The sequence below is a fragment of the Eriocheir sinensis genome, chromosome 68, assembly GCF_024679095.1.
Source record: "Eriocheir sinensis breed Jianghai 21 chromosome 68, ASM2467909v1, whole genome shotgun sequence".
NCBI classification, from domain to species: Eukaryota; Metazoa; Arthropoda; class Malacostraca; order Decapoda; family Varunidae; genus Eriocheir; species Eriocheir sinensis.
In genome coordinates this window covers 6487806-6600305 of record NC_066576.1, presented here as the reverse complement: position 1 = coordinate 6600305, position 112500 = coordinate 6487806, and the positions used below count along the sequence as shown (strand labels likewise).

Genomic DNA, 112500 nt, shown 5'->3' with positions numbered 1-112500 from the left:
CCACTGCCAACCCGCGTCCCAGTCTTTCCCACCACCACCACCACCATCACTTAAAACAGATAAAAAGATGTGACGGAAGAAGGGGATCGTCGTAGACCAATTCCCGGCTTGTATTTATTCTTTAGTCCGCGTCACCTTTCACGTTTTCCTTCTCGTTCGTGCTGTTTGGTCACCTTTATGTTATTTTTCAGAGTAATTAGTGAAAGTGTGCTCGGGAACTATTATTTTGTCTCTCTCTCTCTCTCTCTCTCTCTCTCTCTCTCTCTCTCTCTCTCTCTCTCTCTCTCTCTCTCTCTCTCTCTAAAATCACGCTTTTTTATGTTGTTTCCTTTTTTCCTTTCTAACACAAAACAGCGGGACATTAAAAGCAAACTGTCATTTATCTTTTTCTCATTTATAAGGGAGAGATAACGCGGGAAAGGGACTTCAGGTGGAGGGAGGGAGCGAGGGTTTGATTTCGGCCCACAGCGGAACCAAGGCATTGTAAGACATTTCGCCGCCCGAGAACACATGTTTGACAAAGCTTTCGTAGGAGTTGAGGGCATTTCCAGGAGTAGTTTTATGACCCTGGTGGTAGTTTGACCCTTCCTCTGTACCGTGAACCTGAAGAAACTCTCATTAGAACCCGACTGACCCCCTCTTTGACCTTTAGAAATAGCTGATATGAGAAGCAAAACTGTCTTATAATTTCAACCATATATGTTGGGCCCACATTCACCGCGTGATGGACGACGCGGGTTCGAATCCCCACGCTACCACCTCGGATTTTTCAGTCACCGCCGAGTGGCTTAAAACTACCCACATGCTGTCCTGAAGACCAGCCATCAACCCGGACTGTAGAGGAAACCGTCCAAGTGAATCAAGGAGGAGTTCCGGGGGGCAGCATGAGCCAAGAGAAGATGGCGCCACTATAAACACTTGCCTGCGCCATGACGGGCTGGGGCCAACTACCATCCAGACCCCCCAAGAGAGCCTACCGGCGCTATAGGCATACACGTAAAAAAAAAAAGAAAAAAAAGACAGGTGTTCGTCATTTTGGATTGGTCGATCAGTGAGTACCTGGGAAAACCTGGTGAAGGTAATCTGTGTTAACCGCGATGACACCCGGCCCTGTGCCCCGGGGTGAAGGGTTCTTGGGCTGTATTTTAACCCGGTAGCAGCGACGGGCCAAATTTGTGGCTTTACAGTGTAGCAGCGATGGGCCAAATTTGTGGCTTTACAAGTTTACAGTGTAGCAGCGATGGGCCAAATTTGTGCCATGATATAAACCCCCCAAAATAGATGATGCATAAACTGATCACAAATGCTTTGATATATATTATGAAATGGTTTGTGTGAGGGGTGATTTATTCTCATTTTTCTCGCTTAGAGGGACCATTTAGAAACATGATCCCTGCTGCTATCGGGTTAAGACACCATCGCTTCTCACATCGACTATTTCTGAAGGTCAAGGAGGGGATCAATCGGGTCTTCATGAGTGTTTTTAAGGTTCATGGCACAGAAGAAGGGTCAAACTACCACCAGGGTCATAAAACTACCCCTGGAAAGGCCTACAGCTCCTACGAAAGCCTTGTCAATTATGTGTTCCTTAGGTTCAGGGTACAGAAGAAGGGTCAAACTACCACCGGGGTCATAAAACTACCCCTGGAAAGGCCTACAGCTCCTACGAAAGCCTTGTCAAATATGTGTTCCTTAGGTTCAGGGTACAGAAGAAGGGTCAAACTACCACCGGGGTCATAAAACTACCCCTGGAAAGGCCTACAGCTCCTACGAAAGCCTTGTCAAATATGTGTTCCTTAGGTTCAGGGTACAGAAGAAGGGTCAAACTACCACCGGGGTCATAAAACTACCCCTGGAAAGGCCTACAGCTCCTACGAAAGCCTTGTCAAATATGTGAACTTGGGCGACGAAATGCTTTAAAATACGACCCTCCACAAGGTCAAGAGGCTGAAGTGATGGAGATGAGCACTGACGCAACACGTAGTTATGGTTCACACCCCAAATTCACCTTTACCCTGCTGACAAAGGGGCCCCAAAGCGGTTTGTTTACCTAGAACTGACCCTGTTCCTGGGAAAGGCGGGAAGGGGCGTGTGAAGGATTGGGGAGAAGCGAAGGGCGAGCTACGGGATGGGGACACGGGGCATTAGGTTGGTATTGTCAGATGCTCCCACCCCTCACACCAACTATCTCCAGAGGCCACAAAGGAGGTTAATCGACTTCTAATGAGTGTCCTTTTAAGTCCACGGTACAGAAGGTGGCTCAGACTACCACCAGGGTCATAAAAGTACCCCTGGAAATGCCCTAAACTCCCACGAAAGACTAGTAAATTACGTGTTCTTGGGAGCCAAAATGTTTAAAAATATGGCCCCCTTAGAATCGAGTCTTAATGAGTGTTCTTTTAGGTTCACGGTACAGAAGGCGGCTCAGACTACCACCAGGGTCATAAAAGTACCCCTGGAAATGCCCTAAACTCCCACGAAAGACTAGTAAATTACGTGTTCTTGGGCACAGAAATGTTTAAAAATATGGCCCCCTTAGAATCGAGTCTTAATGAGTGTTCTTTTAGGTTCACGGTACAGAAGAAGGCTCAGACTACCACCAGGGTCATAAAAGTACCCCTGGAAATGCCCTAAACTCTCACGAAAGACTAGTAAATTACGTGTTCTTGGGCACAGAAATGTTTAAAAATATTTATAGAATCGAGTCTTAATGAGTGTTCTTTTAGGTTCACGGTACAGAAGGCTCAGACTACCACCAGGGTCATAAAAGTACCCTGGAAATGCCCTAAACTCTCACGAAAGACTAGTAAATTACGTGTTCTTGGGCACAGAAATGTTTAAAAGTATGGCTTGGCTATAGAATCGAGTCTTAATGAGTGTTCTTTTAGGTTCACGGTACAGAAGAAGGCTCAGACTACCACCAGGGTCATAAAAGTACCCCTGGAAATGCCCTAAACTCTCACGAAAGACTAGTAAATTACGTGTTCTTGGGCACAGAAATGTTTAAAAATATGGCCCCCTTAGAATCGAGTCTTAATGAGTGTTCTTTTAGGTTCACGGTACAGAAGGCGGCTCAGACTACCACCAGGGTCATAAAAGTACCCCTGGAAATGCCCTAAACTCTCACGAAAGACTAGTAAATTACGTGTTCTTGGGCACAGAAATGTTTAAAAATATGGCCCCCTTAGAATCGAGTCTTAATGAGTGTTCTTTTAGGTTCACGGTACAGAAGAAGGCTCAGACTACCACCAGGGTCATAAAACTACCCCTGGAAATGCCCTAAACTCCCATGAAAGCCAAGTAAGTTACATGTTCTTGGGAGCCAAAATGTTTAAAAATATGGCCCCCTTAGAATCGAGTCTTAATGAGTGTCTTTTTAAGTCCACGGTACAGAAGGTGGCTCAGACTACCATCAGTGTCATAAAAGTACCCCTGGAAATGCCCTAAACTCCCACGAAAGACTAGTAAATTACGTGTTCGTGGGCACAGAAATGTTTAAAAATATGGCCGTATATAAGGACTTGAATGGGAGGGGGAGGAGCCTAACAGCGAAAGGATAGAGAAAACCCATTGAACAGAGCAGAAGAGTTTTGAGTCAGAGAGGGGAGGAGGAGGTCCATGGAAGAGGGGGAGGACTCCAGTAGACTAGGGGCTATGAGACATTTCCCCGCCCAAGAACACATATTTGACAAGGCTTTCGTAGGAGTTGTGGGCATGTCCAGGAGTAGTACTATGACCCTGGTGGTAGTTTGACCCTTCCTCTGTACCGTGAACCTAAGGAACACATATTTGACAAGGCTTTCGTAGGAGTTGTGGGCATGTCCAGGAGTAGTTTTATGACCCTGGTGGTAGTTTGACCCTTCATCTGTACCGTGAACCTAAGGAAACGCTCATTAGAACCCAACTGACCCCCTCTTTAACCTTTAGAAATTGTTAATGTGAGAAGCAAAAGTCTCATATCAACTATTTCTAAAGGTCAAAGAGGGGGTCAGTCGGGTTCTATTGAGTGTTTCTTTAGGTTCACGGTACAGAGGGGTCAACTACTACCAAGGGGGTCAAAACTACCCCCTGAAAATGCCCCCAAAAGCCTTGTCAAATGTCATGTATGTAGGTTCACGGTACAGAGGAAGGGTCAAACTACCACCAGGGACATAAAACTACCCCTGGAAATGCCCCAAACTCTTACGAAAGCCTTGTCAAATATGTGTTCCTTAGGTTCACGGTACAGAGGAAGGGTCAAACTACCACCAGGGCCATATAACTACTCCTGGAAATGCCCCAAACTCTTACGAAAGCCTTGTCAAATATGTGTTCCTTAGGTTCACGGTACAGAGGAAGGACCAAACTACCACCAGGGTCATAAAACTACTCCTGGAAATGCCCCAAACTATTACGAAAGCCTTGTCAAATATGTGTTCCTTAGGTTCACGGTACAGAGGAAGGACCAAACTACCACCAGGGTCAAAAAACTAATCCTGGAAATGCCCCAAACTCTTACAAAAGCCTTGTCAAATATGTGTTCCTTAGGTTCACGGTACAGAGGAAGGGTCAAACTACCACCAGGGCCATAAAACTACCCTGGAAATGCCCCAAACTCTTACGAAAGCCTTGTCAAATATGTGTTCCTTAGGTTCACGGTACAGAGGAAGGGTCAAACTACCACCAGGGCCATAAAACTACTCCTGGAAATGCCCCAAACTCTTACAAAAGCCTTGTCAAATATGTGTTCCTTAGGTTCACGGTACAGAAGAACCACCAGGGCCATAAAACTACTCCTGGAAATGCCCCAAACTCATACGAAATCCTTGTCAAATATGTGAACTTGGGCACTAGCTAGAAGTATCGGGAGGGGTTGTTTGGAGAGAGAGGGACGAGGCTGGGTCCCTATTTTCAAACATTCCGGGGCTCACACACCACATCTGTTAACTCTGGTAGAGGTTGTGTTGGTGGGTAGATGTACGAGCCTAGTGAGAGTTTGACAAAGCATACGGGGCTTGCGGGAACCTTATAGAAGAAGTAAGGGAGAGAGTGAGGGTCCTGAGGGAAGGGAGGGCGTGGTGGGAGGGAAGGACTACAAGAATGGGAGAAGGGAAGAGTTGGGGAGGGAGGGGAGGGCGGGAGAGGAAGCCTTTAACATACCTGACCTTGGAAAGAGAAAGGAAAGGACATAGGACCAGTCAGAGGTTACATACTTCAGGGGCCACTGACCACCGCCGCCCGGGCTGTGTGGTGGGACAGGTGTGTGAACGGGCAGGTGTATTGTGTTGGGGTTCCAGGTATAGTGAATTAGGAGACAGGTGTAGTGTGTTGGAGTGCCAGGTGTGTGTAGTGGTGCCGGTAGTAATTATACATATCATGCAAATAAAGAAAAAAATAGACAGATAAATAGAAGGATAGCTAGTTAGATACCAGCAAACTAGGATGGAATATTTAGACACAAACTTTTGATCGGTGTATAACTTAACAAACGGTCTCTTTCCCGACGATACAAGGCTCCTAATAGCTGTGTATATTGCTCTCAGGTAAGGGTTCAGAAAAAGGTACAACTAGATACTCAGGAACGCTAAAAAATAGAAGAAATAAAAAGTTCACCGATGGGACAAAGAAAAAAAAGTCTGGAATGAAAAGGAAAAAAAATGTAGAATGTTTTAGGAGTTTATCAGTCAGAGCATACGGAGAGAGAGAGAGAGAGAGAGAGAGAGAGAGAGAGAGAGAGAGAGAGAGAGAGAGAGAGAGAGAATTAACAAGTACATAATAAAAATAATATGTTCTACTTAAGGACAAATAAACCACGAACCAACATTGAACATAAACATTACAAGAGAAACAAAAAAAAACAAAAAAATACCCTGCCATATATTTAGACTAAACATCATTATAACCTCAAACTTGGCAGGTCTTGAAAAAAAAAAAAAACTAAGACTCTTTTTACACATGAATCACTCAAGTCGATAATATAAGACAATTTGGCTTCTCATTACCTATTTCTAAAGGTCAAAGAAGGGGTCAATCGGGTTCTAATGTGTTTCTTTAAGTTCACGGTACAGAGGAAGGGTCACACTACCACCAGGGCCATAAAACTACTCCTGGAAATGTCCCAAACTCCTATGAAAGCCTTGTCAAATGTGTGTTTCTTAGGTTCACGGCACAGAGGAAGGGTCACACTACCACCAGGGCCATAAAACTACTCCTGGAAATGTCCCAAACTCCTATGAAAGCCTTGTCAAATGTGTGTTTCTTAGGTTCACGGCACAGAGGAAGGGTCAAACTACCACCAGGGCCATAAAACTACTACTGGAAATGTCCCAAACTCCTATGAAAGCCTTGTCAAATGTGTGTTTCTTAGGTTCATGGCACAGAGGAAGGGTCAGACTACCACCAGGGCCTTAAAACTACTCCTGGAAATGTCCCAAACTCCTATGAAAGCCTTGTCAAATGTGTGTTTCTTAGGTTCATGGTACAGAGGAAGGGTCAAACTACCACCAGGGCCATAAAACTACTCCTGGAAATGTCCCAAACTCCTATGAAAGCCTTGTCAAATGTGTGTTTCTTAGGTTCACGGCACAGAGGAAGGGTCACACTACCACCAGGGCCATAAAACTACTCCTGGAAATGTCCCAAACTCCTATGAAAGCCTTGTCAAATGTGTGTTTCTTTAGGTTCACGGCACAGAAGAAGGGTCAAACTACCACCAGGGCCATAAAACTACTCCTGGAAATGTCCCAAACTCCTATGAAAGCCTTGTCAAATGTGTGTTTCTTAGGTTCACGGTACAGAGGAAGGGTCAAACTACCACCAGGGCCATAAAACTACTCCTGGAAATGTCCCAAACTCCTATGAAAGCCTTGTCAAAAGTGTGTTTCTTAGGTTTACGGCACAGAGGAAGGGTCAAACTACCACCAGGGCCATAAAACTACTCCTGGAAATGTCCCAAACTCCTATGAAAGCCTTGTCAAATGTGTGCTTCTTAGGTTCACGGCACAGAGGAAGGGTCACACTACCACCAGGGCCATAAAACTACTCCTGGAAATGTCCCAAACTCCTATGAAAGCCTTGTCAAATGTGTGTTTCTTAGGTTCACGGCACAGAGGAAGGGTCAAACTACCACCAGGGCCATAAAACTACTCCTGGAAATGTCCGAAACTCCTACGAAAGCCTTGTCAAATATGTGTTTCTTAGGTTCACGGCACAGAGGAAGGGTCAAACTACCACCAGGGCCATAAAACTACTCCTGGAAATGTCCCAAACTCCTATGAAAGCCTTGTCAAATGTGTGTTTCTTTAGGTTCACGGTACAGAGGAAGGGTCAAACTACCACCAGGGCCATAAAACTACTCCTGGAAATGTCCCAAACTCCTACGAAAGCCTTGTCAAATATGTGTTTTTGGACAACGAAATGTTTAGTAATACGGCTATCATGCTCTCCACAATGACAACCAATAGACGAAAAAAAAAGGAAGAAAAAATTAACCTAACGTAATTGAAGATTTATAAACGTGAATGCAAAACACTGAAAGGACACTGACGGAGAAAAAAGTTTTAATAATGATGATGATGATGATGATGGTGGTGGTGAGAGACAGCAGTGGTGGTGATGGTGGTGGTGGTGGTGGTGTTAGTGAAAGCGGTCGGTTGGTTTAGGAGTGGTGGTGGTGGTGGTGGTAGGGGGTGGGGGGGTTAATGGGGGGATGGGGTTATGTCGCCGTCTCTGTGGTTTGTGGATGAGTAAAATAAGCTCACTGCCACCCCCTCCCCCCTCCTCCCCCCCTCTTCCTCCCCCCTCCTCCTCCTTCTCCTCCCCTCTTCCTCCCCTCCTTCCTCCCTCCATCCTTACTATCTCCAACCCCACCACAACCTCGAGAGAGAGAGAGAGAGAGAGAGAGAGAGAGAAATGAAAACACTCAGACACAAAGAAAGAAAAAGAGAGAAAGAGAGAGAGATAAGAAAGAGGAGGGGAGGAGGAAGGGGAGGAGGGAGAGGAATCGCAATGTTACCTCCCCAGCCCCTCTTCCCTTCTCCTCCTCCTCCTCCTCCTCCTCCTCCTCCTCCTCCTCCTCCCTCTCTGCACTTCCCCATTACATATTCCATTCTCTCCCTTACTTTCTCTCCTCCCCAATAGTCTCTCTCTCTATCTGTCTCTCTCTCTCGTTAGTCGTAGTAGTAGTAGTAGTAATAGTAGTAGTAGTAGTAGTAGTAGTAGTGGTAGTAGTAGTAGAGAGAGAGAGAGAGAGAGAGAGAGTCGGTCAGCCAGTCAGTCACTCACTCACTCGGTCGCTCAATCATAGAACACCAACAATCAAGAACAAAAACAACAACAACATCAACAACAACAACAAATCAAACATGAACACTTTTTATATACATCGTTACATAAAACCACCACCACCACCACCACCACCTTGCTTATTTTATCTTTTTTTTCTCAAGCATGTAAACAAATCCCTCAGACCTTTTCCTGATTCCTTCCGCTTGTTAAGTTTTCGTGAGAGGGCGTTAGCTTTACCATTATTTTAAACTACTTTTGTGATAATTAGTGAACTTTGGTGCTGCGATACGTTAAAAGAGAAGAAGAGGAGGAAGAAAGATGAATGTTTTGATAAGTATAGAATAAGTCGCCTTAAGGTGTTTATTCAAAGAGGAGGGAAAAATAGATTCAACGACTTTGTAAAATACGAACTCACACTAACAATAACAAAGACGTAATAGAGATAAAAAGGACAAATTGACAGACTGGCTTATCAAACTTCCAACAGCAAAAATTGAGTAGCGGGCTTTTTTTAATGTCTGTAAAATAATAATAATAATAATAATAATAATAATAATAATAATAATAATAATAATAATAATAATGATGATGATAAAAAGAACAAAAGCTGTGTTGACTAAAAAGGAGGAAGAGGAAAAAGATTAGACCACAAGACTCATCAAAATACTAACAATAAAAAAGACGTAATTAAGAAAAAAATAGACTGACCGGCTTATCAAACTTCCAACAGCAATGATTTAATAAAAGAAGAGAATGGCCGATCAAAATAACGAACAAAAACTGTGTTGAGTAAAACGGAGGAAGAGGAAAACGATTAGACCACACGACTTATCATCAAAATTCTAACTAAGAACGACAATGATGAAGATTGATTTAACTATATATCAGTGTACCACCAACGACAACAATAATAAAATCTCATGAAAGAGGAAAGGAAAAAATAGATTCGGGCTATCATAACATTAACAACAAAGAATGAAAAGAAAAGAAAATAATAGATTGCTCGGCCCATCATAACATTAACTAACAACAAAGAATGAAAAGAAAAGAAAATAATAGATTAACAACAAAGAATGAAAAGAAAAGAAAATAATAGATTGCTCGGCCCATCATAACATTAACTAACAACAAAGAATGAAAAGAAAAGAAAATAATAGATTGCTCGGCCCATCATAACATTAACTAACAACAAAGAATGAAAAGAAAAGAAAATAATAGACATTAACTAACAACAAAGAATGAAAAGAAAAGAAAATAATAGATTCCACGGCCTATCATAACATTAACAACAAAGAATGAAAAGAAAAGAAAATAATAGATTCCACGGCCTATCATAATATTAACTCATAACAACAGCAATAAAGAACAAAATGAGCCGGAAAACAACCTCAACGCCTGATCATAATCCTAGCTAACGAAAACTCTACACTATGCAAAGACAAAAGATAAACAAACAATGCAATTAGTAGAGTAGGAGAGGTAGGTAGCCGGGTCCTCTTCCTCTCCTTACCTTAGTGTCACCGGTGGTAGAAGAGGGTAGTAGGTCAATCCTGTAAGGGGGCGTGTTCCTCTCTTTCTCTCGTCACTCCTCGGCCGTACCCTCCTTTGCCCGAGCCTGCTGCACAGCGTATGATTGCAAAGTCTGGAGCGCGCTGGCTTATATAGCTTGGCTGGGGGTTGGGACGAGTTGTCAGCGAGTCCTTTTTTCTTCTTTGCGTTGGTCTTTTGGGTTTTTTTCTTTCTTTCTTGGGGTTCTGGGAAGTCCATTTCGTTTTTGTTTTGTCTCCTTTCCTTTGTTCGCTTTTTTGCAGAAGTGAGTGTGCGTGGAAGATGGAGTTATAACACACGCACACACACACACACACACACACACACACACACACAACTCCGTGGCGCAACTGGTAGAGTGCCGAGCTGCCAGGCTTCACGGTCTGACAGGCCGGCGGTTCGAGCCCCGCTCAGGCCGGATTCTTCCCGTTGACTAGGAGTGGTTACTGTCCCCCCTATTTTCGCTCTAAAAACCTTAAAAATAGACGTAGTGCCCCGAAATTTAAATATGTTGTAGCTTAGACATAGAGCTTTCCAGAATGGTATAGCATGTCAAAATCAGATGACGATCAAACTGGGTGACTTGCGCTGGGTGGGTCCTCTTGACATGTGACCAAGTTGTAAAGGCTCGCGTCTGTTCGTTAATCTCTCTCTCCATATTTTACCATCTTCTTCAACCACATTTCTTCTTTCCTTCTTTTTGTTTGTCTATTCATATTCATATTTCTTCCATATTTCTCAGATTTTTCCCTTCATTTCTGCATTTTTTTCTTATATATGTTTTTTTTATGATCTTGCTTCTTCCATCGCAATCTTCCGCTTCATCTCCTCCTCCTCCTCTCCTCCTCCTCTTCATCTTTCTCCTCCTCCTCCTCTTCCTCTTCATCTTTCTCCTCCTCCTCCTCCTTCTCTTCATCTTTCTCCTCCTCCTCCTCCTCCTCTTCATCTTTCTCCTCCTCCTCCTCCTCCTCTTCATATTTCTCCGCCTCCTCCTCCTCCTCGTCATCTTTCTCCTCCTCCTCCTCCTCCTCGTCATCTTTCTCCTCCTCCTCCACTTCTCCTCTTCGTCTTCCTTCACATTCATCAAAACTTCATATTACGATTTCTTTCCTTATCATTTCAACTTTTTCTTTCCTGTTTTCTTTTCCCATAAGTACATAATTAATGATGGTCCTCTTGGGTTGGCACAAGACGCAACTCAAGTACAGGACATTGGCGTTTGTCATATCTCTTTATAAGGACAAAGTGCTTCTGGTGGGGCCACGGGGTCTGGAACTTCAAGAACAAAAGGTTATGGACACAAGTTAACTAATGGATGTAAACGATAATGTAAAAAAAATAGTTTCCCCATAAAAAAAAAGATTGATGTTTAGAGTGAACTGGATGAAGAGCGTTTTTTTACTACTACTACTACTACTACTACTACTACTACTACTACTACTTAGAGGAGAAGATGGAAGTGGAAAAGGAGGAGGAGGAGGAGGAGGAAAAAGAAGAAGAAGAAGAAGAGAAAGAAAAAGAACAGAAAGAAAGAGAAGGAGGAGGAAGAGAAAGAGAAAGAGAAAGAGGATGATGAGAGTAAAAGGGAACAGGAAAATAAACCACAAAAAGAAGAACTTATCAGAGTGCAAGAGAGAAGTGGAAGCAAAGAATGTAGCGTCCACGAAACAAAGGAAACAGGAGGAAGGAAAAGGAGGATGAGGACGAGGATACTGATGGATCGAGACCAGTTTTCGACCAACCGGTTTGTGACCACCACCACCACCACCACCATCATCACCATCATCACCATTACCAAAACCATTACCACCATTACCACCTTCACCACCACCACCATCATCATCACCATCATTACCAGTACCACCCCCATCACCACCACCATCACCACCAACAACAAACAGTAACAGCAACATCAACTATAATTATTGCATACCGTCAATAATTAAAATGCACTCATATACACACAATAGTCTACACTTCCTCTTCCTCCTCTTCCACCTCCTCGACCTCTTTCTCTAATACCTCCAAGATCACTTCAAGGTTATAAGCTCCCTTGGTATTTTCTCTACATTGTCCCTTCGCTCACTCGTTACGTTACAGGAAAACGCAGTAAACTCACGAGCGATATCTGTCCTCTGTTAACCAGAATCCAGGTACACCGGGGATTGTCACAGCGCGTATACCCAATTAACGACAGGTATGCTAAAATTGATACCGTGTTAGGTGGCGTTGAAACTCCCATCTTCGTGGATCTTTGAGCGTTCCACATACAACATTCGAAGATAGATAGATAGATAGATAGATTGATAGATAGATAGACGTAACACAGCGATAAAGGGGGAAGAGAGAGAGAGAGAGAGAGAGAGAGAGAGAGAGAGAGAGAGGTAAAGTTTGTCCGTTCCTTCTCTTATCTCTCTCCTTTCTTATTTCTTATTCGTTTTAAAGTTATGAAAAGGTAAAGAAAAGGAGAAAAACAGAAGGGGATTTTGTCTTTCTTTTCTTCCCTCTCTTTCTCCTTTTTCTTATTTCACGTCTTTAAAATTATAAAACGGTAAAAAAAATATAAATTAGTAGATAATTCGTGTTTCTTATGATGACTTACTTCCTCTTGTTATTTTTATTTAGTCTGGCTCGTTGCTTAACATACAACCTAACCTAACCTAACCTAACCTAATCTAACCTAACCTAATCTAATCTAACCAAAGCTAATCTACCCTAACCTAACCTAAGCTAACCTAACCTAACCTAACCTAATCTAACCTAACCTAACCTAATCTAACCAAACCTAATCTAACCTAATCTAACCTAACCTAACCTAACCTAACCTATCCTAATCTACCCTAACCTAACCTAATCTAACCAAAGCTAATCTAACCTAACCTAACCTAACCTAACCTAACCTAATCTAACCTAATCTAACCTAACCTAACCTAACCTAATCTAACCAAAGCTAATCTACCCTAACCTAACCTAAGCTAACCTAACCTAACCTAATCTAACCTAACCTAACCTAACCTATCCTAATCTACCCTAACCTAACCTAATCTAACCAAAGCTAATCTACCCTAACCTAACCTAAGCTAACCAAACCTAATCTAACCTAACCTAACCTAACCTAACCTAACCTCACCATTTGTCTTCTTACTGAATTATAATTGAGAAAGACGAATTAGTTTAGCAACGAGACAATCTATAATAAAGAACACTGTTTAACAAAATGAGTGAAAATATTGATAATAATAATAATAATAATAATAATAATAATAATAATAATAATAATAATAATAATAATTGGTGAAGGGATTTGTGATTTTCTTCCTCTCTGTCTGTCTCTATGTCTGTCTGTCTGTCTGTTTGTCTGCCTCTTTGTGTCCCAGTATCTGTCTGTGTCTGTATATCTGTCTGTCTATCTGACTTTATTTTTTTTTATTTTGTGTTTCATTCTCTCTCTCTCTCTCTCTCTCTCTCTCTCTCTCTCTCTCTCTCTCTCTCTCTCTCTCTCTCTCTCTCTCTCTCTCTCTCTCTCTCTCCCTCCTCGTCTGAACCGTGGGCTCTATATTGGTCCGAACTTCTATGTAAATCTATGTAAATCTAGGTACGGGGGAAAGAAACTGATAAACGGCGTGCAATCTCCGTGGACTTTTTCTTCCTTTTTTTTCTGCCCTCGTCTTCCTCCCCCTCACTATGGCGAAACAGTCCTTCAACAACAACAACAACAACATTAAAAACAACAATAGTAACAACAACAACAAGAATAAGAGCCGAGCAACGCTGCCAAGTTATCGTACTCAGCATATATTTGTATTTATCACTTTCCAGTCCCAAAAACTATCGTACACCCATTATCCACAGCAGTAACGATATTCATGTAAAGTTATCGTAAAAACCGTTGATTATTGATATGTTTTGGGGCGTTGAGTACGATAATTTGTTTGCACTGGGGCCGAGAGTGTATGTATGTATATATGTGAGAGAGAGAGAGAGAGAGAGAGAGAGAGAGAGAGAGAGAGAGAGAGAGAGAGAGAGAGAGAGAGAGAGAGAGAGTGGTCCAAGTTATATTTTCTCTTCTTTTGTATATAACACACACACACACACACACACACACACACACACACACACACACACACACTCAGGTACACGGGTTCAGATCCTTCTCGGAGTTCCTCAAGGTCAACGTTAAGTAATGTCTCTCCTTCACACTTTCACTCCTTCGCTCCCCCTCGCGGATCTCGTCAGGTGGTTGGTGAGGCGGTCGGGTCGGTTGGTCGGTTGGTCTACTGGCCGGTCTCTCTCCTCTCCACATCCTCTTCTTTTCCCACCCGCACATTTCTTTTCCTTTGTTTCCCGTTTTCTTTTCTCTGACGTCACTATCCAGGTTTCATACGGTCATACACTTAAGGGTCTATTACACTGGGCAAAGTTTCCGTGGATCTTCAGTCAAACCACGATTTCCGCTGGCGTGGTTTTCATATTTCCGTGGTTTTCTGACGTGTCCACGATCTTCCAAAGCTACGGTAGATTTCACCCAAGGACGACGGTATTACTCACCATCATCATCATCAGCAATAACAAGAAACAAATGAAAACACGCTAGCGGAAATCGTGGTTTGACTGAAGATCCACGGAAAATTTGCCCAGTGTAACACTCCCTTTATAAACATGGACGCTCTATCTCCTCAACCTGTTTTCTTTCTCTCTGTCTTTCTTCCTTTTCTTTCCTCCACTCTCACTTTTCTTTTTTTCCTAGTTTTCCTTTCACTGACTCGTACACACACACGCACGCACATACTCTTCACTTTCTTCATTTAATTTTGTCGCATCTCTCCTCCGTCTCCATTTCTCAAAATATGCCGGGTTTTTTTTTTTTTCCTTTTTCATCTTATCTTTTACGCTTCCGTGGTGCAGTGGTTAGCGTGCCTGGCTTCGATTCCACGGGGTTAGGTTCGAATCCCAGCCCGGACATTCGGCGTGCAGCTTTCCTCGCTAAGGCCTGAATTTTTTTGTGTTTTTAGAAGAGTTTGCTTCGTATAATTCTTAGTCTGTCTCCATACATCGGATTTTTACGCTGTTTATTGATTATTATATGGAGGGATGCGAAACTTCTACTGACGGGACGGGACGGGGAGGAGGGAAGGGAGAGGAAGAAGAGGGGGAAGGGAGAGGAAGAAGAGGGGGGAAGGGGATGCAGGTAAAGGTGTGGGGAAGGGGGGAGGGGAGGGGAAGGGGGACAGAGGAGAGGTGTGTGTGTGTGTGTGTGTGTGTGTGTGTGTGTGTGTGTGTGTGTGTGTGTGTGTGTGTGTGTGTGTGTGTGTGTGTGTGTCTGAGCTGTTCATCCTCCCTTTCGTGTTGGGTGTTGTTGTTGTTGTTATTGTTGTTGTTGTTGTTGTTTTATTTCCCCCAACCTGTTTTTTTTTTTTTTGTATCCATCTTTATATCTATCTATCTATCTCTATCTCGTTTTCACTGACAATATTTTCTTTACGTTTAATTAATTTTCGGTAAGTGACTATTTTTTGCCTCATCGTCATTATCATTATTATTATCATTATCATTATTATTATTATTATTATTATTATTATTATTATTATTATTATTATTATTATTATCATTATTATTATTATTATTATTATTATCCGTTTTATTCCCATTTTCCTTTTCTCTCCGTTTTCTTCCCATTTTCCTTTTCTCTCCGCTTTCTTCCCATTTTCCTTTCTCTCCGTTTTCATCCCATTTTCCTTTTCTCTCCGTTTTCTTCCCATTTTCCTTTTCTCCGTTTTCTTCCCATTTTCCTTTTCTGTCCGTTTTCTTCCCATTTTCCTTTTCTCTCCGTTTTCTTCCATTTTCCTTTTCTCTCGTTTTCATCCCATTTTCCTTTTCTCTCCGTTTTCTTCCCATTTTCCTTTTCTCTCCGTTTTCTTCCCATTTTCCTTTTCTCTCCGTTTTCTTCCCATTTTCCTTTTCTCTCCGTTTTCTTCCCATTTTCCTTTTCTCTCCGTTTTCTTCCCACTTTCCTTTTCTCTCCGTTTTCTTCCCATTTTCCTTTTCTCTCCGTTTTCTTCCCATTTTCCTTTTCTCTCCGTTTTCTTCCCATTTTCCTTTTCTCTCCGTTTTCTTCCCATTTTCCTTTTCTCTCCGTTTTCTTCCCATTTTCCTCTTCTCTCCGTTAATTGTCTTCCCATTTTCCTTTTCTCTCCGTTTTCTTCCCATTTTCCTTTTCTCTCCGTTTTCTTCCCACTGTTCTTTCTGTTTTCATCCCATTTTCCTTTTCTCTCCGTTTTCTTCCCATTTTCCTTTTCTCTCCGTTTTCTTCCCATTTTCCTTTTCTCTCCGTTTTCTTCCCATTTTCCTTTTCTCTCCGTTTTCTTCCCATTTTCCTTTTCTCTCCGTTTTCTTCCCATTTTCCTTTTCTCTCCGTTTTCTTCCCATTTTCCCTTTCTCTCCGTTTTCTTCCCATTTTCCTTTTCTCTCCGTTAATTGTCTTCCCATTTTCATTTTCTCTCCGTTCTCTTCCCATTTTCCTTTTCTCTCCGTTTTCTTCCCATTTTCCTTTTCTCTCCGTTTTCTTCCCATTTTCCTTTTCTCTCCGTTTTCTTCCCATTTTCCTTTTCTCTCCGTTTTCTTCCCATTTTCCTTTTCTCTCCGTTTTCTTCCCATTTTCCTTTTCTCTCCGTTTTCTTCCCATTTTCCTTTTTATTTCATTTGCTCTTTTTATTTTATTTTTTCACACATTATTTATTTATTCATATTTTCATTATCATTCATACATAGAAGGTTGTTTTTTCACGCATACTTACAATTATTTTACTTATTCTTTTGTTTAATTTATTCTTCTTATTTTGTATTGTTATTTTATTTATTTATTTGTTTTATTTTGTTCCTGTTTTACCCTGTTTATTTATTATGTATTGTTATTTTATTTATATCTATTTATTTTGCTCCTTTTTACCTGTGTTATTCCGTTCTGTTGCTTATCTATTAGTTTTGGCTCCTTTTTTTGTGTGTCCGTTCTGCATGTTTTTTCTTTTTTTAAAATTCTTCTTTTCTCTTTTTTTTCTTGTTTTTTTAGTTTTTGTTTTGTTTTGTTTTGTTTTGTTTTTTTCTGCTTCTTGGCCTTCGAATTTATTAACGAGATGGTTCAGGGAAATGTTAAGTCTGCACTCTCTCTCTCTCTCTCTCTCTCTCTCTCTCTCTCTCTCTCTCTCTCTCTCTCTCTCTCTCTCTCTCTCTCTCAAAAAGACAAAGAGGGCAACGCATGCCGCGCCAAAACACTCGCCGGCTCCTGCCATCCCAGACTCGACAAACGCAGCCTTTGAGCCGTCACGGTGTTTACGATTAATTTAATATTCCCGTCTGGAGTTGTTCTGCGTTGTCTGGAGTTCCCGCCCTCCCCCGCCTCGTCAGTGCTGGGGAGCGTCAGGGAGCCCAAGGTCTCCCTGGCGAGCGTCGCGGGGCTCAGGGGTTCAGGCAGGGCGTCTCGGCTCCCTCGGGGCGTCCATGGCGGTGCCGGAGATCCCGAGTGTCCTGGGGCGGGGGGAGGGAGGGCGTTTGCTGCTGTGTGTTGGTATGGGCGGGTCTTTTCTGGGGTGAAGGAGACTCATTCGTATCAGCACACGGCACCAAGGAAAGGCGATTTCAGAACAACTCCACGACAGGGATATTACAGGTGAAAAAAACACCGAAAATAAGGGAAATAGACTTAAAGAGCATCAGAAATAGGAAAATACAGGAGAGGAATTCCAGGAAATTGATAAGACAAGCACAGATGAGAAAAAGGATAAAATAAAACAAAAACACACGCAAAAATCCAGCATGAAGGCCTTTGGTGTAGTATATTGGTATGGGCGAGCCTTCTCTGGGGTGAAGGAGACTCCGCTATAGCAAGATACGGCACCAGGCAGAGGCGATGACAGGATAATACAGGAAAGGAAAGCCAGAAAAAAGAAACCAGATACAAAACACAACATTAGCAAAACGAACAACTAGGATTAAGGACTTTGGTGTGGTATGTTGGTACGGGCGAGGCTTCTCAGGGGTGAAGGAGACTCGTCTGTAGCAGGATACGGCACCAAGAAAAGCCGATATTCAGTAGAAACAACACCAGAAAAAGGAAAATGAAGAAACAGAAAACCAGCACAAGGAAAATACAGAAAAAAACACCAGGAAAAAAAATACGATTGAAACACATCTTAAAAAGGCTCTCAATGGGATGCTGACCCTGACTTAATTGTCGGGGTGGGATGCTGACCCTGACTTAATTGTCGGGGTGGGATGCTGACCCTGACTTAATTGTCGGGGTGGGATGCTGACCCTGACTTAATTGTCGGGGTGGGATGCTGACCCTGACTTAACTGTCGGGGTGGGATGCTGACCCTGACTTAATTGTCGGGGTGGGATGCTGACCCTGACTTAACTGTCGGGGTGGGATGCTGACCCCAGCTTGAATGTTGGGGTGGGATGCTGACCCCAGCTTGAATGTTGGGGTGGGATGCTGACCCTGACGAAAATGTCGGGGTGGGATACTGATCATTAAAGGAAGGAAAATGAGTTTTATCGACAAAGGAATCGACGTTTTGGAAACAAAGAAAGGAAAATATGGTTTTGTTTGGTTTAGTTTTATCGACAAAGGAATCAACGTTTTGGAAACAAAGAAAGGAAAATATGGTTTTGTTTGGTTTAGTTTTATCGACAAAGGAATCAACGTTTTGGAAACAAAGAAAGGAAAATATGGTTTTGTTTGGTTTAGTTTTATCGACAAAGGAATCAACGTTTTGGAAACAGAGAAAGGATAACGAGTTATTGCGACGTGTTTTTATCGACAAAGGAATCAACAACGTTTGAAGAAAAGAAGATAACGAGTTATTGCGACGTTTATTTTTAAAAACAAAGGAAAAAAGAAAAGGATAAGGAGGACGAGTTTACGACCGATTATTTTTCGACTCGTCAAAGGAATCAACGTTGGAAAAAAATAAAAGGATATTGCGTTTATGACGTGTTTTTTAAACACAAAAGAATCAACGAAACAAAGAAAGGATAAAGGATAATTTGGATTAATTTTTTATTTTTCAAAGAAAAGGACAAAGTGGCGACAGGCAGGGTGGTGTGTGGGTCCTGCCTAATCACACTAATCAAACAAAAATAATAAAAAAAAAAGACACGGCACATAAGGATCTTCAGAAAAAAAAGGAAAAAAAATGAGAAACAAAAACAACACACAGTTATCGAAGATTACAGCTTACTATAGATTTCCCCCCTAGGCGGGTCTTAATACCCTCTTTATTTTGACTTTAAACATTTCCTCTCTACTTTCTCTTTTGTCCTTTTCCTTCCTTGCCCATTCTGTTCGTCCTACCTTTCTTGATTACAAGTAGGTGTGGAAGCCGTTCATGGGGAGGACATACACGAGACATAGATTGTATCTATTAATGTAACTGTCCGTAGACACCTAATAGTAGCGGTAGTAAGCTTCTGTGTAACAACAAACTTACTTTTGCGAAATCTTTCAGCACACGAACGGACAAACACACACACACACACACACACTCTCTAGACCCCCTTCCCTCCCCTGCCCCTTCACTCCTCCCGCTATCGTCTGGGTTTGTATCTCTCTCTCTCTCTCTCTCTCTCTCTCTCTCTCTCTCTATATATATATATATATATATATATATATATATATATATATATATATATATATATATTTAAACACATGTTTAGTCTGTTTACTACCGCAATATTTTTTTCCCTAAGCTCAAGTTCCCCCGGCCGGTGGGGAGCTATTCGAAAGCCTCTGCCGAGATTACATTTGTATTCTACTGTATACAATTATTTACAAGTGTTTGCAACTATTTACAAGCGTTTACATTTACGCTTTTACGATGGGTGTAGTGTGGCCACCTGTGGGACGCAACCTTCATCTGCTGAGTGGACAGTTGTGTCACGTCCACATCAGCAGTGAGGTTGTTCCACCACACCACCGCTGCGATGGAGAGGGCACGTTGGTGGGTGCTGGAGCGGGCCCTTAGCACTTCCAGGAGGGAGGCGTTGCTTAGCACTGTTCTCGTGCTGCGCTCAGACCTCCTCCAGGTAGCCCTCAAGTCCGTCAGGTGGGGCACTAGGCCCACTTGTGCCTTGTGTAGCACCGTCAGGGCAGCGACTCTGCGGCGGTGCTCCAGGCTGTCCAGCTGGTTCGTGGCTGCTCCTGCCAGTTGCTCGTGTTGTTGTTGTTATTGTTGTTGTTGTCGTCGCTGTCTCTCCCACTGGCTCGGTCGGTGGTGCTGGGTGCCGTTGATGAGGCGTTCAACCCTCCTCTGCATCTTGTCCAGCAGGTTGAGGTGGCAGCGGGCGCTGGCCATCCAGGTGAGCGGTGCATACTCCATCACTGGACGGACTTGTGCCTTATAGAGGGTGTTCAGGCCTTCAGCTTCAAGGAGGTTCTTCATGCGGCGCAGGAGGGTCACCTTCTGGGAGGCTTTATGCGCCACCCTTTCAAGGTGACGGTCGAAACGCAGCTGGGAGTCCACCTCCACGCCCAGGATGTCGACGCTGGCCTGCAGAGGGATGGTGTCGTTCCCGAATCTCAGCCTGCCGTGGAGTTGCCTCGCATCCTCCCGAGAGCGTGATATTACCATGGCCTGGGTTTTGTCAGGGGCAAACCTGACTTGCCATCTCTTTCCCCAGGCCATTATGTCTCGATCACGTCCTGGGCTTCCTCCCTCTTGTATGTTCTGGAGAGGGTGCAGTCGTCGGCGTAGGCGCTTGCTGCCGGGATGGTTTGCAGGAGGTCGTTGAAGTAAATGTTCCACAGAATAGGTCCAAGGACGGACCCCTGTGGAACGGAGGCCTCCACCGGGAAGCTGGTCGAGGTATTTCCGTTGACTGCTACGCGAAGGCTCCGGCCTGACAGGTAGTTTGAGAGCAGGTGCAGCAGGTCCCCCGTGATGCCTAGTTGCTGTAGCTTCGCCGTCAGACCGCGGTGCCAAACGGAGTCGAACGCGCCAGCTATATCCAGGGCAATCATGAGAGAGGGGTGGCCGTCATCAAGGGCGTCATGCCAGGACTTTGAGAGGAGGAGGAGGAGGTCGGAGGTAGAGCGGCCCTTTAGAAAACCAAACTGCTTCGGTGACTGCAGGTGTTCTCCTCGAGGAAGGATGTCAGTTTCTCCCCGATGACCCCCTCAAATATCTTACTGATGAATGAGAGGAGTGATATTGGCCTGTAATTGCCTGGCTCAGACCTAGACACACTGGGGAGGCGGTGGCTGAGTGGATACCGTGACGGCGCCGCGTTCAGGACGACGCGGGTTCGCTCCCCGGTGCCACCAAGCCGGGATTTTTCAGCCGCCGCCGAGTGGCTTAAGACTACCCACATGCTGTCCAGAAGACCACCTATCAACCCGGACTCTAGATTCTAGGATTAAAGATGAGCTCCGGGGGGCAGCATGAGCCAGTGGAAGATGGCGCCACTATAAACACTTGCCTGCGCCAGAACGGGCTGGGCCATACCATCAGGTCCCTCCAAACAAGCCTACCGGCGCCACAGGTGAAGACGTTTAACACACACACACACACACACACACACACACACACACACGAGTTCAAGGAAATGACAGCGAGGCAATGAAATCAGGATCACCCGTACCTTCTCCATTCACTCCTTTCCCTGATCCTTCACTGCATGGTTACGTTGTAGACCGGAAAGCAACACTTGCATACACACACACACACACACACACACACACACACACGTCTCGGCGTCACTACGAAGAACCGCGACCCGGAATCAGGATGCAGCGCCGAGAAACACGTTGCTCATGACTTTCCCTTTCGATGTACCCAACGACTGACGTAAGAGAGAGGGAGGAAAAAAACCTTTGGAGAATCACCTTTCTATTAAAAGTCAGTGAATTCTACGTCAACCAGTTTGTGACGTCATAATAGTAATTTAGTTTTTTTTTCTGTGACCCTGTCTATCCATCTATCTATCTGTCTGTTTCCTTATCTATCTGTCTATCTGTCTTATCTCACATTTATTTTTTATCTGTGACTGTGTGTCTATCTATCTATCTGTCTGTTTCCTTATCTATCTGTCTATCTATCTTATCTCATTTATTTTTTATCTGTGACTGTCTGTCTATCTATCTATCTGTCTATCTATCTTATCTCATTTATTTTTTATCTGTGACTGTCTGTCTATCTATCTATCTGTCTATTTCCTTATCTATCTGTCTATCTATCTTATCTCAAATTTATTTTTCTATCTGTGACCCTGTCTGTCTATCTATCTATCTGTCTATTTCCTTATCTGTCTGTCTATCTATCTTATCTCAAATGTATTTTTTTATCCGTGACTGTCTTTCCGTCTATCTATCTGTCTGTTTCCTTATCTATCTGTCTATCTATCTTATCTCAAATGTATTTTTTTATCTGTGACCCTGTCTGTCTATCTATCTATCTGTCTGTTTCCTTATCTATCTGTCTATCTATCTTATCTCAAATTTATTTTTTATCTGTGACTGTCTGTCTATCTATCTATCTGTCTATTTCCTTATCTATCTGTCTATCTATCTTATCTCAAATTTATTTTTTTATCTGTGACTGTCTTTCCATCTATCTATCTATTTGTCTATTTCCTTATCTATCTGACTATCTATCTTATCTCACATTTATTTTTTATCTGTGACTGTCTTTCCATCTATCTATCTATTTTTCTATTTCCTTATCTATCTGACTATCTATCTTATCTCATTTATTTTTTATCTGTGACTGTCTGTCTATCTATCTATCTGTCTGTTTCCTTATCTATCTGTCTATCTATCTTATCTCAAATGTATTTTTTTATCCGTGACTGTCTTTCCATCTATATATCTGTCTGTTTCCTTATCTGTCTGTCTATCTATCTTATCTCAAATGTATTTTTTTATCCGTGACTGTCTTTCCATCTATATATCTGTCTGTTTCCTTATCTATCTGTCTATCTATCTTATCTCAAATGTATTTTTTTATCCGTGACTGTCTTTCCATCTATATATCTGTCTGTTTCCTTATCTATCTGTCTATCTGTCTTATCTCAAATTTATTTTTTATCTGTGACCCTGTCTGTCCATCTATATATCTGTCTGTTTCCTTATCTATCTGTCTATCTATCTTATCTCAAATTTATTTTTTATATGTGACCCTGTCTGTCCATCTATATATCTGTCTGTTTCCTTATCTATCTGTCTATCTATCTTATCTCAAATTTATTTTTTTATCCGTGACTGTCTTTCCATCTATATATCTGTCTATTTCCTTATCTATCTGTCTATCTATCTTATCTCAAATTTATTTTTCATCTGTGACCCTGTCTGTCCATCTATATATCTGTCTGTTTCCTTATCTATCTGTCTATCTCCCTTATCTCAAATGTATTTTTTTATCCGTGACTGTCTTTCCATCTATATATCTGTCTATTTCCTTATCTATCCGTCTATCTATCTTATCTCAAATTTATTTTTTATATGTGACCATGTCTGTCCATCTATATATCTGTCTGTTTCCTTATCTATCTGTCTATCTATCTTATCTCAAATTTATTTTTTATATGTGACCCTGTCTGTCCATCTATATATCTGTCTATTTCCTTATCTATCTGTCTATCTATCTTATCTCAAATGTATTTTTTTATCTGTGACCCTGTCTGTCCATCTATATATCTGTCTGTTTCCTTATCTATCTGTCTATCTATCTTATCTCAAATTTATTTTTTTATCTGTGACCCTGTCTGTCCATCTATATATCTGTCTGTTTCCTTATCTATCTGTCTATCTCCCTTATCTCAAATGTATTTTTTATCTGTGACTGTCTATCCATCTATATATCTGTCTATTTCCTTATCTATCTGTCTATCTCCCTTATCTCAAATGTATTTTTTATCTGTGACTGTCTGTCTATCTATCTATCTGTCTATTTCCTTATCTATCTGTCTATCTATCTTATCTCAAATTTATTTTTTTATCTGTGACCCTGTCTGTCCATCTATATATGTCTGTTTCCTTATCTATCTGTCTATCTATCTTATCTCACATTTATTTTTTATCTGTGACTGTCTGTCTATCTATCTATCTGTCTATTTCCTTATCTATCTGACTATCTATCTTATCTCACATTTATTTTTTATCTGTGACTGTGTGTCTATCTATCTATCTGTCTATTTCCTTATCTATCTGACTATCTATCTTATCTCATTTATTTTTTATCTGTGACTGTCTGTCTATCTATCTATCTGTCTATTTCCTTATCTATCTGTCTATCTATCTTATCTCACATTTATTTTTTATCTGTGACTGTCTTTCCATCTATCTATCTATTTTTCTATTTCCGTATCTATCTGATCATTATATCTATCCATCTATTTTTCTATTTCCTTATCTATCTGTCTATCTATCTTATCTCAAATTTATTTTTTTATGTGTGACCCTGTCTGTCCATCTATATATGTCTGTTTCCTTATCTATCTGTCTATCTATCTTATCTCACATTTATTTTTTATTTGTAACTGTGTGTCTATCTATCTATCTGTCTATTTCCTTATCTATCTGTCTATCTATCTTATCTCAAATTTATTTTTTATCTGTGACTGTCTGTCTATCTATCTATCTGTCTATTTCCTTATCTATCTGACTATCTATCTTATCTCACATTTATTTTTTATCTGTGACTGTCTTTCCATCTATCTATCTATTTTTCTATTTCCTTATCTATCTGACTATCTATCTTATCTCATTTATTTTTTATGTGACTGTCTTTCCATCTATCCATCTATTTTTCTATTTCCTTATCTATCTGTCTATCTATCTTATCTCAAATTCCAACCATCATTCCAAGAGACGATGACCGCTACCGCTTTCATTACCGTCATTTAATCTCGTTGCTGGTCGCCTCTTCTCTTTACCTCCCCATAAGTTTATAGATGTATTCATGTTGTTCTATTTATGTATAATTGTATGCATATATCTTTTTTATTTCTGTATCTTTGTATTTGTTTTTATGTTTATTCATTTGTATATGTTTTTGCAATTTACTATCACAAGTTTATATTTTTTATTCATTTACATATATTTTTGACAAACTTTATTATCATTATGACACAAAGTTCAAAATCGTTTCTTCGTGTTCCTCGTGACAAGCGACAAACAGGGACGTTCAGAACCGCCCTCCACCCCTCCACCCCTTCACTGACAGGGTTTTTGAATTTACTAAAACATTTTATAGTAACTTGAGTGCGTAAGTTATCCTCATGTGTCTGGGTTTGCTTAGACATCACCCTGATCATGTGTTGTGTGCGATTTCAGTGTCCCTCAGAGCGGATATACTGCGCAGATTTTTTGGAACGAGTCCAGCGAAGAATGACCAAAACGATAAGAACATAAGGTATACACTTTCGCTTCTCACAATATATATTTTTAAAGGTCAAAGGGGGGGACAGTCGGGTTCTATTGAGTGTTTCTATAGGTTCATGGTGTAGAGGAAGAGTCACACTACCACCAGGGTCATAGAAATACTCCTGGAAATACCCACAACACCTACGAAAGCCTTGTCAAATGAGTGTTCTTGGGCAATGAAATGTCTTATGATATGACCCAAGGAGTCTGCAAGCGGCCGGTTAGCGTATACAAGGCAGCTCCTGTAATCCTAACCCCACCTTATCTAACTATCCATGAATTTATACAAGGCCTTAGCAACATGTCGTGCAGAGAAAGACTAAAACAGCGCAGTTAACATTTTTAGCAAAGACGTAAACTGCAAGGGGATTTAATTGCTTGTTAATCACAGTTTCATTTGCGGTCTGCTGCTTCGACAATCTCTCAGAAAATTGGTGTTTTTCGCAAGTGCAAAAAGATATTTTCAGATGACAGTGTTGTATTAAATTTCCTTTATTCAGTTTTATCGCCACATTTTGAGTACTGCTCCTCTGTTTTCCTCTCTGCTGCAGACTCCCATATGAAGCTTTTGGACCGGTCGTTTAATCAGATCAAGTTTTGCTGCCTAATCTAGACATTAATCTTGAACATCACCGCATTGTTGGCTCTCTTGCTCTGTTGTATAAGATCTTTAACAATCATCTTTCAAGAGGAGGATATCAGGACATCTCTCCTCTCGTATTTGGCCTTGCTTTCGGCCACCTCTTTTGTTTCTTTTTTAGGAGCAGCGAGTAGCGGGCCTTTTTTAATTATTGTTTTTTTGTGTGTGCCCTTGAACTGCCTCCTTTGTTGTAAAAAAAAAATACTCATCCTTTACATTCTAAACTTCCTCCATCTTTTCTTCAGTCTTGGTTCACAAGGTTCAATTCTCAATGATTTGGCATTTTCAGCTGCACGTTTTAATACTTCCCAATTTTCTAGAAGTTTTGTTCCATGTGTAACTAAATTATGGAATCAGCTTCCAAATGATGTTGTTGAAGCTGAAAACCTGCAATTATTTAAGAACAGAGGTAATAGTTTTTTACTAAGGTGACTTTCTCTTTCCTAAGGCCAATGTTCCCCCTTCTGGGACCCTCACTGGGTATAGTATAGTGCACGAACTCTGCAGAGAGGCTGACATTCTTGGCCTATAATAATAATAATAATAATAATAATAATAATAATAATAATAATAATAATAATAATAATAATAATAATAATAATAATAATAATAATAATAATGGGTTAAGGGATTAATACGAATGATTTATATGGAGTACTTGTATTGAGAAGAAAATGTTGGGACACGAATCAATGGACACAAATTGAAATGCTTCAGGCTCAGGCAGGAGACAGGTAAAACAATATTCACGAGTGAGACAGAGAATGAATCACCTTATTATCTTCAGCCATTACCAGCCCACTGCAGTACAAAGCCCTTTCACAACGTTTTCCACCTCTCTGTCTGATGTTAAACTTTGTGCACGCCGCCATACTGCTCCGGCAAATGTTCAAGTTTTATCTCCTTGTGAATGATGAATGGAACAAGTTAACCCGGTAGCAGCGACGGGCCAAATTTGTGGCTTTACCGTGTACCAGCGACGGGCCAAATTTGTGGCTTTACCGTGTAGCAGCGATGGGCCAAATTTGTGGCTTTACCGTGTAGCAGCGATGGGCCAAATTTGTGGCTTTACCGTGTACCAGCGATGGGCCAAATTTGTGGCTTTACCGTGTACCAGCGATGGGCCAAATTTGTGGCTTTACCGTGTAGCAGCGATGGGCCAAATTTGTGGCTTTACCGTGTACCAGCGACGGGCTAAATTTCTGCCATGATATAAACCCCTCAAAATAGATGATGCATAAACTGATCACACATGCGTTGATATATATTATGAAATGGTTTGCGTGAGTGACGATTCTTTCTCATTATTTTACTTAGAGGGGCCTTTAACCTAACCTAACCTAACCTAACCGAACCGAACATGACCCCCGCAGCTACCGGGTTAAAGAAGTTACGCAGATATGTAGTTTGTACAAAATATACACGATTGAAGGTTGTAGGCGGAGGATGGCCAGATTTATGGGCGGGGAGGGAGGCTGTGGCGAGGAACCTGTTCTCAGAGGCAGCGAGGTATAGACCGTCTGGCCTTTGAGAGCTAGCTATTACACTGGGCAAATTTTCCGCTGGCGTTTTTTTCATTTGTTTCTTGTTATTGCTGATGATGATGATGGTGAGTAATACCGTCGTCCTTCAGTGAAATCTACCGTAGCTTTGGAAGATCGTGGACACGTCAGACAACCACGGAAATATAAGAACCACGCCAGCGGAAATCGTGGTTTGACTGAAGATCCACGAAAAATTTGCCCAGTGTAATAGTCCCTTAATTACTCTTGCCTCCTCACATCCCCGGGCACCCTGACGCACTGGAACACGTTAAAATTATCACTTTACTCGTTTTTTCCTTGCCTTGCTTGGGGTTTACTTTTCGTCACCTTCGTAAGCAAAGCGCATTATTTTCTGCTTTACAGGAAATAGGAAAAGAACTGTCATCTCATTTTTTTTTTAAACAAAGGAGACAGCTCAAGGGCACACAAAACAAGGAAATAATAATAATAAAAAAGCCCGCTACTCGCTGCTCCTATGAAAAGACTCAAAAGAGGTGGCCGAAAGAGAGGTCAATTTCGGGAGGAGAGGTGTCCTGATATTTGGCTTAAGATTTAGGCAGAAATGAAAAGGACAATTCTAGAACACTCAAACCCTGAATGACGAAGACAACTATACAAAAACGCGCCTCACGTGTTAAAAAAAATTGATGTAGACAAAAATCTGGAAATCGCGGGAAAATGATTTAGGCGATTATTTTATGAGGGTGACGATATAATGATGACGGTGAGGATGAGTATGATGATGATGATGATGATGGTGGTGATGATAAAAATATTGATGTTGATAATGATGGTTACAGGTGTAGAGACGATTAGTAAAGCTTGTTGATGACACTGATGATACTGTTGTTTGTGTTCTTGCCGATGCTACTGATACTGATTGTTGTTGTTGTTGTTGATGGTGGTGGTTGTTGTTGTTGTTGTTGTTGTTGTTGTTGTTTACGGCAAAGGAGACAGCTCAAGGGCACAAAAAAAGGAAACAACAATAAAAAAAAAGCCCGCTACTGTTGTTGTTGTTTTTTGTTGTTGTTCCTGATTTTTCCCCAGTAAAAGAGGCAACTCAAGGGCAAACAAAATGCGCTGTCTGCTTGCATCAAAATTAGGGAGTCGGGTGGGACAGTGGGTTCGGGTGGCGATCCAGAGCTTACAAGTTCGATCCAGCTGGCGGCGGCTTTTCGGGGAGAGGTACCAAGTGCTCTCTCGCAACTAGTAGGGCTATATGGTCTTGGCGCCTTGAAGTTGTGGGGGAAACTCCTTTGGATGCTATGTAGGCTGAACTCGAAAGACTAAGGCACTGTGTAAATAGCAAATGAGAGGGCAGACAAGGTTGCTATTCAGGCAGAAGCCATGAGCAGCGTGAGGGAGAATGTAAGGAAGCGAGAGAATCGGAGTGTCCTGCGTGGCGTGGAGGCCCTGGCCGCAAAATGTCTCCATGGTGGTGGGAATCTTGGCGGGTGTGAGTGTTCTGAGTGCTAATCGGTTCACGGATAGAGAAGGGCAATAACTGGTCACTCCGGTGTCACCTGTTGTTAGCGGTAGTAAGTGTTCTAAGCGCTAGCCCTGACGGATATTGTCTCTCTCTATCCGTGAACCGATTAGCGCTTAGAACACTTACTACAGCCAACAGGTGGGTGTCATGAGTGGTGTGGGGAAGAATGTGAGGAAGTGCAAGGATTGGGGTGTTCTGCGTGGCACGGAGGAAGACTGTAAGGGATTAGAGGATTGGGGTGCCCTGCGTGGCGTGGCTGCCCGGGTCGTGGAGTGACTGGTAAGGTGTTTTGACGATCGCCTAGAGGCCTCGGAGACCTGTTGGTGGCGACGATGCCTTGGTATAGCTTTTTTTTGTTGTTTGTTTGTTTGTTCTCGCTGCTCCTTATCCTTCCTATAAAAAAAAGAAAAAAAAAAATAGGTCTTGCTTTACTGCTGTGAACCGCCTGTAATGATTGAGGGAGAAAACTGTTGCATGACATAACTACTCTCATCATTGTTGTTGTTGCTGGTATAATGGTAATAATGATTGCTACTACTACTACTACTACTACTACTACTACTACTACTACTACTACTACTACTACTTCTACTACTACTACTACTACTACTACTACTACTACTACTACTACTACTACTACTACTACTACTACTACTACTACTACTACTACTACTACTACTACTACTACTACTACTACTACTACTACTACTACTACTACTACTACTACTACTACTACTACTACTACTACTACTACTACTACTACTACTACTACTTATATTATTATTATTATTATTATTATTATTATTATTATTATTATTATTATTATTATTATTATTATTATTATTACTATCACTACTATCATCAGCGTCATCATTATCATCATCATCATCATTATCATCATCATCAGCAGCAGCGGCAGCACTGTTAACAAACACCAACATTCCTCTTAACAGCATCAGCCGAGGTAGCCCAGGACAATGGTAGGGTTTCCCCGGTCCACTGGTGCTCACCTCTGCTGGGTGACCCCCGGGCCACAGCTGTCCCCTGCCAGCTGCCCTTTGAAGGTCAAGTGGCCCTGGCGACGGTGAAGGAGCCTCCAGGATGACCAGCATAGGAGTACTACCCAGCCGACGAGTGTGAGGCGCGGCGCGGCGGGACAGGACGCTGGAAGGAAAGTCTTGGAGCTATGGAACGGTAATGCTTCTCTCAGACTCAGATTCTCTCAGATTCTCTTCCCGCTCTTAAAGGTTTTCTTCTTCCCTCATACGCTCAGAACCGGTTTCACAGTCCAACACAGTGTCTTCGTAACAGCCCGAACCAAACTATAGAATCCCATACAATCCAAAACGGTGAGGTCTTCGATGCCACACTAAATACACGAGACTTTTCCTGTATAGTTTCATCAAATTTGTGAACTGAAATGTAAACACCAGACACTATACAAGGAAATTTCGAAGGCTCTGGTATTGGTTTGGGAGCTTACTAACCCATCATGGGGAACTGTGAAACTGGCCCTCAGACTCTCGCTTCCACTGTGTTGTTGGTAGTGGGTAATCTCTTTAGTTATCATTCCTCAACACTCTCTCTCTCTCTCTCTCTCTCTCTCTCTCTCTCTCTCTCTCTCTCTCTCTCTCTCTCTCTCTCTCTCTCTCTCTCTCTCTCTCTCTCTCTCTCTCTCTCTCTCTCTCTCTCTCTCGTTAACATTCCTGAACTTCCATAATTGCATAGACTCCATAATCTCTTTAATTATCATCCCTAAACTTGGAAGGGTCGGTAATGGGACTGGTGGATAGGGGAAGGATTGGTAATGGGACTGGTGGATAGAGGAAGGATTGGTAATGGGACTGGTGGATAGGGGAAGGATTGGTAATGGAACTGGTGGATAGGGGAAGGATTGGTAATGGGACTGGTGGATAGGGGAAGGATTGGTAATGGAACTGGTGGATAGGGGAAGGGTTGGTAATGGGACTGGTGGATAGGGGAAGGGTTGGTAAAGTATGGGTAACCTTAGCAACACGTATTGTACCCCAGACACAAGAAAAGGCTAGCGGATCAAGCGAAGGATTCATTTAAGTTATGCGAGTGTTGTTTTACTCGATCCAACTCACTGTACCTGAAGTAAATAAATTGATAAACTATTGAAAAGTATTATTAATTATTGGAAATCGCCTGCCATGAGTGTTCTGTTATATGTTTTGTTGGGGTTAAATGGAAGGGAAAAGAGAAAGGATAGAAAAGAAGAGAGTAAAGTGAAGGATTAATATAAAGAGAGAAAGCAAAAGAAAGTTAGAGAAATAAAGAGAAGCAAGGATTTAGGACAACAGCCACCGCCCTCACTATCCCCCCCACCATCACCATCACCATTCACCATCACTACCAGTCCCCACCACCACTATCACCACCACCACCAGCAACAACAACAAAGAGAAGTCAACACCCACAAGGCCACATATATTCTTCGTGGAAACACCTTTACCCCTTCGACTGGAGCGCCTACCTGTCTTTGCCTTTTCATGAGAAGGTTATGAACAAGACGTGGTGGTGGTGGTGGTGGTTGGGGGGGGAGGGGGGAGGGGGAAGGAAGCAGCGGGGACGGGTCTGTTAAATGCCCTTACCTCCTCCTCATCCTCATCCTTCTCCTCCTCCTCCTCCTCATCATCATCATCATCATTCTCATCCCCATTCGTCTACTCACACAAGGATACAAAATGATGATATTAGGAGACTATGAGAGGTCAGTTGGCTTGTATATTGAAAGCACCTCCTCCTCATCCTCCTCCTCCTTCTCCTCCTCCTTCTCCTCCTCGTCCCTTCCCACAATTCCCCAAAGCCTCCCTCCCCTTCTTCTGGAAATAGCTCTTGGGTCACCTTCCTTTCCCCAACCACCAAGGTCCCCAACACCTCTATCGGACCTCTTCTGTTTTTCTCCCTCACTCCTCCTTCACCAACCCTCTCCTAGTCCCTCCCCCCCACCCCCCACCCCCTCTGTTTAGCCCAGTGGTTCTCAACTTGGGGGAAGGAAGGGGGCCATGGCAAGAATTTAAGGGGGCCATGGGTAACTGTTAGAAATTATACATAAATTAATAATAATGCTAGTTAATGTTAATAATGTCTAAATAATGTTAGGAACTTGTAGTCTAGTGATGTAAGTTTATCACAAAAATCTGTTAAAATATAAGATAACTATATTGTCAACTTTGTAATAAAGCAAAAGTGTTCTCTTCATATATAGCTATTTTACCTTTTTTTGGCAGGGTGGGGTTTGGGAGAAAAATGAAGGGAATCCACTACAAGGATGTTGAAAATTCACGAAGGGCGGCATGGAGTGAAAGGTTTTGAGTCCTTTGGTTATTTTCTCTCTCACAGCCCTCCTGCTGTTTCTTCTTCTTCTTCTTCAAAGTCATACACGAGTGAGATAACAGTTCGCTCCTTAACCCCTTGACCGCGGATTTCCTACAAGAAGACATCACCAAGCTACAGGAATGGAACAAAAAGTGGCTGCTACAATTCAGTGAGGAAAAACGTAAAGTCCTGCACCTTGGGAGAGGATATCCAGCACACCAATACCACATGGGACACACTCCACTATCCACCACAGAAGCAGAGAAGGACCTGGGACTATGTGTTACCAGGCTACCAGTGAAAGCCGAATCCGTGCCAATCACAGCGGACGGGTTAACCAAATCGCTTCACACTTAAGAAATAACACTTTAAAAACGGTTAACACTTATTTAATTTTCTCTCCATCCCTTTATTTGCTATGTCCTTGCTTTATAGTGTTTCCTTCAGCTTCCCTAACGAGTGAAAGCAGAAAATGAGTCAGAGAGAAAGTAAAATGAAGAGTTATTGATGGAAATTGTTTGATTGATTGATTAATAAACAGACACATCCTGACACAAAAAATGAATGAAGTTAAATGATTGACTAATTGACTGACTGACTGGTAGATAGGTAGACACATCCTGACACCTCACATCCTTCTAGCCTCCATCTTTTTATTAGTATTAGTAGTAGTAGTAGTAGTAGTAGTAGTAGTAGTAGAGCAAGCCCATAGCATCGTTGGTTGGGTATTTCCGTATCATCACCGTATCACCAAGAGACTCTAGTGTGTATCTACATGAGCTTACAAGATCTTGAGAGTAAATCGCCTCACTCATCTACCCTCTCAAATGCTTCACCTTTTCCACAGCTGCCTCATTTTCAACAACAGTGATAACAGTCTAATAAAGATTCCACATTCTGCTACTTTCCTAGTATTTCCCCCAAACACTTTCTTTTTTTTACAGCGGAGGCGTCAGTTCAAGGGCATAAAAAAAGGTAGCAAATGTAAAAAAAAAAAAAAAGCCCGCTACTCACTGCTCCTAAAAAGAGTTAGAGGAGTGGCCGAAAGAGAGGTCAATTTCGGGAGGAGGTGTCCTGATACCCTCCTCCTGAAAGAGTTCAAGTCGTAGGCAGGAGGAAATACAGATGAAGAAAGATTGTTCCAGAGTTTACCAGCGTGAGGGATGAAAGAGTGAAGATGCTGGTTAACTCTTGCGTAAGGGATTTGTATTGTTTCAGCGTTTACCAGCGTGAGGGATGAAAGAGTGAAGATGCTGGTTAACTCTTGCGTAAGGGATTTGGAAAGTTTCAGCGTTTACCAGCGTGAGGGATGAAAGAGTGAAGATGCTGGTTAACTCTTGCGTAAGGGATTTGTATTGTTTCAGCGTTTACCAGCGTGAGGGATGAAAGAGTGAAGATGCTGGTTAACTCTTGCGTAAGGGATTTGTATTGTTTCAGCGTTTACCAGCGTGAGGGATGAAAGAGTGAAGATGCTGGTTAACTCTTGCGTAAGGGATTTGGATAGTTTCAGCCTTTACCAGCGTGAGGGATGAAAGAGTGAAGACGCTGGTTAACTCTTGCGTAAGGGATTTGGACAGTATAGGGATGAGGTTCCTGGCGAGCGTCACAGGAACACGAACAGAGGCGTTCCAGTTCCAAGGGAGAGAAGGGGGTGGGGGGGACAGGAGGAGCGATCTGGATGACCCTTGATACAGTGTGAGTTGTGCAGGGGGGGAGGGGGGAGGGGGGATGCGAAAAACAATGTATTTTATTAGTAACACTCTCTGCATGTGATGATGATGATGGCAATGAGAGTGATGATCATGGGGAGTGATGATGATGATGGTTATATAATAGCAATAATAATCGATATATATGATGCTAATAATAATAATAATAATAATAGTTTTCCTTCTCCATTTCATCATCATTATCATCACGCTTACCCCCCCCACCCTCGCCCCCCGCACCCCCCCCCCCTTCACCCCCCACCCCCAGCACCATCACCGACACCATGCTCAGCGCTGGCTCACTCCCGTTCACCAGGATCACCTCCTCGCTAACTTTCTCCGCCAACATCCGTGAGTGGCCGGCCGCCGCCCTGCCCTGCTGGCTGCGCGCTTTCTGTTGCTCGGCGGCATCCGGGAACGCTGCTCGGGTCGCGGAAAGGTCACTGTATATAGCAGGCTCGGGTTCAAAATTTTCTGTTTACCGTTTACCGTTGATGAGGTTTCAGATTGAGGCCCCGATCCCCTGCCAGCGCAGCGCTCCACAGGGCCGTCGCATGTTCCTCCCTTCTCCCTTGTTGTTTACCTGCAACAATAAACTATCAATCAATCAATCAACATTATAACAATATTAGCACCGAAAGTTGTCCTCCGCCTTCATGTTTGTAACGTCGTAGGGTTTAGTGAATAAGTGCAGTCTCCAGTGCTCTCTTGTACTGTACTCGAATCCAAGTTCAAGCTTTTGACTGATTTAGCTTTAAGATTCTTTCTGCATTTTTGCTTTTGACAAGTGCCAAACCGCATCCCTCTTTGCCTGAGTGACTTCACATGACTTAAGGGTCACCTCAACGCAGGGTCCAGGTCACGTGGCCCCCACAAGGCCAAAGCTTAGGCCACATCTTCGTTAATTAATTAATCCCTTAACCTGACGTGACATCACCCCAGGGCCCCCAGTTGATCAAAGTATCCAAGTATCTGCCTATGACCCAAATATATATTACTGTTTAGACTCGGCCGTGTAATCGTTATGTTTTGTTTACATAGCCTATTGCGGTGATGATCAGCTTCATCATTTCACCTCGGTTTGCATAAACCCAATGTGAATCACACCTGCAGGGTGATCACTAAATGGCGATTTGAAGAGACGAATAATGCATTTGGCAACGTCCCCCCGAAGTGTAAGTTGAGTGAGTTGTGGCTCAAAAGTCGTTTTCTAGTCAAGATTGAGTTAAGAGAAAGCGACAGCATTTAAGATTACAAGGGAATACTATTATAGTCTTCCCCATGTGAATGGGGTATATTTATAGTTGCCTGCCTCGGGTGTCACCCTCAGACATACAGAGCGGGTGCCCCCCACCTCCCTGCATTGTGCTGAATGGTGCCCAGCCCCCGGGGTGGCCGTGGGTGTGCCCAGTTAATCCAAAACCGACGACTTCACACACCGCGCCCTCCACCCCCAGATAATTAGTTTACACTAATTTTCTCTCCATATGCTGCAGAGACACGCCAGTCCTCGTCGACAGACCGACTTGGTCAGCTAGATTTCGATCGCCGATAGAGTCGGTCTGTCGGTTCCCTGCTTCCCTGCCTTTGGCAAAGGCCCGTGCTCCCTCGTGCAAGAGGGAGCAATCTTCCCCCCCCCCTCCCCCCCCTCCATATGCTAAAGTTTATTGAAAGCAGGTAACGCAAAGGAAGCAAAGTGCCTTTGCAATGATGGAGCCTGGGTAGTGTGTCAGCCACGTGGCCCATGACAATATAGTATATCAAGGCTCATGACGTTCAGGAGGCAGCGTCCCTCCCTGCTGGCAAGGGTCAGGCAATGAAGGGATATGTAGGTAATAGAAAGACTTCCCCCACTGCTGCCGATAATGTTTTACAGCGATAAGTATTGTTAAATCCATCCACCACAGCAGCAACACTCAAAGAGCGCTGCCGCCTCTCAATTAAGGTCGTCAGCAGCCCGCCGTGACGCGCCTATATCACAGGCTGCGTGGGTTACTGAGTGCCTATACTGGGACAGTGGCTGATCGTAAGGCTAACAATAACCTCCCGTCACCTTACGGCACATTCCAACGGCTGGTGACCAAATTATGGTAAAGTATAAGGGCGTAATGGTGGGTTGGCGATACCTCTTGGTGTAGACGCAAACTGTCTCTTATTTACTTTCCCAGAGCTCGCTGGCTGCTGGCTCCCTGCTGGCTGTTAGAGGAAGGTGTGCAGGTCTGACACAAGTGTGCTCAGTTTCAGTGGACGACCCGTATGGCTGTGAAACAGAAATACAAAAGAGAGCGTGTGCTTGTGTTTGAAAAGCGCGGCGAAAAAAGGGCGTCCAAATCTGAGGTTGTCGGGACTCTCTCTATCAAGGGACTATAATTCTCACTATCAGCTCCTCATTATACACAAGTCCCAAGAAGAAAAGGCATTATACAAGTCCCAAGAAGAAGAAGAAGAAGAAATTATACAAGTCCCAAGAAGAAGAAGAAGAAGAAGACATTATAGATACAAGTCCCAAGAAGAAGAAGAAGAAGAAGTAGGCATATTATACAAGTCCCAAGAAGAAGAAGAAGAAGAAGAAGAAGAAGAAGGCATTATACAAGTCCCAAGGAGAAGAAGATACAAGTCACAAGAAGAAGAAGAAGAGGTCACCGTCACCGGGCAAGATGGCAGCCGGGGTGTTGGGCAGCTTCGGCCAGAAATTCCTCGCTTCTCCCCTGTGTGGCGGCTCTCGTGGCCTCCTGAAGAAGGCTGCCACAGGGTGCTACGCCAGGTGAGCCACAGGGGAGGTGAGGGGGCGGGGGGAGGCCGGGGAGACGAGGGGCAACCACTGTTATTGTCCGTCAGCTGATTTTGTAACCTGGGGAGAAGATGACCGGTGGTACTTTTTTGTTCTTTTTGTTCTTTTTCCTTTATTTCTACCTGTTTTTCTTGTTCTACTTGTTCTTCTTTTTCCTTTTCTACTTGTTTTCTTGTTCTGCTTGTTATTCTTCTTCCTCTTTTACCTGTGTTCTTGTTCTTCTTCTACGTCTTTTTTTTTATCTATTTCTACCTGTTTTTCTTGTTCTACTTGTTCTTCTTTTTCCTTTTCTACTTGTTTTCTTGTTCTGCTTGTTTTTCTTCTTCCTCTTCTGCTTGTTTTTTCTTGTTCTTCTTGTTCTACTTCTTCTTTTTCCTCTACTTCCTGTTTTTCTTGTTCTTGTTCTTCTTCCTTTTCTACTTGTTCTTCTTGTTCCTCTCTCTTCCTCTTTTTCTTCTTCCTCTTCTTGTTCCTCTCTTCCTCTTTTTCTTCTTCCTCTTCTTGTTCTCTTCCTCTTTTTCTTCTTCATCTTCTTGTTCTGCTCTCTTCCTCTTTTTCTTCTTCGTCTTTTACTTGTTCTACTTCTTCCTTTTGTTCTTTTGTTCTTTTTCTACTAGTTCTTCTTCTTCCTTTTCTACTTGTTTTTCTCGTTCTACTTGTTCTTCTCTTTTCCTCTTTTTCTTCTTCATCTTTTACTTGTTCTACTTCTTCCTTTTGTTCTTTTTTTATTGTTCATGTGATTCTTTTTCCTTATCTTTTTCTTGTTCTTGTTCTTGTACTTCTTCTTTTTCTTCTGCCTACTTGTTCCTGTTTTTCATCCTATTCTCGGTCATTTACTTCTTGTTTTTCTTCCTCTTCTTCTGGTTGTTCTGCTTGTTCTTCTACTTGTTCTACCTGTCCCACTACTTCTTCCTTAGTTTTTTCCTCTTTGCTTTGTAGTGCTTGCAGGGTTGAGGGGAGGAGGAGGGGGGGGGGGGGAGTTCACAAGTCCCTCCCACCGTCGCCAGGTCATCATACTCAGAGCCCAGTATTTACCTGTTTCTGACGCCTAACTATTGCCAAGAAACATCAGAATCTAACTCTTTTAACGATAGCTATAAATGAGTTTCGTTATCGGAGCCCAGAAGACAGTTTAGGGGCAAGTCCATCCCACCGTCGCCAGGTCATCATACTCAGAGCCCAGTATTCACCTGTTTCTGACGCCTAACTATTGCCAAGAAACATCAGAATCTAACTCTTTTAACGATAACTATAAATTGGTTTCGTTATCGGAGCCCAGAAGACAGTTTAGGGGCAAGTCCATCCCACCGTCGCCAGGTCATCATACTCAGAGCACAGTTTTACCTGTTTCTGACGCCTAACTATTGCCAAGAAACATCAGAATCTAACTCTTTTAACGATAACTATAAATGAGTTTCGTTATCGGAGCCCAGAAGACAGTTTAGGGGCAGGAAGTCGGGAAATATGATCGGCTGAGTACGACAGTCCGGCAAAGTTGGTCCATCCCTGCCATTGTGGAGGTCGGCATGTTGGTAGTGAGGATGTCTTCTTGTTAGCCCTGAGGTTCACCCAGCAGTTAATATGGAAATAGTGGTAGCCATCTCACATCTGACATTGAGTTGTGTTGTATTTTTCTGGATGCAGTGCAGTACTTAATAGATGCTGGAAAACTAAAGGAACCTCGAAGTATTGGTGTATGAATTTTATAAGTGCAGTCTAGTATATCGTATTTTGGCAGTTTTCGTGGGGGGGGTCAGGTCAAGTTAGGATAGGTTAGTTATAGGTTAGGTTAGATCATATTCATTAGATTTGTTAAGTTTTATGATGATAAAGTAATAAATATGTAAGATGCGCTTTGTACTGCATTGTTGTTGTCGATACTGTACATTCATGATCAAGTTCCTGCATTATCCTTGGCAGAGGTTTGTGCTTTCCCAATGTTCTCATTTACAGTATATATATTTTATTTTGTCATTCACCTCTTCATTTGTCTCCTTTATGAAAAGTCAGTGGCACTCCCAGCTACATCTCTCACTCTTCTTACCATGACAGCCGTGGGGCAGCCTCCTGGTATCCAGATCCAGAATGGATCAAGCAGTTCGAGGGTCCTGTGCTGGTGCCACCAGAGGAGCAGGGCATGATGTCACCCCCCAAGTGGGCCACTGCTACCAGGGTAGTGCCTGTTGAGAAGAAGGTCCGCAATGTGACCCTCAATTTTGGTCCCCAGCACCCAGCGGCTCACGGCGTGCTGAGGCTGGTGCTGGAGCTGGATGGAGAGGTAAGTGTGGCAACCAACAGAGCTGAGGCAAAGGCTACATGTACTGCCTGACTCATGAACATCAACACAACAGAACACACACACACACACACACACACACGATAGCTAGACACGGCCTGGTAGCTCAGTGGTTAGAGCGTCTGCCTCACAACCAGAAGATCCAGGGTCCGATTCCCCGACCGGGTGAAGATGAGTTGGGTTTATCTTCTTTCATGTGTATCCCCTGTTCACCCAGCAGTGAGTAGGTACGCGACGCAAGGCGAGGAGTTGTGACCTCGTTGTCGCGGTGTGTTGTGTGTGATATATAAAGGAGGAAGTAAAGAAGGTCCATTAAACTATCAGTACAGGCCTGTGTCATTAACAAGCGTAGTAGCCAAGATGTGTGGGAAAATTATAAAAAATAGATGGGTGAAATATTTAGAAAGCAACAGTATATTAACGAATAGTCAGTTCGGATTCAGAGTAGGGCGATCTTGTGTAACTAATCTGATCAGCTTCTATTCAAGAGTAATAATTACTCCTGAATAGAAACTGTGAGAATGCAGGGGCTGAGAGGACATAGGAAGAAACTTAATAAAGGAACTTGTTTGAATGACTTAAAAAAAGTATAGTATTCCACATAGAAGTGTTAACACATGGAACAGCTTGCGGGAAGAGGTGGTGGAGGCGAACAGTGTCCAACAAATGAAGAAAAGGCTGGATGAATGATATGGAGACGGGACTATTAGAACTTAGCTCGGGCCTGGTAGACTAAGAATAGGTAAATACAGACACACAGGACAAGTACTCAAATGAGTTGGCGTTAGAAAGAAAAATGCTTATGGGATTTTTATTATAGTAAGTTATGATATCTCTGAAGATCATTTTCATAATTTTCATTGAGGACGGTGCATGATTGCTTTCATAAGACACAAGAAGACAAGAAGATTTGGGGGTCAAGCAAGATGATACAAAAACACAATATACATGCAATGGACAGAGATTGTCTATGTGAGATACACAAGGAGAAAGAAAGAGAGACGGAATATTTCCGTAAATAAATATTCTTTGTCCAACAGACAGTGATGCGTGCTGACCCCCACATTGGGCTGCTGCACCGAGGAACTGAGAAGCTAATTGAATACAAGACATACACCCAGGCGCTTCCTTACTTCGACCGCCTCGACTATGTGTCCATGATGTGCAACGAACAGGCGTACTCCCTGGCCGTGGAGAAGCTGCTTGGCCTGGAGGCTCCCATCAGGGCCAAGTACATCCGAAGTGAGTTGGTTTTTCCAGCTGTTGTGCGGTGGGAGGGAGCGAGGAGATGATAGGTGAAGGGGTATATTGGGGAGATGAACAATGACTTATCTGCAGGGGTTATCAATCAATCAGTGGGGGCATATGCTGGGGGGTGCGTCGCCTCGCCCACCCTACGATGCCAAGCCTGGGGTTCTTTTTTCTTTTGTCGGAGCAGTGTCTAGTGTGCTTTTTTGTGCGTTTTTTATTTTTTACCCTTGACTTTCCTTTTTCGCTGTAAAAAAAAATAAAGGGGAGGAAGGTGGTGGCTGCGTGGTTAGCGTCCCAGCGCTGTGCAGGAGTTCCATGAGTAAACAGACAATGATTGGTTGCTTGCCTTATTTCAGCCATGTTTGCCGAGATCACTCGCATCCTCAACCACTGCATGTTCCTGGGAGCTCATGCCATGGATGTGGGGGCCCTCACCCCCTTCCTGTGGCTCTTTGAGGAGCGTGAGAAGATGATGGAGTTCTATGAGCGAGCTTCCGGGGCCCGCCTTCATGCTGCCTATGTGCGGCCTGGTGGTGTAGCCATTGTAAGCACCTCATGGCCTGCTAATATTTTATCTTCACATCTAAGGCAGCGTTTCCTTCATTATCTTATATGATCTTTTCACTCACCATCTTGGAGTACCACACTTTGCCCATTCAGCTGCTCTACAAGCTACTCACCTTCACTCACCATCTTGTAGTATATCGTCATCCTCTAATCGCCTAAGTCACTTTTCATCAATTTCCAGGTTTTTGTCTATATCAACTTTTTATCACGTGACGCCCATTTGTGTAAAGTTGCCTTCGTCATTCAAGGTTCAAGTGTTCTAGAATTGCCCTTTTCATTTCTGCCTAAATCTTAAGCCAAATGAGATGATGACAAGTTCTTTTCTGATTTGCCAGACCTCTCATACACATTGTTATCACTTTCTGCAGCCCATCTTGACACACCACATGTTTCTCCTTGTAGCTATTTTTTACTGTGAATATATTATTGCTCTGCCACATTCCATGCTCATGTCTCTGATGCACATGACAAAGTTGGGAGGATAATGCCCCCATCCTCATATTTCTTCCCCTCATAAATCCGATACCCTACGTCCCTGTCCACCCAGCAGTGAATGGGTACCAGGTATTAATCGGGGGTTTTGTCTCCTATAATTCCTTCCCCTTCCGTCTCTCTCCGGCATATGACCACAGATGTTGCGCCGACTAAACGAAACTTTCCAACTTTCTCTCATAAACTACAATGTGAGCTTCATCCTTCATCATGTGGTATCTACAGTAGTGCAAGCAGCCTATGATGGTGTTGCATACCCTACAGAGACAAAAATAGCATCATGGAATTGTAAAGTGTAGGTATGTGTGTTTGCCAGTCCTCAAAGGAGTAGGAGTGATGAGTTTTCTTCCTCCCCAAGGACATCCCAATTGGCCTCATGGATGACATTTACGAGTTCATCAGCAAGTTTGGGGAGCGGCTGGATGAGGTGGAGGATGTGCTTACCAATAACCGTATCTGGAAACAGCGTACCATCGACATCGGTACTGTCACTGCCGAGGAGGCTCTTAACTATGGCTTCAGGTATAGTGGCGTGGTGTGGCCCGTGTGAGGGATGAGGCACGGACAATGACTTGGGTATCAGTCGTAGTGCAGCATATTCCAGTATCTTGAGATTTTTGAGATTTTTTTTTCCTTATTTTTCTCAAGTCTGCCCCTCCCGACATTTTTATGAGATATTTTTCCTTATTTTTCTCAAGTCTGCCCCTCCCGACATTTTTATGAGATTATTTTCCTTATTTTTCTCAAGTCTGCCCCTCCCGACATTTTTATGAGATTATTTTCCTTATTTTTCTCAAGTCTGCCCCTCCCTGGTACTGTAACAAGGCTAGAATTATAAAAATGGTTGTACTACAAAATATTATTACTTGTATTGGTTGTCTGGCTAATGAAAGATGATTTTTTTCTTGGTCCAGGATTTTTCATTTTAGATTTCGGTGCCTTTGATGTGCTCAGGAATTTACGATACATTTTTCTGCAGTGGGGTGATGCTGCGTGGCTCCGGCATCAAGTGGGACCTGCGCAAGACTCAGCCATATGATGCCTACGACTTGGTGGAGTTTGACGTTCCTGTAGGAAAGAATGGAGACACCTACGACAGGTGAGTGCAATGTTAAGCCACATGGCTGGCAACAGTCAACAGCTGGCTTGGCTTCCTTATAAGTAATACATATGATACCACAGGGAGATTAGGTCCTCATTTGTACTTTTTTACACTTAAAATGCTTCAGTTAGTCACTCTATGATAGTAAATTTTGGGTTCCGCGATGCGAAAATAAGGATGGGATGTCTCATTATACCAGATGACACCACACCGGTTCCCTTAAACCTTGATAGATCTTGCCTGAGTACTGAAATGCACTCAGCCTTTATTTCCCCCTCTCAGGTACTTGATCCGTGTAGAGGAAATGAGGCAGTCACTGCGCATCGTTGAACAGTGCCTCAACCAGATGCCGGCAGGGGAGGTCCGTGTGGATGACGCCAAGGTGGCCCCACCCAGGAGAAGTGAGATGAAGGTGAGTGTCTCAAGGAGAAGACAGAATATGCTGAAACAAGAAAGTGAAACAAAAATGTATGCAGGGATATGGATTGCAGGGATAAAGGGGCTATTACACTGGGCAAATATTCCGTGGATCTTCAGTCAAACCAGGATTTCTGCTGGCGTGGTTCTGTTATTTCCATGGTTTTTTGACTTGTCCGCGATCTTCCAAAGCTAGAGTTGATTTCACCGAAGGACGACGGTATTACTCACCATCATCAGCAGCAGCAATAACAAGAAACAAATGAAAACCACGCTGGCAGAAATCGTGGTTTGACTGAAGATCCACGGAAAATTTGCCCAGTGTAATAGCCCCTTAAGTCTACCCTTTCACTAGGAAAAGCCAGTCATGATGAATAGGTAAAAGGACATCACAGCATAAAGTAGAATTTTGTTTCTTGAGGCTTCTCTTGACCACATCTCCTCATCCTAATTTTTTGAGGAATGATTTTCATGGTGATGATTAAGCTTTCCCTGAACACTCAAATCTTCCAACAGACATCGATGGAGGCTCTGATCCATCACTTCAAGGTCTTCACCCAGGGTTACCAGGTTCCCCCTGGAGCTACCTACACTGCTGTTGAGGCACCCAAGGGAGAGTTTGGAGTCTACCTGGTCTCTGATGGCTCATCAAGGCCTTACAGGTAAACACTCATGGTAACACTTTCTTATTAATTGGGACAGGTGTTCAGTACCCTCACAAGTTTCATGCTATGAAGTTTCACTATGAATCTTGATTCATTGCTCCACAACACGCCACACCACTGCTTGATGGTCTAGTCTTTCATCCTGTCACAAAACGCAAGCTTCTTCTCTTGCTGGGCTACAGTAACCACAGGCTTGGGCTGCGCTGCATGGCTCAGGTACTGGAGGTCATCGTGGATGCGGCGCGATAATGTCCTCACAGACGCATCACTCAGCAATCCCAAGTTGTCTTCCCTGATTTTCCTGGCCGATACTTGTGGATTGTGTTTGACTTCACGGTGCACCACTCTCAGGGTGCGCAGGGAAGTGCTGCGGGTGTTTCCTGGTGGTTTCTTCTTGGCGGGTGTTTTGTTGACGGTGTGTTCACCCATACGCTTCATGTATCTTTGAACCTGGTGGACACTGACACCCGTCTGGTCAGAGATAGCCCGTGTGGAGTGTCCAGCCTTGTGGAGAGCTGAGATAGCTGCGATGTCATCCTGTGACAAGATCTGGTAGCGCACCATTGTCCAGGAAAACAGCTAAACTGCAGAGTAACTGCAAGCCAGTCTGGGGGGTGGCGCGGGAAGCAAGTAACAAAGCGGCCCCCAGTCAGAGTGATTGATAGGTAACTGTCACTTTTTCCCACCTTTGCAAGCTGTCCAACACCCAGGCTGAGATGCCAGATGTATAATAATTTAATTTAAAGCACCTGATGCCCGCCAAGGAAAGCGCACACGTTTTGATCTTTCAGTTGGATACCGTGGTCTCCGGCAACAATGTTTATGACGAGCACCGTACTAAAAACAAGGTTGTATAATTATAATCTGAATCATGTCACTTTGAACACAGTCTAGTACAGTCTTTCTCCACTAACACCATTTTACCACCTCCAGTGCCTCCCCCACAGCCACGACCACGGGAGCCGGGGGGCTGGCTAGCATCAAAAGTTGATGACAAAGTAAATCCCTCCATGACTGCTACAGGCAGCTTGATCTCATGATAGAATATGGTGCGAGAGAGGGATGATGTAACAACATGAGGTTCATTAGGCTTTACCCCAGCAACGCAGGATTTTTTTATATGTTGTTTGAAACATCTGTCATCTTAAGATGTCTTGTGCAGTCTCCCTCATAGCATCTTAAGATGTCTGGTGCAGTTTAAGGGTCAAATGACTTAGGAAGCACAGTTGTTACAGATGGCATCACCTTGGTATTACGCTAACAGTTGACAGAACCAAAATTTTTGCTGAATTTTTTCCTTGTAATTGTTTCGTGTACTTTTATTTGCAGGTGCAAGATCAAGGCTCCAGGCTTTGCTCACTTGGCTGCCACAGACATGGTGGGCAAGAATCACATGCTGGCAGACATCGTGGCCATTATTGGGACTCTAGACATTGTGTTTGGTGAGGTTGATCGTTAAAATCTTGTCTCTGCTGCCAATCAGCGATGTATGGAACATGAAGACCATTAGAGGAGGAGGTCAGATATGTACGGGAAGTAATGTTGGGTCATGGTCACCTGTAGATATGATTGTTCTGAAAATTAAGGGAATTCATAGAAGGTTTTCTTCTAATTACATTTCTTTTTCTATTTATTAAGATATGGTTTCTTTACCTTTGTAAATAATGTTGAAAAATTCTTTCATGGAAATATAGATATTAATTACACATGTGTTAGTTTCCTTTCACGCACTATATAATCCACTCCTGAATAACCACAGTAATTTTGTGCTGCCTCATCCTCTGGTAAGGCATGAAGCAGTTAAGAGGGGAATATAACTTCATTGAACAGTATTTTATTGGCACAGTAGTAATAGTAATGGTTGTGACTCAGTGTGTAGAAGTCACTAAGCATGTAAAAATTAGCATGTATTTGGGCTCAACAAGTGTAGTTTATTGCACAAAAGTCCTGCAAAACACACACACACATGCACACACAGCCAGGGATGATACTGCCATATTTGTTGCAGACAAACCACAGTAATAAAAAATTCCCAAATTTCATATTAAGTGAGGTTCACATCTATTTATATATTTTCATCACCTGGGCCCCCTCAAAGAAACTTCCCCGAAAGATGTTTGCCACTGCAGAAGCATTTTGACTTTTCCTGTTCTGGCACTCCCTCTCAACACATTCAATCTCTTCCTTGCCAACTCTCCACTTTTATCCACTTCATTGGGCTGTGTTTTAGCATGCCATCAATGTATTTTGGCCAGTGATAAAAGCTAAATCCAAATACTTTTTTCATCACTATGTTATGATAGGCTAATGACCATGCTGCCCTTTTTAATGTTGCCAATGATTAGTGATTTAGATGTGAAGAAACAAAACTGTTGCCAAAGAGCCAGCAATATTTTGACATGTTTAGTTATGGTGGCCACTAGCTCAAAATTTATATTTCCAAAACAGTTGCATCCCTGACATACAGCCGACGGCGGGCCCCGTACCATATCCGAGGACGCGCATACTGCATCCTGGCCTTCTTTAGCCAATATACGAGTTATTTTATCTATTTATGCTTACATCTCAACATTATCAATTAATTTGTTTCTTTATGTGCACCATTTAATTCTGCATGTTTTCATATATAATACATGATGATTATGTTGTGTTTATGGCTGAAAACTTGATACATTCAATAGTGACATTTGAGATTTGGCGCGCGGTGATCTCGGATATGGTGTGGGGCACCGTTTTGGCCCGGCCGTAGTGAAGGGGTTAATTTTTTCAAGAACAGTATGAGAAAACAATCCTTTCATTTAAGGGTTTACCATAAAGGTATCAAAAAAATAAAATGATATAACACATTTATTTCTGTACATTGTATAAACAGAGAATTTCACTATATACAAAACAGTAAATTAGGTAGACAATTTACAATCATCTTGACACCATTTTTCAGTTGTCACCTTTCCTTCTATTAACAGACAAACAGACAGGCTTTTCAGTATAAAAAATTTCAAACAAACAACTTCATATTACCTTCACTAATATCCAATTTTATAAGCTGACTAAAAGTTGCCTCTACATATTTCAAACCTCTCTTAAAAATATAGCAAAGACATTTTCACTTGTTTCATGAGATCGTCATGGCTGCCCAATGAGCACCACAATTTTAGATTAACAAATAGCAACAAAAGCTATAATCAAAACTAAATGCAACTGTCTATCTATCTGAATGTTAAACTTGTGCTCTTTCTGCATCCTTTTATCTACGCATTTTAAGTACTACAGATCTGATACACACATTTCGGCTCCAAACGTATTATGGTGTTAAAACAGGAAGACTTAAGTTACGAGTTTGCAATCTTATGACAAATCTCATCAGTGAATTCTGAGCACTTTGCTGTGCCACCAAGATCCCCTGTTCTATATTTACCCTCTTTGATGGTCTCAAAGCAGGCCTGCTCGATGATGGCGGCATGGTTGTACAGATCCATGAAGCGCAGCATCATTACTGCAGACAGTAGAAGGGCCGTGGGATTTGCCTTGTCCTGACCTGCAATGTCTGGGGCAGTACCGTGGACAGACTCGAACACAGCGCCACCCTCTCCAATGTTTCCTGAGGGGGTGAGCCCAAGGCCGCCTACCAGGCCAGCGCAAAGGTCAGAGAGGATGTCACCGTAGAGATTTGGCATCACCAACACATCATACTGGGAGGGGTCCTGCACCATGTTAAGGCACACTGTGTCCAGGTAACGCTCCTCAAACTTGATGTCTGGGTTCCTTTCTGCTGCCTCCCGACAGCAGCGGAGGAACAGCCCATCAGACATCCGCATGATGTTAGCTTTGTGTACAGCCGTCACTTTGGACCTGTGTGGGAAAGAGTAAAGTTGTTAGCTTATTTAATGCTAATTGTTGTTTTTTTCATCCTGTCCATTCACCGAGTCCTTTGTTACTGTACTCATGATAAAAATAGGAATGAGATAAGTAGAGCACCACCAACACATTTTTGGTAGTCAACAGTGTGGCAAGAAGGCTGGAGTACTGAGTGAAAGCAATGAAGGAAAACTCCCACAATAATTTTCTTTTTAGAGAAAATGAATCCCAAAGCTCTCACTTTTTTGTATTAAATATCTTTAAATTCAAATATTACACCCTACAGTGGCGTATCCAGCTCCAGGTGAAGGGGGGGCTGATATACAAGATGGGAGCCATATATAGTATCCACATTGGTAAAACAGAGAGAGAAAAGACCAAAGAGGTGTGTTGCTTGGTGCAGCATACGACCACAGTCACTCAACCTCCAGGACATGCTTCTCCCAACCTTATAGGGACACCACACACAGCAAACTTGTAGGACTAAGGCAAAGGGCACAGCAACCTGCCCTCAGGGACTGGACATTCAATAGAGAAGAATTATTCAGGAAGAAGCTTGGGGTAGTTGAGTGTACTTTGTTACTCCTACAGATAGGACTGCCCACTCCCTCTAAACCTGCACTCCCACTAGATGGCTACAGTATGTCTGCAAAGTGTTACCACACACTCCAATCACTTCATCCAGCCATTCCCTTCTAAATTACAGTAAAAACACTCCTCTCCTACCACAGCTTTGATCATGGACACACTTTCCTGTTTATCTCATTATCACTCATTCCTTCATCTCCTGTCATCCTTTACTGATGTCTTGCCTGCATACATCAACACTGCTGCAACATTATCTGATCATCTTTTCTTCCATTACATACTTCATCCATGGACTCTTTTTGCAACCCTTTACATACACACTTGCACAAGATCACATAATTATAACTCACCTTTCCTACTATCCAACTGTGCTTAATCATCTATTGTATAGAGTGGAATAACTCAAAGCTAACTTCATTTGCTAAGCTTGTCCCTGATCTTCCTCCCCTCTCATGGCTGGATGTGAGGTCTGGCTTGGTTCTCTCAGGCCAGAATCAAACTGTCAAGTCGACCAGCCAACCAAAGCTTATTTCACATGCTGTGGGGCAAGTTTAGGGGAGAATGTTAGGGCAAAAAAATAACCACAACAAGCAGCTCCTAATCAGAAGAGAGAAGGGGTTCTAACCATCACAAAAGCCAGTTCAGTTCCAAGGCACTATATTAGCCTCAGGAAAGACCATGTTGGGGTAAGAGGGAGAATATAGCGAGCATACTAATGAAAAGGACAGAGGCATGAAGGTACCTGGCAGAACAGACAATAGACAGTAGAGTGCACTGGTATGACGAGAAGAATCATGCATTAAGGTAACGGGCAGGGGTTGAAGTCGTGCAGTTTGGATGTCAAGGTAAGCAATAGGCATAAAAATAGTAAGTTAGCATTGGGAGCAGCACTGAGGTGGACTAAGTAACAAGATGGTTAAATATACCAATGAGACAAAGACCATTTAACTTGACTGTTTATGAAGTATTTTTTTTTTTTTAACAACAAAGAACTCAAGGGCACAAAAAAAGGAAACAATAATAAAAAAAAAAGCCCGCTACTCGCTGCTCCTACAAAAAAGAATCAAAAGAGAGGTCAATTTCGGGAGGAGAGGTGTCCTGATACCCTCCTCTTGAAAGAGTTCAAGTCATAGGCAGGAGGAAATACAGATGAAGGAAGATTGTTCCAGGTTGGAATTATTTTTCTGCACATACAAATATTTCAAAAATCTAACATGAGAAGGCAAATGAAAAAAAAAAAAAAATCTTTCCATCCACTTGCAACACCAAACATACAATCTGCAGAAATAAATAAACAACACCAAACAGACTATATGACATGCCGGCCACCAGTTACAGACTTACCTGCCATTGTTGCGAGCATATTTGAAGGCATACTCAGCCACCCTGCGTGAGGCCGGCTCGGTGATCAGCTTGATACTCTGCACCACGCCGTCGACAATTTCATGCTCTATCCCAGAGTACTCTCCCTCTGTGTTCTCTCGGATGGTTACCACGTCCACGTCCCGATAGAGGGTCTCGTAGCCCTCCACGCTGCGGCAAGGCCTCACGTTGGCATACAGGTTGAACTCCTTGCGAATGGCCAGGTTAAGAGAGCGGTGGCCCTTCCCCACAGGTGTCATGAGAGGTCCCTTTAACCCAATCCCGTTACGGTTGACAGACTCGATGGCTGCCGGAGGAATGCCAAACTTGCCGTCGGGTCCCTTCACAGGTGTGACATCCACCGCTTCCCAGGCAATGGGGACCTGGTGCACAAGGTTCCATCAGCACAGGTATCAAATGGTATATACATACTGACTATTATAGTAATGAAAGTATGTAGGAGAGGTATGGTATGGGTGTAACAGCAGAGGGAGTGGATTGTGGAGTGGTTGAATGGGTGAAAAGTGGTGCTCTGGAATGGTCAAGATGTGATGAGAATGACTTCAAAAGAGTGTATGAGGAAAGAATTGAGTGTGTCAGGGGAACACCACCAGTGAAAACATCAGAGCACATGAGTAATGGAAAGCGGAGAGAGTTGATAGGCGAGGGAATGAGTGTGCTGATAGTGGGTGCTGGAACAGGGAAAAGTTGAGACACTTCTGCCATGGCCACCCCCTCAAGGGAAGTTCATGTGAGGGAACAGGGTGCTCGAGATAGAGATATGCCCTTATGGAGTTGAAGTGAGCTAGAGGCTTCCATGGAACACAGCATGATACATTGTGGGAATCAAAAAGTCTGTCATTCTGTAATTGAACTCTATAAAATAAATGAAAATTCTTAACCTGTACTATTTATCTATTGAAGCTTTGGGTTTGCTGAGTTGTCAGTGTGTGAATGTGGTGTTCCGAAGATACCAGTTGATGATTTTCAGACATTGTCAAGTGGTCGATGCCCTGATGACCAGCTCTCAACCCTAATTTTAGCAAAGCTCTTTCACGAGGATCAAGAAGAGCACAAGTGGGCAGCATTCACCACTACAAATAGATACTTGACCTCATCACTAATGGGCTGGGAGTGAATGTCTAGCCCCTATCAAAAGAAGCCTCCAAGCATCAATGGACACACATACAAATAAAAGCAGTCTTAACCATATCTACAACTTCAAAATCTATCACTTGAGACCCATTAGAAGAATACTACATGAATGTAATATTTGTTATACACACACTCAAAAAGTATCATTACAGTGGAGTCCAACGAGTTTCCGCTGAACAACTCTGAAGTCTCAGAAGGTATGGTAAGCCTATCTGTGTGTGGGGTGGCAAACAGGACTCGGCAGAAACACGTGGGATAAGTATTGAATATAGCTAATATCTATGGGATCTACCTATAGATAGATATAGACAAATAGATGCACCTAGAGGAAAATAGACTTAGATAGATGAATAATTGATCTAACGCGTTGGGATAATGACAACGAGAATTATTAGACAATCTTATTCGCTGCATTCCATGATTGATTTGAGACAAGTGAATCTGTGACTTGAGTAGCACATCCTACACCAGTGAAACCAAGCCCAATGTTATCTTACCAGTTGGCTGATAAATCATGTTTATAATTCTATTATTCATAAGGATTACCGAAGTCTTACATAACCTCCTAGGCTCAGTGGAGGTGCACGTGGCAAGCAGTCAGTGGGATTCACTTTGATAGCTGATTCCTGAGTGACTGATTATTTACGGAGTACCAAATGATTCGGTCGGTAGCAAGGTCGACATGACAAATGTCTCCTGCCTACGACTTGAACTCTTTCAAGAGGAGGGTATCAGGACACCTCTCCTCCCAAAATTAACCTCTGATTTTGGACAAAAAAAAAAAAAAAAAAAAAACACACAGCTTGTTCATCTCATTCACCATGGAAACCATGTGTATTATTTATGATGAGCCTATAGTGAAGGTCTAATAACAATGCAGGAACTTAGCAGATTCTCCTAAGTGGACAAAATTAACTATTCACTTACACATGTGTGCGAAGTGTCAAAGTATTTCATTATCCAAACACAACAATGTTATAGAGCTACAACACAGCTCAAATTACTACTTGCTCAGCTAGGGTTTCACCTGTTTCATGCAGTGTTATTGTGGCAGCTCAATTCCTATTGCTGTCCTGAGTGTGCAACAATAGTTTTTTGAGTGTGTGTACATATGAGAACCAAATAAGCACGGTTCAACTGCAGGGAATATGGAACTGGGGCTAAATGGTTTCAATCAAACTAACTGAGAGTAGCTGATTATATATAAACCACTCTTCTGCAGGTACTTTTGAAGCATAACCCGCTACTGATCTACTGCCTTCATATACAATGATCATTCTTCTTTTCTTGCTATAATAATAATAATAATAATAATAATAATAATAATAATAATAATAATAACAATGATAATAACAATACTGCCTCACTGACAGAAATGAGACACAATGATCAAAGTTCACTCAGTAACTATCACTACACAAGACTCCATCAACAAAATGTCCCACAAACCTCACCTCAGCTGTGGCAAAGATCTTCTGCACTGCTGCGGAAATCTCGGGGCCAATGCCATCGCCAGGGATGAGGGTGACAGTCTTGACATCCGTGTTGAGTTGGCGAGCTCCTGCTGACCGCAAGATGCTCAGCTGAGGGAAGGGGGAACTTAGAAATGAACTTACAAAAGGACAACATTTTTTAAAAGTTTATTCAAACACACGTCCCAGACATTATAAAAGAAGTAACTGAAGCTGCGGCAGCACAAGCAACTTCTAGAAATCCTATCACCTGATTGCTCAGTTTCTTCTGCCTTGTAATAACACCATACTTTATTTCTAGAAGATTCATGCCATAGTAGTATTATATGGGCCTGCTGTAGTTCTATACTAAATACATTCACATCACCCCAAAAGTTTGTAATTATAGTTACCTTGCAATGCAATGGTATACAAATCAACCTTAGCTTGCCTAACCAAGGTTAAAATAAAACCTATTTCTTGGGGACATCATTCCTTTTATCTTATATCCCTCCCTGTAGCACACGTTTGGAATTCCTATGAAAACAAGTGTCTTTGAGTGGAATTTTTTTTCATAAGCTAAGGAAATATTTCCATAAGCTATTGGACAGGGATGCCTTGACCATGTCAAGCATATCCTGCTGCAGTCTGCTTTTATTTGGTGTGTGAGTCCTTGGTGCAGTAGTAGCATAGTGAAAGAAGTGGAAAATGGCTAATTATAGGGGCTAGTCATCCTACTGTCATGAATTACTCAGGAGTGCAGCAAACAGACACATAGGGAAAATAGTATATGTGATACGAAGCACATTCAAACATTACACTGGCCAACAACAAATTTATCGTCTAATCTTTTTTTTTAGCTGATTTGGGACAATTTTTATGTGCTCAATCCAAAAATCACATTGGTTTTGTTCAATCAGGTCAACTTTGGAGGGAGCCGACAAACCATGGCACTGACTGCTCCTTCTTATACCCACCATAGGCTCAAAGGGCAATGGTACAGAGACAAGCACCACAGCCACGCGCAGCTACACCGTGTTCCCCCACCTATACCTTGCACACAAAAATTTTCTTGACATGTTGCTGGGAAAAAAGATCTGAGCAGTGAAAGTTGAGGGAAAAGTGTATTAGTGGAAAATAGCAAACCACATAGGCAAGCAAACCACAATACTGAAAAGGAAAGTGAGCGAAAAAAAAAAAAAGAGGAATGAAAGGAAGAGGACCTACGAAGCGATACAAAGCGTCACAGGTCAAAAGAAGAAGAAGAAGAAGAAGAAAAAGAAAAAGAAGAAGAAAAAGAAGAAGAAGAAAAAGAAGAAGAAGAAGAAAAAGAAGGAAGAAGAAAAAGAAAAAGAAGAAGAAGAAGGAAGAAGAAGAAAAAGAAGAAGAAAAAGAAGAAATAGAAAAAGAAGAAGAAAAAGAAGAAATAGAAAAAGAAGAAAAAGAAGAAGCCTCCCTCCATGGCCCCTTCCCCGCTTGGCCCACTCCCAAATTTATCACGTAAAGAAAAATATAGGCCTATCACCTCCCCAAACACGCCTGCTGCCCACACCACACGCCCCCACCGTGACTGAGTAAAATAACCCCCACCAATAACCCAAGGCGCTGAAATAACGAGAAATAGGAAGGAAATTAAAGATCTGTAAGCCGGGCAGCCGGGTGGGAATAGCTAGTAAGGGCTCCCGCGGCTTGCTCTGAGGCTCTGCACGTGACCTCAGGGTGGCAATGGCGTGAATAAGTGATAATGATGAGTAATAATTGATCAGGTGGAGGAGGGAGGGAGAAAAGGGTTGAATACTCACCGCTGACCGACACAGACCCGCCATGATGTCTTCTGCTGCTTGGTGAGTGAGTGGCAGCCAACGGTACCAGATTGTCGTACTCAGCTGCTTATATTTGCTTATTTCAGACCAAAAACCGTCGCACCCATAAAACTAACGATACCCATTTCTAGTTATTGCTAAAAATGCTAATTATAGAGGGTTTTTTATGATCGTTATGCGTTAGAAATAGGAAAATCCAGTGTGGTGAGTACGATAACGTGGCATCCCTGGTGGCAGCCTTACCATATTATCGTACTCAGAAGACCATCGTATTTTCCTTTCTGACCCATAACAATTGCATAAAAACATCGACAAGTAACCATCTGAGCTCCAATTCTAAATGCATATCGTTATCAGTGTAGGCTCGACAGTTTTAGGCCTCAAGCAGACGAAAAAATTATGCCTAGTACGACAATTTAGTAACGCTGGTGAGTGGTGACAGGCTTACCAACCAACCTATTTTTCGATTTCTTGGACGATAAGTATATAAAAAAACATCGATACTGTATAGTTTCATTACTAACTTTAATTGAATGGCGTTGATAGTGTGGGTACGGGGCCGGGAACTGATAAAATGGGCACTCTGGAACTGGTGACAGGCCTACCAACCAAACTATATTTTCGGTTTCTAGGCCTATAAGTATATAAAACAACATCAATACTGTATAGTTTCATCACTAACTTTAAATGACTGGCGTTATTAGTGTGGGTACGGCCGGGAACTGATAGATTGGTCACACTAGCTGGTATACTATAATGACAAGACTATATATAGCCAACCACCTATTTTTTGGTTTCTAGGCCTATAAGCATATAGAAAAAAATAGATATCGTATATTTTCATCACTAACTTTAATTGACTGGCGTTGTAATTGTGAGTACGGCCGGGGACTGATAAATTGGTCACGCTGCATATATATGGTACTCGATCTTAATTAGCACCGTATTTTTCGGTTCCTGAGCCATAATTGTATATATTAACATCGATAATTTACGGCTTTAACACTAATGTCACTTGGCTATCGTCAGTGGTGTGGCTACGTACGATAGTGTATTGTACCTCAAACTGAAAGGCAATGCTCTGAGTACGATAATCTGCATCACTCGATATACAGAACGAAATTAATTAATAGAGCAAAGTGTTCATATATTGATAAAAGATGAAAAAAATTGTATGTAATAACTTATACCTTTAAGGGGAAAAGATTAGCCTACCATATCAATTAGATTAGATCAATTATAGGGTTCTCGATCTGGCCATAGGATTTTTAAATTTCTATACCAACTTAGTAATTTATATATCTAAGTTAATATACAAAATTGACCACGGAAATGTATATCAGTAGAGAAAAAAATACTATATATCACTTAGGTCAGAAGAAGAGGATATATGTTATAGAAGTTATAAACGTAAAAGAATTGAATTGAATTGAATTGAAATATATATTAAAATATATAAAGGGAAATGGCTGGTCTTGTAGACAAACCCGACTAGGTATATTATAAAGAAGAACCAAAAGACAGATCGAGACAGAGAGAGAGACGGAGACTGAGAGAGAGACAGAGAGAGAGACGGAGACTGAGAGAGAGACAGAGAGAGACAGAGACTGAGAGACAGAGAGAGAGACAGAGACAGAGACTGAGTGAGAGAGACAGAGACAGAGAGAGGCAGAGATCGAAACAGAGACAGAGAGAGAGACATAGACAGAGAGAGAGACAGAGACAGAGAGAGGCAGAGATCGAGAGACAGAGACAGAGAAAGACAGACTGAGAGAGAGACAGAGACAGAGAGAGGCAGAGAGAGACAGAGACTGCATGAGAGAGAGACATGCAGAGACTGAGAGAGAGAGAGAGAGAGAGAGACAGAGACTGAGAGACAAAGAGAGACAGAGACAGACATTAAGTATAGAACCTAAAGAAGCAAAAGAAGACGAGGGAGAAGAAGAAGAAGAAGAAGAAGAAGAAGAAGAAGAGGTATATAGAAATTAGAAGTACAAAGAAGGGAAGAAAAATAAGAAGGGATTATGAAGAAGGAATTAAGGAAGTATATATGTGTGAAGAAGAACCAAATATAGAACCTAAAGAAGCAAAAGAAGACGAGGGAAAAGAAGAAGAAGAAGAAGAAGAGGTATATAGAAATTAGAAGTACGTAGAAGGGAAGAAAAATAAGAAGGGATATGAAGAAGGAAGGAAGTATATGCAAAAAAAGAACCAAATAGAACCTAAAGAAACGATATATACAAAGCGAAACACCTCAAGAAGAAGAAGAAGAGGTATATAGAATTAAGTACGTAGAAGGAGAGAAGAAAAATAAGAAGGGATACGAAGAAGGAATGAAGCATATGCAAAAAAGAACCAGATAGAACCTAAAGAAACGATATATACAAAGCGAAACACCTCAAGAAGAAGAAGAAGAAGAAGAGGTATATAGAATTAAGTACGTAGAAGGAGAGAAGAAAAATAAGAAGGGATACGAAGAAGGAAGTATATGTAAAAAAGAACCAAATAGAACCTAAAGAAACGATATATACAAAGCGAAACACCCCAAAGAAAAAGAAGAAGAAGAAGAGGTATATAGAAATTACAAGTACGTAGAAGAAGAGAATTAAGGATATGAAGAAGGAAGGAAGTATATGCAAAAAAGAACCAAATAGAACCTAAAGAAACGATATATACAAAGCGAAACACCTCAAAAAAAGAAGAAGAAGAAGAGGTATATAGAATTTAGAAATACGTACAAGAAGAGAAGAAAAATAAGAAGGGATATGAAGAAGGAAGGAAGTATATGCAAAAAAGAACCAAATAGAACCTAAAGAAACGATATATACAAAGCGAAACACCTCAAAAAAAGAAGAAGAAGAGGTATATAGAATTAAGTACGTAGAAGGAGAGAAGAAAAATAAGAAGGGATATGAAGAAGGAAGAAAGTATATGCAAAAAAGAACCAAATAGAACCTACAGAAACGATATATACAAAGCGAAACACCTCAAGAAGAAGAAGAAGAATTAAAAGGTATATAGAACTAAGTACGTAGGAGAGAAGAAAAATAAAAAGGGATATGAAGGAAGGAAGTATATGTAAAAAAGAACCAAATAGAACCTAAAGAAACGATATATATACAAAGCGAAACACCTCAAAGAAAAAGAAGAAGAAGAGGAGGCAAGGCAAGGGAGAGAAGGCAACCCCGCAGCGGCCAGAGAGAGAGACACGTCCAGCTCCTCGCCCGGAACGTTTTGGCCTAAATTCTTAAAGTTTTCACCCCAGTCACCGTCCAGCCACCATGTCCGACGCCGAGCACAAGAAGGAGGCCAGCGCGCCCCTGCAGAAGGTGGAGGAGAAGCCCACTGATCCCGAGGAGGCCCGGAAGGAGGTGAGCCTGACCCAATATGGATGTAAACAAACTCGATTAAATTTCACTGAAGGGTCCAAATGGCTTTCCCAGGGTGGTCATGAGCTTGGGGTGATGGTGGAATAGCTTGGTTGGGTGCACAGGGCTTAATGGGCACGATAATGACTGGGAGCTGAATGGGTCGGGAAAGGACAAGGACGAATGTGATTAGGTCTGACCCCGAGCACTAGACGGAGGCGCCCCTGCAGGAGGTGAGAGCCTGACCCAACTCGATTAAATTTCACTGAAGGGTCCAAATGGCTTTCCCAGGGTGGTCATGAGCTCGGGGTGATGGTGGAATAGCTTGGTTGGGTGCACAGGGCTTAATGGGCACGATAATGAATGGGTCGGGAAAAGACAAGGACGAATGTGATTAGGTCTGACCCCGAGCACAAGACGGAGGCGCCCCTGCAGAAGGTGGCCGCCCGGAAGGAGGTGAGAGCCTGACCCAACTCGATTAAATTTCACTGAAGGGTCCAAATGGCTTTCCCAGGGTGGTCATGAGCTTGGGGGGATGGTGGAATAGCTTGGTTGGGTGCACAGGGCTTAATGGGTCGGGAAAGGACAAGGACGAATGTGATTAGGTCCGACCCCGAGCACTAGACGGAGGCGCCCCTGCAGAAGGTGGAGGAGGCCAGAAGGAGGTGAGCCTGACCCAATATGGATGTAAACAAACTCGATTAAATTTCACTGAAGGGTCCAAATGGCTTTCCCAGGGTGGTCATGAGCTCGGGGTGATGGTGGAATAGCTTGGTGGGGTTCACAAGCCTTAATGGGCACAATAATGAATGGGTCGGGATTTTTGATTAGGTCCGAAGGTGGAGGAGGCCAGAAGGAGGTGAGAGATGACAATATGGATGTAAACAAACTCGATTAAATTTCACTGAAGGGTCCAAATGGCTTTCCCAGGGTGGTCATGAGCTCGGGGTGATGGTGGAATAGCTTGGTGGGGTTCACAAGCCTTAATGGGCACAATAATGAGTCTTTTTTAATGACTGTGGGAGCTGAATGAGTCGGGAGATGACAATGATGAAAGTAATTTGGTCAGTCACTGCTTGGTCCAAATGGGTTTCTCAGGGCAGTCACGAGCTTGGGGTGATGGTGGAATAGCTTGGCGAGGTGTAAGAGTTATAATGCGCACGTGATATCTGAATGGGCAAGGAAAAGGCAATGACGAATGTAATGGTCAATCCAGAGCCTCATTGTAACTTAATTAAATTTCACTGTACTGTCCAAATGGCTTTCCCAGGGCATTCACAGGCTTGGGGTGATTGTTTTGTAGCCTGATAGGATGTGAAGTCTATCTAGCAGTTATAATGGGCACACAGTAGCTGAATGGGGCAGGAAAATGTAATGACAAAACTTATGGTCAACACAGACATCCCCGAGTTCCCTTATTACTACCCTTCTGTCCCTATATTCCTTCTAGGCTGTTATTCCTTCCCTCCACAGTAATGATGGTGATAGCCGATCGGGTTAGGAAAAGGCAATGACGAACTTTACGGTCAACCCAGACATCCCAGAGTACACTTATTACCAGTCCAGTCCAGTAGTAGTCGTGGGATTGTCTTTGTAATGGCTCACTTACGGGCCTTATCCCTGTTTCTTGATTATTGATTGGCGTTGTTGTGTTTTTTAGTCTTCGTGAATTTTCTTCTTTCTTCTACTCAAGATTTTTGTGATATAATTTTTTCTGTTTTCAATTTCTTCCAGTGTTAATGGTAGGAACACTAATATATTGGCTATTCGGTAGTCTCGGGTTTGGTTTTCTGTGTTTGCATAAAATTTTGGTTTTGTCTTATTTCTTCATATTTCTTCAGTCCAGCAGAAAATGTTCTAAAGTTTCTATTTCTGCACCACAGCACGGACACCCCTCACTTTTCCTTTGATATCTGTTTCTCCAATTTAAAGTTAGGGTACTAGTTCTTCTTAATATCAATTTTGTTCCCAGCGTGTTGTCTGCCCGTTTCTTCTTTTAAGTCCTTTTTATATAATTCATATATCCTTAATGTTGACTTTGTCTATTTCGTTTTTCCATTTTGTTGAGTCCCATTTCCTTACTTTTTCTATTATGTTATTCTTAGTCAGACTATCAAGCTGTGTTATAGTTATATTTAGTTCATTCATATATTTCTTTAAAGTTTTAGTCCACTTTGCGTTAGTGTTTTCTATTTCTTTAAGGAATATATTTCTGGCCAGGTTATTTCTATCTTCTTTCAGTAAATGCTTAGCAAATAGTAGTTTAATTTTCATGTCTCTGGCATAACAAGATGAGGCACCAATATGCCCTTGTCCCTATATTCCTCCCATGGTATTCCTTTCCTCTGCCCGCCATTGCCCCCCAGCTCACAGCCAGCGCGGGTATTTGAAAATGAATACACTTAAGAAGCAAAAAGAACAAGACAGAAATTTTTGGATGAAAAGAGAATAAAAAAGGAGAAAAGGAGGAAGACAGGAAAGAGACCCAGACATTGCAGAACTACATTAGGGAGTGCTGTTATAAAAGTATAACTCCCCACACTGAACTGATGCAGGATGATACTAGGATTACAGGAACAGGTTTGCCCCCCCCCCCCCCCCTCTCCCCATGAGGGTTGCCACACTGATCCAGGTGTTGCTATGGCTGTGGGGTGATGAGAGGGTGGAATGAGGAGCACATATCAGGGAGGTGGTGAAAGATATGGAAACATTGAAGAAAACATAAAATGCAAGCCAGAGATGGTATGGACAGCTGATGATAAGAGAGGAGAGCTATGTAGGCTGTAATGAGACTTGTAGGGTACAGCTTCACTCCTCCCTTTTGGCCTGTTAGACCCCCACATATGCTTGTTAGGAGGAGGAAAGACTTGTGGAGTCGGTTCAAGATTGCTCGGACCACATGTGGGAGGAATTCTGCCGAGACTAACCTAATTCTCCAAGTTTCTACAAGTTAATTATCAATATAGAAATTTTTCAATACCCTACCATTGTATCTTTTTAGTTTCCTGGTGCTACTTACACATGTATCCTTAGTTGTATAATCACACTCTGTACTGCCTGGGGGTTGGGATGGCATGCTCCTCCCTTCTCCTTTGTTGTTTTACTTGCAACAATAAACTATCAGTCAATCAATCAGTATGAATATGAGGCATGCCTTAATCGGAGCTTAACTCGTGAGGGTTCCGCGGTGCAGACGAGAGCGCTGAGTTGCCAAACACGGTTAGCCTGTTAATACTCCTATCTCCTTTGCCCTATCAACAATATCTAATCGTAGGTCCCTAGCTACTTGTACAATCAACATTCCCTGCACTTTTCACATAAATCTGATTGATTTTAGATTTTCTGCTATTAAAAAAGATTTAACATGAGAAATCATAGTTCATCGCCAGGTTCACAAAATTTCAAAGTCTTTTGTTTGTGATGGTATCAAGAGGAAAAGCTGTATGCTATGAAGTGTTTTTGTGTTGCAGCCTGCCCCCCCAGCGCCCCTGTCTGCAGCAACAGTCGAGGCAGCCGAGGAGGCCAAGCTGAGGTCCAAGTACCCAAGTGTTGGCCGGACCATGGCGGGACACTCTGCCTTCTTGCAGAAGAGACTCACCAAAGGGGTGAGTCCACATGACAACATTGCTGTAGGAAGCTATTAGGTCCTCCTGTTCTGAATGATCTTACTCTAATTAACATGGGATATTTTCCAGGATTAGTATGTGTACATAAATCCAGCTATAGTTTGGGGGAGTGAGTGGGATGGAAAGTTTATTGAATTTTTCAGTTAATTAGTACAGTGCTGTCTCCAGGCTTGCAAGTTTCAAGTTAGCGATTCACCGAGTTTGCGATAGGGACCCCAAAAATTTGATTTTTATTGAAAACTGGAATTGCGATATGACCCAAAAGGAAAAGGCTGCTAAAACCGGGTTTTTTCACACCTTGTGGTCCTTCATTCCCATTCTCGCTCTTACCCACCCACTGGGCCTTTCCATTGGGCGCGGAAAGCATGGTGAGTGGGATCTGGGCAGCCAGGCGCATGTGTGCGAGCAGCCCTGTCCGCGCGCTGGGCCCGAGCAGCTGACGGGCGGCTAATGATGGTGATGGTGATGATGAGCGTCAGCGGCGTGGCCCCCGCATCGGCGCCACCCAAATGACACCTTCATCGGGGCCCGTGGCTGTGCCCATTGTGGGCCCAGGCTCCTCAGTCTGCCAATTCCCACCTTCCATATGTTGTGTGGGACCTCTTTCTTTTCATCCATCTCTTCCTTTTCAAAAAGAAGAGATGGAAGAAAAGAAAGGGGTCCCACGCAACATGTGGAAAACAAGAACTGGCAAATTGTGAAGCCCAAACCCACACCAAACACAGCCACACACACACACACACACACAGGCCCCGACAAAAACACTGTTCAGGCGGCATCGATGCAGACGGTACGCAGACACTCATCATCACCATCACCATCATCAGCCGCCCGCCAGCTTCTCGGGCCCAGCGCACGGCCGGGGCCATCTGCACGCATGCGCTTGGCCACCTGCACAAGATGTCGACGGTTTTCAGTTTTCCCAATAAGAACAATGGTTCAAAGTTTGCGATTTCAGCGTTTGCGACCCACAACTTAGACCTATTTATCACAAACTTGGAGACAGTATTGTACTTATTGCATGAGTTCAGAGAAAATTAATATACATAGTACAAATTTTGCAATATGCAAATATTTGCATCCCACAAATAACTGTGCTTTGTCACTCCCTTGCTCCAGCAAAAATACTTTGACTCTGGAGACTACCAGATGGCCAAGCAGAAGCCAGCCAACAAGTCCAGGATGCCCCCCCTGCTTGCCCAGCCCACCGGCGAGGCCATCCCGACTCCTGAGTCTGTGCCCGTCAGGAAGACCTCCATCATTCACAGCAAGCTGACGTCTGCATCGTAAGCCACCTTCGCCTGCCCGCTCATCTTTTACCCGGCCATTTCTCCGGCCTTGGGCAGACTGTGATGACTCAATATTGCTATTACTACATAACCCTGTTGTGTGTCAGAGTGGAAAGGGAGAGCTGCCAAACCTCCTGTGATCTTACCCAAGTTGAACTGGACAGCCATGTGATGCATCATAAGTGTTGAGAATGATGGTGGTGGTCACCTGGGTGAGTATAGCCAAATGTTTGCTACTCCTCTCAAGCCTGTAAGGAGTTGAATCCATGGCCCGGTAATGTGCAAAAAAACAAAAAAAAAAAGTACCTCCTGGTCACAGAAGTGGAATTATTGCAGTGTCTGTGTTGTGTGATATCAAGATCTGTAGTCCTTTAAGGGTTTCTTACCTCTGGAAGTTAAGGGGATGGCCTAGTGGTGAGGATTTTTTCGTTTATGTGAGTGGCAAATATTTAGATGATGTACTAGCATTTTTTCATGTCTTGAATAGTTCATAATGGGTTACGAGTGGATTGGCTTGAAAACTTATATTGTTCTGGTAGAAAAGCTATTTAGTTCTAACTTTTCTATTAGTAATTCTGAGCTGGAGAAGTAATATATGCAGTGTTCATCCTTTGCTTTAATGGAAAATGTCTTTCTTCTTTGTGTGTATCTTTAATGAATCTTACCAGTTAAAACCATTCAAAATCTTCAAATTGGATTTTCCACCCTAGAAATTTCCAGAGACTGAGAATGAAAGGCAAGAGGTTGAAGCTTGAATGCATCATTCTTCACTTTAAAATTGATTGTGATGGAATATATATTACTTTCATGTAATGTGTAGTTTTGAAAGTTGCTTATTACATTCAGGTTTCATGACCTAGCATCTATTTCCATATATACCACAAGGCTTGTCTTTTGATATATATATATATATATATATATATATATATATATATATATATATATATATATATATATATATATATATATATATATATATATATATATATATATATATATATATATATATATATATAATGTTTACCTCTACCACAAGGCTTGTCTTTTGTCTTTCATATTAACCAAAAAAATCATCCTAGCCTTTCTAACGGTTGATTAGAGCACTTTGCTTAGCTCTGGTGAGATGAAGCTTAAGTGAACCCTTGCAGCCCTTCGGTGACCAGGCTAGACCACCCCTCACTCACACTGGTCACATTTTACTGCTGAGAGCCATAGTCATGCAGTTCTATATTTTTAACCAAGTATCATTGTAGTTGTGTGTATGGGTCTGTTGTATATGGGAAAGCATATACTATTATGGATGTAAATTTTCAGAAGGAATTTATAATCATTGTTTACATACCATATTAAAAGTTCATGACAACCTTTTGTTGCCTGTCAAATTTTCCCGTGTTTTGTGCTGTAAGAAATAAATTGATATTAGTTTTAAGGAGTAATTTTTGTGGGCCTGATACCTTCCCTTATTTCATAGGATTTAAAGCAAACATTGATAACACACTATCATGTCAGGCAGTGGTAGTGTGTTGCATAAAACAATCCATCCCTAAGTCGGAAACATAAAAGAATGTTTGGTGGCAACACTGTAAGGTACATAGCATTACATTTACAAGTTCAAGCTAAGTAGGAAAAATACACTCTTTTGTAATAGCAAATACTAATTTATTTCCACAATAATATGCTGAACACGTTCTAAAATACTTGCATTATAGATAAGATTAAGGGAGTAAGAAGAATGCTTGTACAAGTCTGTACAAATCTCAAATAGTCCACTGGACATAACTACCCAGGAAATATGCCATAGTTTGGCCAAGAAACTATGCATGTAACAGACCAATGAAACCAATTATTAAATGTAAGATTAAAGGTTACTGAATTTGAAGTAAACTTTACAGCAATAAGGAGAACTTATACTCCCAAAATACAAAAGACTTGAGGCTACTCTTCTGGTGGATCTGTGCATGCAGAGTCCCCTAGCCACCTAGGGATACCGTTTGTACACTGGAGACGAAGGTGGATCACATCCCTGGCAGAGATTCCCAAGTCACCGCAGCCCAGCCCTATAGCAACATCAGCACCTAGAATTCCTGGGATCATTTAGCTACCTCTTTCCATACAATCAAATCTCACCTGCTCAAGTCAGGGTAATGTATAAACAGGCATATCTAAAATTTTACATGCATGTACCTGCATTATTTGGATCAAATTCAAACCAGACCCACCCAAGTAGCCACTCAGTTGGAGATACCGGTGCAGGGATGTCACACTCCAGCACACAGTGGGATGCTGTGGCGGGGCTGCCACATTCCCTGGCAGTAGCTTTGACTTGGAAATCGTTTGAATATGAAATAAAAAATTCAAGTAATGCTATTTAAGACACTAAAGCAGCACTCATTGCAAATACTTAACCCCATTTTTTTTATCGGTATGGATTTTTTATGTAGCGTCTTAGGTAATTGTCACGTGTTGTTTTTGTTTATTACGCTGTCTTGATCAGTCACTGCAGGACTGGTGATAATAAAAGTTTATTCAATAAGACCTTTTGAGGAGCAGAAATGGAAAACTTTTTTCAGGGTAAAACTTGCTAAGAAAGAAGAATATGCTACTGAATAATGAGGTAGGTAACATGTGACCTATAGCAAAACACTTCACTTATGGTCTCTTTAGTCCACTTTCAACTTAAATAAAGACAATAGGATGCGGGAAAGGCACTCACTGCTACCTTCAATGCTACAAAGAACAGAATTGTAAAAAATATGCTGAAAATACAAACTTTAAGATGTGGGTAGCAAATGGGAAAGAATTTTGATGTTTCTGCTGATAATAAAGACATCAATAAGCCAACGTTCACAGTATTATAAAGAAACACATCAAAGCACAATATGAAAATTGCAATGTGCTCTAGTTCAGCATATGAAACTCAATTCAATGATTATAGAAATACAATTTGTTAAGCTACAATACACCTTGGCCACCACTGCTAATCTGGAATCAATCAAAATTTCTTGACCAATAGCAAGTTGTGCTTTAGTACACAATTGGCTGAAATTCATGTGATAACTTCATAGCTTTTATAACCAAGAGGTGGGGTAGATAATGAAGCAGTGAGTGCTCCCTACTTGGCATGGCATTATGCAGACCAAAGAAAACAGGTACCCTGCTTGAGCAATCTTGGATATACACCAACCAAACAGCAGGTAGGAAGCAGCGGAGAGTAGGCACTTGATTTACACTCTGCCAAGGGTATGGGAGGCAGGCTCGCTCTTGGACAACCAATAAGTACGGCATTGTGCAAAGTAGCACCATTAATCTGTTAAGGTGAGGACACATACACTGTACACTAACACCTCTTCATTAAATACCCAAGTCTTTAATCTTAGCTGCAGAAAGAACTCTCATCTTTCTGATGATCCAAAGAACACTACAAAGCAGCTAACTCTGCATTGGAAAAGTATTAAAAGTCATTCTCAAATGTGTGGAAGCAGATCAACAGCTACAGACACATTACTAGATTATCCAATCAGTTACTGTACAATTTATAAACTTTGTACTGTGCATGGGGATTCTCTTTAGCCAAAAAATAATAGATAAATAAATAAAAATACAGAAAGCAATTAAAACAGATGGGGTAATATTGATGTAAGTTGTATTAATTTATGATCATTAAAAATAAAGGAACACGAAACATGCTGCTGATACAGTTGTGGTAGACTTAGCTCACTTCATTCAGGAGAAAGCTTACCTTCAAACAATCCCCCCTAGGATCACAAATTCAGTTCAGTATTTAAAATGCAATACATGTTTTCTTGTACTAGTATTTGTTGTTCCTTATAATAACAAATATCTACCTACAACTACAGCTTCTACTTTCGCAAACATTTAGCATAGCCTATCGTTGTTGAGGGCGGCCACCAAATAAAAACATCATTATAACAAAATAATTCGTGAGCAAAAGGGGTCTGGTGTGGCATGCCTGTTAACAGCTTATCTCTTCTTGTTTTAATCCATCAACAGTGTCTTAGTTTAAGCATACACTCTACAGTAAATTGTTCCTCTCTTTTGCTCAATGGTGCTTGGTGTTGCTGAGGGGCCACAAGAGGTAAACTATGGGGTCTGGGATCAAGGTGAGGGCAGCATTGCATGGTATGGCCACTGGGGGTTAGGGACCCAACAAATGTGGAATGAGACAGCATGGCACTGTACAGGCAGGCGAGTCAACAGGACAACAACAACAAACAACAGGATGGTCATGTTAAAACACTAGAATTTGGCTCATTCCTGTTTTCTTTAGGAGCGTCCCACTACCTACACCTGAGAAGACAACTCTGGCACCCACACTCTCTACGCCTCACAGCAGATCACTGCCAGCACGCACCTTCTTGTTTTCTATATTTACAACAACCCAACAACAGCAGGCTGCAGCACTTAAAAAAGAACAAACAAAATACTAAAAATAGAAGTAGAAATCTGTGAGGTCTGATGCCTTTATGTAGCACTGGTGAAGTAAGTTCAGGACAGCAAAGGAAATAGTATGAGGTAGTGGAATACTTTAACATTACATTACACATCCCCTGAAGTGCTCACTGGAGGAGTGCTGGAGGGAGAGGCAAAAATAACAATAATGAAACTAATTAAAAATAAAACTTGGTTGCCAGAAAGTCCTTGAGAATACTCTGAGTATTTACTTGGAGGTGAGAACCTTCCCACAGTGACCACAATAGGAACTTGAATGTGGCTACATGCTGCCAATCTCAGCTGCCTGTCCAACCTTCACCGTCCGGCCCAACAGGTCTCCCTCGCATCCTTCCTTCCAATGACCCGTACATAAAGTTACCCTCCCGGCTGCCCTGTGCTCCCTAGCCAAGTGAGCCAGCCCACTCTGTTCCCAGCTGGTCTGTCTCTCTTAACTGTAGCTTTATCCATTACATATCATTTCAGATGCTCTTCCTGTGCTACAGTACTCTTGTATACACAGACATGACTATACAACAGGGTTTGGGCTGGCTATGCAACAGAACAAATGTCTCATCATCAGCCCTCTCAAAGCATGAAAACATTTATTCTATATGCAATTGGAAACAGCACAAAAGAAGTAGGGTTTCCCTATTTTGAGTGGATTATGGACTCCAAAAAGTTTAACAAACAAAATTAAAATTGATCAGCTAAAGTCATGCTGCCGAGCATATTCAGCTTCCTATTACACCAGGAAATATTTACCAACCTCTTTCATGCTGTAACCTAAACATCAAAAAATACCTGCCTTAATGCAAAAACAATGTTACACAAGTCAGTCTGCCTAAAAAGACATTAAACTTCTTCTAATCTAGTGTAACAAGCAAATATAAGATAAAAAATGCATAAAAATTGTGTAAACTGAAAAAAACAAACAAAAAAACCTCAGATCTAATTGTACACTACAAGTGAACTACAACTAAATATTTATATATTGTCACAAATGGTGGCTTCCCTGACTTCCCAGCTGAGGTGGCCCAGTTAGGGGCACTAGCTGGCCACCACCACCTCACACATGCTCTACCAAAATGTAGGCAAGAAAAAATAAATAAAAGTAAATAAATAATAATAATGATAGTAACATGTTAAGCCAAATAGATATTGCAGATGTTCATGTATCTGAATTGTTTCATGTAATTGTGTATAAATACTTAAGTGTCAATAAAAAATATTATATTGATACATGCATTTATTAATGTATGCAACTGTCTTTAAAAGTATGGCCATGTACATGTGTGTGTAGGCCTGAGCATTAGTGCACATGCATGTATGACTCCAGTGATGTATCCAATAAAACAGCTGAATACCCCGTGAGCATGGAGGGTTCTGGCAGGTGGCACTGGAAGCCGACCCCAAGTGTGACACCCTACACCACCGCCACTGTGAGCTGCCCCCAGGCTGCTGGAGGCAACACTTGGCAGATGGGAAGACAGAAGTACTTTAGGGAACATTTAACCTGCTTCAACTCAACAAAATACAACTCAAACATGAGCCCCTGACTTGGGATGAGTAAATCTGTAAATATATAATTAAGAAAGATGATTTGGGATGAATATTGTACATGGGATGAATAAACCTGTAATATATAAACATGATGTGGAGACCAGGGAGATGAATGTTGTACAAACTTAGATGCCTGAGATAAGCGAGTGCAGCTGAGCCACACACACCAGTGACTGCTGAACCTGCAGGTCTGTGAGGGGATGATGATAAATGCTTAGGGGTGAGATGCCTGGCAAAAATTAAAATATTGTACCTGATGCCACCTGACCTGACCAGTAACTACTATGAGGTAATGAAGTGATGGTGAAGGTGATGGTGGGATGGAATGTGGCCATATCTGCTGCAAGAAGTTTGGAGTTGGACAGTGTTGTGATGGGTGTTTGAGTGACCAATGACTTGCAAGCCCAGCCTGGACCACCACAACACACTACATTGTGCTCTAGTTTAAAGATAGTGACATTCCCTACTTCTGGTGACAAACTCCACCTCAAAACTCCCTTCGTGGAGCCAAAGCTCAGGCTCCATGTCCCTGAATTGTCATTGTCTTGCACGAAAGTATCTGAGACTGGAAGTATGAGGGAGTGGTGATATTTTGGCACACAAAACTCTGTGTATCAAAACTAAATGCTTGTAGCAATGAGCCCTTGAAGCAGACTGCTAGCCCTGTCTACAACACATAGGCTGAATCAAGACAGCTGGTTCTTGGAACCAACACTGTAAAGACAATGTTATTCAAATTTGGTTTTAGAATATCTTTCATTTAAATCAAATTGGTGATTCACTGGGAATTTTGTTTAGAAGATAACTAAGGTCCTTTAAATATTAGGGCTTATTTCTTTCATATCTGTGGATTCTCCACATATAACAATGTACAAAATACTGTCACTTGCCACTAATATCCATTAGATGAATACTTATTTAGCTTAACAAGTGCATGAGGGAAGGCCTAAGGTTTGCTCTAGGCTTCCCAGGTGGGCGGGAGGGCAGTGGGTTGAGGCCCGTGTGGATGAGCAGACTGTGGCGCTGTGCCGCCAACAGGCAGGAGCTAACTCACACTAGGGGTCAGACTTCCCATCATCAACCACTTCCTTCCCAATTAGTAAAGTTCAGCTAATTATGTGATGATGTAGACCTTGGATACACTGTATTACAAAATTTAATGAGCATACTCCAAAGAACTCTACATAAAAATTCTTTTCCCATAAATATATAAAAATATAACTAATTATTTTTAATAATGATTATTTATTTCCCTAATTAATTTTCAGTCATTGAGTGCTCTAATGGACTCAAATCTTTCATGTTTATGGCTTAGTGATTTAGTTTTGTAGTATTTTCTGTATGCGCACACAGCATGTGTGAATGCAACTTCGTATGTTTGAAGTTGAACAATGGTTTAACATTCCTGACAGTATTTCATTCACATAAAAATAACAATGATAATAATAATAATAATAATAATGCAAAGTAAAGGCTCCATGTCTAGCCTTCTGGGTGTTTAGATAACTTGCATTAAGCTGCACATTTTACCGAGCAGGTCTAACATTACAGTTCACCTCATAAGATTGTTCATGGGGAATAAGCTTCAATATCGATTACTTTATACTACTACATGGGATACAGATATATGAGACATTACATTCATGCCTGCAAGGAACAACAAGGATAAAGGGGGTGTCCTAACAAGTAATGAACATAAAATAAAATTAAATTAATTCAAGGAAGTACAAGAAAATAGCAAATTTCCCCCCATACACAGTCTTGTAACAGTGACAAGTGGTTCCCCAAGGCACAGGCGGTACCTGTGCCCAAAAGTCCCTGTACGTATCCAATCTATCACATGACGCCTCCAGTCCTCGTTTGACAGTCACACTGCCTCGTCCTCGCCTCAGAAGGCCTCACAGCAGATGAACTCAAGTCTCCCAAGGTCAAAGTTTTGCAAAGTTCAATTTTCTCTTTGCTTTTATCTATTTTCTCATTTTACAGTCTCTCTCTCTTTCTTTCTCTCTCATAGCCTCTTAATGGCTGAACTACAATGACAAGAATTAAATTGCAGAGACCAGAGTTTACTTTAGTTTCCTCTTTTAAGTTTTCTGGATCAATAAAATGACCTTTCTATGGCTTTCCAACAACTATAGTTCCCAAACAAGAGAGAACTTACTATACACAATCAAGAAGTAATAGAATTCTGCTTATAAGCATTCAGGATCTGTCATGGTGAGGTCTGGATGTCACAAGTCATAATGCTGTGTACAATAATGAGGTATTTACAATGCTGAGTGGGCAATGTGCCTCTTTGTTTCCACACTCATGCTGGCTTGATTCAGTGTTTAACAATTAACATTCATCTTGGAAATAGAAGAAAAAAAGCACCATTGGTTTCACAAATAAACCACATTTAAAATAATCACTAGTTTCATTTTGTTGGCGACAACTTGTGTAATGCTACAAACAAGGCGCAAATATATACAAGATGAGGGTATGTATGTACGTGTGTGGGGGCAAAGTGGTAACAGGGTGGTCACTGAAGTTTGTCCTGAGCTGACAGTAAAGGGGCAGCCCGATTGTGGCCCTCCACTGGCCTCACAATGGCTGGGCTCGTCTTGTGTCCTACTAGCCCAGCAGACAGTGTCGGAGCTCTGCTGGCACTGACGACACACAGATAATGAACATAGTGGGCTGAAATACTATGTTTCCTTTTTATGTAGAAATCATTCACACTATAGAGTCTTTCTAAGCAAAAATTAAAAACAAAAGCTTCACTGATTAGAACACTGCAATCCATCCAGTTTTCAACACAGATGGGAAATTTCAGTTTAGGACAGACGAACCCACAGCCACTCTTCCCCATACGCCATTAGACACTTGCCAGGGAGGCACAACCATAGTTTTCCTTTTGCCTGAGTTACTGAGCTTGAAGCTGCACTGAGCTGCAAAACTGAATGGCTGGATGCAATTGTCTGTTGATGGTTAAATAGACACCATGTTTCTCATTGACAGGAAATGCACTGACAGCTGTGAACACCACTTTCCATGCACGATCTCCAGCTCCATCGTACACACCAAACAATCGGATGGTGATGAAGATTCAGAATTCACTTTCCACAGCCGTCCTACAAGATGGAAGCAGCACCACAGCTCCTCAACTCACATCAGGAGACTTACAGTGAGGATTCAGAGGTAGGAATGCCCAAGACGGTCCCTGTGTGGGTGGCACGTGAAAACATTCCTCTTGAAATTTTATTTAGATACTTTACGAAAATAATTTTACCTCTTGGTGCTTCTTCCATTATGGCAACACGCACCATGAGATCCTCTTTCATTCTTCTATGTTAGCAGCTGCGCATGCTATAGTCTGCACTAAATGTACAGGGTTTCCTTCTTGCATGTTCGTAACATAAATAAACAGCCGATACCAATAAGTGTAAGTATTTCAAAGAACATCAATTTCTTTTTTGGACAGTAATAATAACAGCTAAATATTGTTAACCCTTTCAAGCCCAACACAAGGAAACATGATCCCAACAATAATGCTGGAGAGGGTAGTGTTATGGAGCATCTCAACCTATGGGGAGTCATGAGGCCATGGAGTGAATTCCCACAAGCTACCTTCACTTGGGTGGCTCTATCTAACAGTCCCAGAACTTCCCTGTTGACCCCTTTGGCACCACACTTTAAGCCTCCCCCCTCTCCCAACCACACAAGCCAGATCAATTATGGTTGGACTATAGGATCCCAAAATTTACTTCCCGCTAAGTATGATTTTTGCATCAGTCCATAAAAATGCATTTGAAGCACCGCCAGGGATATCAAACTATTGCACTAATTAATTACAGGAAGACGTATCTATCTAACTAACGGAGACTCTCACCCATCAGTGCCAATTTAGATGCCGAGAGTAAAAGTACTTTTTTTTTTCAAATGTGAAGAGAAATTCCCTGAACCCAACCCTCTTTGACCAGACAAAACTGGTGTCACCGGGTAACTGTGAATATGACCAAGTGTCTGGCTGTGGTGTGCAGCTGATTGGAGAAGGGAGGGGGGAGGGTTACTGAGGCCGACACACGAGGCCCCCAACACAGCTGGTGCCTGCGGGACATGGTGGCTGGGCTCTCCCCCGCACCAGGACCCTCATAGGCGGTTACAGCACAGGTACTTGTCCAGGTACGTGGCCACCACACCTTGGCCTGTGAGGGCAGGACAGGGATGTTAGGTGATTACGCAACAAACCTTACCACTGGCATCATCAGCATTAACCCTTTCCTTGCTAAGTGCTCGCAATGAGACTATCCCCTCAGGTGCACTCAGGTACCCCAGCGGGGGAAGGGGATCTCTTTTAACCACTGTATCTCAAAAACTATTCATCACAGCTAGAAAACAAAACCACCATTGGAAAGAGGAGGCCAAAATCTATAAGATTTGGTAATGTAAGCCTCTACACTACAAAATTATTGTAAATACATAATTGTATAAAGGGATAATAAAATGTTTCAAATGTTTCAAATGTCTCTCCTGCGAATGTACGGGCACGTTCAGGGGTGTTGCCTGTGAAGACGTACATTCAGTCAGTTGTAAGGCAACTACTGAGTTAGATCTCTTGATGATGGGGTGCTGGCAGGGCAGTATTGCCAACTGCAAAATTTACAACTATTTGGTCAAAATATGTCATGTGATAGGTGAAGCTATGCAAAAATGCCGTTATATTAGACAACAACATCCACCAGTTGCTTGTCCGTAGATTTTCCGCTCTAGGCTGATATGATTTTCCACCAAATTTCATGGAAACCCCACTGAATTGGCAATGCTGTGATGTGAGAAGTAGTGTTGGAACACTCTCATACGCTGGAAATTTGAGTGCGACTGGAGCTCGCAGCAAGCGCTTAGCACCACCAGCAAGTTACGCTAATGCTCGCTGCGAGCGTTTAGCAACGAAAGGGTTAAACTTCTCTGAAAGGAAGCACAGGGGCAGGAGGGGAAGAAAACTGTTAAGTTGGTGTGAATATTTTGAAAATTTGAAGAACAAACACTGAGCAGAGAACAGACATTGGTATGGTTGGTTTTGTGACTGAAGGAGACTGGTACTGTGTTTTAACTACAAGGCCACTTCTTTTTATCTAGAGAGCTTATGTATATATATGGGATGGTTCTTATGGTAAAATTTCATTATGTATGGTAGCCTAACGCTGCCCTTTTTCTGCAATCCACAGTGCCTATGACATGGCAACAAAAATGAAACTAATATATAAAGGTCCACCTTACAAATATGCCCATTGTCTCAGTCATTTGATTTCCATGTAAATCCTCCCATAATACTGATTTTGCATTATACATTTGTCCTCTCTCATGTTACAAAGATTACAAGTGCAGTGTTGTGCCAACAAGTGAGTGAACTAATAGTGTAGTGGCTTATTTTGCAGCCAGAGCCCTTGAGGGAGGGGGAAGTAGACTCGCTCAGCACGAATATATGGCGTTGTCGATACCTGTGAAGAAGGACAAAGATCTGGATCTTCAAGTCCCTTGTGCTCCCTGTCTTACTCTATGGTTGTTAGACATGGACACTAAATGGGGACTTTGAGAAGTGGATTGCTGCCTTTGGTAATAAATGTCTATGCAGAATCACGGGATATCACTGGAATGACTTTGTGTCAAACCAGCAACTACTCCGTGAGACTGATTCAACATATATTCCCTGCATAGTCCGTCAACGCCAACTCCAGCTATACGGGCATGTGGCACGTTATCCTGAAGCTGATCCTGCTCATCGGGTTGTCTCTGTAAGAGACAATCCTGAGTGGAGGAGGCCAAGGGGACGCCCACAGAGTTTGTGGCTTGAGCAAGTCGATAGATCCTGCCGGGAGGTACTCGGGTTGGGAAGGGGGCCTGCATGGAGACTCACCCGGAGGGACCCCCGGGCTTGGAGTTGTAGGGTGGGCGAGGCGACGCGCCCCCCGGCGTATGCCCCCACTGATTTACTGATTGATTGATATCTATGAATTACTGACTCCACCATTCTTTAATCCTTATATCTAAATCCAAGTCATGCATGACATCCCTGAAAAAGTAGTCCAACAAAAATGCAGCTTCTACAAAGGTAAAAGAAGCAGCCAAAAACAGAGGTGTCCTCTAGAAAGGTTTTAAGTCCTAGGAGAGAGGAAATACAGTTCCAGAGTTTTCAGTGAGTAGGTGAAAGAATGAAGATACCAGTCAACTCGCACAACAGAAACCTGGACAGCTAAGGGGAGAAGCCTGAAAATAAAGTCAATTCAAGTTTTAATCTGAAGAAAACTTCAATATATCTAACTAGTTACCAGTTATACACACTAGCCGTATCAATAAAATTGGTGTCTAGACTTACCTTATATACTCGACTCCTTCTGTGGATTTGAGGTAGGGGAAAACTGGGGGTTCCTTGAGAAGCTGGCCAGCCTCTCCACCACACATGAAGCTGAGAGACGGGCCTCTGCATCATGGTCCCAGCACTCCTCCATGGTGTCTATCAATCCCATCATGGCCTGCCAGGAGAGTATTACAATGACCAAATAACACACAATATAACAAAACACACACACACACACACATGTAGTGCGACGACGATGAACGAGCCTCCCATAACCCACTTAGCCAGAGGGGTACCTCTTTGGCCGAGTCGGTAAGGAGTGGCTCTCCCGTCATGCTGGTCGCGGGTTCAATCCTAGCCCAGGCAGCCGGCGAATACCCTCACCTTGTCTTGATTAATTTCTCGTGTGTTTTGATACACGCAGAGGACATGTAGGAAAATAGAAAAAAATAAAATAAAATCCCGGGGCATGACACACACACATTACATGGATGAAATGCCAAGAATATTGATTACATCTATGAAAAGTTTAAGACTTGAATATGCAGCAATGGTGTGGTCACCTGTAGAAAAATAAACATACATAAGTTGAGAAGTGAAGTGGCAACAAAAATTATTGTATCAATCTTAAAAGAACTGCAATACAATGAGACTATAGTATTTCCATGTGAAACTGGTCTTTTTTTATCATGTAACGGCAGTGTTTTATTTCCACAATTATGACTATTTACATCAGGATTCATTTAATGAGACCCTTCATTACCTCCGTACTGCCATTAAATTTCTGATAATGCTTTCTAATCTTTTACTATTTTCCTCCCTTTCAAAAGACTACAGACTAGATTTTGAAGTTTTTTTTAATTATAGGACCACTATTTGTATTTCCTTCCATGTCATTTCTATATTGACACATTCTTATTGAATAGCACATCCACAAAACTTATAACAAATACACAAAGACTCCTCAGGACTCAGCTGGGAGACTATCATCCATGCATATTAAATGTAAGGTGACCCACAAAGACTTCTCCTTTGTACAATACTTTCCCTCTGCCACATGAAGTTAGTCTCGGTCTTATCATTTACAAGAACTCACAGCATTCTTCCGCCAATGGTCGTGGATGACAGGTCGAGCCTTTTGGGTGACGACACACTCCTGCATGTCGTCCAATGTTGGATGCTGGCCAACTTCCTCCTCAAATGGCAAGTGGTACTCAGGTATGGGTCCATCTGGGCCTGCACCAACAAAGTTAAGTTCATTTACATGTAACATGACCTTAACATCATTTCGTCTCCTTGGTAAACAAACCGCCTAAGTCATTATTTTCTACTTTTCAGGAAATCAGAAAAAATGTCATTATCTCATTTGGCTTAAGATTTAGGTAGAAATGAAAAGGTCCTTCCTAGAACACTCAAACCCTGAATGACGAAGCAACTATACAAAAATGGGCGTCACATGAAGAAAAACTGATGTAGACAAAAACCTGGAAATCAACGAAAAATGACTTAGGCGATTATTTTACGAGGGTGATGATTTATGACTCGTCTCTATAGCTCAACCATAAACCTTCAGAAATAAAGAATAGGAACCATAAACAGAAATACAGAATAGGAACCATAAACAGAAATACAGAATAGGAACCACAAACAGAAATACAGAATAGGAACCATAAACAATCAGCGAGGGGAGGATATTATAAAAAATTAAGAAAATGGAATAAAGGGCAATGCCACTCACTTGAACATCTGGACAGCAGCTCCCACAGCACAAGGCCACAGGCATACATGTCAATGCGTAAGAAGGCATCACGCTGGAAATTGATGGCCCCTTCCAAGACTTCAGGGGCCATGTACCTCCTTGTGCCCACCTGAGGAAGCATTTTGTTGTTACTTTCATGAATCAAAACAATCTCTCTCTGATTAACCCGGTAGCTGCGGGGATCATGTTTCTTAATGGTCCCTCCAAGCGAGAAAAATGAGAAAAAATCACCCCTCACACAAACCATTTCATAATATATATCAAAGCATTTGTGATCAGATTATGTATCATCCATTTTTGGGGGTTTATATCATGGCACAAATTTGGCCCGTCGCTGCTACTGGGTTAAGAGTCTTCAGCACCCAATGCAATTATTTCCACATGTGAATGAAAGTGAATCCCAAAACAATCTGACCTGTCCATGAGTGTCACCAGTTGACTGTCCAGGGTGGAAGGTCAAAGCAAGGCCGAAGTCAGCAATGCAGGCAGTCAGGTCATTCTTCAGCAACACATTTTTGCTTTTGAAGTCTCGGTGGGCAATGGCAGGCTTGAGGGCCTCACACTTGGAAGCCGGTTGCTCCTCATGCATGTACATTAACCCCCGGGCCATTGACTCGCCAATCTTGCACAGTTCATCCCATGTCACGAGGTTGGCCTGTACAGAAAGTTAAAAATCATACGCCCTCAGAATACTCCTTACCTCATACATACGTTATAATATATGACTGATGCTTCATTCCTATGAGAACTTATGATATCAAGTATAAGGGCCACCTTCAGTCAGTTTGTTTGTTTTGATTGTTACCAATGGCGGCGATCGATGCTTTAATATTTCCACGTAAAACTGGCCGATGCGGGTAATGGCAGCTGCGGGGTTGGCCTAGTCCCACACCTTACCACACACTCTCAACACCTCTTGCTTCCTCTGCAGCCGCCACTACCCCATAGGCCAGTTTCACGTGGAAAACTATAGCGTCGATCGCCGCCATTGGTAACGATCAAAACAAACAGTGACTGTGAAAGAGGCCCTAAATCATGTATTCTAGCAACATAACTAAAAACCTACGTAACTTACAGACTACAGCATACCTGGTCTCTTACTTCACTACCCCCAGCCCCCCCTGCATGTACAAGTTCCTCACCACTTAGTGATTCTGAATATGTTGATGCGTATTTAAGACAGGTGCTCCCCAAAGGCATATGAGGATGTACCCTAAGTATAGGCGGCTGCACTATGAAAAAGCACCAATTTGTGTGAACCTTTGGGCCGTATCAAAGTCAAACCCGAGAAGTTTTGGGTCCCTACAAAGGTCAGTTTAGGGGCCGTACTGCAAGTCCAATCTGAGAAGTTTCGGGTCCCTACAGAGTTCGGGATGAATAACTCTGTAGAGACCCGAAACTTCTCGGATTGGACTTGTAATAATACGGCCCTTTATGTGAAGCTAAACACACAAGCAGCACATGAAAAAAGGCCAATTAATTTCCATTACTCTTAACCTGTCCTAATGACAAAAAAGTATGCGCACACCATGAACATTGCTCCTAACTTGTTCACTTAAGAAGAAACAAGAAAAATAAGGCCAAGATTACTTAAGAGATTCATATATCAAGATTACCTCCCTATGGTTATACAGGAAAAAAACTGTTGACTTGCCTTTAGAAAGTCACACAAGGAGCCTCTCTCATGGTAGGCTGTAATAAGCCAAAACTCAGCCTGAAGGCTATCGCCACGCTTCTCTGCCCCAATGTAGTGTAGGATATTCTCATGGGACAGCTGAGGGAGGGAGTACACCTCCGTCTCCACCAGCCACGACTGTTTATCCTGCAAAGTGATAAAGATATTTAATTCACTTTCCTTAGTCTTTTAATCTGCAATGAATGTGAACAATGTACCCTAGGCTGACTGTCACCCTTGGCTACCCAACTCACCTTCCCAAGCTTTTTCCAAATGCCTTTTTAATGACCATCCTCTAAGGGAGAGAACAGCCAGGTGTGTTGTGTGTTATCTGACTACATTAAAACGAAATGGTGCAAACTGGAGCTGACAACATTGCAAAAAGCGAGGTGACTCATGGTATTCAAACTCACAAAGGGACTGGAGAATGCAGACAGGGAAGACTTGCAGGTAAGGGATAGAGGAAGGACAAAGGGACATGAACATTATTTAGGAACGCAAGATGCAGAGCAAATGTTAAAAAGTTTGACTTCCCAGATAGAATCCATCATATACTTGGAATAGTCTGGACGCAAAAATAATAAAAGCTAAGAACATCCATGAATTCATATTAGTTAAACAAAAGCTGATATGGAGACAGGACAACAAAAACTCAGCTCAAATTCTGTATACAACTATGTAACCACACACCTGGACTGGGAAGATCTTGACAGCAATAACGTCATTGTGAAGGTTGGCCTTCCACACAGCACCAAACCGGCCTCTGGCTTTGATCTCCCTCAGCTGTATGGGTCGCAAGCCCATCGGTGGAGAGGGAGGAACAAGGGCTGTGGACTCCACTCGAGGTATTGCCATAAAGTTGGCCTGAAAATTTAAACACATACAAAAATATTAAGACTAACGTGACTAACACCTTATAACTTTACAATTATCATATTACTTGTAGATCCACCAATTTGCAATGGAGTATGGAAGCACTGATGATATTGGTTGAGGGAGGGCTTAGGAGTGGTATAAGCAGGAATGAAAAAGAAAAGAGGGAAGGAATGGTTTGAAATATTGCTTTTCCTTAGAGTATGTAGAGGAGTGGGGGGGACATTGTCAGTATGGATAGGTGTCACGTAGCATGTGTGGGTGTGGGTGTGTGCCCCAATGAATGATATGACAACAGTAAAATTGAGATAAACAGATTTCGGAAAGATGTAGGACAATTTGAATATTTTTAAGAAAGAATATTTCTATTACCGCATGGTAGGCATACAAAATAAGAAAAGCAGTGAGGATAAAAGGGCTTAAAATGCTACAGAGAAATGTCAGAAGAGGTGAGAGGACAGGAGAAAATGTATGGAATAAGATACTGGAGAAAAGATTAATTGGTTAAGTAAACAGAATAGATGAGGAATTTGCTAGAAAGATATCAATAAAACAGAAGACAAAAAGATCTTAGGGAAAGGATGTTTGGAGAGGCATTTTGAATTGATGAATGATTGTGGGAGGAAGAGTATGAGTGACCAGTATGGGAGTACAAATTAATTTATGGCAGCCATATGCACAGGGAATGATGGAGAGGGGTGAGATAAAAGAGGATAATGAAGCTACAACTGAAATAAGATTGTGGAGATGATGATGTGGATATGTATTTAGCCTGGAGTGGCAAAAGTAATGAAGAAGATTGGTGTACCAGCAAAATAAGTGGATCTTGGAGTGGATGAAAGAGTAAAGTGTGGTTCTCTGTGATAGTCTGATATGCTAAGAATGAGTGACGACTTTGTGAAGATTGTTTGCGGGCAGGATTGAGCGAGAGGGTGTCTGGGGGAAACAACCAGTGGAATTGATCGATGGAGTGGATGAATATTGAAGAGAGAGCTGGCAGGTGAGTGATTCAATATGCTCAGAGGGATAGCCCAAACAGAGAAAACTATGGCATGAGGAGACAAGGCATCATAGATATAGAAAGGTGGATCAATTTCTCTTGAATATAGATCAACTTAATATTTTGTCAGTAACTCTGTACCACCAAGCAAGCCATTATATGTTACTGCAACTTTACTCACCATTTTCTGTCTCCTATAGAGGTAGAAGAGAACTGTCACCGTAACCACCAACAGGATGAGGGTCCCAAGGGTCCAAGCCACTGTCTGTACAACCATGTCCTGTTCCTGGGGTGGCACTGCAACGCAACAAACACACAATAAACACTTTGTAGAGAATAGGCAGTCAGACACCTGTCACAACAGACTAAGCCACTCAAGGTGAGGTATATACAAGGTATATACAAGGTGCATACCTTCGGAAAGAAGCGACCGCGAAACTCGAGAGGGTACTGTATATTACTGGGATCTGACTCGCCCGGTACGGCACATGTCGTTGGCTATGTCTTCAATGACATCGTCTAGTAATTTATCGCATTGATTTAAGGATTAATAATTCACATTTCCACCAAAAAATCCAAATTAAACAAATTTTTGAAATGTCTTCCCACAAAATCTTGCCTCACCCACAAATCTAGAAATTTCTAATGAAGTGGCAACAGTGTTCTAGCAGTGCAGCCAAGTACTTTTTCCGAGAATTAATTACATGAGGGAGTAGGAGTCAGAGATATCTTAACCGACTCCAACGTCAACTCCGGCCAAAAGTAGGCGACTCCACACCCCTGCTCAAAACTTTATTCAAACTGAAAGAAATGTTATCTTGCAATACTAACATATAAGCAGAACTGCCAACTTTGAGTTTTCAAATTCAGAGATTACAGGTAAAGCTACTAACCCCACCCCAAGGGAGGCTTATTAGACTTAAGTCTAAAGTTGTCCCTATGTGTATGTATGTATATGTATAGATACACAATGACTTGAAAATTTTATCTTGTGTGACCAGCACATTATGGATGCCTTACAAAAAGTAATGTTAAGCTATTGCTTGCTTACTAGTTTCTACATGTAGCAGGAGAAAATGAAGATAACTGTTATTACAATAAGTCAAGTATAACTCCAATTAGCTTATTTAATGATATAAACCAGAAATCATGAAGTGCCTCACCCCTACTCATGCCATCCAGTCCAAACATTAAGCCTTGCAACCTCTGTAACACCAAATCACAAATGCTAAATGTGGCGCTCCCTGCTGAAGTGAAGTAGGCGACATGGGGGTCAATACTGAGATACCACTTGCCTCGCATCGACCAATTATTCAGGCGTTCTCAGGCAAATTTCCAGAAAAAAAAAAAAAAAAAAAAAAAAAAAAATTGGCGTTAGGGTCAAACTTTTCACATTAGGGTCAAACTTTTCAAAGAAATGCTTAGGAATAGTGCAGAAACACAGACTCCAGGCGGTAGTGATGTGAAGCCCTTGAGAGGGGTGATGACCCAACCAACTCAAGGAACCTCAAGGTTAAGCGACTCTCCCAGCCAATCAGCAGGCACAGCGGACCTCACCCTCTCTCACTCTCCTCAGCAAGGCAAGGTTTACTCCCTCCATTTTTTATTTTTTTATATTACGATGAACAGTGGTGAGCTGGAGTAAAAAAATAAATAAAAAAATAAAAAATAAATAAATAAAATAAAAATTAAAATAAACATCACTGCCTAACTTACGCTCTGGGGTTGATTCAAGGCAAAGGCATCCATGAAGCAACAATGATCAAAATTAATGCAGTCCCTGTTCTCTCATATTCTTCAGCATGTCGCTTGCCTCGCTTCCGCTCCAGTTTTGATTTGCAGCCTGGTTAAGCAATGATCACACAACTTCAATCACAGTTTTCTTGTTCCCCTGTGTGTCGCTTGCTTCACTTCAGTAGGGAGTGTCACAAATGCTGTGGCTCAAGAATTTGTTGACATTAAGGGTCAAAGAAACTATTACTAGATGAATTCCTGTGATTAATGTACATACAAATCACCCATTCACGCATGAAGTTTTGTATCATTGTTCATATGACGATTATATTGTGTAAATAATGAAATGCAAATCATCATCATCATCTGTTTAAAATCAGGCTTTCCCATAATTTCCTTTGAGGCTAAACGGTCGATGAAACGCTTCTAACTATTTCTGTCCACTGTCTCAGCCTCTCTAATGCCTAAGGGTGCCAAATTTTCTTCAGCACACTGCCTCCATGTCTTCTTTGGCCTGCCTGGCAACCCAACAGCTCTCCCCGAATGCCTCACCATTCCCTCTCTTCTTCACATACCCAAACCACCTCAATCTCAATATTCTCAGCACTGTACTCAGCTCTTTCTGTCCACACCTTACCACCCCATCTCTCCATGTGATCCCAGGCATTTACCTCAACATTCTCAAATTACACTCAACCAACACACCCTCCAACTTCTCTGTTAATGTCCATATCTCAGGGATCAGCCATACATTCAAGTTTGGAGAATCATAAGTGCTAATTGTCATGAATTAAATTGGTGAGGACTGTAAATGCCAAGAGACATTCAGTTGCACCTCACAGCCGATAGATTCCAGGTTTGATCCCCAGAAGGAGCGGAGATGAATGGATTGTTTCCTATACATCCTTGTCTCTGTTATCTAGCAGGCCTTAAGTACTGGGTGTAAGTTGGGTGCTGTGGCCAGCAGCCTGGGAGGTGACCCTCTCCTATCCATCTTCCATCACAGGAATAAACAATGGTGCCACAGCATGGAGGGCTGGCTTTAAGGGACAGGCTGTATTTGCACAAGGGTACTTACGGATGTTTATAAGGTTTTTATCCCTTTTTCCAGTGTAAGCCCTGTTACCCTGGGCCATTAACCCAGTAGCTGCGGGGATCATGTTTCTTAAAGGCCCCTCTAAGTGAGAAAAATGAGAAAAAATCATCACTCACGCAAACCATTTCATAATATATATCAATGCATTTGTGATCTGTTTATGCATCATCTATTTTGGGGGGTTTATATCATGGCAAAAATTTGGCCTGTCGCTGGTACACGGTAAAGCCACAAATTTGGCCCGTTGCTGCTATTGGGTTAAAACATAACACGTGCCATTCTCAAAATTTGCGCAAGATTCTTGAAACAAATAACACAACCTCATGTGCGAAGGGTAAAGCACCACTAACCTGGGGTGGTGCTGGGGACCTCAACCTTAGGCTGCCACGAGAAGTTCTGATTACAATTGTTGTTGTTGCAGCAACAAAACAGGTGAGGCTTCTGCTCTGTAAGACTGTTCACTGGCTCAGTGCTGATGCACTCATCTTTGCAAGTTTTATAATTCCATAAACATCCCTTGTAGATTACTTCTGGCTGTTGTAGAAAAAGAAACATCATTAAAATTATAATACAGCTGAAGGAAAAATGTAAATCATACAGTTGAAGGAAAAATGTAAATCATGCACTGCTTATAGCCTTTCCATGGTGCACCCCCTGAGCCCCTACTCACCGTGCCAGACATGTTACTCCACACCACAAAGCACTGGTTGGCCTTCTCTAGGTCCTCACACGGATGGCTTTCCTTCTTACACACAGGCGAGAGAGAGTTGTCCCCAGTACACTGTGTGCTGTTGTATAGCTCACAGTGCGTCACCTGGGGCCGGGGGGTTTCCGAAGGCTGTGCCATCCCTTCTATATAAGGTATATGGTTGTTAGTCTATCATCACAACAAACCCAAACAACCTATACTAATAGGGAAAAACCTATGAATATAAGTAACACTTTTTCAGGAATGATCCAAATGTTGCTTAATAAATTATTGCTTACTAGACAAAGTGTGTCAAAGTCACTAGCAAGCAATAGTAATTAACTGCCTGACACATTTTCTAATACCTTCCATTCACCTGCCTGATATTTGTCTACTCCAATATACTAATACTTTTCTTTCATCTCACCATCTCTTTCTTCTAGCTCTGTCAAATTCACTTTATAGTAATTACATTAATATTACTCATCATATATCAGTTGTGCATTATTTCTTAAAGACAACCAAAGAATTTTAATTGTTTCCCGATTTATTAGACCTTTCTTTAACCCGGTAGCTGCGGGGATCATGTTTCTTAACCTGTACAGCGTCAGATACGTACGACGTACATATTATTTTTTAGTACCATTGAGCGTCAGATACATAAGTCGTACGTATTTAATGTATTATTTTTTCCCGTCACTGGAGTGTGTCGAGGGTAATTTCTGTGGTGGTGCCCTAGTAGACTGATCCTTTGGGAATACTGACCACCCGATATATTTCATTAATTGCCATAACTGGCAAGCCTGGCAGCCATTATTCTGGGTACACTTTTTTTTTTATTGTGATGTGGATTGTGGATTGTGATGTGGAAACTGAAGTGGTTGGTGGTTGGAAAGTGGTTTGACAGTGTTGTGGGTGAGGTATGGTGGGTATACTGACGTCCAGAACTGGCAATTTTGGTAAGGAGGGGGCCACGTAAGGGGTGGGTGGTAATGAAATGGGTGTTGGATGGTGGCCAGGATGGTGGTAGGGGGGTCAGAGTGAAGTTGGATGAAAGCTATTTGAGGTGTTGACAGTCACACACAACAATTTTACACCAGCAATTTCTGTACAAAATGGGCCGTGGGCTAGGTGTGAGGTCCTGAAAGGGTGGGTGTGAGGAGATGGTTGTTGAGGGGTGCGGGAGTGAGAGAAGGGTGGGTTGTGACCGAGGGACACACTGTCAGACACTGGCCAGTCACTGCAAATGAGATACTCTCTAACAATATATATATGTCTGATTTCCAACTCGATAGATTCGGATAGAAATGGCCCCAAACAACAACTTCTAGGCAACGGTAAGCTAAAAGACGTTGCATTTCTTAATTTTTCTTGGTTTTAAGCTGTTTTATGAAAAAAATAACAATAGTTAGACTAAGGCCAAGACCATGCACTGCTTGGCAAATAGCCTCTCCATATAAACAAACCACATGGCTGATTTGATCAAAAGCAGGGTAGGGTTATGGCAGTGTATTACTTAACATTTTCTAATGTAAATTGTACCCTGGGTTCAAACCCAAGGCAAAGAGAAACTTAGGCATTCCTAAAATATAAATTTTAAGTTGTAGGTCAGACTATGCCGAAGAACATGGTGTTATAGCAGCTGTGCAATATTTTGGTCAGCCACCAACCTGATTCCAGTACACAGTATATTTACAAGCACTAAATCATATGTTTTCACATACAAAGCTACTTAAAGTCACTTAGAATAAATTTATGATAAAACAGTATAGAAATACTTTTTCCCTCGTGTCTAATACAGTCTGTCTTATGCGGAGGTGCATCCTATAAGGCAGCAAATACGACAAACAATGTGTAATACCTTGCCTTGTGTTTTAGAAACTCGTTTCATGCTGTATTCTGTACATTTTTCCCTTCAGAAACAGCTGCCCCTTATGCCAATAGAGCAACTCTCAATTCCTAGCTAATCCTCTTGTCCCCTCCAGACTTAGTCTCTTAATTATCTCCACATGCAGGTCAGCAAACACCACACACTAAGTTAGCCTTACAATCACTTTGATCACATGTGTACACTGTACACATCACTTCCATCTGCTAACTTTTTGTTAACTTTGTATTGCTTTGTTCAAGTTACTAAAAACTCACAACTGACAACTTGAAGAGTGCCTCTTCCTTTGAAAGTAATTAGACTGCCTTGACTTGACCTCAGGTCAAGTCAAGGTCATAAATTCATATCAACAAACATTAATTAATAAAACCACGTCAGTACTCTACATGCAGTTCACTCATTACGACCTTCAGTTATTTCTGTATAGAATCACTTGCTGACAGTATACAACTTATTGACTTCCCAATAACTTGATGAAGTGAATGTCGATGAAAATAAGAGATTGACGCGTGTTTGCCCGTACGGCGTGACAGGAAATCACAACCCGGCCCGCCCCGTGGGGGTTAAGCGAACCAACTTTTGAAGTTATATTTAAAAATTCTAAGCACACTCAAGGAAGCTTCAGCACATTATGCAATTACAGCATATGAGGAGCAAGTAGCTGGAAACTGATTTTTTTTTTCTTAAGCTGTGAATATTAAACCAAAAGAGGCCCCTCGGTCATGCACTGTGGTATTTGAACATGTGTACAGAATACCAACACTATTTTTTTATTTATTCTGTAGCTCTAATTGTTATTCCAAAAATATAGGAAAATGTGTGTGCCACCATAAAACACCATTATTATTGAAGATCTAGGTTTTCATAGATTCAGACTGCCATTCTCATAAACTTGATCTCTGGGGTTTACCACATATACCCTATTGCATGATTATTACATATAATCAAATGTGAAGTGCTAGTGACATGTATAAAGGCTGCAGAGTCAGGGGAGCAACAAGCCTACTCACCAGGTATTAGGGCCGAGATGGCAGGGAAGGCTGCCAGGGTTAGCAGGATCATCATGGTTGATGGAGGATACAAGACTCTTCTGCTGCCAGCCATCACACAGCTGGCCAACCTTGCCTTGGGTCTCCTCAGCTTCAGCCACCCCTCACTTGTCCTTGGGTGATCCCTCTCAGCCAGGATCCAGTCAGGTCTTGCATGTGTGGCACCTCAGCTCCTCCAAATGTCACATCTGTCCTCATGGACAGACCCGTGTCATGTCCATATCCTGCATCGATGGCAACCCTCTCGGGCTCTCATCAAGCTGTTTTTCCTTCACTTTAGCAACAGATTTTAAGAGGAACTTCACTGTGTAAAACAAAGCACATGGGTTCTAGATTTTTCACTGTATCCTTCTTCATGGAAAGGGTAATTTTGAGCACTGTCACACTTGTTGCAGCAGCTGCAGCACACCTGCAAAACATAATAACAATAATTGTGTGATAAAATTAATAACAAAATAACCAATCTGGTATTCAATCCACTTGTGCGGCAACATGTTACTTCTTCCCGTTTCTTAAAACTTGGCAGAAAAGCATTGCTGCAAGTCACAGTGTACGTATGAATGGAAATTACGAAACATTAAAATCTTCCTCCTCCATATGGGAGTTATATAATATGCCCAGACATGATAACCAAGTACAAATAATAATAATAATAATATTATCAACAATCATAACTGCAGCTGTCATAAAATAGACCATTTTTTTTATGAAGCCACTCTTTTAACTTAATATGATGTCAGCAACCTATAGTCAATCCTTTAGAGTTTATTACCATGACTGAACAAATATTACATACTTTTAAATAACATGCTAACTGTACTTAACATTTCTGGTCAGAATGGTGTGATTAAACTTTAATGTGACTTCTGCTCCTGAGTTTCTTTGGAGAGCTGCTCAATGTCTGGAGCGTACACTCTCATTTTTCTTACGATAATTTGAACGTTTTTAAGGAGGTGGCAGGAGCCGCATAGTTCTCTTATAAGAGCCACAGGTTGCTGACTGTTGCATACTCCTATAACATAGAACCCACAGTTGCCAGCAGCAACAGAACAGCTGGCCACAGCAGCAGGTAGACCTGCTTCAGAGCAAGGGATACTAACAATCTCTCGGTACAAACTGCCTTTAGATTCTGACCCTGGTAACGTGCAATGTTTGGAATTTAGCAAGCAGGAGCAACTCGGCTGTCTTGCTAGAAAAAGTGTGAGGTCAAAAACAGAAGTTTTACTTTATGTGGCTTATTTAGAATAATGTGATATGTTGATTCAAAATGAGTTTTAACAATCAAAAACGTGTCTGTGTCCGGAGATCATCAAAAAAGGACTGGCCATAAAAGAAGAAAATGTCCAAAATGCTGAAAGCTCAACTGTTTCCTGTGCAGTAATAGGGTCCCAGGGGCTGCATCCACACTTTGTCATGTGACTGTACTCTCCTCTGCTGGGGATGGGGAGAAACACCTGACTCACCACATGAAAATGGCAGCCCACATTTTTGGGAGGCCTGCAGCTTGTCCTGGAAAACAAGCTTGCAGGTGACCCTTCACTAGCAGCAGCCACAATCACAGCAGAATGAGACATTTGTGGGAGACAGGAAGATGGTGCAGAAGAGGACTGCCGTCACTGTCTTCATCACTAACACCACTTTCAAAGCTTTGAAAAAATAACTTTCAGCTCTCTCCCAATTGCACTCACACTGAGAACTCTTTTGGGAGCAAGAGGAAGCTTACGAAGAGTCAAGGTCGCTGGCTGTGGACACTCGGGCGTGGAATCAGATGAGGATGGTCCAAAAAACTCTCCTGTCATTGCTACAGTCACGGAAACACTGAAAATGGCACGGAAGAGTTGTGTGTCAGCCTAGGAGTCACGTTGACCCATAAATCTCCACGCAAACTTCAAAATTATGGCGGAAAAAGGCAGATCGGAAAAACCTGTCACTCGCCCTTTAGGGGTTAAAAAATAAGTCACAAATTTGCTATTTCTACACAGCTTATAAATCTGTCAGTATAAAGGCGCGTCAACACCAGGAATCTTTGTATGTCAACAATGTATCCCAGACGTTTCCCAAGTTTTTCGGGAAGCAGTTGAGAAGCAACTTGGATACATTCAGGAAAGAATTGAGAAACATTGAGAGAGAATATGTATGTAATTCACCATGGACTGATCAAATGTTGGACTCATAAGTGCCAGCAGGTACCCTCCCGACATGAGCAAGTGCACTTTAGCGTAAATCTGTGTGTGTGTGTGTGTGTGTGTGTGTGTGTGTGTGCGCATGTGCGTGTATGTGTGTGTGCGTGATTTTCAAGTCTTGATAGTAAAGTATAAACTATTTTTATATTCCAGTCAAATTTCATTTATATATTTATGGATGAGAGAGAGAGAGGGAGAAAGGGAGGGGGACACACCCTGACCGCTGGGAGTGACTTCCCTCAGGGGTGCGGGGATAAAGACATATCCCACACCTCACTCACGGGGAAAGGAAAAGGATTGGGATTATCATTCATTCACATACTTCTATATATAGCTCATTGTGTGTGTGTGTGTGTGTGTGTGTGACAATCTATATATATATATATATATATATATATATATATATATATATATATATATATATATATATATATATATATATATATATATATATATATATATATATATATATATATATATATATATATATATATATATATATATATATATATATATATATATATATATATATATATATATATATATATATATATATATATATATATATATATATATATATATATATATATATATATATATATATATATATATATATATATATATATATACATATACATATACATATACCCACACCCACACCCACACCCACACATACATAAACATATACACCCACACCCACATATACGAGCATGCAAAAGTTTCTCAGGACCGCCCACACCAGGAAAGCTTGTATAGAAACTCAGATTTGACATTTCGAAGGTGTTAATGAGGCTCGTAAAAGGATCTCCACCTGTCATATTATAGCCGCAGGCTGATGGAAGCTGGAATGGCTTTTCTGTGCCTGGTATCGATTCGTTATATTTTGGGAGCCACCGTTCGTAATAGTTCTTCAAAATTAGTGGTTGACCTTCCAAGAAAATTATTAATTAATTAAACCCTGCTCAATTAACTCTCGGCTCCGCCAAAAGTAAGTCATTCTGTAAAGCTCAACTTTCTATAAACGACCGCACCCATACGCGTTTTCTTGTCTTCTTCTTGCTCTCCAGTGAGTGCAATAATAAATAAAACACAGAGGCCATTGTAGCAATCTCCGCACACACCGACATCCTGAGAACAACTCTGAGGTGTGGACAGGAAACATTATTTCCCGAGGGTATTCAAATGTATGCCAGTGGTTTACCGAAACACTTGGGAAACGTCTGGGATTCATTGTTGTCATACAAAGATTCCTGGTGTGGATGCACCTTCAGAAGAACAATATTATAACAAGCATATTAAACTTGAGTTCTCCAGTTTAAACATAAGTTTCACACCTGCTGACAGCTGGACCAAATTTTGGACTATTAGCTATTACATTTATATTATCTGTTCCCTGGCACTAATTTCTGTGAGGACCCAAGTTCAACATCTTCAAATGATATTATTTGCAGGGTTGTACTGTAACACCCTGAATTCCATTTTTCCATACATCCACAGGGCATCTGCATGTCACGAAACACACGAGAAAGTAATCGAGACCCAGAAAGGGTTTCCAGTGGATTGAACCTGCGACCAGCCCATGGAGGTATATTGGGTGGAGTGGACATCAGTACCTGACCTGTGAAGCCACCGAACTGTCATTCTCTCGCCATCAAGATGGCAGACACCTGTTAAATGTCATGTTATGTTAGGTCAGGCTCATCAGGTCACAGTGCCTGAGTTTCCGTGGTGTGGAATGACCCTCGTAAACCCATTTTTAGTTCAATTATGAGACCATCAGCATTGCTAATCAAAGCTGTTGCTAAAACCTATTTACATATGAGGTACAGTAAACCCTCAGTACAATAGACTAATTGGGGGAAACTTAGTCTATTAATGTTGAAAGTCCATTAGAAGTGGCGGACATTTAAAAATACGTAAAATACTGATGAACCTAATAAACGTAAGTATATAGTTTTCATTGTGTCTGGTGCCTGCCCATTATCTATATAGCCACTCAGCACACTTGGCGACAAACTGTGAGGCACCGAGGCTGGCAGGTTGGCAGTGGGGGGAGCCGTATTGTTAGACAAGGAAAGGGTTGCAACAAGCGAGACGAGACGGGAGAGCCACTCCTTAACCAGTCGGCCAAAGAGGTACCCCCCTTGCAGAGTGAGTTATGGGAGGCTTGCCCATCAGGGAAGTCGCTGCGCTACAACAGAATGTCACAAACAGGCAAACATTATGGAGTCAGGGTGTTTAGTGGGTGCCCCTAAACAATGGAGCTCTGACCTGGCCCGTATGTTGTATGTAAGAAACAGGCCAACATAAACAGACTCCACACCGACCCCTCGAAATACGGAGGGCGTCACATGCAGGCGAACATTAAGGAGTCAGGCTGTCTACCGAGTGCCCGCTAACTAGACCACCAGAACATGACGCTACAATGTATATACGAGACTGGCCGACATGAAAAGGCCCCAAACCATTCCCTAGACATGGAGGGCGTCACAAACTGGCGAACATTAAGGAGTCTGGCTGGCTGGCGGGCACCCTCAACACCACAACACTGGGGCCCTGACCTGGCCCGTACGATGTATATAACAGACTGGTCAACATGTAAAGACCCTAAATCATTCACTGGAGACACACAGGACGCCACAAACAGGCAAACATTAAGGAGTCAGGCTGGCTGGCGGGTGCCCCTAACACCACAACACTGGAACCCTGACCTGGCCCGTACGATGTATATAACAGACTGGTCAACATGTAAAGGCCCTAAATCATTCACTGGACACACACAGGACGCCACAAACAGGCAAACATTAAGGAGTCAGGCTGGCTGGCGGGTGCCCCTAACACCACAACACTGGAACCCTGACCTGGCCCGTACGATGTATATAACAGACTGGTCAACATGTAAAGGCCCTAAATCATTCACTGGACACACACAGGACGCCACAAACAGGCAAACATTGAGGAGTCAGGCTGGCTGGCGGGTGCCCCTAACACCACAACACTGGAACCCTGACCTTGCCCATACAATGCATATACTAGACTGGTGGACATATAAAGACCCTAAATAGTTAACTGGACACACACAGGACGCCACAAACAGGCAAACATTAAGGAGTCAGGCTGGCTGGCGGGTGCCCTTAACACCACAACACGGGATCCCTGACCTTGCTCGTGGGGTGAATATACTAGACTGGTGGACATATAAAGACCCTAAATAGTTAACTGGACACACACAGGACGCCACAAACAGGCAAACATTAAGGAGTCAGGCTGGCTGGCGGGTACCCTTAACACCACAACACTGGAACCCTGACCTTGCCCGTAGGATGAATATACTAGACTAGTGGACATATAAAGACCCTAAATAGTTAACTGGACACACACAGGACGCCACAAACAGGCAAACATTGAGGAGTCAGGCTGGCTGGCGGGTGCCCCTAACATCACAACACTGGAACCTTGACCTTGCTCGTAGGGTGAATATACTAGACTGGTGGACATATAAAGACCCTAAATAGCTAACTGGACACACACAGGACGCCACAAACAGGCAAACATTGAGGAGTCAGGCTGGCTGGCGGGTGCCCTTAATACCACAACACGGGAATCCTGACCTTGCTCGTGGGGTGAATATACTAGACTGGTGGACATACAAAGACCCTAAATAGTTAACTGGACACACACAGGACGCCACAAACAGGCAAACATTGAGGAGTCAGGCTGGCTGGCGGGTGCCCCTAACACCACAACACGGGATCCCTGACCTTGCTCGTAGGGTGAATATAACAGACTGGTAGACATATAAAGACCCTAAATAGTTAACTGGACACACACAGGACGCCACAAACAGGCAAACATTGAGGAGTCAGGCTGGCTGGCGGGTGCCCTTAACACCACAACACGGGATCCCTGACCTTGCCCATACGATGCATATACTAGACTGGTGGACATATAAAGACCCTAAATAGTTAACTGGACACACACAGGACGCCACAAACAGGCAAACATTAAGGAGTCAGGCTGGCTGGCGGGTGCCCCTAACACCACAACACGGGATCCCTGACCTGGCCCGCTTTTCCCCGCGCCCCCGCCTTACCATCACCTGCTCGTGCCCCCCCACCGATCACAGTGCGCTGGGCCACTCGCCTCGGGGCCCGCAGGGTGCAGCGTCAAGCAATGCCTCGCCCAGCAGCAGTATTTCAGGCCCGATTTGTTAGCGAAATCCAATATGGCGAGTATTTTCAGGAGACATAATCCACTGGCGGGGAGTCCTCTAAAAACCTCCGCTGCGGGTTTTTAAGGGTGATTACATGGGTTTTACTGGTGTATATTTGGCGGTTTAAAATTTCCGTGGGGTATTTCGGGGTTTCTGTTGCGTTTTGGGCGCCTGGACGTTAAATGGAGGCGTGATTGTTTTTTTGGTGGCCGTCTCCAGAAGACTGATAAAGCGTATTGGAACACGGGAAAAAGGTCGTGTAGGCTTACTGCACTAATGACGATGTTAATCCCTTTTTACCGCCTCAGCCCCACTTACTTAATTACGGACACGGAATCTGGCGGGGATGGGCTTCGCTGGGGCATGTGGGGGCAGGTGTACATAGGCTTGGCGGCGGCGTGGACTCATTGGACTACAACATGTACACCATTGATGGATGTAGGCAGACTACCACAGTCCCACTCCATTTACTTTCACTCCTCCTTATCATCAGGTTAAGATCTTCTCTTTGGTTTGCAGAGGATGCCATTGAACCAATATGTCTCCAGTCATTCAAAACAAGCCGTCAGCATCATCGCAACATATGACAAGAAAATATTGAGATTCTGTCACGGGCAACAGTTGGCTATCTCGCCAACAGTGTGTCAAGCTCGCGGTTTTCACGCCCAATTGGGCTTATTTTTCAGTACTGACGCCAACCGAGAAATAAATCTATTTTTTCTATTTTGCGTTATCAAACCTTAAAGTACAAAATCAGGCACCTGAGTAAATAATTCTTAGTTTCGTTCCGAGAGCACTATCGACTAAACTGTTAAATAACGCCTCTGATATATGCAGGAGCACTATATATTTACGTACGTAATATATACGCCTCGTCCCTGTGGAACACCGGGGAGAGTTTTAGCACGGAGAGTCAAGAGGATGTCTGAACTATAGGTCGATCTTAATTAAAGAGACGCTTAACTAGATCACATATCATCAGCCACATGCATAGCTTTCTGGGATCTTCTGCGGCTCCGCGGGATTCCCGCGAAGTTTATTGACCTGTGATCATTGGCCCATACTCAGGAGCCGAGGGTGCCGTCAGGTACCTATGGGTTCAAGATCAAGGTAGGGATGCATGAATGCTCCATCGTTTTTCACCATATACATATACTAACATGAAAAGAGTGTAAGACACGGTCGTCGACCAGTCACTGCAGAACGACAAGACTAATGATGGAATGATTATATAATTACATGATCAACTGCAGGGTCATGTGACTACTCCGATTAGTGCTCAAGGAGAGGCCGGCCCGGGGTCGAGCCTCCATACAGTCTTTTCTAACAGCTTATTACAATGGGCAGTGGAATATACAGAAACATGTATCCCATTCTCTTGTCTCGGGAATAATTCGGATAATAATGATAATAATAATAATAATAATAATAATAATAATAATAATAATAATAATAATAATAATGGCAGAGGATGAGGAATTACCAATTTAGATTAGACGGTGAAAACTGTTTGATACATATCCATGTATTCATGTGTGTGTGTGTGTGTGTGTGTGTGTGTGTGTGTTATCGGGATGCATGGTGACTTCAATAGTTGCTAAAGAAATGGAATACTCCCGATAACACACACACACACACACTTCGGAATAAAAGGCGCGCGACAAGCACGAAGGTATTGTGGTAGTGAATGGCGGTGCTTGCTAGCATCCGCGGCCGCAGCGCCCACAGCAACTTGCTCAGCAGATTCCTCGCCAGCGTCATGTCATGCACCCCCATGACCTCACAGCGCGCGCGAGGACCATTGGGAGGCAGCGGCAGGATGTCAACAGTGCTTGCAGCTGGCAGGCGTGCACGCTCGGCTCCCCGGCGGCGGCCTTCGCTGCGGACTGATGCTGGCAGGTGACAGGGAGTGTTGATTTGCTTGGCACTGTGCGTGTGTGTGTGTGTGTGTAAAACACCTACTATTATTATTAACTATAAAAGAAAAACATTAATTGTGGGTCTTCTTACTATTATTATTATTTTTAACAAGCTGAGTGAAGGAGGAGGAAGGAAAAACGGGTGTGTTTGAGATGAGTTTTATTCCCGACTAGTTTCGCTTTCGCTTCTTCAGGGGAAATGAGGTGACTCAGGTGTCACCGTACGTGTCATTCCGCTATATATATAGGACACATCTTCCGCCGGCTGGCAGCAGCAGCAGTGAGATGAATATGATGATGAAGTAATATGCTGCTGAGATGCTCCTTGCTTGCAAAATTTGAAGAATTGGCTGAGCGGTGGCCCAGCTAGTTCAGCACAGAACAATGATCTACAGAATATATATATATATATATATATATATATATATATATATATATATATATATATATATATATATATATAATGAAATGAATGGGTAAGCATAACCCAGTAGCACGTCCTGGTTATATCAGGATACAATTAAGTAGCTACTATAATAGGTACTTCAGCCATCAATTGTTAGCCTATTAACTGACCCTAAATGTAAAAAAATGATTGCTTTTCTAAGTGTATTATATATTTTTTTCTAACTAGCGCGCTGTCTTAAGTTTATGTGAAGGAATTAAAGACGGATAGACATATTTTTCAAAGCATATATGTATCCTCCGTTCACGTGTGAAGAACTGCGTTTATAGGTAAAAGTACTGTTACTACTGTTAATATATTACGGGAGCCGCTTAAAAAAATCGCTTGTGTCATTAACGGTGCTGTAGCGATCGGCCAGCGAGAGGCTGTAACCGTCCCCTTAGATAGGCCCCTCACGAATTAAGCCTACTGCCGCTATGGAACAGCGGCAAAGAAAACAAAGTTGCCTCTGGCGCATGGCCTCTTCCAATCAAGGGTCAATATATACAATAATCTCATAGTTGTATTTTATTTTATTCTTATACATGCCTCGATCTATGTAAATATATTTAGTCCAGATAACTTATATACAGTGTTCCGTAACCAAACTATCATTAACAATAGGATAACCACTACTTACAAAGCTGAAGCCCATCAGAATTTGCGTATAAACCCTTTCGGCTACTTTTTGGGCTGCTAATAGGGAGGGTGCCGCGGGAAGCTCCACTGAGCGTTGACAACACTGCGTCACGTACGCAGTCAGAGCGGCGACGAATCGTTCAACATGCCATTGACCCATTCATTATCCACATCTACGGAATAACAGCCCTCCACGAGTACACGCTGCAACCTGCACCTTCTCTGCATTATCGTAATTATGGCATTTTTGACGATTCGGAGACGAGGATCAGCTGGGATGGCACAAACGTGGACGGTTTTCGGTGGTAGGGTCATTTTAATCGTGTTCGTTCAAGTGGCGGCCGAGGGACCCTGACCCCTGGTGGTGTACCGCGCGGAGGGGCTCTGCAGGGGCGTACGAGGTGGAGTTACACCTCATCTACCGTGGGATTAGAGCATGTATATTTTGTATATCCTTAATTGTGGGTGTGTCAGTGACACATCGGAGAGCATGCTCTCTTTAAAGAAAAAATTTCTGACCTTCTACACCAAACTAGGCTACATATACATGCAACCGCACACCATTTCCTCAAAATGTATCAATATTATAATTTTTTCACTCCCGGCCTTGGAATTACCCATCTGGGGACCCCGGCCATTTCGTCTGGCAACGACCCAAGGAGGCGTTCTGATAGCTCTTAGAACTTTCTCTTCAACTTCTGCAGCGTTCACTGTCTTCTTTCTAATTTCCATCTTGTGGAACACTCTCTCCTCCTGATATCACCTCTTCATAAACGAAACGCGTAGGCCAGGTGAGTTGGGAATGAACCGTACATGGACGTAATTAACGTACAGAGGCTCTCATGGCCATATTTATGGGTTTAGAATGGTCTCCCTCTCACAGGTATTAGAGAAAACAGTTACCCACAGCTGAGCAATGGCGGTATTGGCGGGGAAGCTTGGTTAAATTTTACGATGTTTATTTTTTTTTCGATTTTTTTTTTTGGTAATTCGTTGGGGATATACCCCAAGGGAGGTAGGCGGTACACGCCGCGCAACAACCCAAACGGCTGGTAGAGAGATGCCCAATTCTTTCAAGGAGGAGGCCCAACCACAGAGTTATATACCTAGAGCGCGCGCTCCCGCGTTGTGGGGTTAGCGACGGGTGAGGCAAGCTACCCTGGCGCGGCAGCCATCTTGGGAGGCCCACTTTCCCTCACTCTGTGGTGGTGGTTGTGGTGGTGATGGTGATGATGGTAAAGGTGATGGTGGACCTACACTTTACGCCCCCACCCACATCTGTCAATAGAATTTCCTCACACATTTTCAAGATAAAAATAATAATTTGAACCACCAGGAAAAAAAAAAAAATACAGCACACATGACATATTCATAGTTCGATGTAAAACTGAACTAATTCCAATAGGTAAACTTACCTTAATTAAGGAGGCGGTGGCTGAGTCGACAGAGTGACGGCACCGCGTTCAGGAGGACGCGAGTTCAATCCCCGCCCGGTGCCACCAAGCTGGGATTTTTCAGCCGCCGCCGAGTGACTTAAAACTACCCACATGCTGTCCAGAAGACCATCTATCAACCCGGACTCTAGATTCTAGTATTAAAGATGAGCTCCGGGAGGGCAGCATGACCCAGTGCAAGATGGCGCCACTATAAACACTCGCCTGCGCCAGAACGGGCTGGGCCGACCATCAGGCCCCACCGGGAAGAAGCCTACCGGCGCAATAGGCCGCGACGAAAAAAAAAAAAAAAAAAAAAATAGTATAAATCATTGAAGACATTACCGCTGCCTTCCGGGGGTGCAGTTAGGGCTCTTGCATGGTCGTACTCGTACATATCAACAGTGAACTTTTGTAGCATGTCTCCAGTGATTTCTAAGTCCTTGCAACACTTTCCCGATTCTATTAGGGTTGTACGTACTCTCAAAATTGACTCCAACATTTTCAAACTCATTCTGCCGCGAGCTTTCGTCTTCACTGCAGTTACATGGGAAAAATTCTCTCCAAGACGGTATTAATCACAGGTGTGGTCAAGCACTGCAGAGCATAGTTTGCAAGTTCTTCATATGGCTTATGATTTTCCACTTCATACTTCTTCATAGAGGACCAAAACTGGACTGGGTCATCTGGAAGGCCGCATTTAAATACATCGACCCAAGGATGGTACAGAATTTTGCGATACTGCTCTTTACAAATTTCTAGCTTATCTTCCAGTAAGTGAAAGAAAGGGAAGTCTTTGAATGCAGGCCTGTTCAGGTGAGTGAGGATTGTACATGGTGACAACTTGCACAGACCATCAAAAAGGCTTCTTTTTTCAGGCAGATGCAACTTCACTTGATCCACCAGTTCTATTAACATGCTCTGACAATGCTTCTGCACAGCTAAGACACGCTCATGCTCTGCATTTCCCTGACTTAGCAGTCGCTTGCACGCCACCATAAACTTGACCCCAAAGTCAACCTTCTCAAGTGGTAGTAACTGTCCTTCAGCATTATAGATTCGTTGCCTCAGAGATTTGAAATGTGTGTCTAGCTCATAAAGAAGCCTCAATGGAGTGGCATTAGTTGAATGAAAGAGTGAGTTCACTCTCTCAAACTCAGTGACAATGGGAGTCTAACAGAAGGACCAGTTCTGGTAGGTCCAGCAAATATTAAGGTTTTTAAATGTAAAATAATGAGATATAATAAGCATCTAAATAGCTACATATGAAACTTCAATAATGATGTGATAGTGGGAAGGGCTACGAATGGCAGGTGAAAACCCTTCACCTGACATTCATAGTTTAAACCCATTTTTTTTTTTTTTGTAAATGCCTGCCCAAATTGAACTGGGTCTTATAAGTTCAAGCGTCTTATAAACCATCAAATACAATAAATAAGGAATAGTTGTAAAATAAATAGGCTTTGTAATACATATTTATTTCTTATCAAAGTTCAATGAGTATGGTCAACCATATTCTTCCTTTAACACCTTTGAGAAGAATATGATTCGCTTGAGTCTTTAGCATGAAGGCAACTCGACTTCCTTGAGGGATGTTGCTTCTCTGTATCTCTTGATCTGTTAGTTTACAATACCTCAGAAATGCGGCGGCGTTTACGCGCACTTGATCTTCCTGTTACAATTGAGGACCCTTGTAAACTTTTCCTTGGTGTTTGTTCTTTTCTCTGAGCCAGACTTCCCTGTTCATGTTTACTTTTATCATCGCTTAGCTCTCCTTCCCTCTCTCTTGACTCTGCTTCCATTTCATCATCACTCAAAACACTTTCTGACCCTGGTTCTTCCTGTACTTCTGTTTCTTCATCAAGTGGCTCTGGTGTACCTCCACTGCTTTGGTGAGTCTCTTTTGTTATATATTTATTTAATTTAGACTTTAGGGAAGAGATGTGGGCTTCAGTTGCACTAATCACTCGTTGCACTTCATCAATGTTAGGTTTGGCGATCTTAACATCTTCATAGGACTTTAATGAGTCTGTAATATGCTTCAGATGGGCAACATTATGTGAGAAACTCTTACTTGTATGAGAATCCAGAATGGTGTCTCCATGTATGGGATAACCTGATGCATTCCCTTCCATAACTGGTCTATGGTTTGGGACACAGCACTTTGGATTTTCAGTGAATAGATGTGCTACTCGTCCAAAGTACTCCTCACCATCCATTACTATCCAATCCACATCACCATAATGAACAGGACTGGAGTCTCCACTATAATTTCCAGTCATTTTCTGAGTGTCTTGAAATTCTTCTTTTACAGTAGAACACAAGACAAAACCTGAAAAGAGAAAAAAATCTCTCTCTCTCTCTCTCTCGTGCACACATACAGTTGGATGGGCTGTTCCTGTTATGTGTTTTAGATTCTTAAATAGCCATGAATGGGTGTCCTGAGCCATTCTTAACCCAGTAGCAGCGACGGGACAAATCTGTGGCTTTACCGTGTAGCAATGATGGGCCAAATTTGTGCCATGATTTTAACCCCCCAAAATAGATGATACATAAACTGATCACAAATGCTTTGACATATATTATGAAATGGTTTGTGTGAGGGGTGATTTTTTCTCATTTTTCTCGCTTAGAGGGACCATTAAGAAACATGATCCCTGCTGCTACCGGGTTAAAAGGAGCTGCAAAGATACTTGGATCTCTTTCATGAATGCAAGTGTTTGTCACATATCTTCTGTGTATATTAAACTATTTATTATTATTTTTTTTTTTACAGTACAGGAGAGAGAGAGAGAGAGAGAGAGAGAGAGAGAGAGAGAGAGAGAGAGAGAGAGAGAGAGAGAGAGAGAGAGAGCCCACTAAACGCTGCTCCCATAAAAATGAAAAGTAAAGAATGGCCAAAGACAGGTCAAATTCAGGTGGAGAGGTGTCTTGATACACTCTTCTTGAAAGAGATCAAGTTACAGGCAAGAGGAAATACAGACGAAGGAAGGCTATTCCAGAGTTTATCAGTACAAGGGATGAAAGAATGAAGATGCTGGTTAACTCTTAAAGGGGTTTGGACAGTATAGGGACAGTATAGGCTGGAGGGGGGAGGCATGCAGTTAGCAAGTTCAGAAGAGCAGTCAGCATGAAAATATTGATAGAAGATAGAAAGAGAGGCAACATGACAGTGGAATTTAAGAGGTAGAAGACTGTCAGTAAGAGGGGGGGAGCTGATGAGGTGAAGAGCCTTAGACTCTACTCTGTCCAAGAGAGCTGTGTGTGTGTGAAGCCCCCCACGCATAAGATGCATATTCCATATGAGGGCGGACAAGGCACTTGTATATGGAAAGCATCTGTGCGGGGGAAAAGAACTGGCGGAGACGATATAGAACGCCCAACCTCGAGGAAGCTGATTTAGTGAGAGATATGTAAAGTTTCCAGTTGAGATTTTGAGCTAAGGATAGGCCAAGGGTGTTTATTGTAGAAGAAAGTGGCAGCTGAATGTTGTCGAAGAATAGGGGATAGGTGTTTGGAAGATTGTGTCGAGGTGATAGGTGGAGAAATTGAGTTTTGCCAAAGCCTTTCATGATTCTCCTTCCTCATCTACAAGACAGTTGTCAAAACATGAGAAAAGAATAGTTCCTTCAACCTGACTTTCCTTGTGATCAATGATTTTAATGAGCTAAAATAATAGACTTAGCTCTTACCTGTGGAAATGATGGATAATTTGTTTGGTTCACAAGCAGAACAAACAGCTGGTCTCTGGAAATAAAGGGCAAAATTAATATTATAAAATATTAGCTACATGATGTATAGAGTAAGATAGCATGAGAACTTAGTCTAGTTGGGAAATGCAACAAAAAATATACAACCATTGCTAGGGATCAAAATTGTGACCACTGAGATATGTGGGCCAGCACTACCAATCACACCTCTGTGGCGCAATGACTCAAGCCTTTTTTTTTCAGTAAAGGAAGCAGCTCAAGGGTAAAAAAAAAAATAATTGAGAAAAAAAGACAGCTAGTTACTGCCCTTATCAATAAGAGTGGATGGGTGGCCAAAAGAGAGGTCAATTTGGGGTGGAGAAGTGTCTCGATACTCTCCTCTTGAAAGGGGTTACGGTTACGGCCAGCGGCCGGCCTGACTCCTGCGAAACGGGAGGCAAATCCTCCCGCAGAGAGGCGACGACACTAACACAAGTGTCCAGGTCCACGTCGTCAGGGAGGCAAGCAGCAAGACGAGGAAAATGCACCAACTGACCAATAGCCAGCTGAGCCTCCCACAAGCGCAGCTTAACCTTGAAGGCGGTGACGTGCGTGTGCATGTCTGTCACGAGAATGTCTTTGCCTTGCAGCTTCATGTTGAGGGCATTCAGGTTCATAGTGATGTCCGTGAGCAGGGCCAGGCGAGCGAGCCATCGCGGGTCGGAGAAGTGATCAGCGTGGGGAAGGTTCTTCTGATGGAGGAAGGTGGCGATCTCCTGCTGCAGGTCACACACACGGGACAGCATGGCCCCACGACTCAGGCAGCGGACCTCACAGAAGTAGAGCAGGTCGTTGCAGTGCACGTTCACCTCGTCCATCAGTACCTGGAACTGGCAGTGGTTCAGGCTGCAGGAGAGGATGGAGTTGATGACCTTCACTACGACAGACATGACATCAACGAGGTTGGCAGACTTGGCGCACAGGGCCTCTTGGTGGATGATGCAGTGCACCTTGTGGATGGGCTGAGTGTCTGGCAGCCTCACAGTGACACACTAGCAGCGAAGCGGTGCCCTTCTTCTCCCCAATCATCGCCCGGGCACCGTCGGTCATCACACACTCAAGACGGGAGAGGTCCAGAGAGTGCTGCTCCATACACTGAAGCACGGCGTCGAAGATGTCTTGCCCAGTGGTGGTGCCGTGCAGCGGGAAAAGCTGGAGGAATTCCTCACACACCTGTAGGTCAGCGGTGACCCCACGGATGAAAACGGCCAGCCGGACCATGTCCTTCGTGTCGGTGCTCTCGTCAAGGGCAAGGGAGAAGGCGATGAGGGTTGAGCTGCGGGTCTTGAGTGAGTCGTTTTTAGGTTGGCTAGATTGGATTAGGTTAGGTTAAGTTAGTTAGATGAGATTCAATTAGGTTAGGTTTAAATTAAATTCACGTTTATTTATTTATTTTTGAAGCTTGCATGTATAGAGGCACATCAGTTACTAGGCAGGGGTGCATAATACAAATCTTTACCGTCAAAATTTATCAGAAAAAAAGTTTCATTTAAAAACAAGACTGATTAATGAAATGAATAATTAATTTTAGTTTCATTACACTGTTTTTTAATATAAGATCTCAGTGTAAACATATTTGCATTACTGTGTCATTGTATGTTTGGATATTTCAGTGCTATTTCAATTTCTTCCTACACTTGCCGCGGCACATCTCACACTTCCCATCTGTTAGGTATCATTATTCTATGCATTTTCTACTCTCTCTGTATATGACAAGCAAGTTCCGTTTCATAAAGTAAGAAATTAAATACTGGCACATTAATAAAACGAATCTTCACCCTCATCTTCACCACTCTGAAAAGTCCTGTTTATTGCTGGGCAGAGAGATGCAGGTCAAGATCGATTAGGGAAGGGGATAGGCATAACTTGAAAAGAGGCATAACTCGAAAAGTAGACATTTGCGATGGAAATGAGGTACAAAATCGTGCAATTCACTACATCACCAGAAAAACATGAACCGCGTAAGAAAATCGTTGGTTGGGTGAAACTGTAAATTGTCCGAGATGCTGCAGGAGTGGTTTCAGGAGCAAGTATATAGGGCTGTATTACCAAACATTGTCAAGGCTTTCTCAGGAGTTTTGGGCATTTTCAGGGGTAGTTTTATGACCCTGATAGTAGTCTGACCCTTCTGTACTATGAACGTAAACACTCATTAGAACGTACCCGATTCATCCCCTCTTTGACCTTTAGAAATAGTTGATGTGAGAAGCAAAAGGGTCTTATATCACCGACCTAAATGTCACCATCGTTTGAAACACTGAGCATACACGGCAATATGCACATCTTATTAAATGTCGTGGGAATAAACAGACTACAAGAGACTTACACCATTTAAACACCATCACGTAGGTCGGGGCGGGATGTAAACACAGTCAGCTGAGCGTACCAAAACAAACAATATAGAAAACTTAGTTCTCTTCGGGGAGACTGCCGTAATTATATAAATTAAGAGAAAAGTGGTAAGATTTACATTATGTAACCTTCATTTTCTTGGAGAGGGTTTTACTGTCGGCACCCCCCCTTTTGACGGGCTCATTATAGCCCGTCGAGAAACCACCTCTGTAGGGCTCTTCCATAGCCTTCCACAGCCCAGCCAGCCATCGTGTTGGCGAAAATACAACAACAACAACATACTCACAGATACTCACAGAAGATTCCCTGGAAGAGGCCTTAAGTGGCCTGTGGCTCCAGTTCAGCAGCCTGAACACTGTGTGGGCTGCGCGTGGTGACTATTTGTGCTCTATATGAAAATTTTTGTTCTTGATTTTTCCAAAATTTATCGAGTTTTGCCTCAAAACTCTCTACTGAGTCAGCGTTCACTACCCACTCTGGCAAACTGTTCCAGGTATTAATCACCCGGTTGGGGAATGAAAACTTCCGAACATTCAGCCTAGCTCTTGGTTTAAAGATTTTCTTAGAGTTTCCCCGTGTGGTGCTATCTTCCCTTAAATCAAAAAGTCCCTCTGTACAATCTATATCATATTTCCTGGTTACAATTTTAAAAGTTTCAATTTGGTCTCCCCGGGATCTTCTATATGCCAGTGTGGGCAACTCAAGCTGTCTCAGTCTCTCTCCATATGGCAGGTCTTTCAGGCAAGGCACCAGCTTCGTTGCTCTTCGCTGCACGTTCTCCACAGCCTCAACATCCTTCACCAGGTGTGGACTCCATGGTTGTCCGTTGTGGGTACCAGCAACCGTGCGACAGTATATATTATAAACAAACAGACGACGGTAGTGGCTGAGTAGTGGAAGATCACCTACCAAGAGACTCGTGAAGTGAATTGGCAGGACTGTTGTCTACTACTTTTTCTTTTTTAGGTGCTGCCTGTAGCCGGTAGGTTTGGGAGAGACGCGTAGTGGACGGTAGACCCACCCTTGCTCCCGCTGTAGCTGCCTTGGGCTGTAGCCCTGAGAGTAGGACTAGGGGGAGGGGTGGGCTGGTACCGGTACCAGTACCGGTACTAACGGTACCTGTACCAGACTGATCGGTATCAGTGCCGATACTGACCAGTCGCTCACGCTGTCCTCAATCTCCACATTTCTTAAATGAATCAATCGTGTTGTACTGGACCACTGAAGGTGGGAGTTTATTCCATTCTCGCACTACAACGCTGGTCTAGAAAAAATGACAAGGAAGCTTAAGTGTATAATTATATAATAGCATCACCACCCCACTACAATTACTACTACAAATATTCCTACTACTACTACCACCACCAGCACCATCACCACCACCACGTCCCCCTCCCAACACCATTACCATCGCCAATATACTCACACCATCAACAACAACAACACCAACACGCCCCACACTCTTACCTCACCCATTGATCCTTAAAAGAACTCCAAAGGGGCCATATTTTTAAACGTTCCAGGGCTCACACCCCCACATTTGATAAGGCTTTCGTAGGAGTTATATGTATTTCCGTGGGTAGATTTATGACCCTGGTGGTAATATGACGAAGCTCCTGTAACATGAACGTGAAAAAACACTCATGGAAACCTTTCTGATAACCTTTGTGGCATTTTGAAATATTTGTTATGAGAATACCACCCCAAGCCGCTTCACCTCTGCCAATGGTGATGAGGAGGGGAGCAGGGAGAACGAGGAGAACAAGGAGGAGGAGGAGAAGGAGCCAAGTTAAGGGAAAGGGATACTGAGTGGAAAAAAAGAGAATGCCGAAGAAGGAGATTTAGTGTGTGAAGAGGAAGGCAGGAAGAAGGCGTAGAAACGAAAAGGAGAAAGACAGGGTACAGAAAGGTAGGTAAAGAAGGGACAGGAGGGAAAGGGGATAAATACCAGAGTAAAGGGAAGGATGGGGATGGGAGGGTAGAGAGAAGAAGATGTGGTGAGGTAATGGAGTTTGAAAAGAAGGGAACTGAAGGAAAATGGAAGGGGGGGAAAGAGAGGAAGCGAGTGGAAAGAGGGAAAGGGGAAGGAGAGGAAAAGTAGAAGGGATAGGAAACAAGACGGAAAAGGAGGGGAAATAAGAATATGATAAGCTAAGAGAAGAAAGAGGGGAATTGTGGGAAAGAGAAAAAGAAAAAAAAAGAGGAGAAACGGGAAGAAAATGGAAGAAAAAGAAAAATATAAGAATGTGAAAAGAGGGGAAAAGAGGAAATCGAAGGGAGGGAGAGAAGGGAAGAAGAGAGGGGGAAGAAGAGAGGGGAAGAAGGAAGACGTAATGGTGATGACGGGGGAAGGGAAGGGAGGGAAGGGGGTGAGGTTACGAAGGAGTGTGTGTGTGTGTGTGTGTGTGTGTGTGTGTGTGTGTGTGTGTGTGTAAACAAAAGGCAGGTAACTCATAAGCACACCTACATACAAACAAACACCTGCCTTCATTCACCTGTCCAACTCCCCCCCCTCTATGCAGGAAGAGGAAGAAGAGGAAGAGGGGGAGGGAGGAGGAGGAGGAGGAGGAGGGCGTGCGAGCTCAGTGGGCCAGCCAGGCAGTGCCACTCTGTCTAAGTCTCAGTGTCTGGCTGGACGTGTTGTGGAGAGGGCGGTTTTCCTCGGCTCTCCCGCCTCGCCTCGGCCTCTCGCGGGCTCGTCGGCGACCCTCTGTGCCAACCCTCGCGCCCCGCAGTGCCGGGTCGTGCGTGCCCCGGACAGTGCCTCCAGTGGATATACCGGCACTGTAACCTTTTTTTTTCACTGTAAGACTCGTGGTTATGCGGCGTGTAGATTACTGTTATTGTTAAGAGGTAATGAGCTGGATATCGTACAAGTGGGTCCTTTTTCTGGATCATTTTCTTCTTTTCTGAGCTTCAACTCCTCTCGTATTTTCTTTATCTACCTGTTTTCCCTTGAGTTGTTTTGTTTATTGATAGTCTTGTATGTCTTGTTTTGACGCGTTTTTTTTAGCCCAATTTCTTCTTTTATGAGCTTCAACTCCTCTCGCATTTTCTTTATCTACCTGTTTTCCCTTGAGTTGTTTTGTTTATTGTTAGTCTTGTATGTTTTGTTTTGAGCGTTGAGGTGAATGACAGGTATTAAAAGTGATCATTAATTAAGTTTGTCTACCTTTTGATACCTGGTTGACATTTTTTTTTAATATCCGTGTTTTCTTTATTGTTTGTTTTGCGTGAAAGCGTTGAGGTGATGTACGATTAGTAGAAGAGGTCGTTAAGTTCTTCTCTACCTGTCTTCAACTGTCCTGTACTTTAATCACCTGTCCTGTACTTTAATCAGAACTGGTCATCAAGTCTTTCTCTGCCTGTTTACACCTGTCCTATACTTTAATCACCCGTCCTATATATACTTTAATCAATAACACTTCACACCAGAGAAAGATGTTATTTTTCCCCTTCCTTCAATGATTTCTCACGTGTTTACTCTATTCCGCGATTTCATTTATTTATTTATTTTTTGAACATTTTTTTTCGTTCCTCAAAAGTTATATATAAAAGGTTTTCAAATATTTCCTTTACTATGATAGAAAAATAACATGACGGTGCCGGAGGGAGAGAGGGAGGGAATGTGTGTGTGTGTGTGTGTGTGTGTGTGTGTGTGTGTGTGTGTGTGTGTGTGTGTGTGAATCTTTCCTCTACACACACACACACGCACACACGTACATACAAACTCCCCCTCCCCCTTACATATTTCGTACCTTCCTACCTGTTCTCTCTATCTCCCTCTCTCCCTTACCGATCTATTTCCCTCTCCCTTCCTCTCCCCTTCGTTCCCCTTCAATCCCCTTCAATAACAATCAGTCCAGGATAAAATTATGCAGCGACGAACCCCGTAAGAGGATGCGAAAAGAGAATGGATGAGAGCCAAGGGATGATGGTAATGATGATGATGATGATAGTGACGAGGGTGGTGATGAAGATAATGATGGTATTGATGATGATGATGATGGTGATGATGGTATTGATGTTAGAGGATGAAGTAACAATTAAGGAAGTATGTTTGTTCTTGCCTACCTCTGTGTGTGTGTGTGTGTGTGTGTGTGTGTGTGTGTGTGTGTGTGTGTATGACTTAATCCAGCGACCGTCCCTTCTCTCTCTCTCTCTCTCTCTCTCTCTCTCTCTCTCTCTCTCTCACCACCACACACACACACACACACACACACACACACACACACACACATTAGCATATTAGAAGCTCCATAAAAACGCGTACGTAACATGATACGAAAAAGCAAACTATAAACTCGATGAAATGTTGTTCCTCATACACTTTGTTATAATATACTTTACGTTACTTATTAAAACACCTCCTCTTTCATTTCCCTTTATAGTTGTGTTGTTGTTTAGTTATTGTTTCTGTTATTGTTGTGTCTTGTTCTTGTTACGCTTGTTGCTTTAATGTCAGTACGAGTCAAAGAACGCAGAGAACCATTTTTCTCGGCACAGATTTCCGCGAAGTCGTGAAGGCGAGTGAGGGGAGAGGCACACGGATATACAGAGAACGTGCGTGTTTGTGTGTGTGTGTGTGTGTGTGTGTGTGTGTGTGTGTGTGTGTGTGTGTGTGTGTGTGTGTTTTCTCAAGCCACTTTGCTTCGGCGTTTGTTCTGGCCCGAGGAAGACGAGGCAATGATGAACAGGCAAGGAAGATCACGCGAGAATGGAGGAATAAATAAATAGACACATAAATAAAGATAAGGACAGGGAGGAGGGCGAGCAGAACGAGAGAAAGACTTAGATGGAAAAAGAAAGATTGGAGATTAATAACACACAGAGGAATAAATAGACATAAAAAGGAAGAGAAGGAGGAAGATAATAAGATAGAAAATTATTGAAAAAAAGACAGACGAAGAGGAAACAAACACGGAAAGAGGAACAACGAATTAGATACATAAAGAGGAAAATAAAGAGGAAGGTGATAAAAGATACAAAGGAAAAAAAAAGACGAGTGTTGATAAGTATATAAAATTATCAAGAGGTCGTACTTATTAAGCCTCCTCTTCCTCTTCCTCTTATCTCCTCTTTTTTGTTTCTGCTTCTCCTTTTGTTTCCTGCTCTTTATTTTTTTTTATCTTTGCGTTCCACTCTCTCTCTCTCTCTCTCTCTCTCTCTCTCTCTCTCTCTCTCTCTCTCTCTCTCTCTCTCTCTCTCTCTCTCTCTCTCTCTCTCTCTCTCTCTCTCTCTCTCTCATCGTCTTCCTCCATTTTTCTTTTTTAATTTTATCTTCCTTCACAGACTTCTTCAATCGTCCACTTTTTTCCCTCTCTCGTTCTCTGACCTCATTATTTTTATTTATTATCAGGTATATAACTATTTTTCTTGTCTGTCTAACTTTATCTGTCTGTCTGTTCGTCTGTCTATATGTCTGTCTGTCTCTATCCATTCTCCGATCTGTTATTTTATTTTTCTTATCTTTCATGTCTGTCTGTCTGTCTGTCTGTCTGTCTGTCGTTCTATCTGTCTGTCTCTATCAAGTGTTAAGAAAGTGAGATATTGAAACAAGGCTGAAGGAAAATAAAAGAGAAAACAAAAACAACAACATGTGGCCAAGAACAACAACAACAAAAAGTGCAAAATCGTCTCACCAGGTGGCGAAAATGTCTCTAAAACTCGCATTGAAACAACTTGACCCCCACTTCGATACCCCCCAACCACCACCACCACCACCACCACTACGAGGGTCACCACCAAAACCACCACCACCTCGTCCTCCACCTGTACTCCGTCTAGGCCTCCACCTCCTCCACCTTCACCTTCAGCTCCTCCTCGTCGTCGTCCTCGTCCTCGCGTCCTCCGCCAACGGTAAGGAGAGAGAGAGAGAGAGAGAGAGAGAGAGAGAGAGAGAGAGAGAGAGAGAGAGTTATATATTATTAAAGATTCGTTTGTTTATCAAAGTTATGTCTGGTTACCAACTCTTTAATATATGTGTGTGTGTGTGTGTGTGTGTGTGTGTGTGTGTGTGTGTGTGTGTGTGTGTGTGTGTTTGTCCGTTCGTGTGTTGAAAGATTTCGCAAAAGTAAGTTTGTTGTTGTCAGGAAACGTTTTTTTTTTTGTGTGTGAGGGGAGGAGGAGGAGGAATACATAGGAATACATAGGAATAACAGACAACAGAAGACCTATCGGTCTATGGCGAGGGTGTCTGTTTACTACCGCTACTACTTGTAATCTACGTGTGGTAGGACAGGACAGAATAGATGAAGGCTCCTCCCCACCCACCTCTCCCTCCGGCAACGTGCCGGCAGGAAATAGTTAGAAGAGAACACCGTGTGCCTTTAAGGAAGAAAGGGACATGGACATTTTACAGTAAAGAGACAAATAAGAGGAAATTACTGCCCTTAACTCACGCTACTGGTGACCTAAGCTGTGGGGGAAACTATTAATCCTGGTTGTTCGTTTTGCGTATGTTGTGTTTTGTATCTGATTTCTTTTTCCTGGTAATCCTTTTCTGTATTATCCTGCAACCGGTGTTATTTTTCTTTATTTGTCGCGTGACAGTGTTGTGTAGAGTGTCCACATCGCCTCCACCTGCTGCCGTATCTTTGTCCTTTGTCGATAAAAACACGTCGCAATAACTCGTTATCCTTTCTCTGTTTCCTAAACGTTGATTCCTTTGTCGATAAAAACTAAACGAACTCAAAACCATATTTTCCTTTCTTTGTTTCCAAAACGTCGATTCCTTTGTCGATAAAAACTAAACGTTGATTCCTTTGTCGATAAAAACTAAACGAACTCAAAACCATATTTTCCTTTCTTTGTTTCCAAAACGTCGATTCCTTTGTCGATAAAAACTAAACGAACTCAAAACCATATTTTCCTTTCTTTGTTTCCAAAACGTCGATTCCTTTGTCGATAAAAACTAAACGAACTCAAAACCATATTTTCCTTTCTTTGTTTCCAAAACGTCGATTCCTTTGTCGATAAAACTAAACGAACTCAAAACCTTATTTTCCTTTCTTTGTTTCCAAAACGTTGATTCCTTTGTCGATAAAACTAAACCAAACAAAACCATATTTTCCTTTCTTTGTTTCCAAAACGTCGATTCCTTTGTCGATAAAACTAAACGAACTCAAAACCATATTTTCCTTTCTTTGTTTCCAAAACGTCGATTCCTTTGTCGATAAAAACATTTTCGTCAGGGTCAGCATCCACCCCAACATTCAAGCTGGGGTCAGCATCCCACCCTTCCTTTAATGGTCAGTATCCCACCCCGACAGTTAAGTCAGGGTCAGCATCCCACCCCGACAATTAAGCTGGGGTCAGCATCCCACCCAACAATTAAGCTGGGGTCAGCATCCCACCCCGACAATTAAGTCAGGGTCAGCATCCCACCCCGACAATTAAGTCAGGGTCAGCATCCCACCCCGACAGTTAAGTCAGGGTCAGCATCCCACCCCGACAATTAAGTCAGGGTCAGCATCCCATTGAGAGCCTTTTTAAGATGTTGTGTTTCTATCGTATTCTTTTTCTGGTGTTTTTTTCTGTATTTTCCTTGTGCTGGTTTTCTGTTTCTTCATTTTCCTTTTTCTGGTGTTGTTTCTACTGAATATCGGCTTTTCTTGGTGCCGTATCCTGCTACAGACGAGTCTCCTTCACCCCTGAGAAGCCTCGCCCGTACCAACATACCACACCAAAGTCCTTAATCCTAGTTGTTCGTTTTGCTAATGTTGTGTTTTGTATCTGATTTCTTTTTTCTGGCTTTCCTTTCCTGTAGTATCCTGTCATCGCCTCTGCCTGGTGCCGTATCTTGCTATAGCGGAGTCTCCTTCACCCCAGAGAAGGCTCGCCCATACCAATGTACCGCACCAAAGGCCTTCATGCTGGATTTTTGTGTGTGTTTTTGTTTTATTTTATCCTTTTTCTCATCTGTGCTTCTGTCTTATCAATTTCCTGGAATTCCTCTCCTGTATTTTCCTATTTCTGATGCTCTTTAAGTCTATTTCCCTTATTTTCGGTGTTTTTTTCACCTGTAATATCCCTGTCGTGGAGTTGTTCTGAAATCGCCTTTCCTTGGTGCCGTGTGCTGATACGAATGAGTCTCCTTCACCCCAGAAAAGACCCGCCCATACCAACACACAACACCAAACGCCCTCCCTCCCCCCGCCCCTGGACACTCGGGATCTCCGGCACCGCCATGGACGCCCCGAGGGAGCCGAGACGCCCTGCCGGAACCCCTGAGCCCCGCGACGCTCGCCAGGGAGACCTTGGGCTCCCTGACGCTCCCCAGCACTGACGAGGCGGGGGAGGGCGGGAACTCCAGACAACGCAGAACAACTCCAGACGGGAATATTAAATTAATCGTAAACACCGTGACGGCGCAAAGGCTGCGTTTGTCGAGTCTGGGATGGCAGGAGCCGGCGAGTGTTTTGGCGCGGCATGCGTTGCCCTCTTTGTGTTTTTGAGAGAGAGAGAGAGAGAGAGAGAGAGAGAGGGGGGACCATTTTAATAGGAATAATGCTTTTGTATAATCCTTTAATCAGTTGATATTGTTGTTATTACCAATATCTATCTATCTGTCTACTCCCCACCCTTCGCCCCCTCCACTGTATATGTATGTATCAATGTGTGTGTGTGTGTGTGTGTGTGTGTGTGTGTGTGTGTGTGTGTCTCTCTCTCTCTCTCTCTCTCTCTCTCTCTCTCTCTCTCTCTCTCTCTCTCTCTCTCTGGTAACGTGTGACCTTGCTAGGCCTAACGGAACTGAAGACATCTGGATCAGTGTATAATGTTGAAACTTGCCCTCCGTTATAATTGGTTGCGTCTACCTAAAGCCCCCAAGAAACCTTTGACTATATACACGAGACCTTGAGAAATATGTGCCTGAATGTCTTTATATGCTCGGTGACTTAAATGATGATTTACTATTTAACGGCAACAAATTAAGTACCGTAATAAGTATAAATAAATTACACCAGATTATTGACCCCTCACTCAGCCACACTTCGGGGAGGCGGTGGCTGAGTCGACAGCGTGACGGCGCCGCGTTCAGAAGGACGCGAGTTTAATCCCCGCCCGGTGCCACCAAGCTGGGATTTTTCACATGATTTTTCAGTCACCGCCGAGTGGCTTAAGACTACCCACATGCTGTCCAGAAGACCACCCATCAACCCGGACTCTAGATTCTAGGACTGAAGATGAGCTCCGGGAGGGCAGCATGAGCCAATGCAAGATGGCGCCACTATAAACACTGGCCTGCGCCACAACGGGCTGGGCCATACCATCAGGCCCCTCCAAAGCAAGCCTACCGGCGCCACAGGTGAAGATGTATAAAAAAAAAAAAAACTTCAACATCATTGTTACTAAAAGGACACACAGAACAAAGTTTCCGCTCGTGGACCCGGGCAGGAGGCAG

General features: G+C 42.6%; 6 protein-coding genes and 2 long non-coding RNA genes across 22 annotated transcripts in view; 4 read left to right on the top strand and 4 right to left on the bottom strand.

Annotated features, from left to right (window-relative positions):
- LOC126988229 (uncharacterized) overlaps positions 1-9900 on the bottom strand; it is a 17721-nt gene extending 7821 nt beyond the window's left edge. For all 6 annotated transcript variants that reach the window (XR_007741753.1, XR_007741755.1, XR_007741754.1 and 3 more), the window contains exon 1: positions 9776-9900. The gene's annotated coding sequence lies outside the window, so the exon portion shown is untranslated. The remainder of the gene's footprint in view (positions 1-9775) is intronic.
- Positions 1-32241, top strand: part of LOC126988230 (uncharacterized) — a 44520-nt gene extending 12279 nt beyond the window's left edge. Inside the window, exons 2-3 of the long non-coding RNA XR_007741756.1 lie at positions 29855-30095; positions 32156-32241. This is a non-coding gene — a long non-coding RNA (uncharacterized LOC126988230). The remainder of the gene's footprint in view (positions 1-29854; positions 30096-32155) is intronic.
- Positions 32242-36549: 4308 nt separating this feature from the next.
- Positions 36550-45239, top strand: LOC126988226 (NADH-ubiquinone oxidoreductase 49 kDa subunit-like). The gene is made up of 9 exons (XM_050846251.1): positions 36550-36716; positions 38796-39021; positions 40080-40281; positions 40647-40834; positions 41708-41871; positions 42329-42448; positions 42734-42863; positions 43385-43530; positions 44863-45239. The coding sequence occupies exons 1-9, from the start codon at positions 36610-36612 to the stop codon at positions 44990-44992; spliced, it is 1413 nt and encodes a 470-aa protein (XP_050702208.1). The 5' UTR covers positions 36550-36609; the 3' UTR covers positions 44993-45239.
- A 1127-nt stretch (positions 45240-46366) lies between these two features.
- Positions 46367-53866, bottom strand: LOC126988227 (probable isocitrate dehydrogenase [NAD] subunit alpha, mitochondrial). The gene is made up of 4 exons (XM_050846252.1): positions 53750-53866; positions 51951-52079; positions 49324-49724; positions 46367-47385 (listed from the first exon to the last, which is right to left on the bottom strand). Exons 1-4 carry the CDS (start codon positions 53771-53773, stop codon positions 46866-46868), a joined length of 1074 nt encoding a protein of 357 aa, XP_050702209.1. The 5' UTR covers positions 53774-53866; the 3' UTR covers positions 46367-46865.
- A 3055-nt stretch (positions 53867-56921) lies between these two features.
- LOC126988228 (cAMP-regulated phosphoprotein 19-like) lies at positions 56922-63482 on the top strand. Its single transcript, XM_050846253.1, has 3 exons — positions 56922-57141; positions 60609-60743; positions 61884-63482. Exons 1-3 carry the CDS (start codon positions 57052-57054, stop codon positions 62052-62054), a joined length of 396 nt encoding a protein of 131 aa, XP_050702210.1. The 5' UTR covers positions 56922-57051; the 3' UTR covers positions 62055-63482.
- Positions 63483-65679: 2197 nt separating this feature from the next.
- LOC126988225 (activin receptor type-2A-like) lies at positions 65680-93070 on the bottom strand. Of its 10 annotated transcripts, none has more exons than XM_050846242.1 (14): positions 92879-93070; positions 87853-87982; positions 86126-86573; positions 83210-83391; positions 82890-83073; positions 82522-82620; positions 79891-80006; positions 78527-78700; positions 77816-77983; positions 76577-76816; positions 76141-76270; positions 75499-75638; positions 74421-74577; positions 65680-72252 (listed from the first exon to the last, which is right to left on the bottom strand). In XM_050846242.1, exons 3-13 carry the CDS (start codon positions 86217-86219, stop codon positions 74422-74424), a joined length of 1683 nt encoding a protein of 560 aa, XP_050702199.1. In that variant the 5' UTR covers positions 86220-86573; positions 87853-87982; positions 92879-93070; the 3' UTR covers positions 65680-72252; position 74421. The 10 variants fall into 10 exon arrangements, with proteins under 10 accessions (XP_050702199.1, XP_050702206.1, XP_050702197.1 ...); XM_050846249.1 differs by having other exon boundaries at positions 87888-87982; XM_050846240.1 differs by lacking the exon at positions 92879-93070 and adding an exon at positions 92441-92604.
- A 5388-nt stretch (positions 93071-98458) lies between these two features.
- On the bottom strand, positions 98459-103273 carry LOC126988224 (uncharacterized). Its single transcript, XR_007741749.1, has 3 exons — positions 103072-103273; positions 100689-100743; positions 98459-99328 (listed from the first exon to the last, which is right to left on the bottom strand). It is a non-coding gene; the product is annotated as an uncharacterized LOC126988224 (long non-coding RNA).
- Positions 103274-108363: 5090 nt separating this feature from the next.
- The window catches only part of LOC126988223 (uncharacterized), an 18288-nt gene continuing 14151 nt past the window's right edge, over positions 108364-112500 (top strand). Inside the window, exon 1 of the mRNA XM_050846238.1 lies at positions 108364-108956. Within this exon, the coding sequence (XP_050702195.1) occupies positions 108695-108956 (262 nt within the window). The 5' untranslated portion in view covers positions 108364-108694. The remainder of the gene's footprint in view (positions 108957-112500) is intronic.

Coding starts and splice junctions, on each gene's coding strand:
- LOC126988228 (XM_050846253.1), top strand. CDS start 57,052: ATGTCCGACGCCGAGCACAAGAAGGAGGCCAGCGCGCCCCTGCAGAAG. Junction 57,142..60,608: donor CCGAGGAGGCCCGGAAGGAG/GTGAGCCTGACC, acceptor TTTGTGTTGCAG/CCTGCCCCCCCAGCGCCCCT. Junction 60,744..61,883: donor AGAAGAGACTCACCAAAGGG/GTGAGTCCACAT, acceptor CCCTTGCTCCAG/CAAAAATACTTTGACTCTGG.
- LOC126988225 (XM_050846242.1), bottom strand. CDS start 86,219: ATGGCTGGCAGCAGAAGAGTCTTGTATCCTCCATCAACCATGATGATC. Junction 82,621..82,889: donor GGTCCCCAGCACCACCCCAG/GTTAGTGGTGCT, acceptor TTTCTCACTTAG/AGGGGCCTTTAAGAAACATG. Junction 77,984..78,526: donor TCAAGATCTTCCCAGTCCAG/GTGTGTGGTTAC, acceptor ATCACTTTGCAG/GATAAACAGTCGTGGCTGGT.
- LOC126988227 (XM_050846252.1), bottom strand. CDS start 53,773: ATGGCGGGTCTGTGTCGGTCAGCG. Junction 52,080..53,749: donor CGGGTCTGTGTCGGTCAGCG/GTGAGTATTCAA, acceptor CCCTTCCCTCAG/CTGAGCATCTTGCGGTCAGC. Junction 49,725..51,950: donor AGATCTTTGCCACAGCTGAG/GTGAGGTTTGTG, acceptor CTTGTGCACCAG/GTCCCCATTGCCTGGGAAGC.
- LOC126988226 (XM_050846251.1), top strand. CDS start 36,610: ATGGCAGCCGGGGTGTTGGGCAGCTTCGGCCAGAAATTCCTCGCTTCT. Junction 40,835..41,707: donor GGCCTGGTGGTGTAGCCATT/GTAAGCACCTCA, acceptor TTCCTCCCCAAG/GACATCCCAATTGGCCTCAT. Junction 42,449..42,733: donor AATGGAGACACCTACGACAG/GTGAGTGCAATG, acceptor TCCCCCTCTCAG/GTACTTGATCCGTGTAGAGG.